Raw genomic sequence first — 144,179 nt, 5'->3', positions numbered from 1 at the left:
GTAAATGTGAATACTTCTGTTCTATTGAGAGCATTGTCATTTGCTGATAATGAAGGAAAAGCTATTGTTATGTCCGGTTTAGAGGGGAAAAAAGAAAAGATTCTGATTCTGATGGCTGCCAACTGAAAATAAATAATCCCGAGTAGGCACACAATTGCAGCTCATGCACTGCCAGACTTCCCCTCTCTAAAGCCCTCGGGACTGGGACCATTTTTAAAGGCTGCAGAGTGACCAGAACATTAGCTAATTTCAGAGAGTGCAAAAGGAAACACTCTCTATGAATTCCAATAAGTATTGTCTCTGAAGATGACTTCTCAGAACTACCAAAGTCTTTATAGAGATTTTAGCTGGGATGATGGTGCTTGTAAGTAATCTTGCCCCAAAGCAGTTCATTTTCAAGAATACACTTACATCACTAATTGTTCTCACTTAGAGAGCTATTTAGTGCTCCCTGGTCCTCAGGCCCCCCTCCGCTGCCCTCCCCTCCTTGTGTCCATCCTGTCTTCTAATAGGGAGGCTCCCTACAGGCAGGGAGCCATAAAGGCAGCTCTGCCCTCCCAGCTCCCAAATGGGGATAGGGAACAGCAGATGGGGCTCTGGGCTGCAAAGGGCTCTTTCTTAATGAAAAACAAAACTAAGACTTTGTGGTAAATCTCCAGGAACGGAGGCAGAGCATCTTCAAAAAAGTTGACTGATAATAATTTCTTTTTAAAAAACATTTATTATTTATTTGAGAGAGAATGAGCAGGGTGATGGGGCAGACAGGGAAGCAGACTCCCCACTGAGCAGGGAGCCGGATGTGGGGCTCAATCCCAAGATCACGAGATCACGTACGACCCGAGCTAATGGCAGATGCTCGGAGCCATCCAGGAGCCCCAGTAATAATTTCATACAGTTAATTTAATGGCAGCAAGTTACCTGGATCTAAAGCAGAGATATGAACCACTATTACTTGAGAAAAAAAAAAAAAAGGTTGTAAAAAGAAAAAGTGAATTCTCTGAACAGACTCTCTAGCAAAATAAAAGAAAAAAAAATTCAATTCTAAACTGAATGAAATTTTTCTACCCCAAAGAAAGGACAGCCATTGATATTACAGGGGTTTCCATATCCATTATAAGATCTTAGAAATTTCTGAAGTTAAAAATTCCCAAAGATGATTGATTTGGACCCCCTCAGTTTTGATGAGAAAGGAAGAACTCTTTCTTCATTGCTTGGAGTATTTGAGTGAATGCACTTGGAAAGTATTTCCTGGCAATAGATCTCTTCAAAGACTGTCTTAGGTGATTCATATTATAGACTTTAAAACCTTAAGCTCCTTTTTAGCATTTGTAAAAAATAAAAATAAAATCAAGGTGTAGACTGAAACCTAGGATTTTTGAGAATTTTCTTATACTGAGGGAGGAGGTGATTCAAGGTGTCTTCTTTGGGATCATGGAAAGGCATCCAACTTATAAAAATGAGTCCTCACTCCTTTCCTTATGTTGGGTATCAATAAGTCACTCCCTCTATGATTCAGAACTAGGCTTTGTGCAACCGGCTGTGTTCTGGTGGCAGGGAAATGGTATACATCGTAGCAGTAAACCTCTTCTACAGAGACAGGTGACTTCACTGTGTTCTGAAATGCAGGGTGCTGTCCTGTGGTGAACCCACCCACACATGAGTTTAGATTCTACTGACCATATGTTGCCTAGAGATTTTCCCTTTCCATAAGCAAATCACAACTAAAAGAAAAGTTGGTTGAACATCATCAAAAGAATAATACATTTTTTAAAAAGAATGTTTATTGATTGCTTTCTTTGTGCTCAGTTCTGTGATTCCAGGGACTAGTCCTAATCCTATGGGTGTTACCAGCCAACAGAGGAATGGTGACATAAAGCCGTAGGGACATCCTTACTGGACAGCCAAACTTAGTGTTAGCTGTGAAGATGGGAAGCACTCATTCCCTCAAAATGCAAGGGAGGAGACAGTGCCTGGGACTGGAACCAGGGACTGGTACCAAGGACTCAGGAGATCATTCCTTTTCTTCTTATTAAAACTTCATTTTGAAATGATTTGAAACTTACAGAAAGAATTACAAAACTCCTTTGCACATTCACCGGATTTCCCAACTATCTACATTTTATCATTTTTGCTTTGTCATTTTCTATCTTATGAATCATTTCAGAGTACACCACTGACAAGATGGCCCTTGACTAAACAATTCACTGCGTTTTTCCTAAGGAGAAAAGATATTCTCTTGCACAAGCTCCGTATAACTATCAAAACCAGGAAATGAGCACTGATGCAACACTATTATCAAACTCTAGAGATGATTTTTAACTGCCTCTTTTGCATATCTCATTTTCTCTGTGGGCTTCTGTGCATTCAAAAGAACAGAAGAGAAGACCCTCACTCTTAGCCAGGTCTCAGAAGATTCCAAAAAAAAAAAAAAAAAAAGAAAAAGAAAAAAAATTCCAACCATGGAAACCTCCAGTCTAAATGAAGTATCTCTAGCAAGATGGCATTCACCAGTCAAAGGAAACCCATTTCAACTCCTCCTGTAGCTGACTCCATCTCTTCAAATTCCCTCTGACAGCAAAAGCTTCAACAGTTAAGCTTCGCCCAGAAAGTTGTCTAGCAGTTTTGCCTGCCCCCCCGCCCCCCCCTCCGCCTGTCCCTGCCAGCTTCCTCCCCCTCCCAGTCTGCCCCATGTCTGACACAGAAGCCACATCAGACACACAGCCTGTCAACACATCTTTGGCCGCCTGACTCTCTGCACCGTGGTTATGGGGTCAGGAGCAGACACAAAGCTTCCAGCATGGAGATGATTTAATCCCAATCGCTTGCATCTAGTGAGGGCACGCAGCCCGTGGTTGTCGGGCGAGGGATGGGAATGAGGTGTGAGAGCTGGTGAGAATCTTAAATGCTCTCCTGATTGACAAGCACCGCCTCTCCTTAATTTGGGTTTCTAAGGCTCAAAAGACCTGGCAACCCAAATCTTCAATTGTTAATCTGGGATTTTCATTTTAAAAGGATGTTTGAGCCTTTAGATGCAGATGTCGAAATCATTTCAACATGCTCTTCCCTGACGGAGTTCAGTGTCATAAAAAACATTACTTCAAGCAGGTTTTCATACTTAGTAACAGCCACATTTGGGGACTTGGCTCCCAGGATGGCCTGTTAACCAAATACAATCATGTGATTTTTCTAATGACGCTTCTGGTTCTTCCAGAAATATGAACGGATGGACGGTCTAATGACCAATTCCTGGAACATGTGCTTTTCCAGAACTTTCTCACAACCTAATACATTTTTCTTCCATTAACAAAGTGCATAACATTTAGCATTCTCTGGCTTAAAAAAAAAATAGAATAAAGAATCTGCAAAAATGGAAGAAGTAAGTGTTAAAAAAATCTTAAAGATAATTTTTTAGTTTAGTTGAAATTGGAACTCAGTTCTAGACACTTTCCTCAAAGTGTGGTGCACAGATCAACAGCATCAGTCTTACCTGGGAGGTATTCAAATGCACAGTCTCAGTCCCCACCCCCAACCTGCTGAAACAGAATCTGGATTTTAACAAGATGCCTGAGTGATTTGTAGCTACATCAACGTTTGAGGAATTGTATCATAAACTGATGTGCTGCCCAGGCAGGACTGGCAAACAAGCTAAAAGAAGTTATTGCAGTGTGATCACATCATAGAAACAGGTTTAATGGAAGGGGGGGGGAGCACAATAAATTACAATAGGAAGAGAAGAGTGAGTGGGGAATGGACAAAATTGTTGAAGGGGAGGGGGTGTTATAGGCTTCCCATTACGGAACAGATAAGTCATGGGAATAAAGGGCACAGAATAAGCAATATAGTCAGTGGTATTATAATAGTATTATATGGTGACAAGTGGTGGGAACCATACTTGGGGTGAGCAGAGCATGATGGGCAGAGTTTCCGAATCATAATAGTATATACCTGAAACTAATGTGACATCATGTGTCAGCTACACCCAAATTAAAAAAAAATTTAAAAACTGATCAAGTGCTCTCCTAAGGACTGAATAATTAATAGGCCACTTCACTTTTCCAGAATAAGGTTGCCAGATTTAGCAATGGGCACTCAGTTAAATTTAAAAGGTAGGTCAACAATGGATTTTTTTTTTTTTTAGTATGCCTCATGCAATATTTGGACATCCTTACATTAGAGAAAGTGTTTGTTGTTTACCAGAAATCCTAATGTAACTGGACATCCTATATTTTATCTGGTAATGCTTTTGCAAAATCTTTTTAAAAAAAAATGCATAATGCTTCCATTCAGCTTATTTGTAAACTGAGCCAAAGATAAAGCTATACAAGATGATAATGTCAACGTATGCTGACAGTTTCATAGATCCTTAAAAAGATTTTTAGTCATATAGACACACTCAAAATTTCTAAAAGTGTCAACAGACTAAAATTCGAATCACCAATTCTAATATCGTTATTTATAAATTAATCATTTTCATCAGATCCAAAGATGATAATCTAATCCAATCTCCTTTTTGAAGCCTGACATTGTCAATTTCTCAGTTCAGTTTCAATAAGGGCCATCAAGTCTGCCCCAAGAGTCACATCTTTTTCTTACCTGATATAGTTTATAGTTTGCTTGCTGGCTAGAGAGTGCAGACTCCATTACTGGGAGCTATCACAGTTTATGCTTTTGTGGCTTCAAAATTGTGCAAGAGGATAAACCCTCATTTATACTTGTCTTGTTTACTTCTTAACTCCTGCATATCAAAAACAACAAGGTCCACACTGCATTTTATCCAGGTTTTCTTTCTGCCTCCTTATCAAAGTCATTGCTTTACATCAACTGAAAATAAAAAGAAGAAATGTCTCAACGCCAAAAAGCCAAGTGTGGTCAGTAGTTATTCCCCTTCGTATCTGCTTCCTGGAAAATAATTTTAAAGACAGAAATAGCCCTTCTGGGTTCTTTCCATAGTTTGGCTATTGTGGACATTGCTGCTATAAACATTCGGGTGCATGTGTCCCTTTGGATCACTACATTTGTATCTTTAGGGTAAATACCCAATAGTGCAATTGCTGGGTCATAGGGCAGTTCTATTTTCAACATTTTGAGGAACCTCCATGCTGTTTTCCAGAGTGGCTGCACCAGCTTGCATTCCCACCAACAGTGTAGGAGGGTTCCCCTTTCTCCGCATCCTCGCCAGCATCTGTCATTTCCTGACTTGTTGATTTTAGCCATTCTGACTGGTGTGAGGTGATATCTCATTGTGGTTTTGATTTGTATTTCCCTGATGCCGAGTGATATGGAGCACTTTTTCATGTGTCTGTTGGCCATCTGGATGTCTTCTTTGCAGAAATGTCTGTTCATGTCTTCTGCCCATTTCTTGATTGGATTATTTGTTCTTTGGGTGTTGAGTTTGCTAAGTTCTTTATAGATTCTGGACACTAGTCCTTTATCTGATATGTCGTTTGCAAATATCTTCTCCCATTCTGTCAGTTGTCTTTTGATTTTGTTAACTGTTTCCTTTGCTGTGCAAAAGCTTTTGATCTTGATGAAATCCCAGTAGTTCATTTTTTCCCTTGCTTCCCTTGCCTTTTGCGTTGTTCCTAGGAAGATGTTGCTGCGGCAGAGGTCGAAGAGGTTGCTGCCCGTGTTCTCCTCAAGGATTTTGATGGATTCCTTTCGTACATTGAGGTCCTTCATCCATTTTGAGTCTATTTTTGTGTGTGGTGTAAGGGAATGGTCCAATTTCATTTTTCTGCATGTGGCTGTCCAATTTTCCCAGCACCATTTATTGAAAAGGCTGTCTTTTTTCCATTGGACATTCTTTCCTGCTTTGTCAAAGATTTTGGAAAGAACCTAGATGTCCATCAACAGAGGAATGGATCAAGAAGATGTGGTATATATACACAATGGAATACTATGCAGCCATCAAAAGAAATGAAATCTTGCCATTTGCAACAACATGGATGGAACTAGAGCGTATCATGCTTAGCGAAATAAGTCAAGCAGAGAAAGACAACTATCATATGATCTCCCTGATATGAGGAAGTGGTGATGCAACATGGAGGCTTAAGTGGGTAGAAGAATAAATGAAACAAGATGGGATTGGGAGGGAGACAAACCATAAGTGACTCTTAATCTCACAAAACAAACTGAGGGTTGCCGGGGGGAGGGGGTTTGGGAGAAGGGGGTGGGATTATGGACATTGGGGAGGGTATGTGATTTGGTGAGTGCTGTGAAGTGTGTAAACCTGGTGATTCACAGACCTGTACCCCTGGGGATAAAAATATATGTTTATAAAAAATACAAAATTAAAAAAATAAATAAATAAATAAATAAATAAATAAATAAATAAAAGAAATAGCCCTTCTGAATGGCAGGTTTTCTAATAGACTCTGATGAACCTTGCTAATCAAACAATAACCTTCCCTTTCCCTACTGATTTGCATCTAGAGTTTTTTTCCTCCTTTTCTTTCTTTTTCTCTTTCTTTCCTTCCTTCCCGTTCTTTCTCTTTTTCTTTTTCTTTCCTTCCATCCTTCTCTTGTGCCTGAAATTCATCTTACTTTTCTCAGCGCCTGAGACCAGAGCGGATCTAGTTTCTCTTATCAGCAGTTAAGTGCTAAATCAAAACAGTTCTGCTTCCTGTGGCAGGGAGGTTTCGCACAACCAATTGAAAGGTTTGTGATATGCTGGGAGGGGGTGCCCTCTGCTAAATTTGCAGCCCCCCCCCATCCCCAGTATGTTAACTGTCACCTCTTCCCTCTGTTGAAGACCAGGGCGGTGAACCAGGGTGTCTCAGGGAGCCCTCCCCAACCCCACCTTTGTCCTTACTTCAGGCGACTCTATGAGGAAACCAAACGGCTTAAAAAATTTATCCTCTCTGGGGCACCTGGAGGGCTGAGTCTGTTAAGTGTCCAACTCTTAGTTTCAGCTCAGATCATAATTTTAGGGTGGTGAGACCTAGCCCCGCATGGGGCTCTGTGCTCAGCAGGGAGTCTGCTTGAAGATTCTTTCCCTCTGTCCCTGCCCCCACTCACTTGCCCACTCTCTCCCTCTCTCTCAAAATAAATAAATAAAATTTTTTAAAAAGTAGTAATAAAATTTATTCAATCTGACGCTCTAAAACCTGGCAGTTTTGATTATAATTTTTCCCAAGAAAGAAGACAATTCTTCTGTTTGTTTTCTGTACTTAAATACAGAGCAATTAGGGTCTGTGAATGACTAGGCATTCTATTTCTGAAGTGTAATATTTAATTTTAATTTATTCAACAAACACTTAGATAACACTCACCATGATCCAAGCAGAGGCAAAGGCTTAGCTGTTGAGTCGTAAAATAGTCGAAAAAAACTATCAGGTGGCTGTCATTATTGTCCCATTTTATTGCTGAGGGAAGAGGCCCAGAGAAGTGAAGCAGCTACCCAGAGTCGGTTACCCAACAAGGGACAGACATGACACGGGGAACCCTGGTTCCATGATACTTTTCTCCCTCTACCCAGATCCCAGCAAACCTTTCACTCAGTCACTCAGGTGATTTTAGGATTTTTCCATTCCTAATCATTCTGAATTCTCTCAAGTTAGTCTCCACCCTGGAGTACATTATTGTGTCACTGAGGAGACTTTTTCACACGTCTTTCCACAGAGCCTACCATTGCGTGAACACCTCTGTAAGAAGGCAGACTCTACCCATTACCTAGCCCTGCATGATGTAAGATAATAATATCCAAGTAGCCATCTTCCTGTATTCTAAAGAACTCAGTAATTAATAACATTTACAAGAAAACAAGTTAACGAAGGCAGACAGCACCATGCAGTTCAAATTTGAACTTTTACCTGCTAAGAACAAAACAAAACAAAACAAAAAATCTGTAACAACCAGTGATTTCACTCAAATGGGAAAGACAGATGATAAATGACCAAGGCCAATGACTGCAGTGCAAGGCACAGACTATACATAGAGGAGAAAAGAATTCAAGCATGTGTTTGAGGGCAATAAAGTAAAATTGAGAAAAAAGTGTAAAAGTATACAAAGTCACAAAAAAGTCTTTCTCCTGATGTTTATTTTGGTATTAAGAAGCACAATGATAATGCAATCAATTGACAGTGATCTTCAGAACAAAATATTTTACTGTAAGAAAAAAAAAAAGACTTAAACCTCACCCATGCAGACGGTTCTCATGCAATATTCTGAAATCATTGAAACAAGTGGATGGCTAATTTTGTTCTCTGTTACAACAGAAACAAAGTCTGGCAGAGAATGAAATGGTTACCATATACACAACCAACATCTACTCATCCTTTTTTTCCCAGCTACTATTCAGATCAAGTTTAAGAAACCACCTTTTAAGTCTCCTAGAAGTCTCTGAAAAATAAAAATAGGCAGAAAAAGAATGCTTATTGAGGACTGTGGGTGGGAAAACCATGTACCTAATTTGTTCCCAGAGCTTTGAGAGAAAGCAAGATGATTATACTAACCGATTTGCACTGATTCATCTGAATGGAGTAAGCCTGGCCCCAAGCACAGAGTTGCTGAGTTGGCTGTGACAGCCGGGTTCGGGGTGGGGGGTGCGCATTCTTGGAGCCAGATGTTCTGGGCCACTGTCAGCTCCCATCTTTCTGATGTGCCGCATCCTCTTAAGATGATTGTGTAGACTTTTTTGCAAAGTGGCAGAGAAGGGGGAAAGGTACATGGAGCAATACTGACAACTCAGCGCTGTCTTAATTGGGTCAATCTTGCCATCAAAGGAATGGGGTATTTCAGAAAAAAAAAAAGAGTTTGTTCACAATATTAAGACCCAGTCTATTTCTTAACACCAGGTGAGTGACACGAGTTATAAAATATGTCCAGGTTAATTTAATCTGTTTTAAGACTTCACAAGGGTGGTTTTATTTAAACCACAGTCAGCCCTGGAATGTTTCCTTCTCAACGGCCTAGGTGCAGCTCTGAACCATTCGAGGAAGTGTCAGGGACTTAGCACCAGAGCAGAGGAAGGAAAGTCAGACAACCGCCATGCCTGCTGCATTCCCAGAAACCAAGGGTGCGTCTTAAAACATTCGCACCTGTGACTTGGAGTGACTTTGCAAAGAGTTGCAGAAGTTGATGCAATGGATGAGTGTTCCAACCCCAAACCTACCGCCTCCTCTTATTCCCTGTAATTTCCATAATAGAAGACAATAACTTTTCATTTCACAATTACTGATAACAATCACAAAACTAATACCCGTGAGAAAGGTTACACTAACATTAACACAATCCCACACTCAGGTGCATTGATCGATTATTTCATTAAGCATTGCAAAGTGATGGGAGGCTAACTCCTTACTGTTTCTTTATTTCTGAATTGGAATTCTACAAAGAAAGAAGAAATTACTTCCTCAACTCTCTCGTTATCCTGAGGTACAACCTTATCCAGAAGGGGCAGTGAATTGTTTGACTCTATCCCCTTCTGTGCCAGTTTCCAGAATAATGAGTTGGTTCCCTAGCATCTTACAAAGGGAGCATATCAGCTTTGTAAATACTGTTATGAGTGCACGGTTTTTAAGAGATCTTTTATGTTTTGATACACTGAAGACACTCTTCTTCTTATATCCATCCTTGGATATGGATGTTCCATCTTTGGCTGGAAGGAGCCTTTGTATTTTGGCTACTGTGTGTTTTGAACCTTCTGTACAGCACAATGAACTGTGGTAGCTTCCTTGCTTCTTGTGTGACAATATATCATAATCTTTTCTTGAAGATTCCCTGCCCCTACCTGAAATCAACCAATTTGGGGCTTTTCTAAAGCCCCCTGGTTGTTTCAGTGGGAAATATTGGAACCTAGGGTATGGATGTTAAGGAACTCTTTGCTTCTATAAGGTTATTCATTGTAAGCCTTTCCAGTGAACAAAGTCAGAAAATATTTGTCAAAGAAATACATCAGGAGTTCATACTAATATTTCCAATTCAAGCTTAGGGTTACAGGTCTTTATTTAATTTCCTTGATTTTTCTGTTTGATTCTCTTTTTCTCTGATGTCAACGACCTTGGTTCTTTATGACAATAATATAATGTTGCATGCTTTACCCTAATTTACATATTAAAAAATTCAGAATAACCCTACCAACATATTACAAACAAACAATATGATTACTCAGCGCAATTTCAGATCTCTTTGCAGTTCTTTTTATACTTAGGATACATCCCACTGAAGTGATACAGCCAAATAATGAAGCCGAAATCATTTGAAGAATTCCTTCTTATCACATTCATGCTCAGGTTGATTTATCTAACTTGATTTTGTTTTTGAATGAAGGAATTATTGTCTTTACCTGTCATTTTATAATTTTGCAAAAGTTTTCTGTGTGCTTCTAAATGTATAAAACAAGGTGCATCTTTAAAACTCTAGCTTCTAAAACCTATTGCTGCTACTCTGCTTCCTACTTCCCTCATAATTAACCACTTTTATTAACTTTTGCTTTTTGTCCTGTTTTTAATGTATTAAACATTAAATAAATACTTCCGTTTCTTAGATAAAGGCTGTCATTCATACATTTGGATCTTCACCTTGCTTTTTTGCATTTAACAATATATCCCAGAGATTTCCCCATGTCAGTATGAAAATCTTATCTCTTTTAGCAACTATGTAATAAATACTCCAGTATTTGGATGTAGCATGGTGTGTTCAACCAGACCCCTCGTGTTGAACATCTGGGTTATTGCCAGTCTTTGTCCACTGTAATTAATGCCATAGGAATAGGCTTTTGTGTTCACTTTTTTTTTCATATTTTGATAGCTTCTCCTAATCCCAGAAGTGGGACTGTTTAGCTATAAGGTATGGGTACATAATATTGCTAAATTCTCTCCATAGGGGCTGTGCCTTTATGCATTTCCAGCAGCAATAAGTAAGAAGACCTCTTTCCCTACACCTCAACAACAGAGAATACTTCCGAAACCAACTTCCAAACCAGCTAGGTTACTTGCTAAGAAAGGTCTTCACTGGGAGCCAACAATAAAGCTATCAGTATTCAAGTCTCAACCAATACTGTTGAAGACTGAGAGGAACTTCTCAGGCATTTAGATCTGAGAAGTGACTGGGAAATCCTAGAGAGGTAGCAGAACTGAAAAGACAGAAGTAGACCGCGGAGAATCTGTTCAGCTTTATTGAACTCCAGAACCAGCAATTGTAATAGTTATGCCTATTACTCCTTTTTCTGTGACCTCCACTGTCTGGGAACAAGAATCATCTCCACTATGTAAGGAGGTCACAAACCCCAGAAGAAGCAAGGGCTTGATCAAGGCAGGGCCATCCAGCTACTGGAACTCAATAAAACATTCTTTCTTTATAGCTCCAGGAGGCCCTGTGGAAGAGTAGAAAAGTAGAGAGCCATTGGCTTGAAGAGTTGAATAATGGTCCTTATCTCAGTCCTGCTGCTGAGCAGGTGTGGAATCCACAGCGTGTTGCTTGGCTTCCCGGGTTTTAGTACCCTTTGCTACAAAATCAGGGGATTGAGTAAGAAGTTGTCAGTTGCACTCCAGGGCTCTGCTCTACATTCATGAGTCTAGAGGACACTGCATGCACCAGAATGGGAAGGGCTGAGGGGGAAGCCCTGTTTCCACATTAGGCCAAATTCAAGTCACCAGAACCTGAGACACTCCCATGCTGGGCGTTATTTCCAAAGGCATTAACAGTCGGGGGACCTGGTGCCCATGTTGGGCAGAAGGGAGGAGTCAGAAAAAGGAGTATTTGTTTACTATTCAAGACATTTAAAACCAATTAGCCAACCTCCTATGCCTAAGCTAGGCATTTTGTAGGTGATTTCCATTTATCATGGAGTCTTATCATCACTGCAAACCTGTTTTTCAAAGCAAGAAACATAGTCTCTGAGACGTTAAGTGACATCTCCCAAATCACACAGCCAGAGCAGGGCTGGGCTTATAGCCTAACTATTCTGTGTGTCTATGTGTTCTATATTGCTGGAGAAAATCAGATGTCATAGGAGTTATAGAACTTGGATCGGACACTGTTAGTTGAATCTTCCACAAAGCTGGAAACTCTGGGCTTGCTAGAGAACTTCTAGTTTTCTTTGAATTGTCTCCAAGGAAAACTGTCAAATGGCCATCTGAAAAGGAACTCAAAAGCCATAAAAATAATTGCATCAATCTATACCCAAAAGCTAGAAGACGTACATTTGTTATTATGTTTCTAGCCAAGCAAAAGAGGTCATCAAAAGAGAAATTGATGCTTAACTGGCCAATAATAGTGCACTGGGAGATTTACAGATATGATTTAATTTAATCTTCATAACAAGTCTGTAAGATAAGATTAGTCTTCCCATTCTGCAGGGAAAGCACCTGAAGCTCAGAGATACAAATCAGTTTCCCAAGTTTTGATATTTAGCAGTGGTAGGACCATGATTTTACTAAGGCTTTTTTATTCTAATGCCCACTCTCAATTTCCCATGTTGCAATAAACCAGTGCCATAAGACCAAAGGAACCCTTGAGTACGTGTGAATGTTCCATATATATATTTTTTTTTTACTTAAAAAAAAAATTTAATTAGGGTGCCTGGGTGGCTCAGTGGGTTAAAGCCTCTGCCTTTGGATCAGGTCATGATCCCAGAGTCCTGGGATCGAGGCCCACATCGGGTTGTCTGCTTCGTGGGGAGTCTGCTTCCTCCTCCTCTCTCTCTGCCTACTTGTGATCTCTGTCTGTCAAATAAATAAATAAAAATCTTTAAAATTTTTAAATTATTATTATTTTCAATTAGCCAGCATATGGCACTTGGTTAGTTTCTGATGTAGGGTTCAACAACTTATTAATTGCATATAGCACTCAGTCCCCATCACCACACATTCCATCCTTAATACCCATCACCCCCCTCCTTACTGTAACCCTCAGTTTGTTGCCCCAAGTCCAGAGTCTCTCATGGTTTGTCTCCCTCCCTGATTTCTTCCCATTTAGTTTTCCCGCCCTTCCCCTGTGGTCCTCCAAGCTACTCCTTACATTCCACATATGAGTGAAGCATTATGATAATTGTCTTTATCTGCTTAACTTATTTCACTTAACATAACCCCCTCCAGTTCCATCCATGTAGTTGCAAAAGTTGGGTGTTCATCCTTTCCGATGGCTGCGTAATATTCCATTGTGTATATGAACCACATCTTTATCCATTCACCTGTTGAAGGGCATCTCTGCTCCTTCCACAGTTTGGCTATTATGGACATTGCTGCTATGAACACTGGGGTGAATGTGCCCCTATTCTTCACTACGTCTATATCTTTGGGGTAAATACCCAGTAGTGCTGGGTCATAGGGTATTTCTATTTTTAACATCTTGGGGAACCTCCATACTGTTTTCCAGAGTGGCTGCACCAGCTTACATTCTCACCAACAATGTAAAGAAGGTTTTCCTTTCTCCACATCCTCGCCAATATTTGTTGTTTCCTATCTTGTTACTTTTTGCCATTCTAACTGGTGTAAGGTGGTGTCTCATTGTGGTTTTGATTTGTATTTCCCTGAGGGCTAGTGATGTTGAACATTTTTTCATGTGTCTGTTAGCCATTTGTATGTCTTCTTTAGAAAGATGTGTATTCATGTCTCTGCCCATTTCTTGACTGGATTCTTTGTTTTTGGAAAGTTGAGTTTGAGAAGTTTTTTTTGTTTTGTTTTGTTTTGTTGTTTTTTTTGTTTTGTAATCTTGGATACTAGCCCTTCACCTATAGTGTCATTTACAAATATCTTCTCCCATGTCTCGGGTTGCCTGTGCAAGGACTACACTTCAGCACCACTGGCCCATGGTGTCTGCTACACAATGTTTCCAATCCCTGCCTGTGGGATATGGGACACGTCTACACACACTTGCACCTAGGCACACCTGCACCACAACTGCACCATACCTGCACTGCATGCCTTATACCTGCACCACACATGAACATCACATGCACACGCACCCCCCCCCCACACACACACCAGAAACATACTAAACACCTGCACAGCTCCTAATACCCACTGGCATCAGGCATGCAAGCCTTACCTGTCCACACCACATGCTCACATGCACATACCCTCATGCCGACACATGGCCACACCACAGTATGCACCGCACCCCTGCAACGTGCATCTCTAAGCCATGTAACTCTTCCAGCTGCCCATATGCAGACAGGCACTCACCTACACACCGCGAACCTGAGCTGTGCATCCACTACATAACCACTCCACACCTCTACTGCACATACCCCATGACTACACCTCACAGGTTCACGTGTGCACACACACACACCCCACCCACAGGAGGGCACTGTCCATTTGAGTCACACCCCCCGTTCTGCACATTCCAAGCTGCCCGCACCTACCAGCTTGCTCTCGAGGCACCTCCCCTACCTCCTCCTCTTTTCCTCAGCCCTTTCCCCTTTCTTTCTATGGCTGGCCCAAGTCCCAATCCCTAAGTGTCCATCCAAAAGGTCCCAAATGTCCTAGACATCTCTCGATTTTTTTTCCCTATCTGACTTATCTTCTCTTCATGAAATACGTTTTTATGAATTCTTCTTTGAATTCTGGGGCATTCTCCATTCACCCTAAATAAGCGCAGTGAGCAGTTCCAATCTCTGCCTTTGCAAAGCCTTAGGCTGAGCCTGTTGGGAGGAAAAGTGATGATGAATATAACCTTGACCTACCTACCTTCCTTCCGTCCTTCCTTCCTTCACCTGGTGCGCATGGTTGGGTGAGAAACATGTGCAAGACAGACACACCCTGTGCAGTCTCACACTTCACAATCCAGTGGTATTGACCCTCCCTGAGCCCCTTCACCAGGAGTAAAGCAAAACATCCTGTGCTAAAGTATGGTGGGAGGATTCCAGGGGCCGAGAGAAGCCAATGTGGGCAGGAGGTATTAGGAACTTGCCAGGAGGTGCCCACAGTGGACAGCCGGCTCCTGTGGCCTCCTCTGAGGTAAATTCTGGCCCCCACTGCAAATACACAAATGGGAGAACAATCTAGAAGAGCAGGTGAAAATTCAAATTATTGTGACATTAGCAAGAATAGTAACAGAAAAAAATAAATAATAGCCACCTTTTCATGAGGACATATTCATACTATACTTTCTTACATTTTTAAATTTTATTTTCTTTCTTTCTTTCCTTTTTTCTTTCTTTCTTTCTTTCTTTCTTCCTTCCTTTCTTTCTTTCTTCTTCCCTTTCTTTCTCTCTTTTCTTTCTTGTTGTTTTTTTCAACCCAGAGAGAAAGGGTGGAAGGAGGGATGGGGAGAAAGAGAGAAAGAGAATCTCAAGCAGGCTCCATGCCCAGTGCAGAGCCGGACATGGGGCTCCATCTCAGAACCCTGAGATCATAATCTGAGCCAAAAGCAAGAGTCAGATGCTTAACCAATTGAGCCACCCAGGCACCCTTATGTACTATACATTTTAACTGCTAATTCTTACACCACATTTTATCACCCCACTTTTCAGATGAGAAAGCAGATCCCCAAAAACACTAGCCTGAGGTCTCACAAATGGGAAATGGGGTTTCAGGCCTGGTGATTGACTCTAACAGCTGCTTCCTTACTACGTGTCCTGACGGTGGAATCCTTGGGCAGCATCGATGCCATCCTCAGACATGGCAAGCATCTCTGTCCCCGCCCTGCCCTGTGTCCACCATCAGCCCACCAAGCACAGAATCCCAAGGACAAAAGTGTTAAAGAAGACATATTTCATGAAATAGATGAAATGACTGTGATTCTCATTTTTTTTTTATTTGAAACAAAACCGTAACTTCGAGAAAACAAGTGTTGAAAGAGATCAGCCTGACAAACTACAAATCACCTTCTGTTTTGGACTCCCTGTTTTCACTGAGCCCCATGCATTTGCAGCTGGTCCCGAGGTGGGTAGTGAGGTGGTTCAGATTGATTTAATGTCTCTGTGAGGCAGACTTGTCCATATATGCGTCCTCAAGCTGTAGTTGAGGGCAGGGGGGATTAAGTAGTATCTGGGTCAGAAGCCGCTCCCTGGTCACCTCCCACTTGCCCCATCTGCTGACCTCTGAGGAAATTCAGCCCCACAGCCAGCATCTGTGGTCCCATCAGCCAGGCTGCAGTAAAAGGTACTTAACGCACACAGCTCGTTTTGCAAGGTTAGAAGGAATCAATAGGAGATGTGTTTAATGCGGTATCGCTATCCGTCTCATCGCACTTTTAGAACTGGCATCTCCACAGTGGTGTATAATCGTAGTCTCTCAGTACAGAGAATGGGCTTGGTGCGGTGTCAGATAGATATCACGGCCCCCAATGGACACACAAAACCTGCCAAGTGGCCTCTGGAGTTCCACTCACGCTATAGGGTTCTTTTTCAATTTTTCTCTTTCTCCTTTTCTCCTTTTCAAACATTCTCTTCTCTTCTTTCCCCCTCCATCACTTCTCCTTTCCTTGTTCCTTCTTGCTTTTGGGTGTTTGATTGGCTCCCCTGGAAGATGCCCAGGGCTTCAGCAAACCACAAAGAAGCTGGGTAATTTCCCTTGCAATCCCCCAGCACACATATTGAGTGGGAAACCCAGGCTTTGAAAATCTTTCATGGGGGCCATTGCTGGTTGGCACCGACCTGCTCACAGCAAAGCAGACTTTTCTTAAGCTTCAGGGAAGTTATTTTGAAAGAGAAACCTGTCTGGACAAAGCATAATTAAACACAGCACATTGTTCTTTTGTTAAGAAGACCACAAGGTAAACATTTTTTTGTGGATTTCACACATAATATAGAAAACTATGGAAAAAATAGAGATAGTAAGGTTAAAATGATGTCATGTGCTTGTGGGGCCCTGGGAGCACTGCTGATTTCCATAATGAAGCATGAGGCAAAGTGTAGACAGTAAAGAACAGTGTCAGACCAGAAGAAACAAATCAAACCTTGGATAGCCAGTCTCTGCCAGCATTTGTCCAAACAACCTGGTTAAGAGTCACCTCTATAAGAACTTTCTAAGAGAGTTCTTCCTATTTTGGCTCAAGAGTAGCTCAGCAGTGTAGTGTGGCCCTATCTCCTTGGAGCAGCTGACAAGACAAGAGATAAGTGACTCCGTTGGCTGGCATGTAACCTTATGGAAAATTACCATTGTTACAGTGTTCAGTCCAAATGACTGAACTGGGCATTAGATGGTTGTATTAATTCTCTGGAGCTTCTGTGACAAGTAACCAAAACTAGACAGCTTCACCAACAGAAACATATTGTCTCACAGGACTGGAGGCTGGAGGTCTGAGATTAGGGCATTAGCGGGGTTGGGTCCTTCTGAGGGATGAGGAGGAGATCCTCTTCTGGGTCTCTCTCTCAGCTTCTGGAGGTCTCTGATGCTTCTTGGCTCAAAGACGGTTTTCTCCTTTTGTTTTCACATCATCTTTCCTCTATGTTTTCTGTCTCTGTGTCCAAATACCCTCCTTTCTTATAAGGACACCAGTCACAGTGGATTAGAACCCACCCTAATGACATTGTCTTAACTTGATCATCTGCAAGGACCCCAGTGCCAAGTAAGATTGCATTCAGAAGCTAAGACTTTGATGCTGTTCGGGACACAATTCGATCCCTACCAAGAGCCATTTGTCTTCACACCCTCGTGCTCCCCTCCTAACTCTTATCCTACACTGAGTTGGAAATGCATATTATGTGTCCATTTAGAAAAAGCACACCAAGAAAAAAATAAGAAAGAAAGAAAGAAAGAAAGAAAGAAAGAAAGAAAGAAAAGCACACCAAAATCCATTCAATTCTCTTTAATAGTGCCTTAATTACCTCTGATTTGAGGGACTTATGTGCCAAAAGGGAAACAAAATCTCCCGTATCTGACCACCCAGAGAGTGAGCTTTTCCAAGGACATAGGACAAAGATGTGACCCAGGTCATATGGAAAAGACCGAGGTCCCAACACATCCAAAACAGAAGTGTCTTATCACGGAATGAGAGTCCAGGTTGACATAGCTATGTTCTTCCTTTGGAAATTCAAGAAAAGCTGGGATGAAACCTGACTAGCTTGAGTTCTGTCCTATTAAAGCATTACTTTGTCTTTCATACAAGTGATAAAAATAGCTCATTATCACATGAACTGGGTCAGGCGCATGGAAAATTGAGTGTTATGCAAATTATGGCAACATTGTGTAAGATCCAACATGACTTATAGTTTTGTTTCTATTCGCCTAGTAACGAAACTAACAAGGAATTCTTTCTCCAATTTCCTTCCACATGTGTAGAACTTAAATGTGAAAGAAAAAGGTACTTTTCCTATTGGTTTTAAAGTAAGGTCTTCATGATTTAAACATGAGTCCCAGTTTGGGTGTCAAGAATGGGGTTAACATGCATATGTGAAAAGCAGAAGACCCATGCCTGGGACTCCAGTCCATCAATCTTCTACCCTGTAACTTGATCTCAGCACCAGGATGCCTCTCCCCTGTCCCAAGGATCAGAGAACTGATGACCTTATCAAATAAGGGGACTAAAACTATAAACTCAACAAGAGTGGAAAGTGTCCCCCAGGCTGCCCTCCACCTCCACAGGCATCTGGGGGAATAAGGACCCTTCCCAACTTTCTAAACCCCATGGGAATGCAGAATCCACACCCAGGGGTTTTTTATGTCAACAGGGCACCCTGGAAAATGAAAATCTAAAATCGCCCCAAAGCATCATCACTTAACATTTTCTGGAGTCCATTTCTTTTCTGATGGCAATTGCAAATCTGTAAAAGCAAAAAACAGCATGATCTTTGTTTCTGGTTGAGTAGAGACCCTTATTCCAATGTCATACAGTACAGGAGAGTCCTGGCATCCTCTCCAGAAAGAAGCTTAATATACAGATAATGGTATGTCTGCTAGTTCTAAGTCACCAAGTGTTTAACATACATTTGAGATCCCTTCAGAGAAAGCTCATATCCATAACCTGATGTCTCCAAAAACAAGTGCTCTCCCCGTTCTTCAATAAAGGTTTTTTGTTTGCTCACCGTGTTGGTGCCTCTCCTGGGGTCTGAGTATTCCTCTTTTCTTCAGCCCGTGTGCCCCCAGCCTTCTGGCTCCTAAGAGCCAACAACAGTCCCACTGGGTTCTGCCAAAGGGACTCCAAGTCTGAAGAGCGAAGGAGGCCTGTGGGTCCCAGAACAGACACCATGACCTTCATACACAATGCCTAATCCGAAAACCAATCTCCCAAGTGGGGTGCAGCCCCCCCATTCCTACAGAGCTGATGAAGCTGAGAAAGGCTGAACAGCCTGCTGAAGCCCAGCCATTGTGTCCTCTGTCCTGGTGGACACATCATGAATTCTGAAACCAACTTGTTCCACATTGCACGACTCTTCAGTGTTTCTGTCTGTTGTGGTTTACATGAAGGAAAGGGCCTCTGTTTTGTCTCATTCTTCAGTACAATATTAAAGGTAATTTTACCAATATCACCTGACTTTCATGATAAACTTTCAGGACACTCTTCCCTTGATACATGAAAAAAGTGTTTCTGGGAAATGACGCAGGATGGCAAAATGAGGTTAAACTTAATTAGCAGTTGAAATCCCAAGCATTTGAATTTCTTTAAATAGGATCTGAGAGATCCTTAGAGTGAATGTCACAATTTTTAGGTGGGTCATTTTCTTAAAGATTTATGTATTTGAGAGAGAGAGAAAGAGAACACATGAACTGGAGGAGGGGCGAAGGGAGAAAACCTCCTGCAGACTCTGCCCTGAGCGTGGAGCCCAACAGGGGCTCAATCCATGAGATCACGACCTGATCAAAACCAAAAAGTTGGACGCTCAACCAAATGTGCCACCCAGGCTCCCCTCCTTAAGCAGGTCTTTATTGAGCAACTACTGCATGCCTAGAAGGATGCTGAACTGCTGAAACCCATCCGTGAGCTAAAAATCCTTCTAAATGAGGGATGCAGAAAGGAAAATGCGATGCCTGGGCTGGGCAAGAAGGGCTGTATTGGGGAGGCACACGTGGCCCCAGAGCATGAAAGAACATGAGTGGGGAAGCAGGTTAAGGTGTGGAGGCAAGGGTGAGGAATAATCAGATCCATGTTCCAGAGAGATCACTGGCTGCTGTGTGAAAGACCCATGTCAGAGGCAAGTAGGCAGTGGTTACAGTTACTCTGTCTGAGACGAGGGTCTCCTGAGCCTGAAAAGCAGAGCAGAGTGAAGACATCCCCAATTTAACAACTTCCTTCCAATATCTAACACACAATGAATGAGTCACAAGTCAGTATCTAATACCAATGAGCTGATCTCATGCCTAAAGATCACCAGGGCATTAAACTCTGGATTAAGTGTGTTGGAAGCTACGAACGGAGGTTCTTGCTAAATCCTCCTCCCCGCCACACCAAAGAATTTCCTAGAAAATAATGTAAAAACACTGCAGTGGGTTTTAGAATTGATGAATTCTGTGGTTAAATCTTGAATGAATCCCGCCTTGTTGGGAAACCTTTAAAAACTTTCTGATTCCCCATTTGTACATCTATAAAATGAGGCAACACCACCTATGGCAAAGGGTTTTAAGGACATAAAAGTGATGCATGCATATTTGTTTCTGATGGGCTGCTTACAAAATTGCCACACATTTAGAGGCTTAAAACAATATAAATTTATTATCTTATAATTCTGAAAGGCAGAATTTTGCAATATAGTTGTCTTTAGGCTAAAACCGAGGGTTTGGCAAAGCTATATTCCTTAAAGAATGTGTCTTTATGACTTTTCCATCGTCCAGAAGGTTCCTTGGCTTGTGGCCCCATCTTCAAAGCCAATAAGGGTAGGTCCAGTGCTTCTCCAGTGCAGCACTATAGCCTCCTCTTCTGTATCTTTTTCTCACTTTAAAGGATGCTTCTGATCACATTGGACCCATAAGAATAATTCAGAATAATCTCCCTGTCAAGGGAAGCTGACAAATTCCAATTTCAATCTTCCTGTTTCCAACAGAAACTTCTCTGATACTTCCATTTCACAGATGAGCACCTGGGACCCAGGGACTCACATAGCATTTAGTGATGAAGCCAGAATTGGAATGTGGTATCTTGCTCACAGTCAAGTGGTCTCTCCATCACATTCTACCTTCATGAAGGACCTTGTAATTACCTCCACAAAAAGTGATGAGTTTTCCCCAATTCTACAGAATGCACTGACCTGTTGTGTGACCTAAGCTAGCTGGCCAAAACATGTAGATTCCAGGAAAAATCAATGAAAAAGACAGGTATTTTTTTGCTGTTGTTAATTTCCAGGATAGAAAAATAATTTGATCAGCATTCAGAGTATTAAAAAAGATTCTGAGGGGCACCTGGGTGGCTTAGTCAGTTAAGCATCTAACTCCTGATTTCAGCTCAGGTCTTTATTTCAGGATTGTGAGAATAAGCACAGTTACATCAGTAACAATTTACCTTCTCACCAAAACTACCATGGTGAGAGATCCCCTCCCTCAAATAGTGAATATATTTATTCACTATTCACTATTCACTAGTGAAAATAATGAAATTATACCAAATATTATTGAAAAACTGTGACACTTAAGAGAAATTGGCAAGTAAGTATTATTAATTGATTGGGCAAAAATACAGGAGCTAAAGTCAAGAAGAAATAAAATTAATATAATGAAGGAAAATAGGAGCTGGCATATTGTTCTGAGGCAATGGAAAATTAAAAGAAAAATCCATTTGCTGGAGTGAAGAGACACAGTATTTTGGTAGTAAAAAAAATTCCAAACAGAAAATGCAAAACCCATAAATCTTTCTATGCCACATAATATTCCTCAAAACATAGTAATCACGGACTATCCGAGGCACACAGAGAAGTTAACAGAAGCACTGGGGCAGGAAGACCTACCTGCACCTTCCCTCACCTTGTGGTTGGTGTGTGAATGTATAAGCCCTGTGTGGGGGTGCAGGAGGAGAGAGTGTCCATGTGACAATAAAATCAATGTATTGGGCATGCAGCAAATGTGTCTAAAGGAGAGCAGGAAGATACATTTCTATCAAGTTTAGAAAGAATATTTGCGACTAGTAAGTACACATGATACATTTATGCTCATAAACTCAATACATGGCAAAAAATATGGTAAAATTATCACACAACCAATGAGTCTCTGAAAAATGATTGCAGCATTAGGGATTATTTAGAAAAAAACAGAAGTGAAAACCTACTCTGTCAAAACATCTGGAACACTGACAGGACACATTCAAGCAGATCTATAACCTGTAAGCCTTTTATTCAGACACAAAAAGAGAATGACACTTAATAAACTTGGTGTCAAACTGAAGAATGGAAAAATGAGAACACACAAACACACAAATTTGAGTAAAACAAAAGAGAGAAAAAATAACGGCAGAAATTAATGAATTTGAAAACTGATAAGTAATGGAATAAACACATCTAAGATCTGGTTCTGCATAGAAAGACTAATATAATAGAAAGACTAACTAGTCAAACAGGTCCAATCTAATAAAAAGAGAGAAAATATATATAATTGAGAATAAAAAAGAAATGTGACTGAAGATATAAGTAAAAATGATATGAAATCCTATTCTGACAGATTAGAAAACTATGTAAATTGTGTAATTATTTTATTTTATTTTATTTTACTGAGAGAGAGAGAGAGAGCAGTAGGGAGGTGCTGAGGGGGAGGGAGAGAGAATTTCCAGCAGACTCCTCGCTGACCATGGAGCATGATGCAGGACTCTATCTCACAACACTGAGATCATGACCTGAGCTAAGATCAGGAGTTGGCCACTTCACCGACTAAGCCACCCAGAGCCTCCTAAATTGTCAGATTTTCAAAGAAAATATGAGATGTAGAAAAGTTGAATGAAGACATAACTAGGGGAGAATATTTTAGTCTCTTCTTTAATTGAGGTATAATTAACAGATAATACTACAGTAGTTTCAGATGGACAACATTGGGTAGAAGATTTTGTTATTGTCTAAAGTTTCTTGCCAAGAAAGATGGAAGCCTTTTCATTTTTTCTATGCCAGTCCTCCCAGAAAAATAAAAGTACAGACCCATCTGCCTTATGGTTCTAGATGAAGAATTCTAAGTAAAATATTGGCAATGTGATTTGGAAATGTATTCTATAAACATTGCCGTGTAACCAAGAAAAATTTGTCCCATGAACAGAAGAATAATGTGCCACAGGAATCCCAAACTGACTTGCTGTATTGTTCAGAAGAAAAAGATCACAGGGCTATGAGCATGTTGAAGCTGAAATGTATTTGACAACCGTAAATATCTAATACTGACTTTCTCAAGGTCTTACAATCATCAATGTTCCTGAAGATGATGAAGACCTCTATTGCCCACTTTCAGCCCCCCAGCTTCAATGCTGAGATGCTCGTGAGACTCATATTGATGTCCAAGAAGACTTGACACTTCCTGTAGCCACTGTTTTCAAACCCTGTTCTGAAAGTCCCAGCAGAGCAAACATTTTTACAAAGACAAATGACTATGTATACGTATTGCAAAGATACAGACCAGTGATTAGAAATAGCAAAGAAAAGAACATAATTCACCACTGGATTGGATAAGAAGACCTGAACCAAGGAAGACATAAGCCATATTCTGGGACAAAACAATAAAAAGGAAAATTCTTATCCTCCAAATAATCAATAGGCATAATTAATATTTTTCATTCTAGTAAGGTCTTTGAAAACATGGCAGTGAAAAGCTCAAGTACATCTCAAAGAATTAAATACTTACTAATTGACTGTCTGTTTTAAAAAATAAGAGACATACATGTTGTTTTTAAAAAATACATAAATTTCAGGGGTGCCTGGGTGGCTCAGTGGGTTAAAGCCTCTGCCTTCAGCTCAGGTCATGATCCCAGGATCCTGGGATCAAGCCCCGTGTCTGCCTCTCTGCTCAGCAGGGAGCCTGCTTCCTCCTCTCTCTCTGCCTGCCTCTCTGCCTACTTGTGATCTCTGTCTGTCAAATAAATAAATAAATAATCTTTAAAAAATACTTAAATTTCAAGGATGCCCAGGTACCTCAGTCAGTTGAGCATCCAACTCTGGTTGCAGCTCAGGTCATGGTCTCAGAGTCCTGGGGTTGAGCCCCATGGCAGGCTCTATGCTCAGTGAGGAGTCTGCTTGAGAATTCTCTCTTTTTCTCTCTGTTCCTCCCCCTGCTCACGCTCTCTCATTAAAATAAATAAATAAATAAATAAATATTTCATGAAATGTACATATATTTCATGAATATATGATATAGTTTTATGTAAAAGCATGTATATTATAGTGTGATAAAAAATAACAGAAATGCAAATCATCTGAAAGTACAAGAGTATTAAGTATAGAAATTATGGGAAAGCACACAGAGATTTCAAGGCAGGCTTTAAACATGTAGAAAATCTTACACCATTAGGTCACATTCACATAGTTAGAATGATCCCAAACCGTAAATGTATAAGCACTTATATATATAAATATTTGTGCTTCCCCCAAACTTATTAAAAATTTTTTGATTTATTAAAAAGAAGTTGAAAGCTAATATCAGACAAAATTGTACCATGGATATAGATGTTTTTTCTCTAAATAGTGGGTTTTCAGATGACTATCATTTTTTCTTCCTGTTTTTCTATATTTCCCACATTCTCTAGAAAGAATACACTACATAATCAAAAAAGACGTATTTTCATAGCACTAGTGACTTGCATAAGGTTTTGTGGCAATAATTTGCATTCTTTTTTAAATTCAGAAATCTCTGACAACCTTACAGAACTTCAGAACTCTCCCCCAGAAAACTGCATTATATGCAAAGAAGCAGTGAGCATGTTTAAAGGTCTTATAGACCCACAGAGGCCCATTCAGGGACCCTAGGCAAAGAGTGAACTCTCCAAATCTCAAAGCAATTCCTCGTGCATTATCTCAGTAGACCCTTACCAAAATTTTATAACAAAAGAGTTATTACTTTTATCATTTTAAAGATGAGTAAACCGAGTGTCTGGACTTTAAGAGTACGTAGTTAGTAGAGACAGAAGTGACCAGATGAATAGTCCTATCTGTTTGTCTTAACACTGAACATTTTGTTATGGAAAGCTTCACTTAGTAAATGCACAACAGGATGTCAAATAAACAAAACCAGGGCTTGAGTCTTGATTTGGAAAGTTTGGAAAGTTTGGAAAATGTCCTGATTTCACCATGCTCTGGTTTCCTCATCAATAAAGCAAAGATAACAATACTTGCTTTGCATATCCCCCAGAGTTGTTAGGAAGAGAAAGTGTAGAGGAAGCACTTGCAAACATAATTTACCTTTATTATTATTAATACATAAATGTTTCTGTTATGAATCTATTAAAACTCAGATGAACCCTGAGGTAAGTGCTGATGGGATCTAGGTAGGAGAGATAAAAAAGGCAAAGCATTTCACTAAAAGGCAATTAAAATGAGCCATTCTTGTTCAAAAAGTATGTCTCCCCGAGTAATTAGCAATATATTGTACATTCAACAATGGTTTGTTGGCCAAGTTCTATTAAGTCAGTTCTGTGCAGCTATTCTGTGAAATGAAGCAACCTAATCCAGAGCTAGTTTGTTTCCCCACGTACCTGTCCAAGCTATTGTTGTGAATTAATTTTAATGGTAAAAACTTCAGGTTAATTTCAAACTCTTTCCACTGCATTCATTCCAGACACGCTGAAGAGCAAAAAACAACTGAGACACAGGAAGGGGTCAAGAGACTGCCACACCATTGTACATATGGAACACATCTTCTTTATCCTCATCTGTTGAAGGGCATCTCAGCTCTTTGCACAGTTTGGCTATTGTGGACATTGTTGCTATGAACATTGGAATGCATATGGCCCTTCCTTTCACTGCATCTGTATCTTTGAGGTAAATACCCAGTAGTGCAATTGCCAGGTCATAGGGTAGCTCGAGTTTTAATTTTTTGAGGAAGCTCCACGTTGTTTTACGAAGTGGCTGCACCAACTTGCATTCCCAACAACAGTATGAGAGTGTTCTCCTTTCTCCACATCTTCTCCAACAATTGTTGTTTCTTGCTTTGTTAATTTTTGCCATTCTATCTGGCATGAGGTGGTATCTCAATGTAGTTTTGATTTGAATTTCCCTGATGGCTAACGATGATTAACATTTTTTCATGTATCTGTTAGCCATTTGTATGTCTTCATTGGAGAATTGTCTGTTCATGTCTTCTGCCCATTTTTTGACTTTATGGAATTTTTTTAAAGAATTTATTTATTTATTTGACAAACAAAGATCACAATTAGGCAGAAAGGCAGGCAGAGAGAGAGAGGAGGAAAGCAGGCTCCCTGCTGAGCAGAGAGCCCGATGCGGGGCTCAATCCCAGGACCCTGGGATCATGACCTGAGCTGAAGGCAGAGGCTTTAACCCACTGAGCCACCCAGGCGCCCCTTGACTTCATGGAATATTACTCAGACATCAGAAATGACAAATACCCAACTTTTGCATCAACATGGATGGAACTGGAGAAGATTATGCTGAGTAAATTAGGTCAAGCAGAGAAAGTCAATTATCATATGATTTCACTTGCTCGTGGAACATAAGAAATAGCATAGAGGACATTAAGAGAAAGAAGGGGAAAATGAAGGGAGGGGGAAATAGGAGCAGGAGATGAACCATGATAGACTGTGGACTCTGAGAAACAAACTGAGGGTTTTAGAGAGGAGAGGAGTGAGGGGATGTGTTGACTCAGTGATGGGTATTAAGGAGGGCACATATTGCATGGAGCACTGGGTGTTATACGTATACAATGAATCTTGGAATACTACATCAAAAACTAATGACGTATGGTGTGGTGACTAACATAACATTAAAAAAAAAAAAAAGAGGCTGCCACACCCCAAGTGATGGCCAGATGCCCTTCACTTGTCTGGACACTCCTGACCTGTGCCTTCCATAGGGACAGTCCTCTGTAAACGTGACTGCGTGAAGTATGGGAAGGAGACTCTGTCTCAGAGGCTCTGATGGCAAACATCTGGGCATCCTCTACCAGACTCAGTTTCCTAATCTGGATGTCAGGAATCCTGTTATAAGTGGGGAATCCCTGAAAACTATACTGGACTGGGAAAACACGTGGAATCATCCTTTATTGAGTTTGAAACTTTCTAAGCCAGTTTCTTCTGACACCTTTATCACAGATACTCTGTGATATCACCTAATATACTAACAGTCTGTGCCTAAAACTGAACCCTTTATTGACACTTCTATTTGGTTTTCACTGCTGATTTTTTACCTATTGAGTTACCCCTTTTCATTATTCACCAGGGGATGGGCCATCTGGATTGATTATCTATTTTATTTCTTATGTACCCAACAGAAGTGTAGTTAAAGCTCAAAACTCTATGGGATGATTCTTTCATCCTTAGTCATAACCCTGCTATGACTTCTCCAGAGTGATGGTTATAGAACCCATGGAGTGAGATCACTCCAGGCTGCTCTTCTAACCTCTAAGTGGAGTCAGTCCTCAGGGATGGATAGAATTTCACTGCATTTTCCCATTTCGTTTGTATAATGAAATCATTGTTTGGCCTTCATTCTGTACTTTTGCCCTTTTGGTCTTAAGGTAGACCATTCAGTATCCCCCTCCAATTTCTCTAGGAAAACTAAGAATGACAAAATGGCTCCCACCAAATCTCAAGAACTTGATTTTTTTCCTTAAAAAATTAAAACTCCCTCCCACACACACAGCATTATGCATCGTGTTTGCTTATGTGTTTTTATATACATACAGCAGTGAATTGACGTATAAATCTATAATGAACTTGACCAAATTTAAACAATCACCTGAAAATGAATCAATTATCATTATTAATTGGGTCATATTATCCTATTACAGTGGTGTGATTAGATTCTGTCCCAAAGAGTGGTGTGGAACCAAACACCAGCCTTCAGTGCAATCATCTTGGACACTTGTTAAAAATGTACCACCAAACTACTGACTCAGATCCTGGAGATGAAGCTCAGAATTAAGCATTTTTAGAAAACTGAGAACGCATTTTCATGGAGAGCTAGTTCAGCCTGGCTCCTGAATTTCACCTCTATTTTTGACCTTTTATGGAGAAACTAATGATTCCAGAGAGTCCCTAAAGAGGACAAACTCTCACCTAGTCCTCTTTAAGCTAGTTCTGGATGGTAGGTCTGGACACTCTCTACTTCATATCTCAGCCTCAGAAATGGTATCTTAAAAGGACCAGGCCAACTGAAGTCTTCTCTGTGAGGCATCACAATGGGGATTTTAAGACAGCTGTTAGGATCTACTTTGTGCCTTCCTCTCTGCCCCCACAAAAACAAACAAACAAACAAACAAAAAACAAGGAGGGATTTCCATGTTCAGCAGTACTGCATTTTATTTCACTGAGAGGCATTTTGCCAACATCATTTCTTATGAAATTTAAGGAGATTCTCCAGTGTGAGATATTGTTGACCATCATAGAAATGACGGTCTGGTATCACAGAAAGATTGGCTGTGGAGACCAGGAAGTTCCCATGCAGAGTCTATGAGTATCTTCTGGATGTACACACTCAATTGTTCTCCCCCACTTATCAACTCTTCGGAAGGAGATTATAACATCTAAGGAAGGCAATGATTTCTTTCTGAGTTTAGCAAGAATGATGATACTCACCTAAGGCAGAAACAAAGTGGGAGACTAGTCATTCTTCAATCTGTGACCAGTCATCTGACCAGTCATTCTTTATTCTTTATTCTCCTTTTTTAAAATTCTATAATGAAGAAGTAATTTAAACAGCCATATGCAGTTGTGTTTCCTGGAGTGCACTGAGTCTATGCTGATTCATAAAAACTCTTCACAGCATAGACTTTTTATTAGGATGGTGACATTTATCTTATCCATCTCTTATTTTTTCATTGGTGACTTGCCATATGACCTTGGGTGAGTAACTTCAACTATCTGTGGTCAATAGCTCCTATCCATCCCGGTATAAGAATAATGAGTTATAGCCATAACTGTATCCTGGGCATCATAAGAAGAATCCTAATTTTGCTTAAGTAACAAATAATCCCCAATAACTGTGTTCACCATTGTGTTTTAAAATAAACTTTAAAAACTATTTAATGCCTATAGAGGAATAGGCAGATGTGTCCATTCCTAAGCAGTGAAATAAACTGAGGTCCAGTAAAAAGGAATTTGTTTCTCTGCTGGAACTTATTTCCGTGGCCCTGGAAAGGAATAGCTGATAACACTCTTCTCTTTTTCAATATAAATCAATAGGCTCTCTTATGTGATGAATAAAAGTTAGAACAGCCCTGGGGAAGCATATAGATGTTAATATTATTCTCTAGGGCACACACACACACCCACAAACACACACACACACACTCCTACACACACACTTATAAATTGGATGTCATGATGTCTCAGTGTTTCTGAGTCACCCACAAAAAAATAATCAATTTCAGAGCAAACACGTTCTTAAGAAAATGAAGTCATATAGCCAGCTATTTTCAAGAAGCACTTGGAACTGAGTATAATATTTCTCTTTAAATTTTAGATGCCCTAGTTAAATGGAAAAGATAAAGATCCAACAGGTTTTTCTTTCCTGTTTCATGACAGCTACCCGGGCATTGACAAATTTTTGTCAGCCTTTCCTTACCAGCTAACTCAAAGATCTGAAAGTCATTTGGGAACATGGTCATGAGAAAATGTCCTCCTGTGATGTAGATGATAGGATGCTGGGTGCTTGAAACATACATTACAGATATATAATGGCAACCAGGCAAAGGCAGAATGAGAGAAGAGCCCACAGAAGTGGTTGTTTATGGAATAAACAGAGGTAAAGTTTTGGAGATCAGTTTGTTGATTTGTAACCTAAATTCCCACAAGTTAAATGGAGGGAAATAAGAAGGAAAGTCATTGAGTAATTATAGAATGTTCACTTAATATAAATAGTACCATGATAAGCAAGAAGCCCAATTAACAGAAAAATTCAGGTGGTATCATGTTAAATGGAAAAGTCAACAGAAAAATCAATGGGTCAAAGGATAAAAGTCAGAAATAAATCAATATATTTATGAAAAGTTAGTTTTTAACAAAGATGATCATTCAAATTAGTGGGGAAATGATGTATTATCCAACAAATAGTGTTGGGGCAATCAAGAAGCTCCCTGAAAAAGTACATTCCTTTCTCATAGTTATACCAATATAAAGTCCAGAAGAATGAGTGAAAATTAAACCTTAAAAGCATTCGGAGAAAGCACAGAAAAATATTATAGTCTCAAAATGGAAAGTCTTTCCAACTATGATGCAACACCTAAAAGACATAAGAAAAAAATATGGTCAATCTAGCTATGTAAAAACATGTTTTTACATAGCATGTTTTTATATGTCCTTCTCCCATAAAGAAACATCATCAACAAAATCAAAATACAAAGAACACATAAAGGAAAATATTTGCAACTCTTAATATAAAGAACTAATTAATATATAGAGTCTTTAAATATCGGTATAAAAAATCTTCATTGAAAATGGGTAGATACTGGCAAAATTTAGAGAAAATAAAATAGGATGACTTTTAATAATGTGTAAAGTTTCTCAACTTCCCTCATACTAAGAAACAGACAAGTCAAAACTTCAAGAAAATACTGTATTTCACCTGTCAGGCTAGCAAATATAAAAAACTTGATGACATGCTATGTTGTGGGAAAATGAACACAGCCATCCATTGCTAACTAGAGTATAAATTGGTAAGCCTCTATGAAAGCCAATCAAAATATAGGACATACATATTGTTTGACCCAGCAATTCAGACCCCATGCATTTCTCATGGAGAGAGAATTTAAGTTCTTAGACTCCAAAGTCAAGAAATAAAAATAATGACTATTCCTTGGACATAGTCCCAATGCACAAACAAGTCACCATTCCAGCCTTTTTCAAAGCCATCCCAATTGATCAGTGAAAATCAGATTTCATTACTGCACTTCTTAAAGACAGCCATAAGCAACAAGCTTACCCAAACTGCCAACGTTCTACAGCTAAGGGTTACCTAATCCCTCAGCACTCCCACTGCAGAAAGTCTGTCAGTCCTCGGACTCTGTGTTTCCCCACCCTATATTAGATCAGCTAGGCTTTCTTTTGATAGAACAAGTCCTACATCCACTCTTTTGTCCTGTGTAACAAGCGATAAAGTCAGGTCTTGCTTTAGATATTCAATAGTAACCTGTTTCTATCAATCCAAATACTCACCCACATGAGAAACTTCACACGGATAAGGAGAATCAACAAATCACTGCTTAACATAGAAACACATTATAAACAATGCAAATAATTTAAAAGGTCCAATAAATTAGAAAACCAGAAATAGATGTCTCCTTGGAAATGAAATAGTTGTCATGGGCCAATGGACAGAGGAAGGGATACATACATTTCATTTAATCGCTTTAAGTGTTTTTTTCAATTTTACATGTATTACACTATTAAAGGATAAGTTATTTAAAGTTAGAATCTCAAATTAGATGTGTAATATGAAAAGAACACAGATGAAATTGATAGCAAGTCAGCAACAGTTGTTATTTATAAATAATTGGAGGATAGTTTTGTTTGTTTGTTTGTTTTTATATTTTTTATAAACATATATTTTTATCCCTACAGGGTACAGGTCTGTGAATCACCAGGTTTACACACTTCACAGCACTCACTAAAGCACATACCCTCCCAAATGTCCATAATCCATAGTTTTTTAAATGTCTTTTTTCTCTAAATATTCCATCATTTTGTGACATAACTTATCTTTTTCAACTGGAACTATTTGCAAATGTCATGCTCAGACTCACACAAACATACCACAAATGCAATTTTTCCATTGTAAGTTTGCACAGAAAAACAACAACAAAAAATGGGAGTGACATAAATAGAATCTTACATATTAGGAGAAACAATCTAAAAGAAAACAGGAATTAGGGAAGTTTTCCAAGGACACCACAGGAGCAAAACTGACTTCAAGGAAAGCCCAAGAGTCAGCATAGACTCCAAACCCCAGATCTAACACTCCTGATACATTGTAACTGAAAAGCACAACATGAAACTTAAAGTTTTTCTACATATATGCATTTGTTGTTTATTTTTTAAGTAAGAGAGATATGCTTTGAATAGTTTTAAATGAATACGATTCCACCTTCCTCTTACACTGCAAATATTCAGAAGAACCCAGCAGCATCCACTTCTGGAAGACAGTATCTGCCTACAGAACCACTACCCATTAGAAAGAACATCTGCTGACATCAGACTTGGTGACCCCATCATGTATTTAAAAAAAAAAAAAATCTTAATTTCCTTACCATTGAACAATGAGATCTTGGAGTTTAGAAGCCGGGTTTAGATTTTTTTCTTTTACCAGTTAACTCTGTAAAGGGGTTGGGGGGGGGGAGTGAAACAAATGAAAACCAATGTTGTTTTATTAAAGGCTCTCCTGAACTTTTGACTAAGGAATAAAGGAGTATATTAAAACATCCAAACAATCAAACAGAGAATTCTTTTCATCAATCACTGAATATTGACCTATTACCCAGAGGTGGCTGATTGATTAATAAAGCCAGTTGCAGAGTTTCAGGTAACAATGAATGCTAAAGAAACTTCTAGGTATATTTTATTATTCTATTTCTTAAGACAATTTTACATAGACCCTCTGTCATTTTCATTTCTGACCTTGAAATACTTAACTTGGGTTACATCGTTTGCAGAAAATGTAACACTCCAAGCATACAAATGTCTTTCATGGTTGTTCACGTTAATTGATGTCTTCACACAAAAACCTTGACAAAGAAGGAAAGATCCAATAATTGAAGCAAAAAAAAAAAAAAAATTAAGCTTCTTCCTAAAAAAAAAAAAAAAATTGTAACTTTTAAAACAAGAAAAAGACCAGTTTTCCAATTTACTCATATTTCTTTTCATGTTATGAAAAAACACTTAAATAATCACTTTCATGTGGATGCATTCATCCCATTTTAGAATAATATCAGTCTCCTACCATTTATAGTTCTTAAAGTTTTCTCCAAATGTCATCATTAGACAATCTGGCAGTATCTATTACAATTAAAAATGCATATACCACAATTCCATTTCTGGGAATCTATAAAAGCGCCGTGGTACTCTCTGCAGTGTCGTTTTTAGGAGCCGAGAACTGGGAAACAGTTCATACCCATTGATAAAAGACCAGTGGAGCTGGGCTATGGGGCAGTGCTGTATTTGCCCCCCAGGATGTTAAGCGCTCATTGAAAATAATTCAATAACATTACTGGAAGAAATATCTCAGTGACTTTTGATTAGGAAAAGCATGAGGTAGAAAAGTATACAAAATGATTCCTTGTGTGGGGAAAAAACATAGTAAGTTGCAAAACTTAGCTTCTATATCCCTGGTTTCCAAGCAGGAGTGATTTTCGCCTCCTGTGGGGCATATGGTGATGTCCGGAGATAGGGGGAAAAGATGCTACTGGCATCTAGTGGGAGGAAGTCAGGAAGGCTCCGCAGCATCCTGTGAGGCACAAGATAGCCCCACAGCAAAGGCGTACCCTCCTCTACAGGCAGACCCTATCATTTCAGATTTGCATTATGTAAGTACAGAAAACATAAACAAATACACCCACGAGGTGGTCAGGGAAGCTCATTTCAGGAGAGCTGGGAGCAGGGACCAGGTGCGGTGCTAATGAGGGAAGGGGATGCTAATGACTCTAAGTGCTATTGATAAGACCAAGATCACAAGAGTTTCTATTTTCTTATGCTTCTATCGAACAAAGGAAAGGTGCCCCCTATAAGTCATCTCTGCCATGTCAGTCACTGTTCCTTAGAGGCAACTAAATTAATAAAGCCGTAACTTCAGAACTAACCTGAAACCACACTCTTCACAGATGAAAGAAAAACAAACCCCACTTTGAAGAAAATCCCAACATAAAGGTCACTGAGACTAGGGAAATGATACATTCGTCAGCATGGCCTGTGACAAATCACGGTGCCATATTACTTAGATACCCATGAATAATCTTGTCAGTCCCAACTAATTTGAATTAACCATACCCTCTTCATATCAATAGTTTGGTATTTTTCTCACATGATGGGGAATTCAATGTAAAATAGAGCAAGAACACCAAAACTGTGACAAGTGACTCATTTCCTTTTGTCTCGATGTGAGCTTGGTTGTTTTGCTGTTCTTCCCCCATGGTGAGCATTTTAACTTCTCTCCTGCTAGTGAATACACCTCAAAAGGGGTATTCTGTACAATGCCACAGGTGACCCACAAAGTCAATACCTTTCTGAATTAAGAAAGAGTATTTCTTGTCATTTGTCCTGAACTCTTAATTTTCAAGTATTCTATGCAGATGATCACAAATGCATAAAGTCAGGGTGCTCTTTGGGTAAGCCGTTGTGTCATGAGAGCCTTTGTGCAGTCTGCTCCCCCTGCCCCCCATGTCTCATGCCATTGAGCAGCATGGAAGGGCCCAGAGCACACCATGAAGTCGAGGCTGCTGCAGCAGATACAGCAAAAACCCGAGAAAAGTACCCATTTCTGCACAGGTCACGTGCCTGGTCACTGCACACACAGAAAGGACCAGGAAGGTGAGTGGGCCATGTGGGGGGAGGGGGATTGACTCTTGCTACAGGAGTCCCCTTTCTCTTCCAGGCATTTTACCAAGACCCCCAGTGGGTGCCTGAAACTTCAGCATATTTTAAAGATTTTTTTATTTGTCAGAGAGAGAGAGAAAGAGAGAGAGAGAAGAAAGAGCACAAGCAGGGGGAGCAGCAGAAGGAGAGGGAGAACCAGGCTCCCCACAGAGCAGGGAGCCCAACGTGGGACTCGATCCCAAGACCCTGGGATCATGACCTGAGCTGAAGGCAGACACTTAACCAACTGAGCCACACAGGTGTCCCTTGAAATTTCAGGATAGTACCCCACCCACACCCATAGTACATTTTTTCTCCTCTACGCACCCATCTGTGTTAGTTTAATTTACAATTGAGGTACAAGAAAAACGAACGACAATCACTAATAATGACATCGGGCAATTACAATACAACAATGTTCTGTAATAAAAGTGATGTGAGCATTGTCACCCGCAAAACATCTCGCGGCGCCGTCCTTACCCTTCCTGCACCGACCGGACAGGAAATGCCCATGTGACGAGATGAAGGGGGTGGATGACGTAGGCACAGTGACCTAGCTCCTGCTACTACTGACCTTCTGAGATACGTCAGAAGGCAGGTCACCTGCTTCCAGACAGGTTGACCATGAGTAACTGAAACCAGGGAAAGCCAAGCCACGGGAGAGGGGGACGGCAGTGGTCAACTGACAAAGCATCTTTTGTGCTCCTGTTTCCAGCTCTTCCCAGACTCTCGAGGCTTGACTCTGTTTCAGACTGCTCTGCCCTTCATGTTTGTGTAGCCCGGCCCAGTCAGCCCTGCCCCTTCTCTGGGCTCCCTGAGCTGCTCTTCCCACCCTCTGCACCCGTCCTGCCTTCTCTCTCATATCCAGCCCCACTGATAGGCACTATTTATTCTCTAATGTCCCCTGAAAGTGGTCACCCCTCTGATTAGATGACACCAAAATCCTTTGATGCCTACCCTATTTTGTGGGGCAAGGTGAATTTCCCCTTGCTGGCCTACCTCCCAAAGCCTGGAGCCCTGGACCACAGGAGCCAGCAGGTTCTAGCTCCCTAATGAGCCCGCCATTGATGGTCTGGCAGGGTTGGCAGCAGACATAGACATAGCGAGCCTCTGTTTACCCCCAACCCTAGTCATAAAGGCTCTTGCATGATGCAGGAAACCCTAGGTCCTAGGTGCCTGTTCCATGCACCTGAAGTGGAGTTAAGCCTGTGTATATACATTGCACTGTAATTTTTTTTTGAATTTTCTGCATATTCTGTGTTTCTGATATTCTAAGAAAAAAAATACCAAAACTTTAAGGCACCTGAGTGGCTCAGTCGGTTAAGCATCTGCCTTCAGCTCAAGTCATGATCTCGGGGTCCTGGGATTGAGTCTTACCTCAGGTTCCTTGCTCTGAGGGAGTCTGTTTCTCCCTCTTTCTCTGCGGTTCCCCCTGATTGTGCTCTCTCTCTCTTGCTGTCAAATAAATAAATAAAATCTTAAAAAGAAATACCAAAACTTTCTGGCTCCAAATCTTCGGGATAGCAAGGGGCCAGGCAGGAGCAGGTCTCTGATAAGGAGACTAACCGGTCCAGACCCACAGGGCCTCTCTCTGTTCATCCCACTCTAGGAGACAATGGCCCTCTGCCTTAATCACTGGGCACCACTCCTGACCCCCAAAGCCTGAGGAAATTACTCAAACTGTCCCGTGCTGAACTGCTATCCCTGCCCTGCCTTGCCTCTCCTGAGGAGACCCCAGGCGGCCTAAGCCCTGCCCCCCACCCTCTTGTCTCCTCTTCCAGATCCCCCAGTGTCTTCCCCGCGTGGCCACACATGGTGTGCAGTGCCTCCCGCCCCGAAGACCCGTGACTATAGCAAAGTGAGCCTCTTGTTGTATTTTGTTTGGTCCTTAGTTGTGTCCTCCTGATCCTCTCCTCGGTCTCCCCTTGAGGGCACCCCTGACTAACACCTCTTTAAAAAGTACCCCCCTAACACACACACATGCACGCGCACACACACACACACTGCATCTGTAATGCACACAGAATGCAGAGAAGTCCAAAGGTGCTTGTGAGCTGAAGACAAGGACCTCATAGAGGCACCTTCTTGTTGCTTCCACATTGCCTATCAAAATTCAAATTCCTGGGGCGCCCAGGTGACTCAGTGGGTTAAGCCTCTGCCTTCGGCTCAGGTCATGATCTCAGGGTCCTGGGATCGAGCCCCCGATCAGGCTCTCTGCTCAGTAGGAAGCCTGCTTCCACCTCTCTCTCTGCCTACTTGTGATCACTGTCTGCCAAATAAATAAATAAAATCTTTTAAAAAAATTCAAATTCCTCCCTGCCTCGACTTCCTTCCCTAGCATCCTGCTCAGATGACTCTCTAAAGGGCTACTGGTGACCTGATTCCTGCCCACTCTCCTGAATGGTTCCTTCACTTGATGCAAACGTCCCCCTAAACGTCATTTCCTCCTAGAAGCTTCCTGTAATACGTCTGGCCCTGTTTACAGCATGCCCAGCCCCCATCATACTCTCTTCCACTGTCTGGCATTGTTTTTTTCATCGTGCACGAAACTCTACGTCTGATAAACACTATTAATGTGGACTGGGTTATGTGATCCCTATCACCCTATAATGGGACAGGCTCAGCTGTCCCATGGACTGGTCTGGTGCCCAGCACAGAACAAGGCATAGGCAGACGCTCAGTGTAGGTTCATAGAAGTCCTTAGTTAATCCATTTTCTGTATAGATGGGAAAAGCCCAGAGAGATGGCACGGTCCATCCAAGGTTACTCAAAATTACTGGACATTTTGCTTGAGTCCAGAAATCTTTGTCTTTACGTATTTCTTCACGTTGTTTTGTTTTGTTTCATTTTTCAAAAAAAAAAAATTTTTTTAAGTAACTGACGGAGACTGTCTTTCCCCAAGGGAAGCCCAAAAAAGCAGCTGTATATCCTACAAAGAACATAGATATTGCTTCGTCATCAACCAACGTTTCAAGGAATTCTCAGAAATACTGAGCCTTAATCTTCCTCTTCCCGTGAATTAAAAGCCACAGGGGACGTTGCACACACAACTTCCACAGGAGCCATGCATTTTCCCCTGGGAGCCGTCAGAGCGCCTGGGGCCCAGCTTCATTGCCTGGGCTTCCAAAGAAAGTCTAGCAGAAAAAGCAGTCCCAGGTTTGACACCTCACCTCAAGACCCTGGAACAATTAACCTCTGCCCTTCTTCTACATTTGTTCGTTTGTTTGTTTGTTTTATTTGTCTTTTGGTTCTTTCTTCCTTTCTACATCCCAACAAACCTATGCAGTCAGTGTGGGTCTCCTGATTTTAAAAGATCAGAAAAGTGAGTGTCAGGGAGATTCAGTAACTTGCCCCTGATAATACAGCTCCCCAAAGAGCATGACCCCAAAATCCAGTGCATGCTTCATCTCATAGAAAATCCTTATGATCCCTTTGTGATGGACATGAGATACACAATGGGGAGGGCATGTGGGGAGAACAGAGGATGGTGAAGAGGTGGGAGCTCGCACTCTGTACGAACTTTGCACACCTTACTACTCACGCATGCTAAGCCTTAACGATCTCATTCAAAAAATAGAAAATGACATTGTCCTCATAAGTCTGATATAGGATTAAATGAGACAATATAGGGGAGGATTATTAGCTTTATGTCCCATAAGTAATTTGGTAAATAAATCCTTTATCCGTGAACCTGGATGGAGGGATGTGAGTGTGTGCGTCCGCCGGTGTGTCTGAGGATGGATACAGCCCTGGTGTCTGCCAGCTCTTCTGGTGAAGAGAGGCAGGAACCCTGAGCTGGGGACTTGACCCTGGGGAAACAGACTCACCTACAACGATTCCTACTGGGAAACCAAAACATCATTGCTATTACTATTCTTCACTTACCCTGCAATGTCAATATAAATCTCTCATTCTGTGAATGTCTCCAAAATACGTGTTTCTAATTTTTTTTTTAAGTCTCTGAATACCGATTCTTTTCATGAAAATACTAGCCATTCAGGAAAGCTAGGATTCTTTCTTTCAAATCAATGAAATAAACAACACTTTCATTTATGTTTTTAACCACTCCATCCCGATGGGAGATAACTATTACCAATCCTGGTGGAAGTTCTCCTCAGAGTCAGTGCTGCTTTAGTTTATGCTATCAAAAGTTGCCACGTGGTCGATGAGGATTTACAAATATTTAAGTTTTATAAACATTGCGATTTCTTTAAAAGTTTAGAAGCCTTAAATGTGCCTTAAAGACTGTGCCTTAAAGACTGTTTCGAACGTTTTAAATAAGTGTGCATGAGTCCAATTCTCATAAAATGCCATAGTTGGAATCATATAGTTTATAGCCTCTTTGTATTGGCTTCTTTCACTTAGCAATACACATTTAAGGTTCTTCATGTCTTTTTGTGGCTCAAGAGCTTGTGTCTTTTTATTGATGTTAATATTCTATTGTATAGATGTACCAAAGTTTTGGGTTTTGTTTGTTTTTTTTTTTGCTTTTTTTTTTTAAAGTCTATTCACTTATTGAAATATATCACAGTTACTTCCACTTTTTGGCAATTAGAAATAAAGCTTCTGTTAATAAAAAAAAAAAAAAAAAAAAAAAAAAAGAGCACAAGGACAACTTATCTGAATAGGGAGAGACTGTTTAAAAAATCCCACCTCCAGGAGTTTTTAGGTACAACTGGTAAAGGGCAATGAGAGAATCTTCCCTGTTCTTGAATCTTGTGTCACTCTATTTTACATGTGCATGACTTTCATTGGACAGGCTTGCGCTCTCCTCGGGACAGGAGCAGACAGTTGCCAACACGCACGGCCCAGGTACTGACCCTGCCACAAGGGTCCTTGAGCAGAAATGCATTTAATAATTGTTATCTTAGAAGTTTGTGCCTATGAACCAGCACACTTGTCAAAGGATGGTTTGCAAGGTGTCTTGTGCAAAGGATCCTCTGAGGTGCTTGATTTAGAGCCAACACCCCAAGAGCCTATTCTTCTCCTTTGCTAATTCAGCAGGCAGAGAAAGGCCTGGGGTTCTGACTTTCAGCCACCTGACCCCGTCGATCTGCATGCCAGTTTAGAATATCCTGAAGAACTGTGTCCTATGTTCTCAAAGCCACTCAGATCCATATAGATATGGGCCAGGCTGTAGGGACAACATCAGAATTGGCTTACAGATTTCTGTTCTCAACAGGACTCTCATTCAGGGCAGAGCTAAGAGGAAAAAAAAAAAAAAAAAAAAAAGCAGACCTCAGGATGCCCAGAGTACAGAGAGCTACCAAGTTCCTCTTCCTCCCTCTCCAGGTCCTGGGTGTGGTAGTGAATTCAGAAAAGCTGAGCTGGAAGGGTACCTGCCTGGCAAGAGTGGGTTAAGAGTCTGGCTCTTAATTTCAGCTCAGATCATGATCTCAAGGTCATGATATGAAGCCCTGCCTTAGGCTCTGGGCTGAGCGCAGAACAGGCTTGAGATTCCCTCTCCCTATGCCCCTCCCCTCACTCACATGTGCACTCTCTAAATATATAAACAAACAAACAAACAAACTTTAAAAAAGCAAAAACAAAATAAAGCCAAGTCTAAAAAGTCAAGCTTCAGAAGGGCTGCCTCTGCCAAGGGCCAGGAGGGATGTGTAGAGGCAGGACCTATGTGTGGCCTGGCCAGCTCCCAACCCAGCCCTGTGGCAGCAGGGCTGGTGCTAGATTTGGGTGGAGGGGCGGGGGGCTTGCATCATTAATGCCACAAAACTCTCCTTTGCTTTTGGATGCCATCTTTCTATCTCAGACAGCACCCACGAGAACAGGTTTTGTGCCACTCCTCTCTTGTGACTTAGAGAAGTGACCTAAAATAGCAAATGAAATTTTCCACTTGTTCCTTACTGCACACATGAGCTGCCTCTATCTTTAAATGGCCACAAATTCTTGACACGGTTACCCGGAGTCCTCTCAGTATGACTTCTAAGACACAAGTCATGTTATAATGCAAATTGGGGGGAAAAAAAAAGTCACTAAGGACAATAAAAGCCCCCTCTTCCTGCAATTAGCAAAATTGAGATAAGATCTTATTGCTAATGGCTGCATAACTTGGTGACAGGAGATCAGCCTGGGAGCCTGACTGCTTGGGGCCCTGGTTCACCTCCCTCCAACCGCCCCCCCCAGATGACTACTGTCAGGCTTCTGTTTCTTCATCTTTAAATCAAAGAAAATTCCAGTACAGGAACTGGGGAGGAAGGAACTGGAATCTTCTGGGGGATGCTATGAGGTTTAAATGAATCACCTGATATCAAGAGCCTAGTATCCGGTGTATAACACATGTTCCATGAATATTAACCACCATCACCGGAAGAAGAGAATATTCACAGAGCGCTGATGCCCCCTCAGTTCCATGGACAATCATAATAGTCTTTTTGCACAAGATTAAGTAAGAAATGGCTCTCACTAATCGTTAGTTCCATCTGTCTACTGGCTACACTAAGTGACGTCCATCTCCCTCTCTTCCCTAGAGTGTGGGCACACATGCAGTGTCTCTGAACTGAGACTCTGTCCCCCTGGCACTTTTTAGACCTGAATCAATTAATTAACCATAGTATTCGCTACAAATTTGAGAGCAATTGCTTTCCCTAAAATAAAATGGTTCCTTCATTGCCTCTCTTTGTGTCTCCTACCCACTCTCTCCTCCACTCCTTTGCTCTGTCTGTGAGTCTCTCTCACACACCTACGTGCAGACACACATACATGCATGCGCACCATCTTTTTTTTTTTTTTTAAGATTTTACTTACTCATTTGACAGGCAGAGATCACAGGCAGACAGAGAGGCAGGCAGAGAGAGAGGAAGGGAAGCAGGCTCCCCACTGAGCAGAGAGCCCGAAGTGGGGCTCGATCCCAGGACCCTGAGATCATGACCCGAGCCGAAGGCAGAGGCTTAACCCACTGAGCCACCTAGGCGCCCCAGCATGCACACCATCTTAAGACAGAAGTAGAGCATCGAGGAAACACTACCCAATTGGCTAATTTTCTAACATAAACATTCTTCTTTCCTACAGGTCCTCCACCCACCATGTGAACAGAATTTAGAAACTACACAACCCTGATAAAGTGAATGACTTGAAACTTGCTTGTCTCAGCCCACCCTTGAAATTCTCTCATTCTTTCCTTCCCCCTCTCCCCACTTAACTATGTAGCAGACATACAGAGGCTGAATGTCCCAGAAAATGAATGAGCAGATAGATTTACCCACACAAAAGCAATGTTTTCTCTGCATCCTAATCGTTGTTAAATACTTCAGGGCCAACATGCTGTAAGACAAGCCAGTAATCACCAATTATCACTGGTCTTTTGCCCTCACGCACAGAAGAAGGAAAGTCAGAAAGCCCCAAATCCTTTCACTGGGGATGTGCCTGGAAGCTTTACACACCTAGACAGAACTTCAAAGGCCCATATAATGGGAGAAAAAGGAAATACTATGAGAGAAATAACTTATTTTTTTCCAAGTTTTAGTGAGATGTTATTGACAGAGAACACATGGATGATTTGATGCATGTATCTATTGAGAAACCAAAATCAGGTTCTCACACAGTTACAGTTTTTGCTGTGTGGTGGTAACACATGCGATCCACTCTCCACACAGCTTTCAAAGATGTAATTCAAAACTTGTTTAAAGATACCAAGAGCCCCCTGTGGAATATTTTAGGGGGAGAAGGTGGTTGGGAAAGAGAAAGTAGAAGAGACTTAGGCTGAGATCATGAAGTCTTCTTCTGATGAGTCAAAAACATTTCCTAGAAACCAGGATGGGAAGTCAGTGTTCACAGGCTCTTGCATTTCACAACTTCTGAAGATGTGCAGGTGGTTAAAACGGACTTTTTACTTCTTTTTTATTTTTTTTTTTAAGATTCATTTATTTATTTTAGAGAGAGTGAGAGCAAGTAAGCAGACGGGTGGTGCAGAGAGAAAGAATCTCCAGCAAACTCCCCATTGAGCATGGAGCCCAACTCGGGGCTCGATCTCAGGACCCTGAGATCATGACCTGAGCCAAAATCAAGAGGCAGACGCTTAAGTGACTGAGCCACCCAGGCTCCCCCAGACTTCTCATTTCTTCAAAAAATCTAGTTGGCCTTTAGATTTGCAAGAGGACCTTGTCCTCTTCCCTGGGTCAGGAAAGCTCTCTCTCCAAAAGTTCATGGCTCTGTTTCCCATAAGAACTATAGGATGGCCAGGCTTTCTGGAAATGTAAAAGATCTCAGATGCAGGATAATCTCGGTTTCACCAAACTCTCCTTAAGCACTGTTGTTTTACCAGGATAATTCTTAAAATTACAGAGGGGGAAAAAAACTCTGAAATTTTTAAGTTCATGCAAAAGAAATTAACCCCAGTAATTTCTACTTTCTGATGTTCTCTTTCACAACTCTGATACAAGAATTCCAGCCGATTTAATTTTTTTTTAATTTTTCTACCTTAAAGTTTTCAAAAAAAAAAAAAACCAACCCAAATATAACAGTTTGCCTAGTAAATGGACATTCATTTCTATAAATTCAAGTCTGTTATCCAATGCAAATTAGGATTATTTTTGCTGAGGTGTTGATTGTAAAGAATGGTGTGGTGTGTGGACGGAAGCTCAACACAATGTATTAATTCTAGCAAGTATCTGAGTTAAAAATGAAGAACATGACCTAAATGAATAAAATCCAACATAAGGATAGATTTATTTCTACATTTTGCCCAAATACAATTTCTTTTGGAAACTTCCAGAAATATAATAGCTTTATTAATGAATGGATTAGTTTAATCGTTTATTAGCTTCTACTGCAGGATTCACGGTACCGAAAATGCTAAAGTGGAATGAAATCTCTGCTTTGTTGCTCTGAGTAGCTGGTGATCAAAAAGCTTCTAGTGTATTTGTCACTCAGAAACCTCCTCTACATACTGTAAAGCCCTAGAACCAGCTATAGATGCTGGGGGGGTGGGGGGATGTCGATGTGAACTCCAAGGATTGGCTTTTCATATCCAGGCAGGGCTTGTTTTCAGTTGTTTTTATTTCTGAAACAAAGAGCGTTTCCCAAGCTCTTGGAGGAAGCGGGCGGCTGAGTGATTTCAGTGACATGTGATGAACAGCTATGCTCTCGATCTTAGTCACCACATGAGCATCACAGATGGGACAATAGTTGGACTGTCCTAAAGGCATACTTCCCAAAGCACTGGCCTTGTTTGTTGCTTTCTGAAAGGGAAGCACCCCGTGCAGGTCTTTCTTTGCTAGGACACGGGCTGTGGCACCCTTGTTGTACTGCCCCACGTAGTTTCAGTAAACATCCACCCCTTTGGCCTGATTTCTCATCCTCCTGAAACAATCCCTTATATTTTCCAGGCTCCTAAAAATAAAATCTAAATTCATTACTTTTTTTGTTTTCTTTTATTTACTATTTTAAACAGGAAATCAATGCTACTAGAATAAGCAGAACTTTTGCATAAACAGTACTGGTAACTGTACCCTCCTTCAGAACAAAATTACAAAATACCCAACCTAATTAGCCAGAAATGAAAGCCAAGAATGCCTTGTGATGTGCGTATGGTCTACCCCCCCTCCCCATGAAAGCCAACAGGAATTGGGTGCACTGCAAAGGAGATTTTAGAGAAATACATTAATTTTAAGAGTAAATGGATTGTTTTTTCACCCCACAACATGAGGAAGAGATGGTAGAACAGAGCAAGAAAATGTTGAACAGATAACAGATGGGGTGGGGTTATTCTGTTTCAGACTTTACCCAAGAGAAAGAGACGGGAGAGTTGCCTAATCCTGGTATCACGTTTCCGGCTATGACAGGAAGAGATAGATCATAACAGATAAAAATGGAAAATGTTGTGAAAAAAATCAAATACTTCTAAGAAAGACACAGTGCAAGATCCAGCTGCAATGAATTTTAAAGGAAATGAGCGTTGCAACCCGCTGAAACTCAAGTTGCCTGGTTAGATATATTCTGATGGCAGAGCTGGGGGGACCAGCAGGAGTGGCCTCACCCAGTGGGAGAACCCCAGAGCCCAGGACTTCACTCCTCAACCTCACAGTGCTCTCCCCCAGATCCAGGACGTGTCTCTGCAACAGGATACCCAATAGCCCCTGGACGCGGTCTAAAATTTTCAGTTTCTCGATATTCTACAACAGAAGCTCAGTTCTTTCTTACTGATTCTGAACAGAAAAATGCAGGTTCTTGGCACATTCACCCCCCTTCTCCAGACTCAAAGGTAGTTTGGCTTACTCACTCCTCTCCTCATGAAATAACTAGAGCTCTTTTGAACTCTACCCATAACATAACCCTCCAAATAGGATAGGTTCCTCCCAGGATATGATAAGCCCTCCAACAAACATCTCCCTGGGTTCTCCATTTCTTCCTGTGGGGCTGTGTTCACCAAAAGGGCAAGTGTCCCCTAATAAAAGAACACATGAGAAAGCGATGGTCTGCTTCACCTCTCCTCTCCACGAGAACACAAGCCCCCTGTTAGCAGAGGACCTGCCTGTCTCATTCACAGATGACCTGTGGCTAAAAGCTGAATGTGCATTTCTTAAAAGGCAGGATCACTGAGTGAATGAATGAATTGAATGAATGAATGGAAAAGCACTACGCAAGGCAAGAATCTGTCCTTCTTCACAACCCCAGACTTTCCCATTTATTCTGTTAACATGGAACATGACACTTCCCGGCAAAGTAGGCGTTTAGTCCTGAGGACTAGGGAGCCTTGAGGGAGGGAGTCCGTGTTCTTGGAAAAACATGATAGTGGTAAGAGGAAAAGGAAATGCATCTGCTCAAGGGAACTAAGTCTAAATCAAACATGTCTGACTGCTCACATGGACTCCAAAAACAAATACAGAAATATTTATTGCCCGAGTTGTTAGGCAGATTTAGGAGAAGCAGACGTGTTTGGGCCCCCTTTTATAAATAGAGTTAAGTACAATACGTTTCTTTAAAAATATTTTTTTTTTTTTTTATCGTAAAGAGTCTTGAGATCGTCTGGTGCGGGGGAAATAATAAGAATATGTAACGTTCCCAGAAAGTTAACCTTTGCATTGACAAAAGGCTCACACATTCACATCAAAACAGTCTGGAATAAAATATTAGTATTTACTTTAAAAGTATAACCACAACCGCGGGGTGCCTGGGTGGCTCAGTGGGTTAATCCTCTGCCTTCAGCTCAGGTCATGATCTCAGGGTCCTGGGATCAAGCCCCACATTGGGCTCTCTGCTCAGCAGGGAGTCTGCTTCCTCCTCTCTCTCTGCCTGCCTCTCTGCCTACTTGTGATCTCTCTTTGTGTGTCAAATGAATAAATACAATCTTTAAAAAAAAAAAAAAAAGTATAACCACCAAAACCAGGCTAGAGCGGGATTTAGGAAGGAAGCTCATGGTTCTGGGCCTTGGACTGAACAGGGATGGAATGTTCTGTCTCCATGATTGACACCCCAAACCGCCTGGAGCACCTGAGAATCAGCAGCTACTCCACACCTTTAACTCAGACTGCTGGCCACATTGTGCTCTGCCAGGATCATGGCCTTCCCTCGGATTCCCATCATAAGTACAAAGAAAATAAAACTATGCCCCATTAACAAAAATAGTGGTTTACATGTTGCAAAGTGCTTTATGGTGTAAAAAAAACCCCTCCATATATATTTTATTTCACTCAGTAACCTAAAAATCCTATGAGGTAGCTGTGCCTAATATTATTAACCTTGATTAGTAGATGAAGAGACTAAATCGGAGGTGAAGCTTCTGCCCAATGGCATGTGGCAGCCAAAAGTCTAGAAGCTGGGACATTTGAACCCTAGAAGAGCTGGTTAGATGACGGCTTCCATCTTGCTCTTTACTCAAGACAGGTGCCAAAATGCCTTAGATTCAGTCTGGAAAGTCAGCATTTATCTTTCTCACTATTTATTTACTTTATTTTTTTTTAAATTCAATTAGCCAACATATAGTACATCATTAGTTTCTGATGTACTGTTCAATGATTCATCAACTGCGTATAATATCCGGTGTTCATCAGCTCACATGCCCTTCTTACTGCCCATAACCCAGTGACCCAACCCGCCCACCTACCTCCCCTTCCCTAACCCTCTGTTTGTTCCCCAGAGTCAGGAGTCTCACAATTTATTTAGAAAGTGAAGATCCAGGTGAAACAAAACCGTAGACAGGGAGGTGGTTCTTGGAGTCTCTACAACTCAGTCTTACCCTCTGTAAAATGGGTCTAACTATAGAACCCGACTAAACAGACTTACGAGGTTTACACACCTGTAGAATGCTGGCCGCTGCACCTGGAAGGCAGTCAGAGCTCAGTAGATGTCAGCTGTCATTACAAATGATGTGACCCCCCCACAAGTGCAATAGGAAACATTTCTTTTGTTTCTCTCTCTACATGGGATATCTAGCCTGAGAAGAATCCAAAATGAAAAAGGTGGACTGATGAAGTGCCTGGGTAGCTCAGTTGGTTAAGCATCTCCCTTCAGCTCAAATAATGATCCTGGAGTCTTGGGATTGAGTCCCACATTGGGCTCCCTGCTCGGCAGGATGTCTGCTTCTCCCTCTTCCTCTGCCCTTCCCCCATACCCCACACTCATGCTCTCTCTCACTCAAATAAATAAATAAAATCTTTAAAAAAAAAAAGGTTGATTATGACAATAAGTCAATGTCATGTAAATTATGGGCGTGTTTTCTCTAAATTATAAAATAATTAGATTAAATTAAAATTAAGAATCCCTGCTAAATGGACAGTCATATGCTTGGGGGAAAAAAAAAACAGTGAAGCAGCCCCCCAAACTGTAGTCTCTGCTGCTTTCTGGGGTTGGATTCAGAGGTGCTCCGACCCGGTTTTCATCCCATGCCACCAACCATTGCTCATGCTTAAACATATTCCTTTCTACTTCCTTTTATATTCAGGAGTGATGCTAAAGGCAGCTGCTCCTTTCTTCTTTTCTGAGAAATACCGCAGTACAGGAACACGTTTAAATTGGTTTAACCCATAATTTTCCAAACTCCCATACACATAAAATCTGTCTCTGGGTGTATATTAATATCCTGCGAACACATTCCAGGAAATAGTCTCCAAGAGCACAGAATGCAGTGAAAGTCAGGACCCTCTTGGACACCACACAAAGTTGACACCATTAGAGGAAGTTTTATCACCTGTGAGTTGAACTCAGAGAATAACCTTTTAGCTGGCTGGGTGAGCCCCAAGACCGTGGGAAAGCTCTAATACCAAGCTTCACCCAGGGTTTACTCAATCCTTCTGCACATGTCTGCTTCTGGCCACAGAGCAGACAAAGCTATACTAGAAATCCTAATGCTATAATGCAGTAATGCCGGATAAAACCAGAACAATAAGTTAAATAGATAACTGAATATGCAAGAAAGAAGAAAAAAATCAGTTTCCAGAAATGAAGAGGGAACTGAAAGCAGGGTCTGTAAGCACTGGAACTGAAGCCATAGCTGGCCTGGTGACAGAAGAGAAAAAGCTTTTGGAAGAGGGAGATTCTCATGACTTCGACCTTGCCTCTACCAGGACTTAGAAGGCAGGTTTGTGGCCCACCCAAGGTGGGATGTTGACAAGGAAACATTTGCATATGGTCAGAATTTTCCAATAACCCCTCCCCAGGCTCCCCTACCTAGTTAGTTAAGACTGCAAGGAAGACTTTCTATAGTCAGAGAATTGTTTTTCCGGGGGGAGTGGGAGGGAAAAGAGAAATCCCCACGAAAAACTGAAAGTCTAAAGCAGCACGACTGAGAGACCGCATTGTGCTGCATCTGTGATACACCCATCTTCAGAATAAGAATTTAACATAAAGTTTGCCTTAGCCTTGTGGGTGGTTGAGATGCCCAGCAAAATCAAATGCAAAATAACTTCAGAGGGACCATCCTTAACCTAGGCCATAAGGGATATAATTCTCACTGAAAATGAGTGCACAGGAAGAAATTTTAAAATACACCAACAAGGGGCGCCTGGGTGGCTCAGTGGGTTAAGCCGCTGCCTTCGGCTCAGGTCATGATCTCAGAGTCCTGGGATTGAGTCCCACATCGGGCTCTCTGCTCAGCAGGGAGCCTGCTTCCTCCTCTCTCTCTGCCTGCCTCTCTGCCTACTTGTGATCTCTCTCTGTAAAATAAATAAATAAAATCTTTAAAAAAAATACACCAACAAATGCTCCATTCTTTTTTGTTTAATATTTTATTTATTTATTTGACAGAGATCACAAGTAGGCAGAGAGGCAGGCAGAGAGAGAGGAGGAAGCAGGCTCCCTGCTGAGCAGAGAGCCCGATGTGGGACTCGATCCCAGGACTCTGAGATCATGACCTGAGCCGAAGGCAGCAGCTTAACCCACTGAGCTACCCAGGCACCCCCAAATGCTCCATTCTAAACAAAGCAGAAAACACGACAGGGATGTTTGATACTTAAAGACATCAGAAAAAAAAAATCTGAAAAGAAGTATAAACGAATGATGTTCAAACAAAGGGATGAAAGATGGAATAAAATCCAATAGGTAAAATTGAGATTCTATGAACCAAAGAAAAATTGTAAATTTTAATAATAACAAAATGGGGGGTGCCTGGGTGGCTCAGTTGGTTACGTATCCAACTCTTGATTTCAGCTCAGGTCATGATCACACAGTTGTGAGATCAAGCCCTACATCAGGCCCTCTGCTGAACGAAGAGTGTGCTTGGGATTCTGTCCCTTTCTCCCTACCCCTCTCCCGAACTTGTGCTTTCTACTCTATAAAAAAATTAATAAATAAGAATAATAACCAAAGGGAATTTCTAGAAATAATAAAATAAGACATTAAAATCAAAACCCAATGGATGAGTTAATCAATGAATTATACAAAGCTGATAAAGAATTAATGAACTAAAAGTCAATGCTGAGGAAATCATATAACATGAATCACAGATAGATAAAGGGATAGAAAAATGGTAATCTAGAGATGTGGGTAGATAGATAAGAACAGAATGAATCTAGTAGGAATTGCAGAAGGATCAAATAGAATAAGAGTGATAAAATATTTGAGGAGATAATGGTGAAGAATTTTTCAGAATTGATGAGAAATATGAGTCTTTAGATTAAATAAACTCAATTCAAATGAAAAAGTTATCCACATTTAACTAAGCAGAGCGAAACTGGAAAACATCAAGGACAAAGACAATATAATTAAGCAAACTCATAATACACCTATAAAGAGCAGTTAGATTGTGAAGAACTCTGATCAGCCAACAATTGAGGCAAGAAGAGAATGGAATAATGTCCATAAAGGGCTGAGATATATTTTCAGACAAAAAAAAAAAGAGTTTATACTTCTAAATCTGCACTGAAAGAACTATTAAAACATGCTCTGTATAGAGAAGGAAAATAAACACAGAAGAATGTGAGGGGATAATAAAACAATAGTGAATGAAGACATTTGCAAACATACAGATATCTCTAATAAACATGGGCTGTAAGTAAAACAATACTGACTAGTTTTTATTTATATAGAAGCAAGAAAAAATAGAATATTACACCACAACATCATAGACTAATGGAGGTCATTACAGTTAAAACTTTTCAAGGCCAGGGCACCTGGGTGGCTCAGTTGGTTGAGCAACTGACTTTGGCTCAGGTCATGATACCAGGATCAAGTCCCGCATCAGGGTCCCAGCTGCATGGGGGGTCTGCTTCTCCCTCTGACTTTCTCCCTTAGCATGTTCTCTCTCACTCTCTCTCTCTCTCAAATAAATAAAATCTTAAAACTTTTTAAGGCCCTTATATTTGGATAAAGAAGGGTAGAGATGCAAATAAAATTTAGACTTCATTATATCAAGCTTATTTGTTAAAAAAAAAAAAAAGTGTGACTACAAAACATGGAAATAAAACACTTGCTTTCCAAAGCAGAAAATGAAGTAAATTGGTTGAGGGGAGGAGAGAAGAGGGGTGTCAGGAAATTTAAGAAAAAGTCAATCAGCTAGAAGTAGAGACAGCATAATTTTTTTATTTATTTTATTTTTTATTTTTTTAAAGATTTTATTTATTTATTTGACAGAGAGAAACCACAAGTAGATGGAGAGGCAGGCAGAGAGAGAGAGGGAAGCAGGCTCTCCGCTGAGCAGAGAGCCCGATGCGGGGCTCGATCCCAGGACTCTGAGATCATGACCTGAGCCGAAGGCAGCGGCTCAACCCACTGAGCCACCCAGGCGCCCCCAGCATAATTTTTTTAAAAAGAGGAAAAGCAATATATACCACAAATTTCAACTGCCCACATGGAAAGAGAGCAAATTAGACCCTTATCTTCCACTGTGTATAGAAATATGTCCTCTATAAATTAAAGTTTTAAATGTAAGAAGAATGCTATGTCATATACAGCACATGACTAAAATTGTGGGATAGAATAACGATGTCTTAGAAAAGCAATAAGAGAACACGAGCCAAAAGGGAAAAGGTTGATAAAATTGACTCTTTCATAATTAAAACTTCTGTGTATAAAAAATTGGAAACAATAGGCCAAGAGTTAGTTAGAGAATGTATTATTGCTCTCTGTGCCTGAAGGACTTTACCAAAGACAGCTGCCATGAAATATCCCATCCCAAATGTCCTATTTACAATGATGTTGACTATTCTCCCAGAGTAGCACTTTGAACCTGGGTGAGACTTTGTGCCTGCCTTAACCAGAAGAGTACACTGGAAGCAAAGCTATGTCAACTCTGGGGCAAGGTGAAAAAAAAAAAAAAATCACACACTTCTGCTTTGATGTATTCTGAAGTTTGCACTTAGAACCTCACTGTTGTGTCTTAAGGAAGCCCAGGCCACATGGGGAGGCTGTAGTTAGACATACCCTTTCCAGCTGAACTTCCAGCTGAGATCCCAATCAATAACCAGCAGTATCCACTGTATTGAGTGAATGAGCTTTAGTTGACTCCAACCCCAGCCACCATCTGAGCTGCAACTGCATGAAAGATGCCAGGTGAGAATGACCTGATTGAGCCTAGTCAATCCACAAAGCTATAAGACATAATAATAAAGTTACTGATGGTGTTTGAAGTTACTAAGTTTGGGGCAGTTTATTATGTGGCAACACATAGCTGACATGTAATCCAAAATCAAAAAGAAACAGAGAACCCAAAAGGAAAATGGGCAAAGACTATGAACAAGCACTGGATGCAAGAGGAGTCTGGATAGACAAAAAACACACAGAAAGATTATATATATATACACGTGTGTGTGTGTGTGTATATAAAATATGTATTGTATATTATTCATATGTCCCAGAAATCAGCTGTATACAAATTATAAAAAATTATGTAAAAATATTTTACACCCATCTTTTTGTCAAAAATGTAAAAATCTTTCAATACCAAATGTGAAGAGAAAAACCCACAGTGATGGTTTCAGGGACCAAACTGCTAAGTATCCAATTCCAGCTCCATATATAAATTTCATGACCCTGGGAAAATAATAGAAAATTTGTGTGCCTCAATCTCATCCTCTGAAAATGGGTTTTTGCTTAGGATTGCTGTGAAAATTGGATGAGTTGATACATGTACTTTGAAGAAAAGTGCCTGCTGGGGGAAGCAGTGAATCAATGTTCATGATGATGACAATGATGGGAAACCAGAAGTCTTACGCAGCTCTAGTTAAATCAGTAGAGCCAAGATTTAGAGAGCCTTTTATTAGTTCTCTTGTTACCCTGCAGATGTCAATATTATTCAACTGGTGTATTCCTCTTGTAGGTATATAATATACAGAAGTGCCAGTGTGTATACATTAGAAAACAGATGCACATATTTTTATAACTGCCTCATTTTCTAATTGCAAGAAGTGGACACCACCTGGGAGTGCTCAGAGTGATTCAGAAAAGTATAATAAAGGCACTGGCCTAGCATCTAAGCCATGGGACCTCCAACTTTGAGATAACATTCCATTACTGGAGCAAAAGATTAAGTCTGATCCATAAGAGGATATGGATGGAGCAGAATGAAACATGTATGATTCAGCATTCTACCAGAAATGTCACCTATTGTCAGAAGAAGGAGTATGGGATATAATGGTAGCAGATCCCTCAAGACCCAGTATGGCAAACAGAGCTAATAGAGTGGTCTAACACAAGGTTGATGGTGATAGGACAGTTGCCCTGATCCTAGAGTGCTTATGCATCCAACCTGCCCTAGCCTTGGACATACATACATATGTACAAATGAACAGTTTACATACATTTTTACAGAAAGACAGATAACACCATACATGTGAATCATCATAAAATAGCACTTAGAAGCTCCAACTTTATACCTATCCTCTACTCCAAAGCACAAAGCGAAGGAGCCCTAGCCAGGGTGATGGGTCCAGATTTAGTTCTGTTTTCATTAGTAACTAGCAGTGCCATTACTTAGCCTCTCTGAGTCTCAGTTTCCATTGTAAAAAGGTAAAGGAAAGGAAAAGAAAGAGGTAAAATCAAACAAGATCTTAATGCATTGGGCATAGCGAAAAAGAATTGAACATAAAATATAAAGTCTGGAGACAAAATTCCAGTCATACCACTTAAGTAGTTGAGCTTCCTTGGACAGAATTCCAAGAAGTGGAATCTTAATGAACCAGCATCTAAGTCTATAAGTTGGGATTCATCATATCTCCTTTGAAGGGATGTCATGAAACTCAAATGACATGATTGTTGTTACCTTACAAACCCTAAGCTCAGGGGCAAAATTTACTATTCTACTTACTAAATAATCCTTGGATCTCTATGATCAGAAATTCTGTATAGTGTAGCTTAGGTATCAGAAAGATCAACAGATCTGGAGATGATTTAATATGACCCTAGATCTCCCATTATAAAATTTACATAGCCCATTTTTTGTTGTTTGCATAATAAATCCTAGTGTTAGTCATCGGTCTTTGAAGACAAGCTATTAAAGCAATAGAATTCTTAATTAATTTAGTGCAGAGTTTATCAGTTCTGTGTACACAGCTTACTCAGAGCCCACTACATCACTCGAGTGTAGGGTTGGATAAAGTCAGCTCCCATGGAATAAACCTTATCTCATGCTTTGCAGTTTCCAGAAGCAATTCTTCCTAAGCTGGAGATTTGTTATCTGCTGGCTCCTTCGTAATGCATTTCCTGGAATAGGTCATGAGTAGTTGAGTCAAAAGCTTCTACAGAATTAGCTCAGTTCTGATACAAAAGGTTCACTATGCTACCATGAGACTCACAAGTATCTGAGAGCATATGTCAATTAAACCTCAAATGTCCAGAAAAAGACAGCACACATTATAATTAAAAGAACAATTTAAAAGCATTCTCGATAGTTAAAACAACTATAGAGCCAGAAATATCATACATAGTTTGTAATATAGAAAAGAAAATACTTAAATAATTATTATTCCCATATGATCATTTTGCATCGTGCTTGTTTCCTTCCAGTTTCCGCCAATATGCATATTTAGCCTTACGTAGGAGATTTAAAATGTAAAATACCTCAAAGCTTTTACATATCTCCACATACCATTTTACAAAGAAAAATGATATCCTACCACTCTCTTATTGCAAGGATATTGAGGTGAGGAAAGACCTTCAATCCATTCTAAATACTTGAACAAACTCCATGTGTGAAAACACCTGTGCCCCATCTGTTACTCTGTCCTTTCTCCTCTGACTTCTTTAACCCTTCACAGCAGAATATTCTGTATAGAAAAATGTTAAACTAGAATTCTTAGGGTAAGGGTATTTCCCATTACTAGTTTTGCTAAGAATAAATAAAAGGCAGAGTATGATGTATTCCTTACTATATCTGCCCTACATCACCCACCCCAGTCCTTCCTCCACCCTCTGTCTCCCTGCTCCCCATGCTCCCCGGAGGAACACATCTCCCTCTCTACCAAGCCCAGAGGGCATTAGGGCAATTCCTTCATTTGCTTTTCTCTCCACCTCTACACTGCTCTTAATGACAGCTCCTCCTCCAAAAGACATACCATGTTAGTTGATAACCTTTCCATCCGGGTCTTTTTGCTTATGTCTGTCATGTCCTTTGGGCCTTTTCCCAGCAGTTACTCCTTCTTGCCTGTATTTCCATTCTGTTCCTGATGCTGCTTCTGGATCTTTATCTTCAGCTTAGGAGCATGGTCTCTCTTTTCCACATTCTGTATGTATTTTACATGTATGATATTTGTATGTGTGTGTACACATTGGTATATAGTCACACCCTCAAGTTATCTTCTTTTGTTCTTACTGTTTCCACATTTTTCAATGACATCCAAATCTCTTCCTGTCTTGGGCCCCTTCCCTAGCATTCTACTGAGGTGACACTCTAAGGAACCACCTACAACATGACTCTTGCCAAGTCTCAAGACCTATTTTCTGTCATCGTTTGCCTGGGAACCTCTGAGACACTTTCTCCACAAACTTGCAAAGCCATTGCTTCCTGCTCCTCACCAGCTCCTGCTCTGGCACGTCTTTTCTTCTTTGGTTTCCTAAGCTCAGAACACTCTAACCCATCCTCTCTCATCTATGGTTACTGATCCTCATTTTTTTTGGCATATTTATCTTCTTGTTTCCATTTTCAAAGTTTGCAAGAGCCTCAACTGGCCTCCTCTTTTCTCTCTTCTTTTCCTTCAAAAGTAAAATACAAGTTCTTGGCTTTGGCTATGGCTTTCCTGTAGATAATGCTTACATCTGTTTTCAAAGTCTTGAACCCTCTCCCAAGGTCAAGGGCAGATTTTCAGCTGGTGTCTTCACTATTTACTTCAGGTTTAACCAGTTCCAAACTTGATTCTGTCTTTTCCCTAGCCAGCCCCTGCTCTTAATGTCTGTCCTTCTTTTGGTATTAACATCTTGGTCTCCCAGTCACCCAGAGCTAAAACCTTAGGGAAATCTTACATTCTTTCTCTTTTGGCCCCTATATTCAATCAAATGTCCAATCTTGATTCTATTTAAAGATTATGCATTTTCTTTTTGACACTTAGGTTGCCATCTCTAGTCGTTCAGCTCTAATCACATTTCAAATGACTCTCAGAGTAACCTTCAGCACACATAACATGTCTCTTCCCTAAAAATGTCCAGTGACACTCCCAACTATTTACAGGACCAAATCCATTCTCCTCAATTCAGCAAAGACTTCCATGACTTCCCTTCCAACTACATCTTCCCATCGCACTTCCCACAACCCCCTTTGTTACCATCAAACTCTTCTTCTTTGTGGCCATGGATGTTCCTCCATCTCCATGACAAACACAGTCATTCTACTGGAAAGGCTCATGCTCCATTCCCACATATATAAATTTTTCATGTCTTTAAAGGTCAGTTCGAATAATTCCTGTCCCTTCAAAGTGTTTCCTAGTTCTCTCAGCTGGTTGTAACTTCCCCTTCCTTCACATCCCATATCATTCATTTACTGCTATTACTTGGCCCAACTACATTTTATATTCTTGAATGCATCTATTTTTTTCTCTGGACTGGATTAGAAGTTACTGGAAGCAAAGATCATGCTAGATTTACCTGTACAGGCTTCTCGCAGTGCCTCAGCACTGTGCCTTGCACTTAGTAGGTACTCAGTAAATGTGCACATATGTATATCAGGCTATACAGTGGTGGCTAAAAGTCAGGCTTCCAAGTCAAAACCAGAGTCATGGGATTCTGGTCAAATTCTCTCATGCTCTATAAGCTTCATCCTACATATCTGTAAAATGCAAATGATAGCTGTACTGCCTTAGAGGGTGATGTGAGAATTAAGTGGGAAAAGATGCATATAAAACCCTTAAACAGCACTTGGCACATGGTATGTCATTCTATTCATGTTTATCTATAGAAGACTGTAGAAATAGATACTCCACTTATTTAAGTACAAAATGGTACTGCTTTTTCTAGACAACTAAGTTGCAGGTATTAACAGCTTTGAAGAATGTACATAACATTTGGCCTTGCAGTTCCATTTCTGGAAATTTATTTTAAAGAAATAATGACATTTAATGCAAAGATAATAATGAGATAGAAATGTGCATAATTCCTAAAAGAGCTTCATTTCTAATAGGACATCAGTAAAGCAAATTATGACCCATTCATAAGACAAGATACAAGGGAGCTGTTACACTGTCCTCAGGAGAAAGTATTCAAAATATATTGTAAAGAGCAAAGCATGGGGCAAAAACCTTTGTATCATAAAACCCTCTTCTTTGATTAAAAAAAAGAACACATGTAACTAGGATTTGTGTATGAGTGTGGAAATATGTGTGGGATGTAGAACGACAAAAACAAAAGTTTTGACAGAGGAGCTCTCTCATTTCAGGTGATTTTTTCTTCCTATATTTTATTTTTTTCCCTTCTCAAATTTTCTGTTTTATACTTTAAACACATATATTTTTGGCAGCCAGATAAAAATATTATTAACTACTCATATCCCCTTGCTCTTCAAGCACTGCTTGGGAATAAATATTAAACACTCTTTTGAACAGCTCATGTCCCTGCACCTTGCAAGAAGAGTACCTCCCTGGGGTAGCTGGATGTCTCGGTTTAACATCTGCCTTTGGCTCAGGTCATGACCTCAGGGTCCTGGGATTGAACCCCACATTGAGCTTCTTTTTTTTTTTTTTAAGATTTTATTTATTTATTTGAGAGAGAGAGAGAGAGAGATCACAGGTAAGCAGAGATGCAGAAACAGGCTCTCCGCCAAACAGAGAGCCCAACGTGGGGATCAATCCCAGGACCCTGAGACCACGACCCCAGCTAAAAGCAGAATTTTAACCCACTGAGCCACCCAGGTGTCCTGAGCTTCTTAATCAACAGGGCATCTGCTTCTCCCTCTCCCTCTGCCTGCTGCTCCTCCTGCTTGTGCTCTCATTCTGTCAAATTTAAAAAAAAAAAATCTTAAAAGAAGAAGGAGGAGGAGGAGGAGGAAGGGGAGGAAGGGGGGAAGGAGAGGGGAGGAGGAGGAGGGAGGAGGAGGAGAAGGAGAAAAAAGAGAATACTTCCTTCCTCCCTTGAGGTTAATTGTGCTTCATTTGGATTGAGGGCAAAATAAATTCAGGATGATTAAGCCAAACCAAGGCAAACATCATGGGATGAAGCACTTCAGAGCACTTTTTAAAGCTTAAGTTTAGTAAGTTAGGACATTTTGTATACAAGCCAGAATTTGGGAGTCTGTTGAAGGCAAGCATTTCCTGTTGGTTGTTCCTGTTGGTTACTAGTTGTCCTAGGTGGTTAAAAAAAAAAAAAAAAGCAACACTATTGATAAAAAGCACCCCAAGCATCGCACTGGAGAGAGATCTGGACTCAACCACACCAGGAGCAGTTAAAGTCATGTCTAGAAAAGAGAGTTCTTTGAGCTTTCAGTGATTTCAAGAAGGCAGGGTAGGAGGAGAATGAGGAAGGAGGACAGCAAGTTGACATTTTTATAAAAAAATGTCATTATTGGTTTTTTCTTAAAAAATGTTATTATTGGTTATCAAGTCAAATTAACTAGAACTTCATTTAAAAAATAAGAAGATCTGGTGTGCCTGGGTGGCTCAGTGGGTTAAGCCTCTGCCTTCGGCTCAGGTCATGATCTCAGGGTCCTGGGATGGAGTCCCGCATCGGGCTCTCTGCTCAGTGGGGAGCCTGCTTCCCCCTCTCTCTGCCTACTTGTGGTCTCTCTCTGTCCAATAAATGAATATTTAAAAAAATATTAAAAAAATAAAAAAGATAAGAAGATCTGAAAATAAAGTACTAGAATAACCTGCTATATATGTACGGATCACACTACTTTGAAATAAGAGCTATTTTAAAACCCTGACATGTGAGACCATGGGTATTTGGGCACAGTTACCATCTTAGATGTGCAGATAAGTTAGCCAACAAGTGGCCTGGCATATGGTGACCCGTGCTCACTCTCTACCGTCACACAGAAGATCGAAGTGTGCCTCTACTTGCAGGATCTCTGCAGGAAGGACAACTGAACCCAAAGCAACAAGTTGAATAAGCAGCTACAAAAACACAAGAACAACTATTAGGCTAAATGTGATTCAGGGACCTGCCCCATAATGGATAATCACTGCATCCTGTATCCTGTCTCTAGTGATGGTTAATGCATGAGAACTATGAGGGGGAAAACCCAAACCATACCACTTGCAATAATGTAATTCTGATGTGAGAACTGATATGCTTTCCTGACCTCAGTGATGAGTGTATGTTTTTTGTCAAGCATTAGATTTAATTACCCTTATTTATTTATGGATCCAGCCTTCCTGGCCTTGATGGCCCCTTTTCAGCACACAGCAATAGCAAGCAGATGACCAGGCTTCAGGAAAAAGCAGCTCGGATCCACAATTGGGGATGTCTCCAGTTTGGCACCCTCATCCATGGCAGATGCCCTGATGTTGCCATGGTAATACGTGATAGCGTAGCCTTGTTTTCATAACGCACCCCACTGACTGTCTTCCTCAGGGGAGGGCAGGGAAAAGAGGTGGTTGGGACCATCGTGGATAGGTGGGCACCTGTGGTCCTAGTCAGAGAGTTGACACGCAGGCACTACTGCCCACGAGCCTCAAAGGCAAAAGGCTGTGAGCAGGGAACACTGACATCATGTTCCGTGCATGCATTTCTTGTTCCTCTTGAGCATTGGAAAATGAGAAAGGGGCATGTGGATTGAACCCCTGAAAGATTGACTTTTAAGTGCTTTTTTTCCCTGGAGGACATAAGATGGAGAGGAAGAGAAACGTGTTCTTATGTTGGGGGCAGGGGCTGGGCTGGTTAGCCTCCAGGAGACATTTAAAAGATTGCTCATCCTGGGATCTGAGTGGTGTTAGGGAAACAAGAAGGCCAAACGGCCAACAGAACACAGAGCCCCACACCAGATTTACATGTGGGAATGTCCCAGATGTCAGAGGAAGGTGTCAGGGACACAAAGAATCAAACCAGAATTCTCAAATTGCATTTCCACTTCCACTTATCCTGTTATTTTTTTTCCCAACTTTAAAATATATATATATTTTTTTATTTTTTATAAACATATATTTTTATCCCCAGGGGTACAGGTCTGTGAATCGCCAGGTTTACACACTTCACAGCACTCACCAAAGCACATACCCTCCCCAATGTCCATAATCCCACCCCCTTCTCCCAAGCCCCCTCCCCCCAGCAACCCTCAGTTTGTTTTGAAATATATATTTTTTTAATTATACTAAAAATAATAGGGAACATTTCTATTGCTGAAAGCTTAAATTTTTTTTGTTTTAATTGCTTTTAGTTCCAAATACAACTAAAATAACTTCAGTTTTAAGTGACTTTAAGAAGATGTGCTCATGATTGATCGTGAGGTTGGCCTTTTACTTGGGGAAATGCCAATTATCTATGTTTTGAATGAACTTTTCAGTGACCCAACACAATGTAACTAACATACATAGGAACTGAATGCATGTTTCTAGAATGAATCAATGAATGATCATGAAAGACGATGATTATCAAGGACCAAGGTAATAATTTGAACTCTTCTGCAGACACGAAAAGGTTGGCTTCTATATGTAAGTCATTCCTCACGCACAATTTCCCAGGGAATGTTGTGTTTCTTTGACATGGTAAAATCAGCTGTCCTGGTGCTTTAAATGCTTTCCATGGGAAAGGAGAAGAGGAAAAGAAGAAAACCAAAGAGAAAATATTCCAGGAAGTGAAACTGCATTGTCCATGAAGTTTAGCTGATTGGGGAAGGATGTTTTTAGCCTCATAATAAATTGTTCTCTTGTACTGTTGATGAATACAGGATATTTAGGCCTTGCATCTGCTTATTTTCAACATCCTTGGTGTCCGAGGAGGACATCACATCCTGGGAAGGCAGAGGGGCTGATGAGAGCAGCAGACAGCACACGCCATTAAAGGCAGCACCTGGTAGCAGTGGCCCTCCTTAGCAGCTGGCGTCATTATAGGATGAAATGGTCCCTAATTGTGATATTGATTTTTCCCCCTCTTTAATGGATTATTCTCCCAACACACTTCCAGTTGAGCCACTACCACATCCCATGCCCCACATCCCACAAACATGTTGCCAGGGATATGCGTCATACAGTGCATTAGAAGCCCATGGATGTACTGCTCTGTGAGTTACTTAGCAAGTGGAGAAGCCCGGGAGAAGGGATCCCTATGGCCTTGAAATACACATGCTCACTCCAAATAAGAGCCCTGGGTGAGTACATTATAGGTCATTTCACTTCATTTACTCTCTAGGAGACCCAGGTGCGGGGAGGACGGAGGATCAGGCAGAGGCTGGAGTTAGAACCCAGCAGCAGTAAGAGATGGAAGATGTCAGTGTATCCCCTCTGCTGCAAGAGCTTCTGAAAGTGACTGTAGGTTTTATCACAGTGGATTGGAAACACCCCTATCTCTCTCTGGAATGACCTGCTTGGGCCCCTGGCAGGGGGCAGGCTGGGGGACACTCTGGATATAGAGCTGTGCCACTCTCCCTTTTCCCCTCTGGTGAGGGAAAGGAAGGTTCTGGGCTGGGCTGGGCCAAGCAGCTACCCTGTCCTGCCCCAACCCATCCTCGACCAATCAGAATGGCTTTGATGTCTGCTTGAAGATGAAGCCTTGATACCCAAGTGTTTTCATGATGTTGGCAATGTTCTTGCAGTCATCAATGCCGCTGTGGGGCCGGCCTATGTGTTGAAGGCTGAGGCCCTTGTTCATGTCCAGAAGTCCATTCTTGGGCCAACAGATTAATCCACTACTTGAAGTAATCCGCCACCAGCAAGTCCAAGTATTAGCACTGGCCTGGGAGCCACACAAATGTCTTTATCTTTTATCAGGATTTTAACCAAGCAAACCTTCCATTCCAGGGGTTCCAAAAAATTACCAGAGTGCTTTTAGATCCTCGCACACCTTCCACTAGTGCTGGGCACCAGAACACATTCCAGAGGGAAGTCTCACGAGTCTGTGAGTAGGCTGGCTCCAGAGCCCTGCAGGCTCTCAGGGGGAGGCGAAACACCCTTCGCTCCTCGGAGCCCAAGAACTCTCACCCAAGGAGCTGTCAGGCTAACGAGGCTACCCCACCACCACTCCATCTGAGCATGGCAGGCTGCACCGCAGCCTGTGCATCCCAGTCAGCCTGCCCTGGACCTCAAAATAGAGGTCAGCATCAGTTTTCATGGGGAACATCTTTGCCTGAGTGGGGGGTCAACTTTCTTCCTCTGTTCTTCTCATATTTGGAGTTAAATGCTGAGCTGGAATATGCACCTCCATGTACATGAGCCCATTTTTCTCTCATGAACTCCTCCATGGAAGAATTAATTCCAACTTTAGGTTCCTTGGAAATGGGATCACCTAGAGAAGATTGTGGCTTCTGTGGTGAGTCAGACTGGACTGAGTTCAGATCCAGACCCCACCACTGGAAAACTGTGACTCTAGTCTAGACAATCCATCTCCCTTTACTTTGATGCTCTTTGTCTTCAAAATGGAATTAATCATTATACCTATTTTCCAGGACTGTTGTGAAGAAGAAATGAACTGATTCATGTAAAGTGCTTAAAACTGTGCCTATAAAATCACGGAGGCCCAACAGATAGAGCCATTGTCGTTGTTGTCCCATCTGTAACCTGGGAGGAAAGGAGCACTGGATGGAGATGGAAAGACTATTTGGAACTTAGGAAGCAATAGTTGAGTGATTTTGTAGCTACATATGTAGATATAAGACTCAATTCTGTCGGAGACCTTCTGAAGACATCCCAGAATGTTCATGACTTGTCCTTCTAAAGGACAGGAGACCGAGGCATTTTTCACGTGATTCCCAATCCCCAGCAGTTGAAATGAGCCCAGAACATATATCTTCCCTGCATTTCTTGGAAATTCTGTGAAGCATCATGGCACTCCTGGCTTTAGAGGATGCTCTAAAGGAGGAAAGCCCAGAAATATGAAAGGTCGCTGCCGTTGAGGTGGCACCCTGTCAGTGTGCCCAGGATCTGTCCATCCCAGTTGCAGCCGAAGTCAGACCTGGAGAAATGATGCATGTCACAGTATTATGGCCCTGAAGATGCTTCATACCTTCTTCCCAATTCATCTTATCTGGGAAAACAAAACAACAAAAAGACAACGACAAAATATAAACCTCCGGCATCTTACCTAGCCTTCCAGAACTGGCACCAAGCCTTCACCCAACATTGTCTACACAGGTCTCAACTCCATGAGATCTTTTATTTTTTTTTAAATATTTAAATATTTATTTATTTATTTATTTATTTATTTATTTATCTGATGGAGAGAGATCACAAGTAAGCAGAGAGGCAGGCAGAGAGAGAGGGGAGAAGCAGGCTCCCCACTGAGCAAAGAGCCCAATGTAAGGCTTAATCCCAGGACCCTGGGATCATAACCTGAGCTGAAGGCAGAGGCTTAACCCCCTGAGCCACCCAGCCACCCCCACTCCTTGAGATCTTAACCATGGTTTGTCACATGTGTATTTTTCCCAATAAAGTTAATATCCTCTCCAGAGAATGAATTCTGTCACTTACTACATTTTTAACCTCTATAGTAGCTATGATTGTGCATTAAATGTTGTTGAAATGAATATTAGAATAACCAGAAAGGTCCATTTCCCATTAGGTGTGTTTTTCTGGTTAATTTCTGGCTCTGTTTTGGAGAGCAAAGGTGTCAGTTGCCCAAAGTGGGTTATTATAAGGATAGGAAAGTGATCTCATTCAGAGAGAGGAACCAAAATTACAGCTGGTCCATGCAAATGGAAAACTCTCAGAAAAAGATTCTCTCCATTTCTCAGCAGCTCCGTGGTCTTCCTTCTTTCTCTACTTCTGTGTTTCTTACCTCTTTTTCTCTCTGACTGTGTTGTCTCTTCACTGGACTTGATGTAGCCTCCAGCTCTGAGTCTGTTAGGTGCAACACCCATCACCAGTTGGAAAGAGTCTCTATGCCTCTGTCCAAAGCTGATTTACTCAAAGCTTGCTGATGGACCAGCAAGCTCATTGGTTGACACTGGGTCAGGTGTTCAGTTCTGCTCCAATCTTGTATAGCAAACATGGTGGTGTAATAGAACTAAACATGGCCTTTTGGACCTACCCTTTCAGCAGGGGATGATGAAAAGAAGTCCTTAGAAAACAAGTCTGTGAGTAGAGCAGACACTGAGGTATGCCTCCAGATATAAATGAAGATGAATTTGTCATCACATTGAATAAGATATGTGAGCAGAATAAAACTCACAATATACATACAAGAGATACAATTAGACAATACTGTTGCTTTTATATACAAAATGCTGGTCCTGGGAGAGAGAAGGTGTAGGAACATTTGTAAACATGCCATGCTATCTACCATTCCTGACCTTTTGTAACTGTGGAATGTCTTTTACACATCACCTGTCACCCTAGTCAATTCTTTCATCAAACACTAGAACCAGCTGGAAACAGTGCTGTTGCCCTAAGCAAAAACAGTGGATCCTGCAACAACAGGTCTTCATTCATTCCTCATTCATTCATTTACTTAATCCTTTCTGGAGTTCCTTATTTGTGTCAACCCTTGTTGCATGTGCTAAGGTTATAGCCATGAATAAAACAAAGCCCCTGTTCACACACAGTTTCCATTCTGTCTGGGGAAGACCATCAGGAAATCCTAATCACATAGACATCTGGTCAACCAGGGATTGCATAATTAAGACAAGGAAAACAAGGTAAGAAGACAGAAAGAATGTAGATACTTAGATAGGGTTGTCACGAAAGTCTTTCTGAAGAAGTGAAAGTTAAGAAAAGATTGAAGGACCAAGAGTGTTAGCCAAATGACTGACCCATGGGAATGTTTGCCAGGCAGAGGAAACAGCTAGAGTGAAAACCCTAGGTTGCCATGCTTTGTACGTGAAACATGTAGAAAGAAAGTCAGTGGTGAAGAGAAAGAATGGCTGGAAATGAAATCATAGAGGCAGCCAGGGTCCAATTCATAAACATACTTCCTAAGCCCCGTATTTATTTATTTATTTGCTTGTTTATTTATTTATGTTGTGTTATGTATTCACCATAAAATAAATTACTGTTTTTTTTTCATTTAGCATATTCATTATTTTTGCACCACACCCAGTGCTCCATGCAATCCATGCCTTCTATAATACCCACCACCTGGTTCCCCTAACCTCCCACCCCCCGCCACTTTAAACCCCTCAGATTGTTTTTCAGAGTCCACAGTCTCTCATGGTTTATCTCCCCTTCCAATTTCCCCCAACTCCCTTCTCTCTAACTTCCCATGTCCTCCATGCTTTTTGTTTTGCTTCACAAATAAGTGAAACCATATGATAATTGACTCTCTCTGCTTGACTGATTTCACTCAGCAGAATCTCTTCCAGTCCCGTCCATGTTGCTACAAAAGTTGGGTATTTGTCCTTTCTGATGGAGGCATAATACTCCATAGTGTATATGGACCACATCTTCCTTATCCAGTTGTCCATTGAAGGGCATCTTGGTTCTTTCCACAGTTTGGCGACCATGGCCATTGCTGCTATAAACACTGGGGTACAGATGGCCCTTCTTTTCACGACATCTGTATCTTTGGGGTCAATACCCAGTAGTGTAATTGCAGGGTCATAGGGAAGCTCTATTTTTATTGGTTTTTGATGCACTGTTCCATGATTCATTGTTTATGTACATCACCCAGTGCTCCATGTAATATGTGCCCTCCTTAATACCCACCACCAGGCCCACCCATCCTCTCACCCACCTCCCCTCTAAAAGCCTCAGTTTGTTCCTCAGAGTCCACAGGCTCTCATGGTTTGTCTCCCCCTCTGATTTGCCCCAATTCGCTTTTTCTTTCCTTCTTCTAATATGCTCCATGTTATTCCTTATCTTCCACAAGTAAGTGAAACCATATGATAAACGACTTTCTCTGCTTGACTTATTTCACTCAGCATAATCTCCTCCAGTCCCACCCATGTCAATGCAAAAGTTGGGTATTCATCCTTTCTAATGGCTGAGTAATATTCTATTGTATATATGGAGCACATCTTCTTTATCCATTCATCTGTTGAATGTCACCTCAACTCTTTCCACAGGACCCATATGTATGTTGTCTACAAGAGATGTATTTTGAACCTAAAGATACACCCAGACTGAAAGGGAAGGGAAGGAGAACCATATTTCATACCAATGGGTCTCAAAAGAAAGCTGGGGTAGCAATTCTCATATCAAATAAATTAAATTTTAAGTTAAAGACTGAAGTCAGAGATACAGAAGGACATTCTTAAAGGGTCTAACTACCAAGAAGATCTAACAATTGTAAATATTTATGCCTCCAACATGGAAGCAGCCAACTACATAAGACAACTGTTAATCAAAATAAAGAGTCATACAGATAAGAATATGTTAATTGATGAACACTTTTTCATGTGTCTGATAGTCATATGTATGTCTTGATTGGAGAAGTGTCTGTTCATATCTTCTGCCCATTTTTTGATATGATTGTCTGTTTTGTGGGTGTTGAGTTTGAGGAGTTCATTATACATCCTGGATATCAATCTTTTGTCTGTACTGTCATTTGCAAATATCTTCTCCCATTCCGTGGGTTGCCTCTTTGTTTTTTTTTGACTGTTACCTTTGCCGTGCAGAAGCTTTTGATTTTGATGAAGTCCCAAAAGTTTATTTTCTCTTCTGTTTCCTTTGACTTTGGAGACATATCTTGAAAGAAGTTGCTGTGGCTGATATTGAAGAGATTACTGCCTATGTTTTCCTCTAGGATTCTGATGGATTCTGGTCTTATGTTGAGGTCTTTAATCCATTTTGAGTTTATCTTTGTGTACGGTGTAAGAGAATGGTTGAGTTTCATTCTTCTACATTTAGCTGTCCAATTTTCCCAGCACCATTTATTGAAGAGACTGTCTTTTTTCCACTGTATATTTTTTCCTGTTTTGTCAAAGATTAATTGACCATAGAGTTGAGGGTCCATATCTGGGCTCTCTACTCTGTTCCACTGGTCTATGTGTCTGTTTTTATGCCAGTACCATGCTGTCTTGGTGTTCATCATCACTAGCCCTCAGGGAGATTCAAATTAAAACCACATTGAGCTATCACCTTACACCAGTTAGAATGGCTAAAATTAACAAGACAGGAAACAACATGTGTTGGAGGGGATGTGGAGAAAGGGGAACCCTCTTACACTTTGGTTGGAATGCAAGTTGGTGCAGCCTCTTTGGAGAACAGTGTGGAGATTCCTCAAGAAATTAAAAATAGAACTTCCCTATGATCCTGCAATTGCACTCCTGGGTATTTACCCCAAAGATATAGATGTCGTGAAAAGAAGGGCCATCTGTACCCCAATGCTTCTAGCAGCAATGGCCACGGTCGCCAAACTGTGGAAAGAACCAAGATGCCCTTCAACGGACGAATGGATAAGGAAGATGTGGTCCATATACACTATGGAGTATTATGCCTCCATCAGAAAGGATGAATACCCAACTTTTGTAGCATCATGGATGGGACTGGAAGAGATTCTGCTGAGTGAAATCAGTCAAGCAGAGAGAGTCAATTATCATATGGTTTCACTTATTTGTGGAGCCTAACAAATAGCATTGAGGACATGGGGAGTTAGAGAGGAGAAGGGAATTGGGGGAAATTGGAAGGGGAGGTGAATCATGAGAGACTGTGGACTCTGAAAAACAATCTGAGGGGTTTGAAGTGGCCGGGGGGGGGGGGTGGGAGGTTGGGGTACCAGGTGGTGGGTATTATAGAAGGCACGGATTGCATGGAGCACTGGGTGTGGTGAAAAAATAATGAATACTCTTATTCTGAAAATAAATAAATTAATTTAAAAAAAAGAATATGTTAATAGTAGGGGATCTTAACACACCACTCTCAGCAATAGATGAATCATTTAAGCAGAAAACCAACAAGGAAATAAGAACTTTGAATGACACATTGGATCACATGGACCTCATAGATATATGCAGAACATTCCACCCTAAAACAACAAAAAACTCCTTCTTCTCAAGCGCATATGGAACTTTCTCCAGAATAGACCACATACTAGGTCACAGATCACGTGTCAACCAATAGCAAAAGTTGAGATTATTCCCTGCATAGTCTCATAACACACTACTTTGAAACTGGAATTCAAACACTTGGAAGCTAAAAACTATCCTGCTCAAGAATGTTTGGATCAACCAGAAAATCAAAGAACTTAAACAATTCATGGAAACCAATGAGAAGGAAGACACACCGGTCCAAAACCTATGAGATATGGCAAAGGGAGTCCTAAAAGGAAAATACATAGCCATCCAAGCCTCACTTAAAAACAACAACAACAACAAACAAACAAACAAACAACTAAAAAATCCCAAATACACAAACTCTCTTTACACCTCAAAAACTGGAGAATCAGCAACAAATTAAGCCAGCCCCCTACACAGGAAGGGTAATAATTAAGATTAAACCAGTTCAGTGAGTTAGAAACTAGAGATACAGTAGAACACATCAACGAAACTAGAATCTGATTCTTTGAAATAATTAATAAGATCAATAAACAACTGGCCAAACTAATCCAAAAGAAAAGAGAAAGGATGCAAATTAATAACATTTTGAATAAAAGGGGTAAGATCATGACTAACACTGAGGAAATAGAAATAATCATCAAAAATTATTATTAACAGCTATATGCAAATAAGTTATTTAGAAGAAATGGATCATTCCTGGAACTTATGTATCTATTTATTTATTTATTTTTAAGATTTTAGGGAAAGAGAGAGCATGGGGGGAGCAGAAGTAGAGAGAGAAGCAAGACTCCTGCTCAGTGGGGAGCATGACTTGGGGCTCCATCCCAGGTTCCTGAGATAATGACCCTAACAGAAGGCAAATGTTTACTTGACTGAACCACCCAGGCATTCCTCCCCTGCAGTGACATCTTCTATATCAATATCTGGCTCATATTATGATTAAGGCCAGCTTCATGGATGTACAGCCTATGCATAGGGCCCTGTATTCAGAACAGTCCCCACTTAGATGAATGCTATCTGGTCACCATCTTGAAATACTTAATTTCCGATCAAGGAGCCCTGCATTTTCAGTTTGTCCTGGAGCCTGGAGCCAAATTATGTACCCAGTTGATATGGTTTAAATGTTTGTGTCTCCCCAAATTTCATTTGTTGAAATGATAATGCCCAATGCGATGGTAGTAAGAGGTGGTGCTTTGGGAGGTACTTAGGTCAGGAGGGTGGAAACCTCCTGAAGAACTAGAAATATTACAAAAGAGACCCTGAAGAGCTCCCTAGCTGCTTCCACCATATGAGGATACAGGACGTTTTCAGCACAAAGGGTATGCTTACTGGACCATGCTGACACTTGATCTTGGACTTCCAATCATTTGACTGTGAGAAATAAATTTCATTTGTTTATAAGCTAGTTGATCTATGATATTTTGTTACACCCACCTGAATAGACTTAGATACCAATCTTTATTATAATTATTTATGAAGACATAAGGCTATTTATTTATTTATTTTACATTTTAAGCTCCTGAGAATAGAAACTGCCTCATTTATGTTTATAAATTTTCATTTGTAATCATTAATTTCAATTATTTAGTAAGCTGAGCACTGTTTATGGCCCAAAAGCAATGCACTGAAAGGAACAAAATTTTTTTAAATATTTAGAACAAATAACTAAAGAGAAAAGTCACCTTCCACATGAATGCAAAAATGTTTGAAAGATGAACATGAAGCCTCCATTAATATTTTTATAAAAGCTAAGAAATTCAGAACAGAGGCCAACCTTTGGAATAATGAAGAATAAATAATGGGCTTAATCATGAATACAGATAGAACTAAAAGCAAAAGTGATTATTTTAGTTCAAATATTTTTTTGAATTCAAATATAATTTTAGTCACTTTTTTAAGCTCAAATGTATTTTTTCCTCAAAGTTCACCATCACTACTCCCTACTTCTATTGCACTTACTGTAGAAAATCCAGAATGTTCTCCTTTAGAATTAATTTCACAATAAATTTAAGTATAGCTGATCTCCACATGTCATTGAGTTGGACAACCAGGAGGAAAATGGTGGGAAGAATCATTTATACCTGTGTTTTCAAGTCAGACCATTTTCTTGATCTGTGTCCCTCACATTTTTACTCTTAGGCTTCCAACATTTCCAGAAATGGTTCCTACACTATTACACAGCTACCCCCAAAATATGTGGAATCTATCAGTCTCAAATGTTGGTCAATACCAATGAATTGCACTCCACTGAAACTTCCTATTTTAAAAAACATATGAGGGAAAATTCTCTGTCTCTGTCTCTCTCTTTATCTCCCCCTTTATCTGTCTCTGTCACTCCATCTCTCTCTCTCTCTCTCTGCCTTTCTGTCTTTCTCTCTCTTATGCACACTATTTTATTTCCTCACATTGAGCTAAACTGGAAACTGAGTCTCACCATGATTGCTAATTCTCCTTAACCTCAAATGAAAGCAGTAGTGAATAAATTCAAGATGGAACTGGACCCTCCAATTTTTTGTGACTGCAGTGATTCTTAAGGAAATATTTCAATCATCTTATTAAGCTGCTGAGGTTTTCGGACCCCAATTTCTCCCATCAGTTTCTATCTCCTAGATTTGTTTCAGGTGACATTATGTGCTTAACCCTACAACCTACTTTTCACTTCTCCCTCCAAAATGAAAAACAGGAAACAGTAATAATAAGCTATGATGTTACTTTTATTACAAACTGTCTTACAATCAATGTGTCCTACTTAAGTTCTATATGCACATCCCCAACTCTTTGTTGAATCTGTCTTTGTGGAATAACTTCTTGTACCTGAGAGTGCAAATTTTGAAAACCGACTTTTTTTTTCTTTTCCTATTTCTGTTATTTGGATGGCAAAAACCAGCTTCTCTCTCTCTCTTTCTTTCTCTCTCTCTCCCTTTTCTCTCTCTTTCCCTCTCTCTATCTCTTCCCTTTTTCTTCATCTCCATCTTCCATCCAGTATTCTATCAATGGCCAAGTTGTTGATTCCATTTACATAAAATCTCCCCTGTGGCTTTACCATTTTCATTCCCATTGGCAGGCCTTGCTGTATCTGCCAGACTCATGCAGTAACCTCCCAACACTAACCAGACTGTCACCTTTCTCAATTCCCCCAACCTACATTCTGCTGCCAGGAGTAGGATCCTACAAGGGTGTCATCTCAAGCTTTTCCTTGGCTCCCTTGCCCTCATACCAAGTAATAGCCGAGATCATTTGTCTTACATTAGAATCTCCCCTTTATTTTCTTACCTAATCTTCCATACTTGCCTTATACACCATAGTGGTTTTGAGTTGTGATCCCTAAAAAGATATGTTTAAGTCCTACCTTCAGGACTTATAAATGTGACCTTATTTGGAAATAAGGTCTTTGCATCTAAAATCAAGTTAAGATGAAGTTATATTTGATAAGACTGGACTTAAATCCAATGACTCTGTCTTCTGAAGAGAAAGACAAGATTTGGATATAGAGAAACAGAGGACACCCAGGAAGAATGTCATGTGCTGATGGAGGCAGAGATTGAAGTGATGTATCTACAAGCCAAAGAAGAGGCAAGGAAGGCCCCTATCCTAGAGCCTTCAGAGGGAGCAGGTCTCTGCAAGCACCTTGTATACAGATGTCTAACCTCCAGAACTTTGAGAGAATTTCTGTTGTTCTGAGCCACTCAGTTTATAGGAATTTGTTAGGGTACCCCTAGAGAACTATTCACATGCACACACTATGCTCTCTAGGCACATTCTCTAAACACATGTCCACTCCCAACCTCTGCCTGTGTCTTTGAAGCCTTGCAGAGAAATTCCTAGCAAGGTGCCACACAACTCATGGGCTGCCCATGAGTTCCTAGCCTCTTCTCCTGTGACCTACAAGAAATTGAACTTTCCTACGTGGTGCTGTTATTGAAATTAATCCTAGACCTCTCAGCTCTTCCCTGTCTCTGGAGGAGATTTTGAATGGTGAGAGTAGAAGGCCCGGAATTACTGCTACTTGAAGACAAGACCAAAGCATGGAATGGCAGACTCCTTAAGCATCTACCATTCTGAGGGAATGGTTTGGCTTTGGCCAGGTTGTCTGTGTAACCATGGGTTTCTACTGCACTGATTTCCTTAAGCTGCACTTGTCACAAGCATGTGACCAGCCTTGTTTCATGTGGCCTCCTCTGTATTTTGAAGTGAGAATAGGCATGTGTGAGAAGAGGCCCCTTTCCCAGAGAATAAAACTGAGACCTAGCAAGTGTGAGCTGGGATCACAAGGCACAGTGCAAGCAAGGTGATGACTGATCTGAGTGATCAACAAAGACACGGTCTCCAGGGAGAGAAGAATGGTTACCTCAGACTGAGGTATTGCTGCTCAGCCAATAGAATATCTCAGTCTCCCTGTGGCCAAGCATCTGCAAGTCCTCATCCTGTTCAGTAACAAACTGTGGTCATATGTGAAAAAGATAACAAAAAAAAAAAAAAAAGAGAGAGATAGAGAGAGAGGCACTCAAATATCCAAAACCCACCCACCACTAGGCACTAGTTGGCAATGCATTTGTACTGGCACCAACAGGAAACTAGATTGTTGAACTCTGGCTGAAGAGGGAGTTTACTGGGACAGCCCTTCCCTTGCAGGTAACTCCTAATACAGTGCCATCCAGTAGAAACAGAATGCATTGGGATGAAATGTTCTGAATATATCTGTGATGCCCATGTGGTCCAGTGTGGCGTTTAAGGCCTTTATTTCCTTGTTGATCTTTTGCTTGGATGATCTGCCCATTTCACTGAGGGGAGTGTTAAAGTTCCCTTCTATTATTGTATTATTGTTGATATGTTTCTTTGATTTTGTTATTAATTGGTTTATATAGTTGGCTGCTCCCACGTTGGGGACATAGATATTTAAAATTGTTAGATCTTCTTCTTGGACAGATCCTTTGAGTATGATATAGTGTCCTTCCTCATCTCTTATTATAGTCTTTGGCTTAAAATCTAATTGATCTGATATAAGGATTGCCACTCCTGCTTTCTTCTGATGTCCACTAGCATGGTAAATTCTTTTCCACCCCCTCACTTTAAATCTGGAGGTGTCTTCGGGCTTAAAATGAGTTTCTTGGAGGCAACATATAGATGGGTTTTGTTTTTTTATCCATTCTGATACCCTGTGTCTTTTGATTGGGGGCATTTAGCCCATTAACATTCAGGGTAGCTATTGAGAGAGATGAAGTTAGTGCCATTGTATTGCCTGTAAGGTGACTGTTACTGTATATTGTCTCTGTTCCTTTCTGATCTACTACTTTTAGGCTCTCTCTTTGCTTAGAGGACCCCATTAAATATTTCCTGTATCTCTGGTTTTGTGTTTGCAAATTCTTCCAGTTTTTGTTTGTCTTGGAAGCTTTTAATCTCTCCTTCTATTTTCAATGATAGCCTAGCTGGATATAGTATTCTTGGCTGCATGTTTTTCTGGTTTAGTGCTCTGAATATATCATGCCAGCTCTTTGTGGCCTGCCAGGTCTCTGTGGATAAGTCTGCTGCCAATCTAATATTTTTACCATTGTATGTTACAGACTTCTTTTTCTGGGCTGCTTTCAGGATTTTCTCTTTGTCACTAAGACTTGTAAATTTTACTATTAGGTGACGGGGTGTGGACCTATTCTTGTTGATTTTGAGGGGGGTTCTCTGCACCTCCTGGATTTTGATGCCTGTTCCCTTTGCCATATTAGGGAAATTCTCTCCAACAATTCTCTCCAGTATACCTTCTGCTCCCCTCTCTCATTCTTCTTCTTCTGGAATCCCAATTATTCTAAAGTTGTTTCATCTTATGGTGTCACTTATCTCTCGAATTCTCCCCTCGTGGTCCGGAAGCTGTTTGTCCCTCTTTTGCTCAGCTACTTTATTCTCTGTCATTTGGTCTTCTATATCACTAATTCTTTCTTCTGCCTCATTTATCCTAGCAGTGAGAGCCTCCATTTTTGATTGCACCTCATTAATAGCTTTTTTGATTTCAACTTGGTTAGATTTTAGTTTTTTTATTTCTCCAGAAAGGGCTTTTATATCTCCCAAGAGGGTTTCTCTAATAGACAGCCTCTTCAATAAATGGTGTTGGGAAAATTGGACAGCCCACATGCAGAAAAATGAAATTGGACCATTTCCTTACACCACACATGAAAATAGACTCAAAATGGATGACGGACCTCAATGTGAGAAAGGAATCCATCAAAATCTTTGAGGAGAACACAGGCAGCAACCTCTTTGACCTCAGCCGCAGCAACATCTTTCTAGGAACATCGCCAAAGGCAAGGGAAGCAAGGGCAAAAATTAACTATTGGGATTTTATCAAGATCAAAATCTTTTGCACAGCAAAGGAAACAGTTAACAAAACCAAAAGATAACTGACAGAATGGGAGAAGATATTTGCAAACGACATATCAGATAAAGGACTAGTGTCCAAAATCTATAAAGAACTTAGCAAACTCAACACCCAAAGAACAAATAATACAATCAAGAAATGGGCAGAAGACATGAACCAACATTTCTGCAAAGAAGACATCCAGATGGCCAACAGACACATGAAAAAGTGCTCCACATCACTTGGCATCAGGGAAATACAAATCAAAACCACAATGAAATATCACCTCATACCAGTCAGAATGGCTAAAAATAACAAGTCAGGAAATGACAGATGCTGGCGAGGATGTGGAGAAAGAGGAACCCCCCTACACTGTTGGTGGGAATGCAACCTGGTGCAGCCACTCTGGAAAACAGCATAAAGGTTCCTGAAAATGTTGAAAATAGAACTACCCTATGACCCAGCAATTGCACTACTGGCTATTTACCCTAAAGATACAAACATAGTGATCTGAAGGGGCACGTGTATCCAAATGTTTATAGCAGCAATGTCTACAATAGCCATACTATGGAAAGAACCTATATGTCCATCAACAGGTGAATGGATAAAGCAGATGTGGTATATATACACAATGGAATACTATGCAGCCACCAAAAGAAATGAAATCTTGCCATTTGCGATGATGTGGATGGAACTAGAGGGTATCATGCTTAGCGAAATAAGTCAATCAGAGAAAGACAACTGTCATATGATCTCCCTGATATGAGGAAGTAGAGATGCAATATGGGAGGTTAAGGGGATAGGAGAAGAATAAATGAAACAAGATGGGATTGGGAGGGAGACAAACCATAAGTGACTCAAACTGAGGGTTGCTGGGGGAGTCGTTGGGAGAAGGGGGGTGGGGTTATTGACATTGGGGAGGGTATGTGCTATGGTGAGTGCTGTGAGGTGTGTAAACCTGGTGATTCACAGACCTGTACCCCTGGGGATAAAAATACATTATATGTTTATAAAAAATAAAAAATTATTTTAAAAAAATCTTTGAAAGAAAAAAAAAGAAACAAAATGCAAACTGTGAATGCAAGCCATATTTGCAATTTTAGATCTTTTCATAGACATGTGTTATGGGATGAATTTCATCTTCCTAAAATTCATAAGTCCTAATTACCCTACCTCACAATATGTCTGTATTTGGAGATAGGGCCTTTGAAGAGGTAATTATGTAAAAATGAGGCTGTGAGGTTGAGCTTTCATCCAATCTGACTGGTGTTCTTATAAAAAGAGAGAGTCTGGGTGCACTGAGACACAGGGATGTTTGAGTACAGAGGAAAAGCCATGTACAGGGAGAAGGCGACCATCTACAAACCCAGGAGAGAGGCCTCAGGAGAAGCCAGACATTCTGACACCTTGATATTGAGAGAAAATAAATCTCTGTTATGTATGCTGTGCAGTGTGTGACATTTAGTTATGGTGGCCCCTGGCATGTTAATATAGATTTTGGTAGCAGGTAGGGAGATCCTTCTGTGACAAACAATGAACCGTAGCAGGTGGCTTTGGACCTGATTAATGGGTAGAAGTTGCAAGAGTTTTGAAGTGAAGCCAGGAAAAGTTTAGGTTGCCTAGAAGAAACTATTTGTAGAAATACAGTTGTTAAAGTGCTACTGGTGAGACTTGGATGTAACTGTGGAAGATATTATTAAATGCTGGAGGAAAGATCATTTTTGCCAAAAAGTGGCAAAGAACTTGGCTGGATTGTGTTCTAGTGTTTTGTGGAAGGTAGATTTTGTAAATGAGGAACTTAGATATTTAGCTGAGATTTCTAAGCACAATGTTGAAGGTGTGTCCTGATTTCTTTTCACTGTATATAGTAAAATACAAGAGAGGGATATACCGAAGAAGGAATTATTAAGCAAAAAAGAACCAGGACTCTAAGGACTGGAAAATTCTCAACCCATCCATATTGCAAAAAAAACATGAGTTGTGTGTTCTTGAGAGAACATGGAGGATGTGGCCAGTCAAGCATTTGATAAAGAGGTTACAGGTATGACTCATGCATGCAATCAGCCATCTCAGCAGAAGTGGGATCAGGGATGGTATTATACTGAAGAAACATTGCCCACTTGGCCAAAAAGGGATGGATATGGGACAAAACGAAGGAAGTTAGGTAGACTTCTGTGGTTCTAGGTATGGAAAAATAGAGCTATTCAGCTGCGAACACATGTTATCCTTCAAGAAAAGAGGGGAATGATACTGAAGGTGATCCAGACAGAGATTGGCAGGTTGTTTCTCTCATCACAGACCCCAATGTTCCAGGACCCCAGAAATGAGTCTGTTCTCGGGTTCAGAGAGCCACCCTGCCGCTCTGCCACCAGGGATGGCAGGGACCTTATGGGTGGGACTGCAAACACCTTAATTCCATACTTTTTAATCCCAGGCATTCAGCCTCCAGAAGTTTGAGAAAATAAATGTATTTTGTTCATTTGTAGTTTTTTGTTAGGGCAGTCCTAGCAAAATGAATACACCTCAATAAAAAAAGGAAAAAGAAATAGTTGAAATTAATTTTAACAATATATTCTTGATCCCCTCTATCCAAAATTAGTACCATTTTAACATGTCATCAATATAAAAGTTATCAATAAGATATTTTACATTCTTTTTTGAGGGGCACAAAGTCATTGAAATCCTTACAGCATATATCAATTTGGACTTGTCCCATCTTAAGTGTCCCATAGTTGCTGTGTCCACACAACTAGCACAGACAGAAACTGCAAAATGATCCACCACTAATTGCCCCCTTTGCACCTATTTTTGGCAATAAATTTTAAAAATATTTTTGCCTTTAAGTAGACACCATGATTTAGAGTTTTGTTTTGTTTTTTGTTTTGTTTCTTTGTTTTTGTTTTTCTAGACTTCAGCCAGTTGAGGGCAGGAACAGTTACTGAAGAGAACTTCTATACAAATATGGAAGTTGGAAGGAAATTAGGAAAGCTGGGAAAACAAATGATCCACCAAATTTTGCATCTTAAAGAATGTGTTCAACTTCTTGACTAACAAAAGACTACAAGACTAACAAGACTAACAAAAGTTGTTCTGTCAAAACTTCCTGACATGAATACCTCAAGAATCCATACTGTCCCATGCCCCGGATTCCTGCTGTTCTTCCCAAACTGGAATAATGATTTCTTCTCTTTGCTATTTAATCCATCCACTCCCAGCTCAGATCCAGTGTCCTCTGTCCTCCGTCATGCCCATCACCCCCAACCTGCCCCTCAGAGCATACATTCTGGTGTGTCACTGCCCTGCTCAACTCTCAGCTGAAGACCCTCCTATGCCCTTCAGGATTTGGCCTGTTGCTCTAGAGTCAAGAGTCTTTCCCTCTCGAAAGAAAGAAAGAAAGAAAGAAAGAAAGAAAGAAAGAAAGAAAGAAAATCTTTCATTCTCATGACATCCTGCTTCTATCCACTCCCAGAACTCTGAGTCTCAGCTTAAATGGTGCTTCCTCCAGGAAGCCTTCTTGGTCCCCTCCACACTGGACTAGTTTCTCCCACTAGGCCTCCCCACATTTGCTTCCCTTTCCCCTTTGAACTTCTCAATCTACTTCTTATGTCAACAGGACCAAACTGAGCCTTCTTTTCCCTTTCCATAGCCCTCCCAGGATGAGGTCACATCTGAAAAAAAAAAATAAACCCATCCCCCAAATAGGCTTGAAAAAGGAAGTTGCAAGAAAGGGTATAAAATAAGACTACTTTACATTTTATTTCTCCACTGTTCATTCCCAGTGTTTCCTCTTGTAGCTGGGGCACAAAAGTACAACAGCACTTGGATTTGGGGTTCCCAAACAGACCAGGTTCGGCCACTCACTGCTGGCAAAATCCTAAAAGCAGAGAGATGAGTAGTAGTGAAAGAAGAAAGGAATTTATTTCAGTTAGGCCAACACCAGGAAGAGAGAAGACTAATGTCTCAAAGACTGTTGCCAAAGTGGCAAAAATACTTACAAGTTTACAAAAGGAAAATGTGGGACAAAGCTTGGTGAGTATGTGCAGGTGGTCAGTGAAGATCAAGGTGATCATTGTCAAAATCACTGTCATGGGTGGAGTCTTGCTGGCTCAAGGCAGTCCTCACTGCCTGGAGTGGTGGGCTGGTCTTGGTTCTCATGAGAGGATGCTTTGTCCACAGGGTTTTTTGCCTGAATTAAGAGAAAACCTGGAAAGCAGACCTTAATCAATTAGAAAGTTTGAGGTCCAAATGGAGGTTGTTGAAGTCCTCTTTCACTCCAAGGTGGGGAAACTGATTCATAACTCTCTGCCAGAATTCTCTAAAGAACTCTGCTGCCAAACTCAGTCATGTCAGTCTTTGGGAACTTCTCCTCCCTTCCTTGCTCAACCCTGCACTTCCCCTCCAAACACACTCGGCCTGGCATCTCTGTTTCTTCCAGTTCTGCATCATACCAGGCAGCCCAGTAAAAGCACAAGCTGGGAATGGAAAGGAGATAGTGATCAAGCACTTGTGTGTCATTACCTATAATTTAATACTTATCTTTTCTAGAAAGTTTAAGATCTTTAAGGGCAAGGACCAAGTGGGATGATTTCACCAAAGGCTGCCCTGATACATATTTCTTGGTGTAAGATCTATTGTTTTAGAAAACTGAAGTATACACAATAGTTTTATTAACTGTAGTCACCATGTTGTACATTAAGTGACCAGATTTTTTCATTTTACAGCTGAAAGTTTGTACCCTTCGACCAAAATCTATTTCTTCCACTCGTCAGTACCTGACAACTACCCTTCTACCCTCTGTTTCTATGAGTTCAACTTTTTTAGATTCCACATATAGGTGAGATCATGCAGTGTTTTTCTTTCTGTGTCTGTCTTATTTTACTCAGCATAGTGTTCTCCAGGTCTATCCATATTTTTGCAAATGGCAGGAATTCCATCTTTTTTAAGGCCAAATAATATTCTGAATATATATCTTACTCCATATTTTCTTTGTCCACTCATTTATTAGCAGACACTTAGGTTGTTTCCCTATTTCAGTTATTGTGAGTAACCCTGCAATGACCACGAGAATGCAGATATTTCCCTGAAATAGTGACTTTATTTCCTTCTGATAGATACCCAGAAGTGGGATTGCTAATCATGTGGTAGTTCTCTTCGTGTTTCAGTTTCTCATCTCTCCACTAGAGTTTAAAAATCCAGGAGAGAAGGTATCAGGTTAAACTTCTTTTTTTTCCCCCAGCACCTAAAAGAATTCAATATTCATTAGCAGATGCTGAAGAGTAGCAGAATGCCACCCAAAACAGCCACTTTGACATTAGAATTATTTTGAGCTGAAGGCAATTGAGAAAAAGCAGTTAAAAGAAAAGTTCTCTGCCCTCCCCCTAAATGCTTAAAAGCAAATTAGTTAAATTTATATTTATAAAGATGTCTTCACTGTCCACCAGAAAAAAAACAGAAATTAATCACTGGAGATAACTTTGGACCCATATCAGCTCAGAGATGTCAGCAGAGGAATCTACACAACAAACCTTGTAAAACTAGCCCTCATCTGCCATTACTGTCCCCAAATATTTACCTCCCCACAATTTGTCACCCCTAAAAACTCAAAATCTTTTTCATTTGTCCTGTTACCTCTGAAGATTTAATATTCTTTTGTTTAAGATGCTTTATAAGCCTGAGTTTTAACCATCCCTTTGAGTTACTCCTTACTAGGCACTCCTGTGCGTGTGTGTTGCACAGCACATGCTAATAAACTTCTGTTTCTTTTTCTCCTGGTGGTCTGTCTTTTGTTAGTGTAATATACAGGGCCACAGCCAATGAGCCTAAAATGGGTAGAGGGGAAAAAAAAAAAAAAAAGGCTTTCTTCCTCTCCCACAATACTCAATGGACTATAAATAAGCAAAAATTATCAAGGTGTTGATTTTGGTGATTTTTCTATTTTCTCACCGATCTTTTCTTTATTTTTGAGAGAGAGAGAAAGAGGAGGGGTGGTGCAGATGGGGGACGGATATTAAGCAGGCTCCATGCCCAGCATGGAACCCCATGCAAAGCTTGATCCCAAGATCCCAAGAGTGTGACCTGAATGGAAATCAAGAATCTGATGCTTACTCAACTAAGCCACCTAGGATCCTCTGCCATTTTGATACCACGACTAGATATAAGTGAAAAAGAAATGGGAGGGAAGTGCTAGGACTCACAAGTGAAATGGTGACCACTTGATTCTTGATTTGAATTTCTTCAATACATTCAAGAGACACTTTAAACAAAATCAAAACCTATCGAAGGTAACGGCAGATATTATGTGAGGTTTATGCAATGCCTTCTACTCACATTCTGAAGCCCCAGAATACTTTGTCCCCGCACACTCACCAAAAGACCAGCATACTGATGATCTCCCTCTTACCAGTTGTTTTTTTTTTTATTTTTTAAATTAGTGAACTTTATTTTTTTTTAATTTTTTATTTTTTATAAACATATATTTTTATCCCCAGGGGTACAGGTCTGTGAATCGCCAGGTTTACAGACTTCACAGCACAGTGAACTTTATTTTCTAAAGCAGTTTTAGGTTTATGGAAAAAATGAACATAATGTACATATAATTCCAATAGACTCACTTCCCCACTTCAAATTTTCCCTATAGCATCTTGGATTCTTGAGTTACATTTGTTACAATTAAACAATATTGATACAGTTTTATTAACCATAGTCCATAGTTTATATTAGGGTTGACCACTTGTGTTGTACATTCTTATAGCTTTGACAAATGCATGAAATCACAGTCCCAACATGACAATATCCTGTTACTCCTTTCCCCAACAACCAGTCCTTCTCAATAACTGCTCTTTTTGCTATCCCCATAGTTTTGCCTTTTTCAGGATTTCATAGAGTTGGAAACATACTGTATATTTAGCCTTTTAGATTGTCTTCCGTATTTCTGGGGCAATATCCAATCAAGGTCCTACCCTGTCTTTTTATAGCTCAGTAGTTTATTTTTTTAATTGTTGAATACTATTCTATTGTATGGATATAACAAAACTGGTTTATCTATTCACCTATTGAAAGACATGTTTTCCAGTTTTAGTAACTAAGCATAAAGCTTCCTTAAATTCTTGTGTGCAGGTTTTTCTGTGGACATAGTTTTCCAGTTCATTTGGTAAATGCTGAGGAGCACCAACGGCTGGATCACATGGTAAAACTATATTTAGCTTCCTAAGAAATGCCAAACTGCAACAATACATTTTTCTGATTGCCATTATCATTTTACCTCTCCTTTTTTTTTTAGAGCAATGATGTTTTAGAGTTAATCCGACCTACATCAGTCTTACTATAGCCACAAAAACAAAGGGTTATGGAAAAAGGAGGAGCACCTGAACCAGAAAGAAGTGCATATAAAAGTGTGAGCTTCTTGCTTAGCCACTTTCAAGGGAGAGCTTCCTGTTTTCTACCCTGATTTACAGACCACACAGTGTTGCTCTCATGTCACAGCTGGCAGCAGGGCTGGGCAGTCCTGAGCAGAGCCTGGGGCTTCTGAGTTACAGTAAGACATTAGGTAAAATTGACTCCTCCAGGGCCAGCCAGAGGGGTATGTGTACTATGCAGCGGTCTGAACACAACATGATGACAAAAAGAATCCTTCCTCTATGTCTCGGTTGACATACATGTAACAGGCAAGTCTGAAATCATCTCGTCTATAATCATCACAGCACAGGGAGCCAGGCGTCATTGTCTATGCCAAAACCCTGAAATCCAACCAAAGCAGCAGTTTTTGAAAACTCCCTCCCTCCACAGACTCTGGCTAACCCCATGCAGAGCATGTGTTCTTGAGTGAAGAGGGCTGAGCTGCGCCGGGATTTGGGGCCACTTGCCACGTAATCTTAGGAACTTTGCTGGCTTCTCTGTCTCCCATTGCCTCCCACCTCCACCATAGGCAGCCAACCTTAAACAGGAATAACATTGAAAACCATGTGAGCCACTCAGACAAAACACAATTTATAATCTCTTAATCACTACCGGGCTAGACAAGCGTCTTCCAACACAAAGTTCCCACACATCCTCCATTCCTTTTATTTCACTCCCACGAAGCCACAAAGTCCTTCCATGGGGACATTGCAAAACCTCTGCAGCAAGAGGATTCAGCCAATTGCATGTCTTCATGGGAGCTTTGGTACAAAACGATAGTGTTTGGGGAAGGGTCCTCCCAAAAGGATTGGGTGACATTGCACAGGTAAGGTAGCCACTAAAGACCAGTTTGCAGGTGGCACCTCTGTGTAGGTTCTGTTTATGCCAGAAAGCTGGGGACCTGGACCAGGGATCGACAGCTGGCTCCAGCCACAGCAAAATTCAGGTCAATTCTGAGACCAAACGCCAGCACCCTGCCTTCATTTTTCTATTGGGTTCCCCTTAAACTTATGATAAACTAAAAAATTAGTTTTGTATTTTAGGTCAATAGATGTCAAAGGAAGCCTATCCTTCATACTACTGGAGTTAAAATATGGTCCTTCTCCCATTTTTAACCTGAAGGAGTTCCCCTCCACTTGTTTTTATAAGTCACAACAGGGCTTCTTTGGTGGCAAGCCACTGTCTCCTGCTCTCAGACAGAACCTTTGCAGCAAGCCCAGAAGGCACACACATCATCCACATTCCCTCCTGCCCCTGCCCCTGTCCACTCCCCCCCAGCAAGTATTGAAGTATAGAGCCTTCAGAAGTACTCTGGATTCCATTACCAAAAAAATCATGAATAATGCATCAGCTCCTCCAGCTTTAATTTAATTTCAATTGGTGGGAGAAAGAAGTGCAGTACTGTGACCAGCTGTCCTCCAGGCCCTGGAGGCTGGGAACCTGGGACTGAGGGACCCAGGAGACCTACAGGCAGTTTGCATGGCTGAGCCTTTCAGCTCAGCAGCCCTGCTCAAGGCTCTGGACCCTAAGATGCAACTCACTGTGGACTCTCCTCCATCTAGTAAGGCTGCAAAACCCAATTTGGAGCTGGCACTGCACATGAACCCAAGAGTTCTAGCCTCCTTTCTCTGTCTTTATAATGCCACACATATTCTAATAAAATGCATGACCTATCCCACAAAATAAGAGATTATAATAAGCATCCACCTAGTCTATAAAAATAAATGGATTTCATGTCTCACAGGCAAAGTCCTGTAGAACTTGGGCACACTGAGGATGACATACAGGCAAATTGTCATCACCATTCACCAAAGGTAAATCATGATAATGGAAAGCTTTTAAGTATAAAACACTGCAATATGTTTTCATTTCTGGGGGAATAGCTTGCATATCTATGCTAGGAATTTTATGTTAAGGTGTAAATGTTGGGAAACGAGAGTAAAATTGCCAAGTAAAGAAATTTTCATACATATATACATGAATAATTTGACAGTTTAACCAAGTGCTCCATTACTTGGTTAGTACAAGTGTAGAAAATCCAACTATTCTTAGTAAATAAACATGGAACCAGAAGTGAAGATGGAACCAGAAGCTTTCAGTAAGGTAAGATTTTGAAAATAATCAGGAATGTAAATTTAGCTGGACTTTGGGGCATATCATGTCTTTTTTGTGGCACCAATTTTTTATGTTTGGTAGCAGGAAATGCTTGGTGCACACGCAAGCACACGCATGCAATTGTTTTCAACCTACCCAACTCTGGTTCTTTATATTTTGATCACTAACCAAAGCACTTGAGTTTCTTTGCAGACCAAAACAAAGGCTTAGCACTTTGAGAGTTGTTTTATTTTTACAACCTTGGCAAAGCAAGTGTCATTGATTAAATGTCTGAATTCCAGGAGAGAGAGATAAACTTGGCAGATTCTGGCTTCCCGAGGCTGCTGGACTGGCCCCAACTAAAGGAGAAATTCCAAGGGATGCTTTTTATTTTAATGCCTGCTAATAGATGTCCTGTGGCTTGTCACTGGGTCTGGGGGTGGAGGAGCAACATGTGGGGTGGAGGGATGAGGGTAACACGTGTAGGTACATGGAAATGGCAGAGAGAGAAGGGATCTGGAAGACAGGAATCTGAGCCACTGTCCCATTCATTATTATCTCTTGTGGCAAGCAACATTTGCCCACATCAGGACTTAATAACTATTGTCCTAGCCTGTCCCAACGTTGCAATTCACTTCCTTCACTAGCTTTGTTTAAAAATAATGGACCCAAGTTCCATTTCAGCCCAAGATCACTTTTGGATGCTTTTTACTGTTTTGACGTTGGTAGGAACAGCTGGATCCAAGGAGATACAGGCCATCCATGGTTTCAACTTCAGTCCACACTTGGTTTTGATTAATTTATTAACCCACGAAATCCCTTGGGAAGAGAGGCTAGAGTGGGGAAGCACCTGAATTCTTTTGTCTTAATATTTCAGCATTGCTATTCATAAAAACTGCTGAGCCTTCATTCTCTCTATCTCTCTTGCCAGCAAAGGAAAGTATGCTTTTCAGTATTTGGAAATAAGGGAGGGTAAGTGTGTTTTCAATGTATTTTAGGCAAACACACATGCACGCATGCACACACACTTGCCCGCTCACTGCCCCTGTGTCCAGAGGCTAGGAATTCAGCCTGCTCTCTGAGCCCCTAAATCATGGCAAGTGGAACCTACTTTTAAGTAAGATACATCTAGCTGGGGGAATGGGAGTTTCCTCTTGCTCTTTGAACACCCCCACTCCTGCCCCCGCATCGTTGGGGAAAAAGGGTTAGTGTCAGTTTTATGAGATGGTGAAGCCCTCCCAATACAAATTCTGCCCTCATTATTATTTTTGGGGGGGAAGGCTTTTATAAACTTTAAAGAATAAAACTGAAGTGCGCACAACCCTTTGTTAATAAGAGCACATCTTGTAGCAAAAGTGAAGCCTTGAGAACAAAGCCAGATCTATCTTTTCCCCCAGGCCTCTCCACCCAGCATCAAAGAGCCCAACGGCTTGGTTTAACCTGCCACTCCACGAAAACTCAACCACGCAGAGAGAGTCCCGCTTACTCCAACCGCCAAAAGACCAAATTACGGTCTTTCTAGCAACAATCGCCTTCCTCGGGAATCCATAATTTTCAGCTTATGGTAAATCTTCAATAATTTAGATTTCCCGGGGGAAAGTCAATATTAAATTAGGAGGTAATTATATAGCATTTTACATAAAGGCCACATTATTATTGTTACATAAGTGCATTCTTTATTTGGAGAAATGTTAACCACATGTGTACCAACTCAGTCCCTGACAAATTTCCTTCCACAGAAAAGATGAGGGGCACTTACAGCGGTGGTATGATATCAACAGATTCTTTTAAGAGGTGGGGAGATTAAGGAAGCTGACCATTTCCTGGAAGTGTGCTTGATTTTGTTTTCCAGGCTTTCATCCTTGCTCAGGTGATACAAACTATGTGCCAGCAGCTGAGGAAAGATCAGCAGTTTTATTGCAAAGTGAAAAATGGATCAGAAAACAGCATTTCTCATTAAGTTCTCTTTTTTCCTTTTTCGGTACCCCCCCCCCCCCCCAATTCTTTTTTTTTTTTTTTTTTTTAATTAGGTTATGTTAGTCATCACCCAGTCCTGCATTAGTTTTTGATGTCGTGTCCTGTGATTCACTGTTCGTGTATAACCCCCGGTGCTCATTGCACTATGCACCCTCCTTCATAACCCATCACCTCCCCAGTTCTTAAAAATAAATAAAATGACGTCTTTCGTTACTAATGATTCTGTAAAATCAATATGTAAAGACATTTAAAAGAACACAGTCATATTTTCAACCAGAGTGGATTCTCCAAGAAAAAAATTCAAAAAGAAAACCACACTCCCTTCTCCTCCCCATTCAATAATAGTTAGTCAAACAACAGATGATGGGTTGCCTGCAGGGTAAAAAGCCTAACTTGCATGTTTGAGCTTAAAGGACTGTAAGTTCCTCAATGTGTAAATAATAAGGGATGGCCGGCTCTCACGGCACAGGCAGCCAGCTTCAGGAAGGGAGTTTGAATGCTTCTTGATGCCAACCAGTCTCCTCTGCAGAGTACATGAGGCACACACGGAAGTTGGGAGTCGGAATGAAATGTGAAGCTCATCGTGGACAACCAAGGCCATGGCATTGCACGCCAGACACCTGCCAGTCCCTGCCCTGAGAGTCTAGATGGAGGGTACTCCCTGAAACTGTGCCTTGTATAGACTGTGTAGCTGGGTGGGTCAGTCCCGAGGCCAGTTGACTCATTTTACAAGTTAAGCAGGGAGACAGATTTCAAGGCAATCTAAGGAAAACGTTTCTGAAGGAGTCAGCTATCAGAGGTGGGACTCATGCTCAGGAGGCACTGAGGGCTCATTCCAAAGGGTGTTCAAGCAGAGGCTGCTCTACCACCTGGCATGGGCTTCCAGAGAAGGTTTGAAGCCAGCCTCCTCCACGGCACGCCTCTCTGACTATTAACATCTTTCCCAACCCCGAGACTCAGGAGCCCATCATTCCAACACAAGTCTTCAGGCTTCTGAACTTGGGATCAAGGCATGGGGTTGAGGGGGACCCTGTACAAAAATGGAAATCAAAACAGCTATTTTGAGAGTGCTCTTACTTAGATACAGGGAGAATAAAGTTGGTGATTCCTCTCTCAGCTGCTACAAAAAATAAATCCTTGTCATACATGCAATTTTCCCCCCTTTTCCCCCTGTACTTGCATCATACCCAACTTCCTCTTCACGCCATTATTTCAGAAATCATCGGCGACTAAGTCACTTCCTCCATTCCAAGAGCAGTTCGAGAGGTCCTGGCCAAGACCTAAAGGAGGAGGGAGTGGCCTGTGATGTGTGTGTGTGTGTGTGTGTGTGTGTGTGCATGCACAGATGTGCAAAAAGGTGTCTATTTTCACAAAATCAAAAAGTTCTCCTAATATGCACACATATCAGTCCAGAGCTACAGTCTGTGAAGATGTGGCAGACCTCCCAGGGGAGCAATGCAGGGGCAGCCAGGCAAGGGGAGGTTGCATCTGCCACAGCTGTTGCGTGAAGGTCCCCATCTACCCTCTCGCTTCTGAGGGAAGTAAAAAACTGGAAAAATTTGAGCCGGAAATACTATTTCACCAGATACTGAACCCAAAGATGTTTTATCTCAGTGACGGGAGTCAAAAGACAGTGTAACAACTTCAAAAGATCATGATTTTTGGACTTCATCATTCCTGAGTTTAAAGCCAGGTCCGCCACCTTGCCAAGTTGACCCATAAGAAAGCTCCACGTTGGACCCCCTGGAAAGACACTGACTCAGGTGGCTTGTTTCAAAACAGTTGCCCAAACCATGCCCTGGATGTCAGAGTAAAAACGGACAAATGTCATGTACTTGACAAGAGGGGTATACGCTTCTTTAACAAGCTCTGTTACCTGCCAGTGGCCACTCACAGATTTCCAGGTGACTGCTAACATTGACAGAATTTATCCTTGAACTGGCCTCGTTCAGGCTTTTCCATGCTTTGGACAAAGCCATTGACTTAGCTCTATCGATAATTAAGATACTTGTACTTTCTTGCCAGCATCGAGTTGTGAGATTCATCTGAGACACTTTCCATATGCAAACTTAGGAAATGAACCATTTCCTAAATAATTCAAGCACAAACAGAATGGAAATATCAAAATACTTGTGTTCCCAGTTACCTGATAATTCCAGGCAGAAGATACACTTTAGCATGAGTCATATCAAGCATAACTCTTGCTTCACCCTGCCTGTGTACAGCGGCTTGTGGCATCCTATGGCATCTGAGTAAAGCCAGAAATGCAAAAGAGGCAAAAAAGCATAACCCCAAGGAAGTATTTCCTTGTCAACCCAACACTGAACTCAAAAGTCAAATGGAGCAGCATTCCTAAACTCTCCATGACACAAGATTTCTTATAATACTCTTTTAAGTACCAAATGAGCTACATTCTCCAGAACAAAGGATGCTAGTAGGGTGTGCAGAATGTGGTGTCCAGTGGTCCTGCCCAAGGGGCACTGGGACGCTGCCCATAATGGGACTGCCAGGCGAATTCCGCATTCTTCCAGGAAACACAGCTTTAGGGAGTGATGTCATAATGCTGTAAATATCAACCAGACCATGTGACCTCCTCCCTCCCAGACTATGCTGACCCTCTCTCTGCATCCCAGCAAGTGGAGAGCAGAAGAGTCGGTTGGTGGGGGAGTGGGGAGGTGGGATCGAGGGTGTCTGACAATAGGGAAGGTGAGAAGGAGAAAACCCACACCCCAACTGCTTTTATGATCATACGTGGCAAAAACAAAATTGAGCCCCTTGAGAACGTTTTGATGTGCATGGTAGAGGCTCCATTCATTTTTCAGAGTAGGAGAAATGCTGGTCCCTAAGTTTGGTCTGTTCCCCTCCCCCAGGAGGTGAGAGAAGAGCAATGTTTCTGCTGGGTCGCGTGTACCAGATGTGTTGCGACAGGAACCCTGTAGCATCGACCTAAGTCTTGCTTTTCACATGTGCAAAATGGGGTGATAAAGTCTGCTTCAGGGACACAGCTGCTGCCCACTGAGGTGGGTGGGCTTGGCCTCCCCAGGATGTTATGTATAAGCCAATCTTCATTTAGAGTTTTTTTTTTCCCCCCAAGACCAATTTTATAATTCTCTTTGCTGTTGTTACCGCTACCCTGCAACCACCTTCTGCAAATAACAGCTTCCTTGTTCTACCTCATGATAGAAACTTGAGCATACAGGAAACGTATAAAGAAGAAAACAAAATCTACCTTCCTGTAATCCAAAGGATACATTGGTAAAATCTTCTTTCAGGCCTTCTTTAACCTTTTTTTTTTTTTTTTTTTTTTTTACATTTAGGCTCATATTATTTCTATTACTTTTATGTTAATTTTTTTGCATATTATTATGACAATTTTTTCCCATCACTGGTTTTTAAAAATTTGTAATATTTGTGGTTTGTGTGTACATGTGATTATAAAAATAATACACACTGCCTTGAATCTGGCCAATTAATTCCTTCTTGCTTTATGAGAGGAAAAAGAAAACTTATAATATCCAAACCAGCCCATGGCCGACGGGAAGGGCCAGTCCCCAGAGTGGGAACAATAATCAAACCTCTCTTAATGAAGCCATACAGCAAGCATAAGGGTTGCATAAAGGGCAACTAGAAGCCCAGAATCTGAATCTATTTCCTGCCTGTGCTTGGGATGGTATGTGATTCTGCTACACTGCTACAACATGAAGGGTAATTCTGAAAGAACCATGCAGCTGGCCAGGAAGCTTGAGTGCCGGAGGTAGTTGAAATGTAGTGTTCCTACTGTACCCACCACAGACATAGTTCTGTGACCCATTTATTGAAAGGTATAGTGGTGTTTAAGAAAAAAAAAAAAAGAAAGAAAGAAAGAAACAAAGTAAAGAACACGATTTGATAGGAGTTAGTGTCCTTGAATAGAGACTTTATAAACAGTGAGTGGGAAAGTATGCTCAGAATTTGGGAAATAATAATCAAATGATTAATTATAATCAAATTATTTAAAAATTACTACTGGGAAAAATGGATGCCTTTTTCATTGTATTTTTCTATAATTTTCATAAAATTTGAATCATAAACACACATTTTAGTATACAAAGCTTATACAAATATATATACTGCTTTTTATTTCACTGTATAACAAGCATTTTCATGTGTGATTAAAACTTTCTTGCAAACTCCATTATCATGACAACAAATTATTCCATCATGTGTTTGTACCAGAATTTACGTCATTGTTTTCATGGTTGTTGGGTGGCTTTCCAAATATTGCACAATTATAAATATCTCAGTAACGATTCTCTTTACTTCCAACAAAGAGAAAGCTCCTGGGGAGTTCTGAGGAAATGGTGTGAGTTTTGTTTGAAGGCTCTTGCTATGAACACAATGGAGGTTTCAGGAAGATCCTTCTACTTACAACTCCCTGTCAATGGCTGAGTGCATCCACATTATCACACTCCTGGCTAAAACTGGCTTAACCATGCTTGATCTTTGCTAACATGATGTGTGAAATGCCATGGTTTTCATTTGTTTTTATTTCCTTGATTTTGACTTACAAGTGCCTGTGAAACACTTTGTTTTCACTTTTTATTTTTATTTCTTCTGTGAATTGTCTTCATATCTTTTCCCTCTCTGGCCATCAGTGTTTTCATGTCTTTCTTACTGAGTGGTATAAGTTTCTTAAATAGGTTGATTGTTAACCACAAGTTGATTTGTTTACTACATTTGATGCATATACTGTTCATAGCTTGTCTGCCTAACAATATTGTTCATGGTATTTGTGACACCCAAATATTTTTGATTTTTTTACTGTTATCTGTCTATTTTGAGGGAATTTAAAAAAATAGTTTATGCTTACAAAAGTCTTTTCTCATCTGTTGGTCAGATAGTCATGTCCATTTTCTTAGACCATTTTTGAAATGGTTTTATAAGAGGCTGAGAGAAATACAGAGTTCAGGAATTGTCAGAAGTTCAGAAACCAAAATTTGGAAAGTCAGTTGACCATTAGCTACAGAAGCTGTGTTGGCAAACTGTGGCTGTTGCTGAATGAATTTAGAAGCATAGAACTGCCACCTTCAGAAGGTGAGCTCATAAGTGTCATCAGTGGCTTAAAACTGATTCTGCTGACTGCACCATCCTGCAGTCAAAGAATTGCCAGTCCTCTCCTCTTTGGAATTTGGAATATAGAAAAATTTTATTCTCAATATCTATCCATCTCCTCCCTTCCACATTTGCTTCCCTCTCTTTTCTATTACTATTCTTCTTTCTTTTATGTTCACACTATATGTTCTGTCTCCTATATCTACTCATGTCCAACTTTCCTGTCAGTCTTCCAGTCAATGGATCTTTCTATGTCTCATCATCTTCCATTGATATCTGTCTCTCTAATATCTACAAATCTATCTTCTGTATCTATGTATCCATTCATCTAGATTGATTCATTATTTCATCTCTTTACATCTGTCCAGTAGTCTATAAGACGTGCCTGGAATTTTATATTATCAATTCAAGTTTGTATAGTGTTGATTCCATATTTTACTATCTATAACATGGGTTTTAATTGACCTTTTGCCTTTTTCAGATTTCTTGCAAATCTTACTTATTTTATTTCAGGTCTGCTAGCATCTCAACCCTGAATCCTGCCCCTCTTCCAAGACCTAAACACAAAGTATGAGTTGATGTCTTGTCTTACCCCACAGACCTGAGTTCAGTAGTCCCTTTGTCTCTTCTGACTATAACTTATTGAGAGTGTTCTTTACCTACTCAGGGACATATCTGAAATGGTGATATTCCTGAATATTTTGGTTCAATTTGCTGTTATTCCCTTTCTGAAAACACCAGACATGAAAACCATAGCTTTGTAATAGGCAGTTTCTGAAATGGTATTTGTCCCATTCTCTTTCTATTGCTAAGCACATCAGGTGCCACACACATACCACTTTCCACACCTGCTCCAAGCCTGGTTACGTTACCAGGAACTGTAGTCTCAGAATGTTTAAAATTTAGAGATGATGAGAAGAGTGCATCTCTGTAAGGAATATACATGCCCAGGATATCTCCAAAAGCAGCTCTTGATTAGGATGAGCTGGCTTCTCTGTTTCTGTCTCATGAAGGTTCTGAGACCATGCGGGAGCTGTTGACCATGACAGTGGAAGGGGCTCTCACCCTTACAATGTGTCCTGGTTCCAAGCCTTGTTGAATTCTTTTTTTATGTTTCTTTTCATGTGTTAATAAATATTTGAATGTGCCTAGAGAAAGATTTATAGGGCACTGCTATCAGTCCTAGAAGGAAAATGTCATTTGTGAAGGCTGGATGTTCCATCATATAGACGTACCCTATGATTTTTATCCATTTCCCTATTGCTAGACTTTTGGTTTCTTCATATATTTTCTCTACAAAGGACATCCTTGTGAATAAATCCTTGGCCACATTATAAATTATGTCCCAAGAACAGATTTCTAATTTTTTTCAGATTTCAAATTTCTAATCAGTGAGACAAAGAAATAAACATTTTAAGATTCTTAAAATATATTGGCAAACCACTTTTGAGAAGTTCTTTGCAATTAAAGGGCTTCTAACAGTTTTTTCAGAGTACTTATTGCACTTAATTCCTGATAATATTGCTGTTGTTGTTTTTTCTAATAATATAGAGCTGAAAACCAAGCGCCAACCAACACATTTAAAGGGACAAGGGGAGTCTGGCTGGCTCAGCTGTTGAGCATCTGACTCTTGAATTCAGCTCAGGTGAGGATCTCAGGGTCATGGGATTGAGACTCACATGGGGCTCTGAACGCAGGTCAGAGTCTGCTTGTCCCTCTCCCTTTGCTCCTCCCCCCACTTCCCTGCATACTCGCTCTCTTTCTCAAGAAAATAAATAAATAAAATATTTTAAAAAAATAAATAAGGAGACAAAGGTATGGAATAAGCAAAAGAGTAAATTTGGTGGAGTGTATGCCCTCAAGAATTTTATACTCCAGTGGGAGAACCTTGGTGCTACAGGTGCCTTGGAGAAGAAGAAATTAAAAGCCTAAGTCCTGAAGCTACAAGGCGGTACTCATTGGAATAGCAGAATCTGAGCTAAGGCTGGCAGAGGGAACAGTCTTATCCAAAGGAAGAGCTTCTTAGGCAGAAGAAAGATGGTGTGCCACCCACCCTGAGGCCAGCACAAGTTGAGAACTTGAGAAATGGAAAGCTTGAAATAAAGTGTGCCCATGAGACCCAAGGGCAGAGGCAGAGTTGCAGAGACTTGTGGAGAATTTAGATGTTAATTATGATTAGCCACTTTTAAAGAATTTTGTTAAGCACAGTAAGCATGGTCTAGTGAATTTTCATGCATTTTTTTTTTTCTGGCATCTGGTATAGACTAAAGGAGATTATATTTACAAAAACAACTCTACTGGTTAAAGAGTAAACAGACCATGGGGGGCAAGAATGGAGACACAGAGCTCTGTTGGTGGTTATTACATGGCTCAGAAAGTAATAAAAAGCAATTAAGGTGGTGAGAAAATCCACCACATTTGAAATAAAAATCAACAATAAATGATTATTTAGTAGAAGTATTTCCCATGCAGTATTTGGGGCATACTTATGCTTAACATCTTCATTGTTTACCTGAAAATCAAAATTTAACTGGGTATCCTGTATTTTTACTTGCTGTATCTGAGTCCCCAACATGAGACATTTCAATAATTTTGGTGGAGGAAGATTGCATTAAGAAGACTGAGACAGGGCACTTCGGTGGCTCAGTTGGTTAGGCAACAGCCTTTGGCTCAGGTCATGATCCCAGAGTCCTGGCTCGAGTCCCCCATCAGGCTTCCATCTCCAAGGAGAGTCTGCTTATCCCTCTGAACTTCTTCCCTCTCATGCTCTCTTTCACTGTCTCTCTCTCAAATAATTTGTTTTTAATCTTAAAAAGAAGAAGAAGATGACGACGATGATGACTGAGATCATTTGGTGTTACAGGAAGAAAATCAGGTGTGTTGCTTAATGTTGTGTCGCTGGTTGGGCTACAGTATCCAGATATTGGTAAATATTATTCTAGATATTTCTTTGAGGGTGGTTTTGGATGAGGTTAATGTTGAAATTGACAGACTCTGAGTAAAGCAAACTGTTCTCTATAATGCGAGTGGTCCTCATTAGGTAAAGCCCCAAGTGGAAACAAGACTGACTTCCACCCACCAAGAAGGAATTCTTCAGTAGAGGATCTTTGTGGATTCGAATTGCAGCTTTAGCTCTTCTCTAGCCCTCCAGCCAGCCTGTTGGCCAACCTTACAGATTCTGCACTGACCCCTTCCATAATCTCATGAGCCAATTCCTTAAAGTAACTCTTCTCATTCCTCTCCCTCCTCCCTCTCTCCTCACCCCTAATCTGTAGATGGATGGATAGAGAGATGGATAGATAGATAGATGTTTTATTGTTCTTTTTTCTCCAAGACACCAGTTGTATGGGGTGTCCCAGGAACAAAGAAAAGAAAGGTTGGAAGCAGTAAAAAATTAACTTGGCAAAGGTAACTTACTGGCAACTCTGATCTAAGTCATGATATAAAAAAACATGGTATATTATTGTTTTATTTGGGTTTATTTGACTACTTGTGAAATTCCTGGTTTTTCATAATTAATAACCATTTCTAAGTTCTTTAGAGCTCCAGCTTGGCAGGATTGTGGCAGGACCATTCTTTTCTGACCCACATATCTATGATCTAATTGTGGCAGATGCTTTTGGTGTCCCATTGGACAAATAAATACAATGCCAGGTATCAGTAAAGGCTATGATGAAAAGCAAGATAAGCAGAAAGGAAGAGGTCAGGCAAGGACCACTATTGTAGAAAAGATGGTCTCTGGAGAGACAACATCTGAGCAGAAATCTAAATAAAGTAGATAAAAGAGAGAGGGCAATATCTGGGGGAAGATCCCTAAAGCCAGAGAGCAGCCATGCAAAGGCCCTGAGGCAGAAGCATCCTGTCTCCGGCCATCTCCTTGCCCGTACTGGGGACAGGTAGTAAATTGCAATGGAAAGAGCTTAAGAGTCAGCATCGTGGTGAGTTCTTGCCCCAACCCTGCCATTAACCAGCTGCTTCAAGTGGAACAACTCCCTTCTCATCTTTCAGTATCAGTTTCTTAATCTGAAGAACCATGGGGGTGGATAAGTGATTCTTTCAGGTCCTGGCCAGCTCTTACACCCTATAATTCTAAAGGTGGAGGAATGCTGTCATTGTCATTTTTCCCCTCAGCAGGGTTTTATTTTCTAGGATTGCAGCTTCACCCGACAGCCTTGACTTGCCAACTACACTTTTACTTTCCAACAGGTAGGGAAATATTTTTGCTAGAGCTCAGACACTGGAAAACAACATTGTATGATGCAGGACGCTTGGTCTGGGGTGAGTAGACAAGCCCGATGTCCTCCCCACATGCTGGACTCTGGCACGAGTTTGTACAATTCTATGAAAGGCAAGACCAAGCAGGACACTGTTTTTCCCAGAGAAATGATTAGACTACGAGAGAAAAAAAAAAAAAAAAAAAAAAAACGGAGCCATGTAATTTATGGCTTGTGTTAACAGTGAGTGCAGTCAACACGCAAAGCCATCTCTCTGTCCGATAAGAAGTTGCTTTGGAGACGGACCTTGCACAAAGCATAGACATAACAGCACAGAGATGGAGACACATTCTCCTTTGTCATTAGACAATTAAGAGCTTTTGGAGGAAAAACAAATGTCTGAGTTCTCTTTAATGACTGCTGTGCAAAATGAAAGAACACTTTTGCTTTATTCTGTGGTAGAATTTGCCAAAATCCTGAGCTTTTTTATTTTACTCTGGCTAAAAAATAAGAAAAATTGGCTCAAACGAAGTCTTCCTGCAATTTTTTTTTCAGGACAAAGAAGAAATTTGAGCATGAAGAACAATATGCAAATAGGTTAATGAGTGAAAAAGAACATGGATTTCTGCATTATGGCCCTGGGCAGGCTGGACAGAAGCATATTAGGGAGCATTCTCTTACTTCCTCTGAACTAAAAGACTAGGAAAACCCTGAAATTATCTTGCATGAAAACCTGCATCTTCTGGCCAGGGGGGAAGGAAATGACCTTTCCAGGCTTCCTCCAGTCTGTTTACAGACCTAAGGTCAAGACTGGAAGGGCTGGTGGATTCTCAGCATCTCCCCGAAGCTGTGGGAAGGTGATCAAAGGATGGAAATTTGCATGCAAAGCAATAGATATTCAAACCCACGCCACCCCCCCTCCATGTAACAGAGAAGATAAAAGCTGTTTCCTTTCAAAGCTTCAGGTTAAAGATGGAAGAATCAGCCAACATGTAATCGTATAGTGGGGCACTCAGAAAGGCTGGAGAGGAGAGAAGGCAATGATATCCAAATATCAATCTGCACTTAAGGGAAAAAAAAAAAAAGAAATTAACCCCTGTAAAATGACATTGAAAAAGCCAGGAAATTATTCTAAGATTCTCAAAGGAGGGGGTGGTTTTGACTCCATCCCAAGGAACAATTTGACAATGGAGACATTTTGGGTTGTCACAGCAGGGAGCAGGAGGGGTGCTGCTGCTGTGTAAAGGGTTAAAGGGTACCAGAGATGTTGCCAACTATCCCACAGTGTGCAAGACTGTCTCCACGACAATGAAGATCCAGCCCCAAAGGTCAAGAGTGCCATGGTTGAGAGTTCTGGGTCTAAAGATTCCATGCTGGTCCTGTTTTTACATTGTGTCTAGGCAGCATGTTTCATTAGTTCATTATGAGCATTCCCAGGGAACTCCTACCCCCAACCTCAAAGTGAAGCCCCAGGGCTTTTCCTTATTCAGTTTAGTGCTGGTAACTGCTTGGCCCAGTCTGTTAATTACAAGAGCCGTTCCACCAAAGAAGACCCATCCAACAGAATAATCCCTGTCCAGGGCTAATTGATTCCCCCAAGAAGCTCATATCTGCTGTCTTTGCGGTCAAGGAGAGCGGATTTATGAGGCAGTTAAAGCCTATCTGTGTCCTTCTTTGTAAATAAATTGTTTAGAGTTCTCAGATTTCTATCTCAAGAGTTACAAAGTTTATCAGGCCCTGCTGCAGTGTTGTTCCAAATAGGATCCTGCAATTATCACTCAATTGCCGCCTTGGAAATGAGACAGTCAGGCGCCACTGGCATGGCCCCAGGACAGCATTCTGCTCAGAGATACCTATCAGGGAGAGTCTTCAACTTGATGCTTCCAACAGGGCATGGAACATTCTTCTTAATAAACTTCTGTGTGTCCTGGGAGGGTTGATGAGATGTCAGCTGCAGACCACAGATGGGCCCCACCTTGCTGTCCTGAGCAGGTCCTTGGAGACCCTGCAGGGCACCAGAGGTTGACATGCTACCATTTGCTCAGACTGGGACACTTGGCCCAAGGGAGATTTTATTAAAAAACAAATTTACTTGGTCTTTTAATGACTTGGTCTATTTAAGTGTGGTTGGGAAACATAGCTATATTTCAAATTACCAACAATATTCCTAAAAATGCTAGGCCATACGAGGCTCTATCTTTTTTTCCTATTCTCATTATCAGTCACATTGAGAATGTGTGGGCTACACTAAATTTCCACATCTGATTTGTTTGTCACTAATAGTATCCACAATGAGAAAGACATTTAACAGCTTGAAAATGTTGCTTCAGTTATTTTTTTTAAGTTTATATTTTTATGGTTCTTTGGATTAGGAAGAAAATTAGAATAATCTGCTGAAGAAAACTAAAATAATCTTCTGATTAATCACTTAGTATTTGCATGCACTCTTCTGGCCTATGAATGCATTTATTTATAAATTTGATTTATACAACATACATTCTAAACTTGCTATTGTAAATTATACTGAAAACAAATTTTCATATGGTTTCATAACTTTTTATGACATCTTTTTCTGAATATGTAATATTCTATTGTAAGTATATAGGCTATCAAATTTATTGAAACTTTTTTTTTAAAACTCTTGAGGCTACTTTTAATGTATCTCTGTTAGCAAATGCTGTAGAACTCAAGATGGATTAAAGACCCAAATGTGAGACAAGAAACCTTAAAAATCCTAGAAGAGAACACAGGCAGTAATGTCTCTGACGTGAGCTGTAGCAACATTTTGCTAGATATGTCTCCTGAGGCAAGGGAAACAAAAGCAAAAATAAACTATTGGGACTACCTGAAAATAAAAAGGTACTACACACTGAAGAAAACAATTGACAAAACTAAAAGAACCTACTGAATGGGAGAAGATATTTGCCAAGGACATATCTGATAAAAGAGTAGTATCCAAAATATATAAAGAACTTATACAACTCAACACGAAAAAACAAACCAATTAAAAATGGGCAGAAGACATGAACAGACATTTCTCCAAAGAAGACATACAGATGACCAACAGACACATGAAAAGATGCTCAACATCACTCATCATCAGGGAGGTATCACCTCATACCTGTCAGAATGGCTAAAATCAAAAACACAAAAAAAGAAAACACTACAGAGTACATATGCAGCTAATGTTCAAATTTTGGGGTATGCCTTCATATTATGAAATGTTAGGACTTTTGCCTTTTTGTCAAAACACACCAGCACACTGATAAACAATCATTTCTCAAGTGTAAAATATCTCTGTAGATTAAATGATGCAAATAACATATTTTTTTTTGCAACATAGATTTTGTTATTTAGCTTACAGCAATGTGTTCCTACATGCTACTTCAAGAACTTGTACATAGTAACCTTCCCTCTCATCAAACAAAGGCACCTCCCAGAGGAGCCCCATCCTTCTATAGGGTCTCTTTATGTCTTGTATTAGCTCCAGTTTCCTGTGTGTACCAGGATTCCAATAGGATGTGCCCATCCTAGTCACTGGAGGGACCACATAAAATACTGTTCCTGGCGTTTTTGAATCAGTTCAGTGAATTTCTTCCTCTTGGAGTCTTTTGTACACTGAGATGCTCCAGGTTGCTTATTGTTTGTACGTATTCACGTTCAATCCCTCCCCCAAACCTATAAACTGATACTGGCTTTCCAACAGGGAGTCTCTGCCAGGAGCCTGCCCCTTCTATCCTGCATGCCTTGCCACTTTGTTCAGGCAAACAGCTCTTGAAGGTTTGCCCCAAGAGGAACCAAGTCAAACCAAACTCCCAGGATACTGTACCCCAGCCTGTTTGTTTTGAAATTTAGGGAAAGTACAATTGCCACTTTAATTTCTAGATATTCCTCACATTCCATTCAAATATGAGTTTTAGCAATACTACAACTAGGTGGCCACGGTTTTCCAACTGATCACAAAGACTCTCTGACCATTTCTGGATGATGGTCATAATACGCTGTGTTAAATTGTTCTGCTGTTTTTGTGTTAATTGTGTGCCACAGTAAAATATAGTTAGTTGTCTATTAAATATACCTGGATATCACCAGTGACCGTGGCAGCACAAGCCAAAATAATTTTAGATTTTAAATCTTATTGGGTATAATTGATAACATGATTGTCTGTCTTACCATTTGCAACCACATCCTCTGAAAAGCTGTGATTTGTCAGGGCACATATTTGTTTTCCTGGTGTATGGGTCACATAGAAGGAGAAATAACTCTTCAGTGAGCTTATTCACTGGCTTCAGAAGTGGCAGAAAACTTCACAGGTGTTTGTATCCAGGTCTCTGTATCAATATTGGGCACCCCCAGAACACCTCAGCCTCTCCCCCCCAAGAAACCAGAAGCACCATACAGGTAAAGAATCAGCCAGTGCCTAGATGTGATTGTTGGCAGGCATATGATTGCATTGATCATTACATATTGATTATGTTATCCTTTAGGCCATCTTCCCTGGAAGGGAGAGGGGTCAACAGTTAAGAAGAGCCCAATCAGAGTAGTCAATTTTGATCTCTGTGTTAATCTCCGTTTTTTTAACCTATAAAAAATATATCTGTAAGATAAGGGAATCAAAGTAATGGGGATCCTGGTTTAGCAATGACACCTGAATTATCATCACTGGCAGATTGATTGAGCATCCTGTTAACATGATTTTAAGTGCTCAGGGTTGGTGGGTCAAAAATCTCCAGACATAACTCTTATCTTTGAGGCTGTCATTGCTGAGAGATTGAGCACACTACATAAGCAGATAACCAATAATCAATGTGTAATTGGTCTTTATGAAATAAAAAGCAAGGATGCCCCACACAGATGTGTGTGTTTTGGGGGAAGGGGGTTTCAGAGCTGAAGCAGAAGTGAAGATGAACTGGCTACAAATCTAAATTCAAAAGGAAAGAAAACACAGAACTACCCCAAATTTTTCATCTCCTTCTTTTGTACAAAGTCAGTCTCCCTCACTCTGCAGAGTACCTTACTATACACAGTAGCAATTTTAACAGATTTAAAGTTCAACATGTTTCATTCAGACAGTCAATATTCTTTGTTATAAAGTGAAGGGTTGCAAAAGAATCACGCAAGGGGTCTGGGAATTGCAGGAAACCAGGACCTGGATATTAATGTAATTGTTTCCTCAGTGCATAAGTACCTTTTAGAGAAAGAATATCAGAGAAAAAGAGCTTCTTAAATATTTTTCCAATCCTTCCCTTACTTTAAGGAAAATCTAAATTGGGAGCCAGTCCTTAGAAGAAGATAAGCCTTTTTCTATGAAAATATAGATATTTGATCTTCAGTGGTGTTATGGTTTGAACTGTGTTCCCCCACAATTGTTGGAGTCTGACCTCCCAATAACTCAGAAAATCACTATATTTGGAGATGGAGCTTTTTTTTTTTTTTAATCTTCTTTTGGAGATAGGGATTTTAAAGAAGATGGGGTTAAGAGAAATAAGGTCATAGGGTGGACTCTGATTCAGTATAGCTGATGTTCAAAGAAAAGATGAGGACACAGGCACCCACAGAGGGATGACCCCATGAAGACATAGTCAGAAGGCAGCCATCTACATACCAGGGTTGGAGGAGTACGTACATACATACTACATATCAGAAGGAATCAGCCCTGATAACACCTTGATCTTGGATGTCTAGCTTCCAACATCGTGGGACAATTAATTTCTGTTGTTTGAGTTCCCCAGTCTGTGGTACTTTGCTATGGCAGTGAACAAATACAAGTAGTGTTTCAAAAAGAAATACTGGGACATCTCCAGTTCAAAGACTTTCAGTCTAAAGAGAAAAAATTATCACAAACCCAGAAGTTTGAATCCAAAGAAGGGTGTCTATAATATTGGTGCAAGGAAGGGACATGACCTTCATTTCTGGGCAATTGCACTAATGCTTACATTAAGGAGAAGGGTCCTGTGTTCTAAAAGCTGAAGGCAGACAAGGGAAAGGTTCTCAAGAAGGCAGTAAAGAACAAAGAGTCTAGGTCCAAGGGTACAATTTGCTCAATGCGTCCCATCCCGGACAGAGAGTCCCAAGACACAGATTCTGAATTCTAAGGCTGGGACTCCGGGTGTACGAGATGTGATAGAGAAAATGGGACCTTTGAGAGCAGAGCCTGGGTTGCGGAGTCAGGAGGCTGAGGGATAGCAGGTTTGTTCAGGTGTCACCAAACATCAAACAAAGGGCCTTTCCACCCCACAAACCAAAACTACCAAATAGTCATCAGTCCTGAAAGCAAAAGAAATGAAGCTGTCTGTGACAAGCTGAGAGTTGCAATGAAATTTTAAGTGCTTGGAACTGGAATGGAGACAAGATTCTCCATGATCTCCTTGGTGGGGTCTGTGTTGTTCCTCTTAGACTTGTCGATAAACTGTGTGCCCTGAAATATATATATATATATCTATATATAGATAGATAGAGAGAGAGAGTGTGTGTGTGTGTGTGAGTCCAGAGGATATTTTTTTTCATGTTTTCTTTTTTTTTCCTTCAATTTATTTATTTTCAGAAAAACAGTATTCATTATTTTTTCACCGTACCCAGTGCTCCATGCAATCCCTGCCCTCTATAATACCCACCACCTGGTACCACAACCTCCCACACTCCCGCCACTTCAAACCCCCCAGATTGTTTATTCAAGTTTTCTTATCTAACTTTATTTGGTCCTTGTTTCATTGCTCTATCCTAGATATTTTGTGATTAACTAAAATATTAATAAGGGTTAACATTTTGACTATTGATTTATGACTGTATATTTCCTAATGTTTTTCTTTTTTTTATCATTTTTTAAATTTATTTATTATTAATTTATTTGTTTTCAGAAAAACAGTATTCATTATTTTTTCACCACACCCAGTGCTCCATGCAATCCATGCCCTCTATAATACCCACCACATGGTACCCCAACCTCCCACCCCCCCCCCGCCACTTCAAACCCCTCAGATTGTTTTTCAGAATCCATAGTCTCTCATGATTCACCTCCCCTTCCAATTTACCCCAACCCCCTTCTCCTCTCTAACTCCCCTTGTCCTCTATGATATTTGTTATGCTCCACAAATAAGTGAAACCATATGATAATTGACTCTCTCTGCTTGACTTATTTCACTCAGCATAATCTCTTCCAGTCCCATCCATGTTGCTACAAAAGTTGGGTATTCATCCTTTCTGATGGAGGCATAATACTCCATAGTGTACATCCAGAGGATATTTTTTAAAAGTTTCTTTTAAAATGTCATTGCTAATCATAAGAGACTCTTAACTGTAGGAAACAAACTGAGGGTTGCTGGAGGGGAAGGAGGTGGGGGAATGGGGTACCTGAGTGATGGCCATTAAGGAGGACACATAATGTAATGAGTGCTGGGTGTTATATAGAACTGATGAATCACTAAATTAAACCTCAGAAAATAATAATACACTATATACTAATTAATTGAATTTTTAAAATAAAGCTAAAAATAAAATGACATTGCTGGAACTGGGAAAATAATTCTAGGAAATAGAGGTAGGGGGTGGTCTTCAGAGACAGCTTCTCCTTTCTTGGGCAGAGGTGGCAGAGAACTAGGTCTTCCAGCAGCATTGGTATGGTGACATCATCACCCAAAAGCCCACTCATAGCACTCTGGGATGTGTGGAAACATGGGAGACCAAAAAGCCTCCAAGAACACGCATCTAGTGAGTATTACAGGCACTAGAGGAGGAGAAGCCCTGGTGTTTCTATAGAACCTTCCCCAGTCCTACCTCTCCCACCTGGTATCTAGTAGCAGAAAACAGCATGACATGATGGCTCTTCAAAGCAGCATTTGTTCAGCAAGGAAAGTGTCACTAACCAACTGTGATGGGAAAGGCATCTTTTTCATTGGACACTGCGCAGAGGACAGGGGAGGTGCTCATGGGAAGCAGACTTTGGGGACATAATGTTCTTTCCTAAAGTCAAAACATCCTACTTTTGTTTTTTTAAAAGGATCATACAAATGCTGCCAAGGACTCCAAGGAAAACAGCTCTCTTGCCTTTTACAATTCAACAACTACTCATTTCTGCAGGTTGGGAGATTACAATCCCCGCACCTTCTCCACATTTCACTTGATAACAGGTTTGGTGTGATGAAAGAAAAACCCAGTTTTCTCTCTTTTGAGCCACAAACCTTCAGGCAGGCATGGCAGGCGGGAGTCATGGGAGTCCCCATCCCCGCTTGCTGCAAGCCCCCACATCTTTTTTTTTTTTTTTTTTATGCTATCTCTGGACCAAAAGCATGAGCTTTCACATTTGCTCCAAAATGTTCATTCCTTACAGCTTTGCAACTTCCCTCTCTGTGAATGCTGATGTCCAAAATGGCACTTTCTTTTGAGCACTTCGACACAGAGGAGCGATTAAGAGGATAGGAGACTAACCCATTAAAAGAGGAGAAAAGAAATATATATATATATATATATATATATATATATATAAGAAAAGAAATATATATATATTTCTTTTCTCCTCTTTTATATATATATATATTGAGAGAGAGAGATTGAGAGAAGAGAGAGAGAAGGAGGGAAGCAGAGAGCCGTCTGTTCACGCTCTAATTTGAGGCAGGGGCAGAGATGGCGCCTGCCGCTCTGGCTCTCTGGTTCGGGTTGAGCGCCTCCTGTCAGGATGTGAAGGCTGCCCTCCCCCTGGAGGGCAGCGAGCTCTGCTTAGGACTCAGCAGTCATCTCATCCTCCCACTTGGGCTCATTTACTGAGAGCATCTCGAAAAATCAGTCATGGGGAAAGGGGAAATGCAGAATGACAACCCCAACATGCAGAAAGTTCTCTGCTGCCTCTGACTTGTCAATGTCACAAACAAAGGGAAAAAAGCCACTTTTTCCTGTGGGTTAAAAGTAAGTGCCACTCAGCGGGGAGGTGGGCTGCAGGCCTGCACTGCAGAGCAAGGCTGTCCCTTAGGTGCAGGGGGTGTAGGTTAGATGGGTCTCCAGGGGTCCTGTGCTTCCAGCAAAGGCCAGACCACAACAATCAGCGGGTTAGTTATTTACCATAACCATATACAAAACCACAAGCATCAGAGTTCCCTCCAATACATCTGAGACATTGTATATCTCTTTATTAAAGGCTGTCAGGGTATCTACTGCAGAGCTGCCTTTGAATCCCAGCTAAACCAGGCAGCTTGACTGAAGAACCAAACCAGCCTCACACACGAAACACCCAGAAACTAACCCCAGAGGCAGGAGATAGCATTTTCGTCTCCCGGCCACCTCCCCTTTCAGTCTTACTTAGAATTGATTTTTTAACTACACTTGAGTATTTGAGCTTAAAGTGATAGATGATTGTGAAATAGTTTAATCATTCATAAATGGACTATTCGTGGTGTGTGACTTATTTGGTCTCCTTCACGTTAATGAACACTGCCCACATCATGGTGATCCATCACTATTAATCACAGCCTCGGAGGAACATAGAGATCATGTCACCCTTTCTAGGCCTTTGGGCTAAGACTATGCTTCATGACTGTTCTTAATGGTTTGCTAATTTTTCCTTTGCCTTGCTCCCCAACATTTTGTTTTGTTTTGTTTTGTTTTTCAAAGCTATTATATATTCTATCACATGGATGTCATTCCAAGTTCTAAAGCCCATTGGCCAAGACAGAAACTCAATGCATGGAGTTTCAGACAGATATTTGCTACAAGACAAGTCAGATAGAAAATTTAGCAATGACCATCTGGTCCTGGTAGGCACGAATGGAGCCATGCTCCTCCCTACTCTAAGTAACTGTCCAACTTGAGATCTGACCATGGGCCAACCACCTTGCCCAGGTTTGTTCAGGATTTTCCCGGAGACTACCTGAAGTGGACAGACTCCGTTCTGTAACCATCTGTCCTGCTGGGCCTCTGCGCTCCCCTCTAAGGGGCAGGATGGGGGGAGCTCTGTAGAACCCAGCTCGTATAGAACACACATACAACCTCATTATAGACAGTATGACTTCTGAATGTCCTTTGATCCTCCTGCCAAAGATCATGATTCCTTTTCATCAGGAAAGCAGACTGCACATGCTACAAACACTTTGCCATTCACCTCTTTGACACCTTTCAGACAAAAGCAGAAAAATTAAAAGAAAGACAGGAGAGAAGAGAAGGAATGAGAGGCCTATAAAAAGACCTATTTTGAGATCTCTGTGGCAGGGAAACCCATTGCCCAATTTCTAATTCTATCTAAAAATACAGTTTGTGAACTTCCCCTGCTTGGTGACTTGCTTCCATAGGTCCGTGATGGGACGCTCCTGAGACATAGGCTCAGTGCACCTGTTATCTTTATATGGACCCCTTGACCTTTGCCAAGGAGAAATGAAGTTCACGTTTTCTCCCTTAATACACACCAAATCAGGTTAAAGTAAGGAGCAGTCAGACAGCCAAGGAGGTGTTCATAATTGCGTAACAACCAGTTCTCAGGTAGTGGAACTGACTGGTAGGTTCTGTGGCGTTCTGTGGTGTAACACCCCCCACCTTAGCCATTCTGGCTACCAAAGGGATGTTACTGGACCAAGCTGTGCAGAGATGTGCCACAGTGTTCTCGGGTGGGTCTGGGGGCTCACATCACCCTGAAGCAAGTGGTTTCAGCACAGCCCTGGGGGAAGCAGGGAGAAGACTGGCTAGAGTTGTCATTCCCAGTCCTGGTTGCCTATGAACATCACCTGGGAGCTTTTAAAACTCTTGATGCTCAGGCCATACCCCAAACCAATGAGGTCAGCCTCCCTGGGGATGGGACCCAGGTACTCATACAGGTGAGATGACCTGAGGCAATTCCACGTGCAGCCACCGATGAGAATCACTGGGCTTCCCAGGGCCTGCTTGGTACTCCCTCTTGGTGAGTTCCCCCAAATACTTTCAAGAGACATTCTATTTCTCTTTAATAAACCCTGTTGGGGCTTGAAGTTTGGAAACTGCAAAACCATGAGTGTGGTGGTAATAACTCTTTTGAGAGTCTGATTTTGCAGGGTGTTGCTTGCCATGTTTGAACGACCATGGGAAAAGAAATAAGAACCCAGGAGAAACAGAGCGATGACCTCAACACACAGGAAGTTCTCTGAAGCTTATGAAACCTCCCTTTCCCTTAGAATTGGTTTAATTATCACTTCCTGGAGGAGTCCTTCCTGACCTCCCGAACTCCTGACCCAGTCCACGTCCCCTGCTATACCAGGCCCACACCCTGGCAGCACCCACTTCTAATTCTACATGACTCATATGGTCTGTCTTCTGGATCACATTGTCTCCCTTCTCACATTCCATGAGGACAGGGTCACATCTGTGCTTACTCACAGTACCTGGCATATATGAAGTCCTTGATAAGTATCTGTTTGGTGTATAAATACATGAAGGGTTGCTTTCTAGTAAGTTCTGTTTCACTATTTGCATTTTGTAGCCTATTGAGGACAAGATTTTCATGTTGATTGGAATTTTATAAATAAGTAACACTGCATATTTATTTAAATATTGACGGAAATGAAAATGCAGAAGACAATGCCAAAGACATTTTCAGGTTAAAAAAAAACCAGTGGGAAGGACAACTGCATAGAAGAATCAAGACTGTCAAAGTTCACAGCAGGCTGGAAGGACAGAAGAAAGATCTTTTACTGGATTTCAACCTGTCACTGGCCACATGGCTTATCCAGTTCTGAAGTCCCAAAGGTGAGTCAGCAGGGTCTCCAAATTAAAAGATTTCACAGCTAGAAGTATCAAACACAGGCATGACCTCATGGGTCACATCCCATGTGAAGCAACAAGATCTCTTCATCAGTGCCTCTTCCCAGGATAGGACCTGATGATGATGAAGCTACCAGACTTCAGACAACCATGATGACTTCCAACTCAGTTCTTGCCATGGACCAAAATATTTTTCATGGTTATGGGTTTTTTACGAACTTTTAAATATGATTTGTTGAAAGACTATATCATACCAGAAGATTATCTGGGCTTTTTTCTCTGTAGATGATGACTTCACAAAGAATAGCACCATATATATGCATTCAAAGCATCTAACAAACACCTTAGTGAACACACTTTCCTCCCACAACTACCTCTACAAGTCTTGGGAGTCTTCACCTACCCTAAAGGGCCTGGCCAGCCCTCCCACTAAACAGTCACTAACATGTCATCTACTCACTTCCTGGCAGACTTCTCCAAAATTGATGCCAATTACCCATTTAGACACATCTTCATCCATATCACTCTCAGTCACCAATGATTGTAACCAATTGTCATCTTGATTTATGAAAATATAAAACCAAAAAATGACAAACTTCAAAACACATTATGGACCTTTAATCTCTAATATAAGCAGTAATATAACACCTGCCTAAAAATGCCTTCTTTGTTTGATTTAATGAATATAGTCTAGAGTAGACAGGAGGAGTTTCCAAAGCTGTGCTTTGAATGATGTCATGAAAGTCACTGTGGCTTCAATTTGGGGAACCCACTTCCCCACAAAATAAATAAATAGATAGATAGATAGATAGATAGATAATAAAATGAAGCCCATTTATGAAGGATCTTGCATATTTCATCCTGATCAGGCTCCAGGGTGAAAGAATTTTGTTCACATTCTTTCCCTGTTAAAAGAAATTCCTCACGGGCTTGGACATGGCTAATTTCCTTTCCTGTGTGCCACAATTTGGATAAAACAGGTAAATGCAACCTTGAGAAAAACTGATACCAGAAATAGAATCAGAATAGGAAATTCTTTAATCAGTTTATTTAAAGCATTAAAAATTTTGTTCCAGTTTTCAATACATGGTCTTCCTCGGTAAAATTCGAGGTTGTGCCATTAGATTGGCAAGAGGGAGATTATGTTTGGCAAACGGTTTAGGAGTGGAAGACACTGTCTCTAAAACTCTCTAAAACTCTCTGATAACACTAGAAAGTATAAGGAAAACTAAACCAAAAACCATGCCACAGAACTATCTTAGGATTCTTCTTGTTTAAAAAATGTAGATAACAGTGGCTTCATTATTCAGATCCACATCTATTCTATTCCAACGCCATCCAATTAGATTTCCCTCCTGACAGCAGTTGGTTCTATGTAATGAATTTGTTAAATTCTGTCAACACTCACAAGACAAGACTTGCAAAATCTCGCTGAGAACTCCCATTACACCTCGTCCGTTCTCAAGCAGAAAAGAGGACGTCGGCGGAAAGGAGAAGACAAAAACCCTCCTCCTTAGAAAAAGAAGTAGGTGTTTGAAGAGTCAGAAAGATTAATAGTTCCTTCTCTTTTGTGGATCAGCTCACACCCTTGGGGCCTCATTTTCAAACTGGCTAAAAAGGAAAGGATGAAAGAGCTCACAAATGTGCAGCGTAATTAGTCTGGATACACTACAGCAAGACATTAAAGGTCAATAATTATTGTCGGAGGAGAGTCCCTTGTTAGATATCAAAGCATGGAGGCTACATGCATGGCCTGGGGTTTGGTCATCACTTCCACGGGCTCAGGGTGCAGGGGAGAGGAGGCATCAGTACCTTAGCTGGTTGTTTCCTGCTGGTATCCTTTAATGCTTCATGGCAAATGAACTTCTTTTCGTTTTTAGTGGAGGGATTGCTTCTGGCACAAGATGTGGATCGAAGCCACTGATACTTCTTGGTGAGTTCTAAATTTGAATTCTGAACTGAAGACTGAAACTTTGAACTTGACCCAGTGAGTTTGTTCCTTGCCCTTCTCTGGTGATCTCCTGTGGCTGTTCTTCCCCGCCCCGGATGTTAGCCTCTAGGCATCACCTTACCTCTATCAGGTGTGCCTGCATCTCAGCCTCTATCTGGACTCTGCTTCCCAGACTCTTAGCAGGGCAAGAAGTGGTTCTTCAGTGGTTGGAGGTGGGAGCAAGAACATTGTTTTCTTTTTACGGCTAAAGCACAGTTATGCATATAGTACATAAACCCATACACAATTTATCTGTGGTATTAACATTTCATGGAGACATGCTATGTCTTGAATGTTTGTGTCCTCCCAAAATTCATCTGTTGAAATCCTGCCCCTCAAAGGTGGTCGTATGAGGAGGGGGGACTTTGGGTGGTGATGAGGTCATGAGGGTGGAGGCTTCATGAATGGGATTAGTGCCTTATAAAACAGACCCCAGAGGGCTCCCTGGCCCTCCCACCATGTGAGAACAGAAACAGAAGACAGCCATCTATGAACTAGGAATAAGTCCCTCACCGGCCGTGCTGGCATCTTGATCTTGGACTTCCCCCTCCAGAACTATAAGAAATAAATGTCTGCTGTCTATAAACCACCCATTCTGTGGTCGTTTGTTACAGCAACCAGATGGACTAAGACTGGGGCTGAGAAAGTTCAACGAAAATGTGTAAAAAGCTTCCTCAGAGGTACAATAAAAAAAAAAAAAAAAAGTGTGAGACATAAGCCTGGACTAAAAGCTCATTGAGAAAGAGAAGCTTGCCTTTTCTTTCATATTAAAAATATATATATAAGGTAATTTCACAAACTGAAATTTGAAAAGAAAGGAAAAGAGGGCACCCCTCAACATAACCACTCTAGAATCGCTTTCCATTCTTAAGAATCTGCACACATTTTACATGGTTATGAGCACTGAATGCACAATCTGCCTGTCTTTTTACTTTCTTTTTTTTTTTTTTAAGACTTTTTATTTATTTGACAGACAGAGATCAGAATTAAGAAGAGAGGCAGGCAGAAGGTAGCGGGGTGTGGGGAGCAGACTGCCCACTGAACAGAGAGCCAAATGCGGGACTCGATCCCAGGACCCTGGAATCATGACCTGAGCTGAAGGCAGAGGCTTAACCCACTGAGCCACCCAGGCGCCCCATCTTTTTACTTTCTGATGTGTTTTTTTATCTTTCTCTTCTCAGCATTCTCATGTCATAACACAGTCTCCAGAATTCCTGCATAAGAACCCTCCATCCAGGCAAGGAGTAATTCTGCTTTCTCCCCTGAATCTCCCTGAGGTCAAGCAAATTCCAAGTACAGCAGAGAGGACTCTGAAGACAGCAAGATTCTCAAATGTGTGTGTTTGTAGATCTTTTACAAGGGTAAACAGACAGTCAGTCGGTGCAAAGGCCTGAGCCCTTCTTGGACCGTCTCTGGCTGCTGACCATCACCAGCCCCCCACAAGGGGCACAGAAGAGCAAGGCCAGGCCTCCTGGCCTGGGGGACTCTGGGGTGGGGACAGCGGCCCCAGGAATCTCCCCCCATGTGGCCTGGCCATGAGGCCTTCTCTCCTATAATTTCTGACACCAGATGTGAGGGACCAGCTCTCAGGATCAGGTTGGACAATTTATAAACCTTCTGACTCTTCACTTGTATTTCTTTTTGCTTTTCGTTTAATTGAGTTTTACCCAGCAAACCCTTTCGACCTCCTGTGGGTCTGTTCCACATGAACGTCAATCCTGTCTTACTAAACGCATCACACTTGGTTATAATTACTATAATAATTAATAATCCCTCCATGTTTGAAATAAGGATGCTCAGTACTTTTGAAAACACATAGTCTTGCAAACAGCACATACCCATTTGGGACAGAGATAGTACAAGGCCTGAGGCAGGGCTGGAGAGAGAATGTTTACCAAGCCCCTTCACTCCCATTTCGAGGAGCTTACCTGGGAATCATTTCACCATCCTCATCTTCTTATTGTTCAATGCTTTTGTCTTTTCCAATTTTACACTAATTATAACATTGCAATAAACACAGGTGGACATGTAGAATTTTGCTATTTCCCTCGACGAAATTCCTCGGTGTTCTATGACTTGAGGAGACTATTTATGAGGCTGCTTACAGTCATTGTTGAATTGCTGGGTTATAGATGCACTTTGTGTCTTTCAGAGTACCTCATATATCTCTTGGTCATGGTTAATCACCCAAACAGGGCTTTCAAAGGGCAAGAGGATTTGTGAATGTGCTGAAGAAAGGCTTGCGAGAGTTGATGTCATCATTTTTATGTTTGTGTTGCCTAAGGTTGATCTTATAATACATAGTCATATCAGGAACCAGGGAGTGTTGTCTGAAGGGTACTCTTCCTTTTACCTGCTATCTGAGATAGACAAGGAGATGTTGGTTTCTGAGACAGTAATAGGAATTCTAAGAGTAGGGGATTGCTTCTTGTTTGAAAGATCTTCTAAAGACCCAAACCATTCTGGATTTAGACTGAAAGTTTAAATCCTTTCCAATCCTTCTGTGGCAGGTTGACAGGCTCAAGGTCAGATTGGGAACCTCGGAAGCACTCCCATGTCAGTTCCAATTCTCAGCCAGCTCATGAATGAGCACCCACACTGGGGGGCTTTCCAAATGAAACCAATCCAGCATCCACCAACAAGCCACTGTCCCAGAGCTACCTGGAAGCAGAGGCTAGAAAGGTGGGTGTCCCAGGGCTCAAGATTCTCTGGCGATATACAGAATGACTACATCAGGAATCCACACAGCATATTGTTGCTTTTATAGAAGACTTCATCAAACTACCTTCCTCTACAGATAATTACCTGAATATAGTACTAAAAGAGGTTTATTTTTATTTTTTTAAATAGCCTCAATTATATTTCTTCTTTTTTTTTTTTTTTAGTTTTTAAAATTTTTTTATTTCTCTTCAGTGTTCCATAATTCATCGTTTATGCACCACACTCAGTGCTCCACGCAATACATGCCCTCCATAATACCCACCACCAGGCTCACCCAATCCCCCTCCCCTCTTCCCTCCAAAACCCTCAGTTTGTTTCTCAGAGCCCAAAGTCTCTCATGGTTTGTCTCCCCTCTCCAATTTCCCCCAACTCCTTTCTCCTCTCCATCTCCCCATGTCCTCCATGTTATTCCTTATGCTCCACAAGTAAATGAAACCATATGATAATGGACTCTCTCTGCTTGACTTATTTCACTTAGCATAATCTCCTCCAGTCCTATCCATGTTGATACAAAAGTTGGGTATTCATCCTTGCTGATGCAGGTATAATACTCCTGTATATATGGATCATATCTTCTTCTTCTTCTTCTTCTTTTTAATAGATCATATCTTCTTCATCCATTCATCCATTGAAGGGTGTCTTGGTTCTTTCCACAGTTTGGCAACTTTGGCCATTGCTGCTATGAACCTTTCACTACATCAGTATCTTTGGGGTAAATGCCCAGTAGTGTGATTGCAGGGTCATAGGGTAGCTCTATTTTTAATTTCTTAAGGAATCTCCACACTGTTTTCCAAAGTGGCTGCACCAACTTGCATTCCCACCAGCAGTGGAAGAGGGTTCCTCTTTCTCCACATCCTCTCCAACACATGTTGCTTACTGTCTTGTTGATTTTGGCCATTGTAACTGATGTAAGGTGGTATCTCAATGTGATTTTGACTTGAATCTCCCTGATGGCTAGTGATTATGAACATTTTTTTCATGTGCCTGTTAGCCATTTGTATGTCTTCTTTGGAGAAGTGTCTGTTCATGTCTTCTGCCCATTTTTTGACAAGATTATCTGTTTTTGTGTGTTGAGTATGATGTAGATCCCAAGTTATACCCTCTTTGCTGTATGCTATCATGCATTTGTGTGCTATTTATGAGAACCAAAACTTTTGCTCTCCCAAGGTTAGTGGCCAATGGGGATTTCATGGCCCTCTGCTGTTCTGTAAGCCACCACTGCATTTCCATCCAGGCATTAATTCCAGCAGAATGCTTCAGTCTTCAATGCTCAATGCTTAACTAATCTCAAGTTCTCTTAACTAAGTCAGATTTACTGCTTTCTCATCTGGACATCAGAGATGGAAAAGCTCAAATCCCACCCTAGAGTCAAAGACATAACTTAACTTAACTTAAGGCATCCATGGTCATTCCAGTTTATAGCAGCCCAATGGGAGACCTCACCACCTAGCAAACTTGGTGGACACCACTGAACTGTCCCCCTGGATGTCCATGGGAAGGAAGGACCATTTTATTTCAGTGTCACTTAACATTATCTTCTAAAAATGTTTCTAATCTGGGGTGCCTTGGTGGCTCAGTCAATTAAGCATCTGTTTTCAGCTTAGGGCATGATCCCCAGTTCCTAGAATTGAGACCCATGTGGGGCTCCCTGCTCAGCGGGGAATCTGCCTTTCCCTCTCCTTCTTCTCCTCCTCCTCCCCAGTCACTCTCTCGGGAGAGTGCTCTCTCTCAAATGAATAAATAAAATCTTTTTTAAAAAAATACTTATAATCTAATGTATCAAGTGTTAAAAGTTGAAATGTTAGATACTCAAAACTCTACAGAGAATTTATCATGACATTGTATTTAGTTCCGTTTTCATGAGGTCAACAGGATTCAGAAGGAAATGTAAGTAAGTGACAGAAATGTAAGTGTAAATGACAGAAAAAGTATAAAAAGAATCAAAATTGAAAGCAGGAATAGAAAGTGACAAGAGAAAGGATCTGAGTCCAGTGGCTCCACTCCCACCTGTCCAGGTGAGCACCAAAGGAGAGATGGCCTGGGACGTTCCAGCCTGGTCAAGGTGCATCTCAGAATTTTCCCTGGAGCCCAGAGCTGCATGAGCAGAAAGTCTTGCCACATGAATCCTTTGCTGGGGACATTTTCACACACTCTTCCCTCACTTTGAATAGAATCATATATCTTTCATTCCATCAGAATTAAGGTTTTCCTGGCCATTTCTCTCCACCCATGCTGCACCTGCCCAGGTGTGCCTTTCTCTATCCCACTTCCATCTTGTCCAGCTGTGTTCCAGCATGGTCCCTGCCCGTTACTCTGCAGATCTCATTCTCACTATGTCATGTCTCCAACCCTACATCTTCTCTCTAGTAAATGTTTCTCTACTCCTCTTCTTGATGAGTGTCATTTCAGTAAAGGTCACCTTTCCCATGGTCACCCTGCTGTGTCTTTTCACTCCTCCTCCTGAGTTCCTTTCAAACACTCCTCATTTTCGCATTGGAGAATCAGGATAGTGCAGTGGTTATTGATTCTATAATTTAATTACAGTATAACCTTGAGTAAATCACTATGCCTCCACTACTTCATCTGTAACATGAGGGTAAAATCAGTTCTCATCTCATTAGGTTGTTGTGGGAACTAAATGACAAAATCTGCGTGAAATGCTCAGTGCAGCTCCTGGTGAGCAGAAATCACTGAGGTAGAATTGGGTATCATCCATAGGTAAGTCCTGAATCCCTGCCTTTCCTCACCCTTTCCCCTATTTCCAGGCTCCAGAACATTCTCTTGCACACTATTCATTTATACTGACTTTTACTCAGAAACCTTTTCCAGAAACTTGTCTTACCATTAAAATATGCCTGGTTTGTGATCCATTCTTGGGGAACCTACAGTATCGTTAACTTGCTAATGTGAAGAGAGCATCATGATCTGAGGTGCCATCAGATTAGGTTCATGTGAGCACCTCTGCTGTCACTATAGCTGAGCCATTCCCACTACACAGGGTGGGGGATGAGGGACAGTGCGGGTACTCTGCAGCACTTCACAAGCCATGCCTCTTTGGGGGTAAAAGTCCACCTTTGAGTCACCAGTGTCTGTGAGGATCTGTGCTGATGACACCAGTGCATTTGCCTTGCCTCCCTAAAATGACTTTAAATTTAAGGGCAGGTAGCCTGGCTAAACCAAATGTTGTCACTTCCATGCAGATGATACAATAATTCACCACTGTCGTTGTCATTGTCGTCGTCATCATCATCATCATCACCTCAGTGTTTTGTTCTGTTCGGGCTGCTATAACAAAAGTGTCATGTGTCCGGTGACATAAACGACATTTGTTTCTCACAATTCTGGGGCCTGGCAAGTTCAAGATCAAGGTGCTGGCAGATTCAGTGTCTGGTGAATTTCACAGACGGTGGTCTTCTTGCTGTGTCCCCACATGCTGGGAAGGAAGAGTCTCTCTGGGGCCTCCTTTATAAGGGTACCAACGCCACTCATGAGCTCCACCCCAAGACCTGATCACTCCCCAAAGGCCCCATGTCCAAATACCATCACATTGGGGATTAGGTTCCCATGTATGAATTTGAGGGGGACATACAAACTTTCAGCTTATGACATTCAGAGACAAAAGGTGCCCACATTTATCACAGCCAGATGATTCCCATGGAAATTCAAAACATTTAAGTTGAAACACAGCGTGTTTTCTGTGTGGAACACAGAAAAACGTACTGTAGCCTTCACAGTGCCCCAGAAAGCCTAATTTGTCAAGTTGTTCTTGCTCATTTCTGGTGTTATGATGTCATGAAGTAAGAAACTCCAAAACCACTTGATGACGAGTAATAATTCCTTTCATTATTTGTAGGGACATTAACATTATTCAGTGTCCTATCTAGGTCTTTAACCTATGAAAGGACATTAACACTGGCCAGTTGGCCACTGCTTTCATGGCCTAGCCTTGGGTGTTTCATCAATGAAAAATATCGACCTGTCAACAGGCATGATTTCTGAGCTTATTTGACTCAGAGGGACAGTTAGATCCCCCCAGTGAATCCTGAAATGACAGTTTGGTTGTGTTTAAGCCCCCAGAAGGAGCTTTGATTCATCACACCATGTTGTCACTGTGATGTTTCCATATTTACAGAGCAGCACCATGGGCCAACAGCATTCTAATCTAGAGGTAGCAGCCCCAATTATAATCGGTTCATTCCCCACCTACGTGTCAGGGTCTCTGCCAGGTCCATTTAAAGAATGACTCAGGTAAACTGACTTATGGCTTTTAAAAAAGGAAAGGAACTAAAAGAGAAATTTATACTAAACCTTGGGCTGACACTGAAACAGACTGGTGTCTCCCTTAGGAAATAGCACCTGCCCTGGGCCATTCTCTTAGGAAGAGATCCACCCGGAGATCAGAACACAGCAGCCAACCCTCCACAGCTCTCTAGGGTTGCTCATGTTCATCATAGCTGCAGGAGGAGAAATGCAGACAGGAAGAACACATTTGACTCAGACACCGTCCCAGATGCTGTGCCCTCAAGAGCATTAACTCACCTGAAGGCCCCCCAATTACATGAAATTATCTTCCCCATTAAATTCCAGCCACTGCTATTAAATATCATTAGGGCTAAATCGGTTCTCTGATCACATCCTGAAGGAGTAGATTTCCCAAATAAGTACCTCCCAATTAAGAGAGGACTCCTGTATCATAAAGCCTGCATGATACTCCCTCAATAGTCATTTCATTACCATAGCTGCAAAGTCTCCACCAGACGGAGCACAAAGTGTTTGCAATGCAATGGAATGAATTCAGCAAACAGGCAGAGACAGAGTTATGGGTCTAGGAAGTAAACTCTTCAACAGGCACAACCACAGGGTCGTTCCCACTGTTCCAAATCCTCTTTGCGGTAGATAACATTTAGTCCTGAGGCATCCTTCACCTGGCACTTTCTGATTCCATGCCAAGCATAAACTCAGCTCCTGGACTCCTCACCAGCCTTGAGGCTCGACACACATCTTAAATTGTTCTCTTCAAGCTGGGTACTCCATGGGTTCCTTTGACTAATTTCTACACATAAACAGAGTTTGGACACTTTCCTGTATTTATAGCACTTAGCACAGTGTCTTGCATATGGGAAGCATTCGATACATTTTAGGAGTAATTAAATCATGAAGCTGACTCTGAGAGCTTAAACCTACAGATTTAAGAAATGTAAGATTTAAGTCCCTTTCTGGAGCGGCGTTAACACCAAGATGATCCTTGAAGTGCCAAAAAGTAAAATGAACTTTTTGGCACACATGCAGAAGTGTTGTTATGAAATAGCTTATGATCATGAAGACTTAGACTTACACGAGTCTAATAATATCTCCCTAAACAGAATTACTTGTAAAAGCCTAATATAATACAACTGGGTTATAACTCCTGGATATTCCATGGGCAAATCATACTCCAGTTTCTCTAACAGCTCCCATTATTTTCCTTTCGAGCCTGTGTCTCCTCTGAACTCTGGTCTCTGTTGACTGAGTCATCATTTACCCCGAGTCCCAACACTAGAAACCTTAATTCCTATCATTTCTTCACACGTTGCCTTCCTCATGCTTCCTGCTTCCCCTTGTCTTCCATTCCATCTGGCCCCACAAATGAACACATTGATCAGTAGTTGCTTCAAGAACTCCCTTCAAGTCCATCTGGTCTTTTTTTTTTTTAATATTTTATTTATTTATTTATTTATTTATTTGAGACAAAGGGAGAGTGAGCCAGAAGGAGGGGGAGAAAGAATCTGAAGCAGATTCCATGCTGAGTATAGAGCCCGACACAGGGATTCAATCTCAAGACCTTGAGAGCATGACCTGAACTGAAACCAAGAGTCAGATGTTTATTAGACTGAGACACCCAGGTTCCTCTCCATCTGGTCTTTTCTATCCCCACCACCACTGCCTCAGTTTGGAATGAGATCATCTTTCATCCAGAGGATGCCCAACAATCCTGCTTGCCTCTGTCTTTCCCATAACCAAGGCATTCTTCCCTCTACAGCTAGGATAATCTTCATCAATTAAAACAAAGCTAAAACAGCCTGATTGCATTACTCCCCTGAGCTTTAAGAAAGAAAAAAAAAATCCAAAACCTGCAAAATAAAAATGCACACTCCTTAATGCGTCATCGAACTCTTTACAGTCCTACCCAGACAAGGTCTGAGGTGTCTAAATCCTGCCAAATGACATGGAAGCACATTCTCTCCACAAGGCACCCCAATCCCCCCAATCCTATTTTAGGAGGCTCTGTCTCCCCATCACCTGTGCAGTGAGCAGATGCCTTTCTCACATCTTCTTTTAATTCCAGCAGGAAACCGTTTGCAGAGATGTGTTATAACATGATGTGCCATTTCTCTTATTTATGCGTGTTTTAAATGGGACTTTTGTTGCTTTGTGTGGCTTTTTTCCTGATTGCTCATTCTTAAGCAATTGGAGAACTCTCCAGACCTGACCTTTGATGGCAGACAGGGTGTGCATGTTACTCTTGGCCCCATTCCTGCTTACTTGCCTAGTTGTGTACTGGGCAAGTTCCCTTCGGATATGTAGCAAGAGCTCAGGATTGCTGTACACAGCTCCTGGCCCAACCCCCCACCCGTCAGGTTTTCTTGTCTTCTCTTTGTTTAAATTAGATGTATTAAGGTAGAATTTACATCCATTATACACATTTTAAATATAAAGTTTGCTGCATATGCTCATGAAACCCACACTCTTACTAAAATATACGTTTCTACAGTCCCAGAAACTTCCCTGCTGCCTCTTTGCATTCAGTCCTTCCACGCTGCAACCCAGGCAAACACTGATCCATTTTGCGATGGAGTTTTGCTTCTTCTAGAACATTCTATGAATGAAGTCATATGGAATGTAACCTTTTGTATCTGACTTCCTGCACTCAATATAATGTTCTTTAAATTCACGCATGCCATTGTGTGGGCTGTCCGTTCATTCTTTATATTACAGAGCAGTATTTCAATATATGGAGATACCACATTGTTTATCCATTCAGCTATGGATAGATACTGGGATGTTTCCGGTTTGAAGGGACTAAGAAATACATATTTTCTAAACAGAGGGAAAAATAGATAATGGGTTTATCCTACTTTTAATTCAAATGAAAATTCGAGAATTTTTACTTGACTTATTGCTTTTATTTTGTATCTCTATTCTGAAAAATCTGATTTCAGATTTGTAATGTTGGTAATTACCAACAATAATGTTGGTAATAACCAACATTATTTCTTTATCCTAAAATATATCTACATGTATATCTATATAATTTAATTAACAACACCAATATTATTACTAAAAATAAAACTGTACAATGCCATTAAAAACTGTTTAAATACTCACTCCTCAGAGTGTATCCCCTCCATGGAAAGTATTTACAGTTCAAATTTCTGTGCTGTCATATGAAGCCGTTCTTTCCTATGTGATTTTCTTTTTTTCATCCACTTGACATAGAATCAGAATTTTTTGTTTCACTGTGCCTCAAGTTCCTAAATTCCATTTTATTTGTGCTGTGTAATATTTAGTTACCTAAAATGCTCACTTGGTTCCAAAGTCAGATCTATCAAACAAGACCTATTCAGAAAGATCTAGTGTCCATCCTTGCCCCTTTTTTCTATCTTATTCTATTGGTTCTTTCAAAAAATTTAAGTATGTTTGAACCTCTGTTGGCATTTCTCCTCCTTTCTTATACAAAGTACTAGCTGTGCTTGTCCTCATCCTAATACTATATTCAGAAGTAGTCTATCTTCCTAGTTTCCTTGTATAGCTGCCTCGTTGTGTAGATGCACTACAGTGTATACAACCAGCCAACCCACTGATGAGCATCTGGGCTGTTTCTTTTGCTGCTTACAAACCATGCTTTAGTGACGAGTCCAGTGCAAACAGCCCCTCCCATCTTGCCAGTGTGTTTGCAGTTGCTTTCTTGATAGAGTATTGCTGCTTCAAAGGGCACATCCACAAGTCCTCTTTCTAGATATTGCCAGATGCTCCTCTATGAGTGCTGTGTTGCATTCCCTCCAGCCTCGTACAAAGTGGGACTTTCCTTCGCTGCCTCCCCAGCAGGATTTTGTTGTCAAACTTTTTGATGTTGATCACTCCCACGGTTGGAAAATGGTATCTTGGTATAGTTTGAATTTGCCTTTTATCCAGTTGTCCTTTTAATTTGGAACCAAAGCATTTTCTTCCCTTGATGTCTCTACCCACATCTACAGTCATTTCCTGATTACCTAGAAAGCCCGACCTCCCTTTGATGGTGGTCATCTCCACCCCCTCCAGACTTCTTCACTCCCTCTGGTGAAATTTCACTATGCTACTCAAGTTCTCTCTCCCTTCTACAGCAACCAAGGTTGTTATCCTGGAATGACAGCACCCTGGGAGGGAAACTGTAAAGGACCACAGATACAGCTCTTGGCAACTCTTTCCAGAAATGTGTTTTTTGATCATTGTGGATGTCACGACTTTCACACTGCATCTTTGATTTTCCCTTCCTCATTCAGAATATGCCTCTAGAATGGACTCCCCTAGCATGGATACTAGTGTCTAGAACACATTATCCTAATCAACAATATAACATTTCTGCCTTGGCCCCAGGCCAGTACTCTTTGAAGGATGTGAGAAGAGGCTCATCGGTCTGTGTCAGGTATGTTCACAAGGACATCTCACAGTTACATTCTGCTTTCAGCCATAGACTCAGATCTGGAGGTGAGTAGGGGAGCATATGTATACTAACAACAAGCCACTGTAAAATGCAGCCACAACTGAGTATCATGGTAGCAATATAAGAAAAAGCCATCATGGATGAGAATTTTGCCAAAGCATTGCAGTGAAATAAAACATCCACCTCTCCTGCCATCTCTTTCTGGGAAACTCTGTCCACATGGCATGGATCTCCTCAGGAAGACCGAGTCCTGGAAATTCAGGGAGCTCTCCAGGCACTGACAGGAATTGATCGGGCTGATTAAACCTCCAAGGACCTTCCCACAATCCCTCCAAGAGGCCGGCACCTTTGTTCACGCTCTGTCTCACACTGTCCTCCGGAGAGGTTTGGGCTCTGGGGCCAAAGCCCTCACCCTTTCCACAAACAGGCTTTGTAATATTTTAGTGTAATTGCACCAAGCAAGTTGGGAAATAGAATAGCAGCCCACACCCAGTGGTCTACTTAAAATGTCAGCAAGAAAGGCAAAAATTCACTCCCAGGGTGGCAAAGAGCCATTCCAGTGCTCAGAGACTGGGCGCAGACATCTTCTAAGAACCAAACAGAAACATCTACAGAGTGCAGCGGGGACAATGCAGACTGTTCAATCAAAATAGACACACCAGTTTCAGGATCTTGAGGGCTCTAGCCCCATGGGTGTTTTGGTTGGGAAGAGTAAAAACAGCAGAGGAGGGAACAAGGTCTACATTTAGACCCAGATTACCATGCAGAGAAATGCAGTCATAAAAACTCAGAATCAGACAGCGGGTTGGCAGCAAACGGCTTTTTTCCCATTAAGTAGTTTGTGGGTGGAGGCAGATCTCCAAATATTTTGTGGCAGTGCCACTGAGCAAAGAATGGTTTGTACCTCGATTAGTTAATACCAACAATGACACATTCTCCACCCTCCTTCCATGGAGAAATACTTTCACTGAAATGAGTTTTGGGTGGATGAGCTGAGGCCTCTTCTTGGTAGAATTGTTTTGTGTGATGAGCTAAACTGAAAAGTACCCACAGACATGGTAATAGTAAGCAGCAATGTTCTCATTTAGTTGAGGTTTGGCACAAGCCAGCAGGACATTTATGATCCCTGCAGCCATCACCAAACCCCAAAGGCTGTTATCAATACCAACAATTTGCCTTAACTAGGACATTCCGATAGTGGCTTTTCCTAGTGGTGAAGTGGTAACCTCTGTGGTCAGCTCTATTTGGTGTTACAAGTTCTACAAGATAAACACCAGAGGAGCCAGTTAAAATTCCAGCTATGTGGGCCAATGATACATGTGCCAAAGGATCCTACTGTCGTCAGTGTGGGCAGTTAAGAACTACATCACCTTGTAATGAGCTTAGTGACCTCAAACCTTTTACAGGTAACGATTGGGGACTGAATGTGGCCTGACATTAATGTAGACAGACTGTAAAACTTAATATGCAACTTACTTGGGGATCTTGTTAAAATGCAAATTCTGATGCAGCAGGTCTGGAGTGGGACCTGCGAGTCTTCATTTCTAGCAAGTTCTCAGGGTATGCCGATATGCTAGGATACAGCTGGTCCATTGGTACCAAAAATATTAATGAAGAGTTCAAGGATGTTAATAATTGTTCTCTATTCAAAGTGGTCAAGGAAACTGTATTCCAAAATTATAACCATTGCTCAAAAGAAATAGTCTTTAACATTGGTTTTTAGAGTGGCTTTAGAGACAATTTTGTAACTCTAAAATCAGTTCTAGTATTCTGAAGTTAACCTTGGCTTTTGACTCAGGGTAATAATGCCCTGTTGGCTCATTCAATTCATCCACCAGTCTTGGCACCAAAAGAATCACAAATCCTTAACATGGGTCCCTGAGTCTATAGGCAAGTGAACAGTTTCCAAAACTGCATGGAGCAAAGAAAGCCCTTCTGAAGGGGCCTACAATATTTGAAAACTAAGATCAGATTTGTTGATTAAAAATTAGCCTGTGTCATTAGCTCTTCTATGTAAAACAATAATAACAACAACTATAATAATAACGCTAGTACTTAGATGTATGAAAATTCACTTAGCCATGGACACTAAGCATGTCCCAGTGCACTCACAGGGCAGAAGTCCCATTGTGTCTGGGCAGCATCTGGGAACTTTGGGGTGCAAGGTCAATGGAACCCCAGTGAAATAAAAATAATAATGGTTTACAATGAGTGCTCACGGTATATGTATATGTTATGTGGGATTTACTATGTGTCTGGCATAGTAGTAAGAGCTGTTTTACATATATGAACTCATGTGACCTTCACAAGAACTCTGTGAGAGACTTATCCCCACATTGCCATTGAGGGAACTGAGGTATGGAGTAATGGAGAAGAGGATGGGTCCAACCAGCTACTGAGCTACCAGAGCCCATACTCTCTCTTCATCACCTTATCCTCCTGTGTCTTGATGCTGTCAGCACTATGACTTGGTGTGTTTGGCACAGAAGGGTGGAAGCCAATGCCCACCATGACTTCCATAAGACATGATATCTCCAGCTTCCATGTCCTCCCTCCGCAGCTGTCTGAGCATGGCAGTCATGTCACTGTAGTGAATGGAGCCTGCCTGGCCTTGGCCATACTGAAGTCCAGAAGGGAGTGCTGAGTTACAATAAAAAAGAGATTCTGGTACATTTGGGTTGACACTATTCCAGAGCTCCTGTGTGGCTCAGTCAGTTGGGTGTCTGTCTTTGGCTCTGTCACGATCCCAAGGTCCTGGATCTAGTCCCATGCCATGCTCTCTACTCAGCAGTGAGTCTGCTTGTCTCTCTGCCTCTCCCCCTGCCCTCTGACTTGTGCTCTCTCTCAAATGAATAAATAAAATCTAAAAAAAAAAAAAAAACAGAAAAACAAAAACAAAAACAAAAAACCCTTGCGTTAAGTGTCACATCACGTAACATTTTTTTTTTAAGGATTTATTTATTTTTTTGACAGGCAGATATCACAAGTAGGCAGAGAGAGAGGGAGAAGCAGGCTCCCCACTGAGCAGAGAGCCCAATGAGGGGCTTGATCCCAGAACCCTGGGATCATGACCTGAGCCGAAGGCAGAGGCTTAACCCACTGAGCTGCTCAGGCACCCCTCACGTAACATTTTTATTTGTGTGTCAACAAAGGGTTGCTTCATACCATACTTTAAAAAACATTATGATGCCTCTATACTGGAAAGGACTACAGACTACAGAATACAGAATATTAGGACCAGTTACAGAGAAAGAAGCTTTAGCAGCTTCCTTCGTTAAGTGATATGATCCATCCTAGCACTGCTAAGAGAAGCCAGGAGCTCTGACAATAATAGTTATGAAAAACTTCAGATAGTTCTCGTAAAGCAGATACTCAGCTTGGCACCCTGGACATGGCTGCCAGTCAGGTATCCACATGTTTTGTTTTATGAAGGGAACAATGGGCTTAATATTGTCAGAGATTTCTTTTTTTTTTTTAAAGATTTTATTTATTTATTTGACAGAGAGAAATCACAAGTAGATGGAGAGGCAGGCAGAGAGAGAGAGGGAGGGAAGCAGGCTCCCTGCCGAGCAGAGAGCCCCATGTGGGACTCGATCCCAGAACCCTGAGATCATGACCTGAGCCGAAGGCAGCGGCTTAACCCACTGAGCCACCCAGGCGCCCCATTGTCAGAGATTTCTTTTGGAAGCAAAGAAGATGTCTGATAGGCATGAATCATTTTATACTGAATATGGCCCTGATGTGCAAGGGGAACATTTCACGGTGAGTTTTCTATAGCAATCAAAAAAATATATAATAATAGCAAATACTTAGATGGCACATTCTGTTTATGTGTATTAACCATATTAATCTTCCCACTGACTCTATGATACAGGTACTACTTATTAAGAGTTATTTGTTTATTTTGGGAGGCATGGGGGCAGGGTAGGGGAAGAGGGAGGGAGACAATCTCTGGCAGGTTCCCTGCTGAGAGCAGAGCCCAGTATGGGGCTGGCCCTCACAGGACCCTGAGATCATGACTTGAGCAGAAATCAGGAGGCAGACGCTCAGCCAACTAAGCCGCCCAGGGGCTCCTCCACGTACTATTATTATTCCCATTTTTCAAATGTGTAAACTGTGGGAAAGAGATTGTGTGATTTGACCCAGGGGTGGCGTGGCAAATAAGCAGTGGGGACAGAATTTAGTTCTAAGCAATGTGTCTCCAGCGCCCCCAGTTCCTGACCACCAGCCACACTGCCTTCCCATAAAAGAAGTTCCCATCCTCGTCTTGCCCCATGGGGCCTTTGCACAGCTTTCTCCCTCTTCCTGCAGCATAAATGTTCTTCCCTTGACCTTTACGGAGTGTTTCCTATGGGTTCCTTTAGGATTAGCATTGCCGGATAAAATATGGCATAAAATAGCTCATGGGACATACCTATTTGTTGTTTATCTGACTTTCAAATTTAACTGTGTGTTGTTTGCAAAAATCTCACCTGAGGAGGCAGGTTTCCATCCATCAGGTTTTCTACTCTATTCGCAAAGCCTAGAGTAGTGCTTGACGAGGCATGTGATAGGCATATGATAACAATGTGGGAAGAATAAATGAATGTGTATTAACTGCTGTAAAGACCTCTGTCTATGAATGTGAAGGAACCTTTATTTCCTCCAGCGAACACAGAAGAATTGATCAGAACAGGGGCGCCTGGGTGGCTCAGTGGGTTAAAGCCTCTGCCTTCAGCTCAGGTCATGATCTCAGGGTCCTGAGATCGAGCCCCAAATCAGGCTCTCTACTCAGCAGCGAGCCTGCTTCCTCCTCTCTCTCTCTGCCTGCCTCTCTGCATACCTGTAGTCTCTGTCAAATAAATAAATAAATCTTTTAAAAAAAATTAAAACACATTATTAAAAAAAAAAAGAATTGATCAGAACATATACCATAAGTCACTGCTTTTTCTATGCTTTGTGTGAACAACTCTGGAACCAAACACTCTTTCCTCATTTTCTAGTTCAAAGGCAATGGTTTTCTTATAGCTTAATGGTTATGGTTATTCATATTTTAAAATTGTTTAAAGAAATAAGTCCCTTTCCTTGCAGCCACATGGCAATTTAGTAAATGTCTCTGAAAATAGAGAATGTAATTCACCCTGCGCACAAGGTAGACACCCTCACCTGAGCTCAAAAAAGAGTCATGATGAGTTCAGGGACAGCCAGGGAGGAACTACCCATCTTTCTAGAGTGGCCCTCAGTTGGGGGGAAACAAAAAATAAACACCTATTTCACAAACTCCTTTTTAAGAACTGTTTTTTAGAGTAGGTTTAGGATTACAACAAAATTGAGAAGAAGATACAGTGATTTCCCATCTACCCCAACCCTACACAGAACCTTCCTCAAGATCAACATCCCTCACTAAAATGTACCTTTTTTTTTTTTTTTAAAACTGGGGATGAGCCTACACTGATGTTCATAAAGCTACAGTGTGGCTACAAAATTCACGTACTCCCCCCTCAAAGCTCTTATTTCCTACCCAGACTTAAAGTGTTAAAAAAATGCAATTATCAATCGGGGCTTTATTTTATTTCCCCCCAACAAGAATTTTCTCACAGTGAAAAAAATCAATAACATATACCCAGTTTATTTTCCCAAAGATTCCTCTTCTCCTCTGGCATCTTATCAGTTTTCTACAACCTGATCAACACTTTCCATGAAAAGCTTTTAAAGTGAGAAAAATTGAGGATGACTACTTTAAGCAAGAATCCTAGTATGAAAACCACAGATTCTTTATCAGAAAACCTTAAAATGTAATCCAATTCAAAATGAACTGACTTTAATATTTTATACTAAAAACAGTGCCTCTTCTCATAAGATGCTACTTTTAAAAGTAGGCATGCATGAAAAGCATTCTGCTCTGAGGAGTAATAAGTCGCTTCTTATTTTGTGTTGGGGTTATTTGTGGAATCTTTCAGGTCTACAGAAGCCCTTTCTAAAAAGCACTTTGCACTGATGTACAGAAATCACTACCTTACACGTTTAGCCATGTTGTTTAAAGATACAGCTGTATCTAAATCCATGTGCAAACTTGTGCCTTTCCCTAAAATGCTATTTTTTTTTTTCTGAAACTGTTGATGCAGGATGAGCTCCTGTCAAAGAAAGGAACCTCCCTTTCAGAGACAGGCAGCCTATAAATCTTCTGGAGGAAATGAGACAGCTCGGATGCATGGGCTTTCATTTAAGTCAGCTTTTGGTATAATAACCTTGCCATTTATTTTTTTTAATTGTTTAGAAGTATTCTATTTATTTATTTATTTATTTATTTATTTGACAGAGAGAGAGAGAGAGCACAAGCAGAGGGAGAAGCAGGCTCCCCGCTGAGCAAGGGAGCCTGATATGGGGCTCAATTCCAGGACCCTGGGACCACGACCTGAGCCAAAAGTGGATGCTTAATGGCTAATCACCCAGCCACCCCTAGCTTCACCATTTAATGGCTGTGTAACCCCTGGCACATTTCTTAACCTCTCTGAACCATTCCCTTACCTGTGAAATGTTTATAAAAGTAACTGTCTCACTGAGTTGTCATGAGGATTAAATGAGATAATGTATATAAAGTGCCTGTTATATATAGTAGCTGCTCAATAAATGTTAGCTCCACCGCAGCCCTCCAGTCTCTATATTAGTGTGTAGTGTAATGGGCAAGCTCTGTAACACCAGAAGTCTACATAGGACTGGACTGTCCAGTTCTTATTTACAGGTGTCACTTCATGTCCAATCACTGACCTTAACACACATGCACAGAGAACAAGATCACTGATGCACACAGCCTGATGTCTTGCACGCTAATGCTTTAAATGCTTTACATTTTCTCCAGTAAACTTCCTCTGGCAGGTGCAAACTAATACATCATCCCTCATACCACAACTCTGTATAAGGAGGTGATTTTTCAGGTCAGAGCTGTGAGGCTGGTGTAAATGCTCCATGAAGCAAAATGTCTCTGAACTTTCTAGTCTCTCTGGATGCTGTCTCTGGAAAACTCTCTCTCCTCCTGGGCATTGTTTGGGGGTCTCGCCATACTCTTCTCTCCATGGGCCCCTCTAGTTGGCTCCATAGGCTACTTGGATCATGGCTGGCAAAGTCCTAGGGAATTTCACTCATCTGAGCATCCCAGCAGACACATCACTAGAGAGCTCCTGGTACAAGTCCAAGCAGTCAAAAGTCTATTGATAACCATTTTCCATTCTCTCTCTGACATAGAGGAGGCAGTCTGTGTGCATCTCATTACATCAAGATTATAACATCATGTGTTGGAGGTCAAGAAGATACTTATCAGTTGGCGACTGCAGCGCATTTGTTACTCGGGTTCTTAAAGCTCTGAAAGGTGGGAAATGTCTAGGATTCTCCGATGAGATGTGATGAGAGATAAACCATATGGCATCCGTGCAAGTCACTCCTTTTGGCATCTCAGGACCCTCACAGCAGCTTAGTGCAAAGAGTTCCAGATTTGGAGTCTATAGGTCTAGACATGGGTGTTAGCTCCAACACTGGTATGTTCTGGAACCTCAGGTGTGTCGCCTGTAAGATGGGACTGGAGAGACTCTCTCAAAGAGGGCAAACAGGTTGTTGACTCTGTGAAGTGTTAGCTATTTCAGTTACTGAGGCTGTCTTTGCTAGCTTGTAAGGGGTAGACTTAAATCATTTCCCAGGATTCTCAATTTCTGCACCTCCAATGCCATGAGTACTCCTGACTTTTACCTGTAACTGTCCTCTGGAGGGTGCAAACTAAAACATCATCCCCAAAACCGCAACCCTGGTTTGTTTGTTTTTTTAAGTTTTTTGTTGTTGTTGTTGTTGTTGTTAGTTTGTTTATTTGTCAGAGAGAGAGAGAGCGAGCAGAAGCAGAGGTATCAGCAGTGGGAGAGGGAGAAGCAGGCTCCCCAGTGAGCAGGGAGCCCAGTGTGGGACTTGATTTCAGGACCCTGGGATCATGACCTGAGCTGAAGGCAGAAGCTTAACCGACCGAGCCACCCAGGCTATTTAAAGGAGGTGATTTTTCAGAGCAGAGCACTGAGGCCCATGTAAATGCCACATGAATCCAAGTCATGTGGGTTAATCCACAGACTCCTATTCTTTCATTTTAAGTGCTGCACTTATAATACTCAGCTAAGAATTTTGTTCTTCTATGCTATACATATTTCCTATATGAAATATGTTGTTGTTGTTCAATAAATAGTGTTCTTGGTTTGGGCTCTATTAAAAGATTTTGTGACTGAACTAATTTGTCATCAATAATAACCTAAAAGCCTGCCTGCCAAATCCTTCACGCTCTTCACCTTTATAACAGCACAGAAACAATCTTCAAGTCTGTTTAGTGTCACCTTTGGCTGACATATTAAAGTACCGTTTGCCATTTGAAGGGTCAAAGTGCGCAGGCATGAGATGCAGAACATACTTGATATTCAAGTGGCTTGCGCCATTGCCTGCCTGAAATCTCTCCACATACACATGGCACCTCAGGCCTGCGGGGATATTTTCAAAAAATGGAATACCGTAAAGATGGCACTAGAACATGGAACAGACCAAGTGATCGTTAGGATTAATGCCTTTATTAACTAGAATATCCTCAGCTTTAGAAATTGTTTTAAAATTGGATGGCATGCTCATGAAAAATAAAATATGACACCCAACCAGTCCCAACACTTTGAAATGTCTAAGTTATTCAAAACTCCATAAATATACACATGTGTGCATACACAGAGAGAATCATGTGTGTATATATTTGGCTTGCTTATAATTGAGATATTGGTGTATTTGTATATTAAACATACCTATGTATAGATATATATTAATATTTCATCTACCATCAAGGCAAATATTTTTTTAATATTTTTATTGGGGTGCCTCGGTGGCTCAGTAGGTTAAGCCTCTGCCTTCCACTCAGGTCATGATCTCAGGGTCCTGGGATCGAGCCCCACATCGGGCTCTCTGCTCAGCAGGGAACCTGCTTTCTCCTCTCTCTTTGCCTGCCTCTCTGCCTACTTGTGATCTCTGTGTGTCAAATAAATAAATAAACTCTTAGAAAAAAATATTTTTATTTGAGAAAGTGCACACAGAGGGAGGGGGAGAGGGACAAGCAAACTCTGTGCTGAACAGAGAGCCTGATGTGGGGCTTAATCCCACAACCCCAAGACCATGACCCGGGCTGGAGGCAGATGTCCCACTGACTGAGTAACCCCGTGTCTCAAGTCAAATCTTTTTAAAAATTAACTCCAAACCAAGTTAATAGTAAAAAAGAAGAAAATATAACCAACCTTCCAAAATTCGTGTTAAGAAAGACACAGATACCTTTTTTTAAAAAAATTTAGATGTTGCTTGGAAATGCAAAATGTGATGATTTTGCAATGTATTTACTTGCACCAAAACTTTCCACTCAGGGCCAATGGAGAAGTCGCTAACTCAAGATCTGCAAGAAGTAGCCTGGGGGGGGGGGTGTGTGAATCAAACTGTGGAAATTTACCAGATGCACAGAAGTTTAAGAGCTTGAAAATCACATCCCTGTTTTCCAGATGAGAACACCAAGCACCGGATCAGTGGCCAAAGCTAGAACCCCAGTATGACTACTTCGAAGCTTAAACCCATGTTTCTTTTGTTTATTTTTATTTAACAAACACTTGACTCAGTGTTACTGTGCACCTAGCACTGTTGTCCATGGCTTTGTACATATGAACTCATTGAATTAAGTCTCGCTCAAAGCCTAGGAAGTGGGTATACCATTACCAGCCTGGTACTGTGGAGAGAACTTAGGCAGAGCACAACAACTTGTCTAAGGTTGCATAGCTGGTGGGTGATGGTGGAGGGTGGGGGAGGGGCTTATATTAACTTCTCAGAAAAATTATACAGAATTGTAGATACAAACTTGGGTATGAATGGGAAAAATCATAACAAACTACTAGAGATTGGAGATTCGGGGTCTTTCTGATGAAATATCAATTTAGAGACACGGCTTCTATCTCAGTCTGGCTTTCCACCGCAGCTGGAACATTCCAGAGCCCCTCGTGCCCCAGCACTTTCAGGGGCCCATGGGAAGGAGGGTACAGAACACTGAACTTCATCTTCCCACAGACTCCAGCTTTGCTACCAGTCCAGTTCCCAGCTGGGGATACATCTGCCAGCTGTTCTGTGGGTGTGCCCCGCACGGGTTCTCTCTGCCTTTTAACTCAGCCACTGTACCCTTCTATTATCGGACTACACCTGGCATTGGCTGGCACTTTGAACTCCCCTAATCTGACTCATAAGCAGGTCCTTTGTCATCCTTCCTTGAACCCACTGAGGTCAGGGTCATTCTCCTCACTGGTTTGTGATCAGTGTTTTGTGAACATAGACTATGATTCATCAGCAAAATTTGACAGAATTTGAGAGAAAGAGAGAGAAATCCAGTCTTAGGTAACGATTTATAACCATCTCTCAGTAAGTGATAGAACTAGACCCCCCCCCCCCAAAAAAAGGGAGGACCAGTATCAGGGAGTTTTGAATGACATCATCAAACAGTCTGACATCTGTCCACTATAATAAGGATGAAACTTCAGAATAGACATTTTTTTTTCAGCTGCACATGAAATAGTCACCAAGAGAGATCAATAAAATAATGAATACTGTTGTGCTGAAAATAAATAAATTTAATTTTAAAAAATTAAAAAAAAACTTATGAGACCATATTTCTCTACTGATGAGGGGATGAAATTAGAAAGCAATCACACCCAGACACCTAGAAAGTCTCCAAATATTTGGAAATTTAGCACACTGCCAAAAAACTTACAGTTCAAAAAGGAAGTCGAATATTAGAAAATATTTGAAGGACCTATCGCTCTTTCTTACCACAAAATAAATGTATTTCCCATCACACGTGTAGATATGGAGAGAAAATACAGGCTTTTAAGCTTTTTTTTTTTTTTTTTCATTTATGCCATATCCTGTGAGCATTTAACCCTTCAGTCACTGAGTTAGTAACTTGCTGTGAATGCACATTTCCTGGGATTTTAAAAGACTTAGCAGAAAGCATAAAATCTTATACTTAGAAGAAATTTAGAGCCTGCAAAATATAAAAACAGTGAGAGGGGAACCAGGCTGATCTCATGTAGTGACTCCTGTACTGGTGCCTCCATCACCTCGATTTCTTACCATAGGGTGTAAGCAAGCCCTGTGAACCCAGCTGCACGCACAGCTGAGAGTTTAAACTCTGCGTATGCAACATGCCACTGTTCCACTCTCTTCTGAAGAAGCCAGGACCTCACTCCCTTAACCATCAGGTAGTCCCACAGTTGGGTACCAAGGAGAGTTGGGCAGGAGGGTCTAACGGATGATGGTGGTGTCTCTCCCTGGGTCATCTGGCGATGCTGGCCACTCTGGGGGCTCCTCCTGCCTGGTAGGAAGGGCTAAGCCTAGTCTCCACCTCACGCTGGCCTCCAGGTGCAAAGAGCACTGGAAGTCTGGGGTTTTCAGGGCAGGCTGGCTATGCCTCCGAGCAACTGGCAGTTACTCATCAGCTTTCCTTCCTCTGCTTGTGAGTGGCTTTTTAGAGAACTCTATAGAAAAAAGAACAACAGGGAAGGAAGGAAGGAAGGAAGGAAGGAAGGAAGGAAGGAAGGAAGGATAGACAGGAGGAAGTGGGGAGGAGGGAAGGAAGAGGAAGGCAGGAATTGTGTGCTTATACAATTGGGTCTATAATTTCTATATGGAGAATATATTTGGTGCTCACTGCAGAAATCCTCAAGCACCATATGTGGCCAGATTTATTTTTCTAGTCAGTAAGACTAGCATGGTGCTTTGGCATTTTTCTCTGTCCCTTGTATTGAATAGTACTGAGCTCATCACAGGACCCCTGGGTGCATTGGGTTTTTTTTTTTTTTTGGGGGGGGGTTCTTTTTAAAGAGAGAGAGCATGGAGGGCAGGGGCAGAGGGGGAGAGGGAAAATCTTAAGCCGCCTCCATACCCAGTGCAGAGCCTGACACAGGGCTCAGTGTCACAATCCCAATATCATGACCTGAGCCAAAGTCAAGAGTCAGACACCGAACTGACTGAGCCACCCTGGGTCCCCTGGGGCCTTTATGAGACACATGGAGTTTGTCTGTTTCCATGGTGAGACTCAAGATCTAATTTTCCTTTTATGGCTAATCCCAGTGTTTTAGACAAATATCATAAGAAATCACATCTCTGCAGCAGATAGGTTTTGTGGAAAGATTTGGCTTTGGGAATAAATCAGTGCTCCAGCGTCCTGGCTCTTTTGCTTGTGTCTGAGTGAGAATTCATGAGGTGTGAGTGGATGCAGATAGCTTAAACACCATGGCCCCAAACCAGTGAGTCATACTATTTTCATGTATAATTTTACTTTTACTGATGGTCATCCCCATTTCTTGCATTATTTCCATGCATGGGGTGGTTTTCAGTATCATCCTACCTGTGCTTACTAGGGCCCTACAAGGTCAGTAAGTGAGGCAGAGAGAGTTGAGGAAGATGCTTATCTAGGAAGCAAAGGTGGTTTCAAATCCTCCAACTTCTATGCAAGTCCCATGTCCAACGTGCTGATATCTCTCTCATACACTAGCTTTTATAGGACTGGGAAGTCCTTCTATTTTAGATGCTTCCACTACTCTCTCTAAGAACTGAGCAGTCTCATCCCTAACACCCCTGGTGCTGAGTTATACAGAGCAGCGTTAGCTATAAAGCACAAGTGTTGTTAATGGCAAGCAGGAAGAACGATCTTGGATTTTTGAGCATTTTCTCAAAAAACACTAAAGACTTGAGTGCATTCTTTTTTTTTAAGATTTTATTTATTTATCTTATTTTAAAGAGAGAGTGCATGCAAGTAGGGGGAGGTGTTGAGAGAGGGGGAGAGAATCTCAAGTAGATTTCCTGCCGAGTGCAGAGCCCTACTCGGGGCTTGATCCCATAACCCGAGATCGTGACTTGAGCCGAAACTAAGAGTCAAACGCTCAACCGACTGCGCCATCCCAGTGCCCGTCAAGACTTGGGTGCATTCTGAGCCAAAGAGTATGAGGTCAGTGGTTTGTGTGATGTGCTAATAGTAGTAGTTTAAAAGTGAGCATAGTAACATTATATTATGTCACATCATATCGTATCATATCATATATCATATCATATTTATACTGGCTTTTCCAAACAATGGTTTTGTGTTTTTCCACATCAGGTGCTAGAATAGCTATCTCTAGCTTTGAGACAGGAATAGAGGTGCTGGGTGTGGTGCATAAACAATGAATTTTGGAATACTGAAAAAAATCTAATTTAATTAAATTTAAAAAAAAAAAAGAAAAGAAATAGAGGTGCTTACAACACAACCCATCTTTGTCCTTCATGTCAAAGCCAAATATTCAGGACACTTGGTCTTAACACGTCTTATTAGGAGCACAGTCTGGACTGTACACATCTGTCCTCTGGACCTCTTCATTGTAGTTATGTAATTCTGAGGAAATCAGCAATCTGTACCATATCCGCCCAAGTCAGGGAGAGATCACCCTGCAGTGATGAAGCAACAGGACAAAGAAGCAATTAGGCAGAGTCTGATTGTATCAAAAGCAAAAAATAAAATTCTTAAGCAATGATTTTGACATTTTTGGAAAGCCAGTGGTGGACTATCTTTAGGCTTTTTGAAAAATCAAAGTCTGTGATATTTCCTTGACATTGCCTCATATCACAAATATCCTAAGCATCCTCCATGTGTCGAACCCCATAAGCCTGACCCTCACTGGAGTGTCAATCACACAAGAGCAAGAACCCGTCTAGTGTGTCCATAGCTGGACCTCCGTGCCCGGACCAGTGTGTGCAACCACCGTGACCACTGTAGATGCATCGATAGATTACATGGGTCCACTGCTGGAGTGGGCTAAAGGGTCATCCAAGAGACCCATTTTCCAATCTGTCTTCGTAAAAGGAGAGTGAACGAGCCAGAGAGAGAGAGAGAGAGAGGAAAGACAGGAGGAGGGGAAGAGGAGTGGGGGAGTGAGAGACGAAGAGGGAGAAGGGGAAGGACAAGAGGGGAGGAGGAGGCGAATGACATCGAGGGGCCACTGGACCGTGCCCTGTGCTGACATTACTCCACAACATTCGAATGGAGAGTTCGAAAATCATGCATTCAGATGACAGACGAAACTTAAGATATTTTCTACCCCAATATTTTAACACCACATAGTTAACACCTTACGGAAACTAAATATTTTAACCAGACAGCTTCTGCTTACAAGCTTCCAATGTTTTATTCCAGTTTCACAGAAGTGCCAACATACAGGAGAAGCATTTGGCTCATTCCTACTCTGTTTACGACAAATCTCTAGCCCACGAAAGCCAAATCCAGCCTCACTTGGTGAAGTCTGTCTCCTGCCAACCTTGCCATCTTGTCCATGGAAATCACCATATAAAGTGATCCTTCCGTGGAATGCAACACCCAGCATCATCACGGCCATAGAAGCAGCCAGACCCCTCAACCCATGACACCCAGCTAATGGCCCTGGCGAGACCGCGGAGAGCAGATTCCCAGGAATCCAAGGGAAGTCCTCAATGAAGCCACAATCTTAGCATGGGGCCTGGGTCTCTCTAGAGCTAGATTGCCTTGGAATATGGTGGGATCATCAGAATCTCCTTCCTCCACGCAAATCTTATCACAGGTCCCACATCTTGAGGGGCTGCAGGACCATGTGCAGAAAGCACTAATTACAAGGAGTCCTGACTTTGACCTCCCATGGGAGAAGCATCAAGAGTTATCCTAAGGATAAACTCCATCCATTTAAAACCAAAACACAGTCCAAAGAGTAAAGTGCGAAAGGAGCAACTGGCCCGAAGATGAACAGAGCAGCACTTTCCCTGCCAACAGAAATTGCTCGCACCTAAAAATAGTTCTGTTTTAAAGAGAAATATTTCAAATGACTCTTAGAGAGAAAAAAAAAAGCACATTACTAAACTTTATAAATATGTATTTCCTAGGAAGAGATTTCCAGACTTAAAAAATAAATAAATACAAGGTTCTGACCCCTCAGGGCATGCCCAGGACACATTTCTTGACAACACACATTCATAAATTCACTGAGAACTTTGCTGCTGTGGTTAGTGGCATGTCCCTTAGTTAAGGAGCTGTGGTTTTGTTCTGGTCCTTTAAAAACAATACATTTTCAGCATATCTTCCACTTTTTAAATATGTTTTCTCATTCTCGCCATTCAAATCATTTAAAATGCTTCCCTCCAGATCTACATCAATAGTGTTGAAAAAAAATGAATGATTGGGAACAGGAATGAAGCTTAATGGAATAGAGTTCCGGCTCTCAAGAGTCTATGAACCTAAGCTTCATTTTAAAAATTTAACCCCTTCTCTTCCAGACCCACCACAGGTGGTCAAGATCTGGATCTCGAAGGTTCCACTAGAATTTGGACCACTGGTCTCTTTGCCATGCTCGGCAGCTCCATCTGTCAGTCTGCAAGCATCATCCTTGAAGCTTTGTGACATTTATACTTTCTCTTGTAGGGATCACATTTTTTCCATAACAGACAGACCTGAAATCAAACAAAAATAAAGCAGACAGACCCTCAAGTAAACTATTTTTTTTCTTTAGCTCATTATCTTTTTTTTTAATTTTTTATTTTTTATAAACATGTATTTTTATCCCCAGGGGTACAGGTCTGTGAATCACCAGGTTTACACACTTCACAGCACTCACCAAAGCACATACCCTCCCCAATGTCCATAATCCCACCCCCTTCTCCCAAACCCCCTCCCCCCAGCAACCCTCAGTTTGTTTTGTGAGATTAAGAGTCCCTCCCAATCCCATCTTGTTTCATTGATTCTTCTCCTACCCACTTAAGCCCCCATGTTGCATCACCACTTCCTCATATCAGGGAGATCATATGATAGTTGTCTTTCTCTGCTTGACTTATTTCGCTAAGCATGACACGCTCTAGTTCCATCCATGTTGTCGCAAATGGCAAGATTTCATTTCTTTTGATGGCTGCATAGTATTCCAAACTATTTTTTTTGCCCTGTATGGTACCATGTGAAGAAATTCTCCATTTTTTTCAGTTCTGATTCTCAAAACTTTGCGTTTGTAAATAGGGTGTTTGTTGCCTTTAGAGTAGCATAAACATTTTGCCTAGAACAAACTCAGTCTAAACTTTCATCTTTCCTTTTGGGGGTCTCTTGGATTCACCTCTCCGCCTCTAAGGAGGAAGTGATGGGGTGTTAAACAACACTGAACATTTCATTACTGTTTGGGTGCCGGGTCTCACCTCCCCCCGAGCTGTTCTCACACACTGAATCTTTAACACTGTGCACAAATAACAGATTAGCAGCCACAAACGTAGTTTCAGGGGCATCAATAAAACCTCAGCAGCAGGCACAGGGAGCCAATGGTCAGGGGGTCCCGGGAGATTTCCCACACAGGAAGCGCATCTTGTTACAGAATTCCTCAATGCCTCTTTGCCGGCTCCCTAATGACCAGTTAAATGGGCTCCCTCGAGGACGCTTGAGTCAGCGCCAACTTGAAAACTGCTGAAGAAACATCCTCTTTTACTGGAAATGATTTCCATCAAACTGCCTTGTGCCATATTTAGACTCACAGCTGAGTAACACCCAGCAGAAGGGGCTACGTTGGCAGGGTGGGAGGCCCCGCACTGTGAGAAAAGAGCTTGCTTTTGTCTGGCCCTGCTGACCACAGGGCAATGAGCTGGTGAGTGTGCAGGGAGCAGAGGGTCAGAACCGCTTCGTTCTCTCTGCAGAGATCAGCTCCCTGGTGCTGGTGCTGCAAATCAGAAATGTGCATAAGGGCACGATGGTCCAGGTCCACCTACCTCTCCACCCACCTCTGCCCCCACAACAATGTAGGACACTGAAACCTGGGGATCCGCTTACCTGAGCTCAACAGGCGGATGGCAAGCAAAAGCCTCTTCACACCCCTCCTTAATATAAATCACAGATTGAGGTCATGGAAAAAGGCTATCAAAACAAACACAGTTCTGCTAAAAAGCTGAGTCATGAAACTATAGGACTTTAAAAAGTATACTTGTATATATATGCACACACATATAAAATTTAACATAAGTATTTAAGTGTAAATATGTAAACTTGGGGTTTCAAGAGCAATCATCTCCCCGACTCCTTTGGCTTTCCTCTGTCCCCTCTTCTAGCTCTCTCACATTAGCCCACCTGGCCACATTAACCCATATTCATAATACAGCTTGTGTCCTTCCGTCTTCTTTACACTCATATAACTGTATACAGACACACAGACATCTATGCCTGTAGACAGATCACTTCTGTCACTGATTTCTACCAATGAGATGCTATTACAGACTCTTCCCTGCATTTTGCTCCTCTCTCTCTTTAGACCTTAGGAAAATTCCTCCAGGCAACCCATGCAATTCTGACTCTGTCTCTGACAGCACCCGCTATTCCAGAATGTGGGAGGTTCCGGCGTCTTCCAGCCACTCCCCTCTGGATGGGCGAAGCTGCCTGAAACACAGTCCTGCTCTTTTTCCATAACTTTCCACTGGACATCAGAACAAAGAATACTTACTGGTCTTAAATATAGTTCCTTTAACAAAGAACTAAAGAGCCTCCCCCTTGAAAACCAACGCAAGCTTGTCTTCTATTCAATGCAGAGGGCAGTGCTCTGTCAAAGCCTAGATCTTGTTAGTATTCAGGTACCACCAGGGGACAGATCTGGAAGCCACTGCTATTGAAGGGACAGTTTGTCACTCACGGTTCCCAAGAGGAGAGGGCAGGCTGTTCCCCCAGGGCCACACAGGGAAGCACCAGCATTGGTCAGCCTTCAGAAGGGGGGAGAGGAACCTGTGCAGGAGCCTTTATTGTTTTCACAGGAAGGAACAAGCAGGGCAGGGTAAGCAAGGTAAGTCAGCTTAGGATTGGCTATTAGGAATAAGTTCAGTGGGCTCTGGGTTGTGGGAGTGTCCAGAGTAGTCTGGTATCTAGTCCTGGAGGGATTAGGGAAGAGTAATATTAACCCCCAGTGTGGGAGCTCTTGAAAGGCCAGAAACCAAGGTAGACTGAGGGGTATGGGTTTGGGATCAGTTGGTTTGCATATGAAAAATGCCCTGCTGGGCCCATGGGTGGCCCATTTAGTTAAGCCTCTAACTCTTGGTTTCAGCTCAGGTCATGATCCTGGGTTCCTGGGATCCTCTCGTGCCCGCCTCCAGCTCCACACTCAGCAGTGGGGGGAGGGGTGCTTTTCCCTGTCCCTCTGGCCCTTGTCTCACCCGTGCTCTCTCTCCCTCTAAAATAAAGAAGCAAATATTTTTTTAAAAAATTGTCCTCCCAGGGAATTGATTGTCATCTCTAGGAATTACTTAGCCCTAGGAAAGAAGGGCAGTGCCCGAGCAGCCACTGAGTCCTCATATGGCAAAGCATCAAGAATACAGAAAGAAGAAGAAGAAGAAGGGGAGGAGGAGGAGGAGGAGGGGGAGGGAGGGAGGGAGGGGGAAGAGGAAGGGGACAAGGAGCACAGGGAGGAGGAGGAGAGGGAGGGGGAAGGGGGAGGAAGGGGGAGGGGGAGGAGGAGAAGGAGGGGGAGGAGGAGGAAGAAAGGGGGAGGAGGACAGGGTTGAAGGGGGAGGAGGGGGAGGGAGAAGGGGAGGAGGGGGAGGAGGAGGAAGAAAACAAAACATAAAACATCCAGAAAGTAAGCAAACATAGTAAACACAAATGTCTAGCACACTCAAGCAATACTTGGTGAATGACGGGCACATGAATCAAGGAAATGCAGCACATTCCGCCTCCTGCCCTGGAACATGGCTCCACAGACTCAGCCAGGTTTTTGTGCAGGGCCTTGGGCTCCAAGGAGTACATAGAAGTTCATTTGAGGGATGAATGTGGGAAAGGGTACTTCTAGGGCCGAGGCACCAGTAGCTAAGATAACAGCATCAAGGCTACACAGTGCAGGAGCTGGGGCCAGGGAGATGGCCACAGCCACTATTTGGTCCACATAGCCTCATGTCTTATCCAGAGACAGCAGGTGGTCTCAATCCCCTTGCTGCTTTGGGCAATTGCGGAAGATGCACGGGTAGCACCCAGAGTTGCAGAAACTCCCTTCTCCAAAATTAAGGGGTCTTAAGTAGCACGTTGACCAACTGTCCTCTTATACTGAGGAGTCTCCCATATTCTGCCTCCAGCCTCCCCACTTCTGCTCGTGAAAGGAAGGGTGGAATTCTCCCTGCCATGCCTCTCCTCAGATCTCAACTGGGCCCTTCTTGCTAGAGCTGCACTGTTCCCCCACACACTGGACTACAGTTACTCTGTGTCATGTGTAGTGACTGCTGACCATTTTTCCATGTGTTTCCAAAGAGGACATTGGTTAGGGATTTTTTTTTTTTTTTCATGAAAAGAAATGGTTATAGAAGGTACAGAGGTATAACATGGCAAAAGAATTAAGGTGTTTGGGCTTTTTCTTTTATTTCCCATCCGCCTACTTCCTACGGCCTCCCTTTCTACTGGCTGACCCTCAGATGTTGCTGAATTTGAGTTAACTGAGGTAGCAAAAATGGAGCTGAAGATCAACCAGTGCAGCTGAGTTCAGTTAAATCGGAAATAGACCGTGAGTCTATTCTACAATAAGATTGAAGAGACTAAATTCAACAACATGGTCCCTGCCTTCCAAAACTTGCCATAGAACAAGGAAGACCAAACAAGAATGTGGTTATAAATTTGATTATATACTGAGCATCGCTGAGAACTGTGAAGGGTCTGAGATTTGATCTTCCTTGCAAGAGCTAATGAATGAGCCAGCTGTAGTTTCACAAATGCCAACAGATGACACAAGACTCCCTGGGTCAGAGACAAAGGACTTTAAGCTCACTTTGTCACTCAAGCCCCACAGACATGATGATGAGGAGTCCAGAAAGACACTACAGACAGAGTGAGGTGTCACACCTCGAGCTTAGGAAACCCAGATCTTCCCAGAGAGCCATTAGGAAAACCTGCTCAAACCTTTGTTCCATTTGGAGACACCATCTCTATCATTCAAGGATAAGAGTTCTAGGAATATCCTTAAAAAGATATTCCAGAAAAAAGGACAGTTCATATTCTTACAATAAGACATGCGGAGACATGAGAGACTGGTGGTGAATTGTGTCCCCAAGAGCAGAGATGTCCTTCCAGGGATTGTCCTAAGTGCAGGATCTCATTTGTCTTAGCCACTGGTTGGTATTACCCTTCCCATCCTGCAGATTAAAAAATGTACATATGCTTCAGCTTCAACTATGTAAAACTAAAAAGTGACCCAAATACGGGATTCAGATCTGATTCCATCACTGTGTCCTTTTGATGACATAACACTGTTGAAAAGCACCAGAGGTGGAAAAAGAAAATCTCGGGCCTTGCACGTGACTGAAAATTGGCAGCAGGCAGAAATCCAGGGTAGGGATCCAGAGAGCGGGAAGTCAGGCACAACACTAAGGAAAAGGGGCAGTAAGATACGCTGCTGGTCTGTCATCCACTGCTGCCCCAGCATACTCTGGAAGATGCTACTGTCACACAACATGAATAACTAAGTAGTTTTCTGTTAAGATAGTCCACCGTGTCGTGACAGTGTGATGAGTGGATAGTTTTGGCTATCAGTCTTCCGAGTGCTTACCCCTCGCTGGACACTGTCCTAAGTACTAATGATAAGCGACCACAAACACAACGAAAAACAAACCCCATCCCCAAAGAGCTTGCCCATTTTCCTGTGGGTGGAGACAACTGATTGTCCAAGGTGTTTTGCCCAAGACAAGGTGATGATTACCACTCACTTCCCCAATATCACCTACCAAAAAATAGCTTTGGAAGGTCCTGACTGTGTAGGCAGCTGTTATGTTCAGCCACAGGTAATGATGGAAATCATTAAATAAATCTCAAACTGGCTTCAAGAACTAAGCCTCATGGACAACCAATTTCCACCATGAAGGTCACAGTCCTAAAGCCACAGCGGTAAGATGATCACAGAGTAACTGGGATGTTTACCGGACAGGGTAGAAAAATATTTGAAATTTACCAATTGATGGATTTCAAACATAGGCAATTATCATGCTGAGCTTGTATTTCTCCACTCCAGAGATGTTTATCTGCCATCCACCAAGGGTGAAGTTGGCATTGCCCGTGCCTGTATCTTGGGCATTTTCTCTTTGCAGAACTTCTAAATGCCCAATAACTGAATGTTTTAACTTTCACCTTCTTTTTAGAAAATCTTTTGTATGTTTTTGATATTTAACAAAGAGTAATTAAAAGCGCTTATGATGATATCTTCCAAAATCTGGAAATTTTTATCCCACTCATCTAATCTGGGAAACAATGGCTGATTTAATGAATGTACTATTTTTATATTTTGTGTTAATGTGAACTTAGCTACATGCAATTAAGTTTTAAATTAACCTGGTATATAAAAACCATTTAAATCTTCCTCTTCTCAAGTTGGTGCAGCCTCTTTGGAGAACAGTGTGGAGATTCCTCAAGAAATTAAAAATAGAACTTCCCTATGACCCTGCCATTGCACTCCTGGGTATTTACCCCAAAGATACAGATGTCATGAAAAGAAGGGCCACCTGTACCCCAATGTTTATAGCAGCAATGGCTATGGTCACCAAACTGTGGAAAGAGCCAAGATGCCCTTCAATGGACGAATGGATAAGGAAGATGTGGTCCATATACACTATGGAGTATTATGCCTCCATCAGAAAGGATGAATACCCAACTTTTGTAGCAACATGGATGGGACTGGAAGAGATGATGCTGAGTGAAATAAGTCAAGCAGAGAGAGTCAATTATCATATGGTTTCACTTATTTGTGGAGCCTAACAAATAGCATGGAGGACAAGGGGTGTTAGAGAGGAGAAGGGAGTTGGGAGAAATTGGAAGGGGAGGTGAATCATGAGAGACTATGGACTCTGAAAAACAATCTGAGGGGTTTAAAGTGGCGGGGGTGATGGGAGGTTGGGGTACCAGGTGGTGGGTATTATAGAGGGCACGGATTGCATGGAGCACTGGGTGTGGTGAAAAAATAATGAATACTGTTTTTCTGAAAATAAATAAATTAATTTTAAAAATATAAATAAATAAATAAATAAGTCTTCCTCTTCTCTCACATGTCCTCTGAAAGAAACAATACACACACACACACACACACACGTGCACGCGCACACACACAAGGAGAGTTCCATGGGAAGGTGAAGGCAGAGATCAGAGCGATGCGTGTGCGAGCCAAGGAACACCAAAGATGGCCTCCAGACCCCTAGAAGCTAGGAGAGGGTGGAGCATATTCTCCCTCACTGCCCGCAGAAGGAACCAACCTGCTGCCATCTTGATCTCAAACTTCTAGCCTCCAGAACTGAGGCAATAAATTTCTGTGGTTTAAGCCTCCAACTTTTAGTTATACCAGCCCTAGGAAACTAATGTGTCTTCACATCTCACTGAGAGAAAGTAACAGGAAAGTAACTACTACTTATTTCTAGGAGGGGTCACTGCTGGGTCAAGCTAGTATTTACCAGATACTTAGGGGAAAAGAGAAATATTGCTGGCCTTTCCGTGCAAGTGAGTCCCCCAAATTTGTGAGCAGGCTAAGACTGGAGAGTTCCCTTGCCTGTGTATAAATATCCACATGCTATAAACCAGATTAACAAACTGTTAAAGAAGAGAATGTGAAGCTATGGTTTTTGTATGACTAAATGTCAGCAAAATATAGTAATTAACATTGTTAGGCAATAATTAATATTTTAGTGTTCTCGTGGGTGAGCCTCTTTAGCACAGTACTAAAATTTAAATGTATAAAATTGATTAAATCTTAAATATTTATTCCTTAAAATTTCTTTTTTACTTTCATTTCAAATATCATTATACTCAAAACGATCACTTAGTTTGCACTTTATTGATGGTAAGCCAACTGAGACAATATAGTTTTTAAACATTTAAATTTCAAAGCAAACCTTTTCTCTGTTCAAGCAGTACGGAGTGAAATTACCAATAACAGTTTTAAAGCAGTTTTTAATTTCTTTTTTTTTTTTTAAGATTTAATTTATTTGAGAGAGAGAGAGAAAGAGAGAGCACATGGAGGGGGAAGGGGCAGAGGGAGAAGGAGAAGAAGATGCCCCGTTGAACAGGGAGCCTGATGCAGGGCTCGATCCTAGGACACTGAGATCATGACCTGAACCGAAAGCAGACACTTAAATGACTGAGCCACCCAGGCACCCCTAAAGCAGTTCTTAAATTTGGAAGCAATACATGAATTTTGCATATCATGTTCAAATAGAAAATATTACAACATATTTTAATTGCATCCTAAGATCATTTATAGTGCTATCTTTTACTAAGTATTATGTAAATATCTAATCATATACGAAGCATTGGTGTCATTCTTCATGCATGTTACAACAAACCTGGACGTATAAAAATCCGGGAATAATTGCAAGTGTTCAATGTTGCGAACTATTTCTCAGCTACTATGAGCAATTGTTGAGAACACCATGCTAATTCCCTGATTCATGAGCATGTCTAAAGCTACTCATTGGAATATAAAGAGAAGCAAGAATAGGAATGCTTGAAACTACTGGAAAGTGATCACTCATTATGCAAGAATACATCGTGACCAGGACATTTAAGAGAAGGATGGACAAGTTCATTAATTTATTCTTTCCCCAGGGGTGTCCCCACAGCTGAGTCTATCTCCAGCAACACGAGCAAGACCCACATAGGGTGAACAAATAAATGACAATGCACTTGGGACATCCTTATACTGAAAGTATCCACTGTTTATCTGAAATTCAAATTTATCTGTGTCCCGTAATTTGATTTGCCCATAACAGACCTATACTCCTTCATGCGATAGGGTTTGGTTATCTTATGTTCGGAGCATCCCAGAAGATGAGATGTGGAGGAGGGTTTCCCTGGAATCTGAATGGGGTCGATCACTAGAGCGGATGTTCTAACAGCCCTTGCCTGTGTCAAACACTGGATCCCTGAAGACAGAGGTGCCCATCTGTTCTTTTTTTTTTTTTAATTTATTTATTTGACACAGAGAGAGAGGGAGAAGGAGAGAGATCACAAGTACGCAGAGAGGCAGTCAGAGAGAGAGGGGGAAGCAGGCTCCCCGCTGAGCAGAGAGCCCGATGCGGGTCTTGATCCCAGGACCCTGAGACCATGACCCAAGCCAAAGGCAGAGACCCAACCCACTGAGCCACCCAGGCACCCCCACCCATCTGTTCTTTTTTTATTTCTTTAAGATTTTATTTATTTACCCAACAGACAGAAATTACAAGTAGGCAGAGAGGCAGGCAGAGAGAGAGGAGGAAGCAGGCCCCCCGTTGAGCAGAGAGCCCGATGCGGGGCTCCATCCCAGGACCCTGAGATCATGACCTGAGCCAAGGCAGAGGCTTTAACCCACTGAGCCACCCAGGCGCCCCAGCCTATCTGTTCTTTAAGACACGTTCTCTTTTGGCCACCACAGGGAACAATCATACTCACACTTCTTACCATCCCTCTATAAGCCAACCCCATTTGTCTCCTGTGTATTATTTTATTCAGAAATACTGACCATGCATATACCAGGAGCCAAGTGCTC

At 41.3% G+C, this 144,179-nt stretch overlaps 2 long non-coding RNA genes across 2 annotated transcripts; both read right to left on the bottom strand.

The window, feature by feature from the left end:
- Positions 1-59,659: 59,659 nt before the first annotated feature.
- Positions 59,660-117,332, bottom strand: LOC101684345. Its single transcript, XR_199802.3, has 4 exons — positions 117,219-117,332; positions 77,741-77,948; positions 77,497-77,619; positions 59,660-62,496 (listed from the first exon to the last, which is right to left on the bottom strand). It is a non-coding gene; the product is annotated as an uncharacterized LOC101684345 (long non-coding RNA).
- LOC101684151 lies at positions 83,551-88,461 on the bottom strand. Its single transcript, XR_199801.3, has 3 exons — positions 87,358-88,461; positions 86,399-86,491; positions 83,551-85,128 (listed from the first exon to the last, which is right to left on the bottom strand). It is a non-coding gene; the product is annotated as an uncharacterized LOC101684151 (long non-coding RNA).
- Positions 117,333-144,179: the final 26,847 nt, after the last annotated feature.

The sequence above is a fragment of the Mustela putorius genome, unplaced genomic scaffold (genome assembly GCF_011764305.1).
Source record: "Mustela putorius furo isolate JIRA1106 unplaced genomic scaffold, ASM1176430v1.1 tig00000765_pilon_pilon_pilon, whole genome shotgun sequence".
Lineage (NCBI taxonomy): Eukaryota > Metazoa > Chordata > Mammalia > Carnivora > Mustelidae > Mustela > Mustela putorius.
This window is presented reverse-complemented; position numbering and strand designations above follow the sequence as displayed.